Source organism: Monodelphis domestica, chromosome 6, assembly GCF_027887165.1.
Source record: "Monodelphis domestica isolate mMonDom1 chromosome 6, mMonDom1.pri, whole genome shotgun sequence".
Classification (NCBI taxonomy): Eukaryota; Metazoa; Chordata; class Mammalia; order Didelphimorphia; family Didelphidae; genus Monodelphis; species Monodelphis domestica.
The window spans coordinates 15,913,473-16,057,651 of NC_077232.1; the positions used below are offsets into that span (position 1 = coordinate 15,913,473).

The following is a 144,179-nucleotide window of genomic DNA, read 5'->3' on the forward strand; positions in this document are numbered from 1 at the left end:
ATTGCCCTTCATTTTCTAAATTTTTGCTACCACAAAAAGCATAGGTATAAATATTTTTCTACAAATGGATCCTTTGCCTTTTTAAAAATCTCTTTGGGATACAAACTGAGTAATGGTATTGCTGGATCAAAGGAGTGGCAATCTTTTAAAAACCTTTGGGCATAGTTCTAAATTGCCTTCCAGAATGGTTGGATCAATTTGCAACTCTACCAGCAATGCATTAGTGTCCTGATTTTGCCACAATCCCCTCCAACATTTATTATTTTCCTTTAATGTCATATTGGCCAATCTGCTAGGTGAGAGGTGATAGCTGAGTTGTTTTGATTTACACCAAAATTTGACTTTGTTCTTTATATATTTGGGAAATTAGACCTTTGTCAGAGAATTTTTCTATACATTATTTTATAAAAAATACCCCCTATTTTTAGATATTCTTATTTTTAATTAATTATTTTATTTATTTAGAATATTTTTCCATGGTTACATGATTCATGTTCTTTCCCTCCCTTCTTCACACACCCCTCCCTGAGCTAATTAGCAATCCCACTGGGTTATACATGTATCATTGTTTTAACATTCTTTTTAAATTTTGAAATCCAAATTCTCTCACTACCCCTTCATCCCTTACCAGACTAAGACATATGATATAAATTATACATATGAAAAATCATGCAAAATGATAATTCCAAATTAACCATAAAAGCAAGAAAAGGGATTTTTTTCTTCTGATAGTTTTGTTAGTTCTTGATGTCTCATGACTTCATTAGTTTCCATTTCCCCAGTTCTAATTTTTATGGAATTATTTTCTTCAGTGAATTTTTGTACTTCCTTTTCCATTTTGCCTAGCCTGTTTTTTTGTTTTGTTTTGTTTTGCTTCACCTGCTTTTTAAGAAATTCTTTTCTTCAGTGACTATTTGTGTCTCTTACTTTAGGTCACTTCTTTTTTATGATTTTTTTTCAGAATTCTATAACTCTTTAAAATGATATTTATTTTCTTTTCATAATTTTCTTGTATCACTCTCATCTCTTTTCCCACTTTTTCCTCTATTAGTATTATTTCTTTAAATCTTCAAGGAATTATGGTTGGGTTTGGTTCCAATTGGTATTTTCTCTGAAACTTTGTTTATAGCTATTTTCACATTATTGTCTTCTCAATTTATGTCTTGGTTCATGTTCTCCCTAGAATCTCCCTAGCTGTGGGATTTAACATAGTCATCCCTTACTGTTCTTCTGCCTTGGAATTGATACATAGTATCTGTTCTAAGATAGAAAGTAAGATTTTTTTAATATTTATAGTAATACATATATATATATATATATGCACACATTTGATAATCAAAGAACTTTTAGGAATGCAGTTTGAGTACAATTTTGATAAGTTTGAATTCATTGAGAGTAAGGTGAAAAGGAAGATGAAGGACAATGAGTCCATATCATATGTAAATTAGGTGAAAGACAGGGATGTTTAATCTAGAGAGAAAAGCATTTGTCTTGGGATCAAGGTGGATGTGATATTTGTCTTCAAGAATTTGAATGATTGCCATGAGGAACAGAGATCAGAATTTTTTGGTTTGATCCCAAAGAACAGACCCAAGTATGAGGGGTGCAAATTGTGAAGAAACACATTAAGACTTGCTTTTGGAAACCACACACACACACACACACACACACACACAGACACACACACACACAATATAACTGTTCTTATAGGCTGTATTATATAGAGAATTCCTTTTATATGTGGGTTGGAGTAGATGACCTCCAGTTTCCTATTCTACTCTCAAAAGCATGTGATTGCATAATTCTGTATGAAGTCCATCCTATAGCTCACTTTGTTTCTGCATATTCTGTGTTTACTTCATATGTTAAGCTGTGATTTCTTGAAGAAATGATTCCCCCTTTTAGGGGAGGAAAGAAATGATATCAGAGAATATTCTGCCTTCCAAAATTTTTCCTAACCATCCAAGAACTCAGATTTAAAACATTTCTCCTTTTTTTATGTTTGGAGAATGTGGAAGTGTCCACCCTCACTGTTGTGGTAGTTTCCGTTACTTCTACATGGGAAAGCAACCAGTTGGGATATGGAGAGCCAGAATGTGAAGACCGGCAGTCAGAGAGAAAGGGAAAGAGCAAGATAAGACTGATGAGAATAAGAAGGATGGGCAGTGACTGGTGAAAACCATATCCATTAGAATTTTGAATTGTGCTTTTGCAGGTTCCTGAAGACAAATCAACTGTCCCTTTGGAAAACCCTTATGAAGACCTTCTCTTTCAACCTGATCCTTATGAAGAGATAAAGCCCCAGCAAGACGGCTATGAGCAATATGACCCTTAATTCACGTCTTGTTAGCAGTTGTGATCTCTAGCCTACCCCAAACCCAGAATCCTCCAGACAAAACCACTGACCAACACATTTTCCATACATTCTATCTTTTCCAAGAGGCAGCATGGCTTAGTGAATGATGAGAGGATCTCAGAGCTAGGAATGCAGAGGTTCAAGTCCCATTTCTGCAACAAACTGAATTTGTGACCTTGTGGGGAGAAGTCACATCTTCTCAGTGTCCAAGGCAACCCCATAAGATAAGTTACAGAGAAATTGTAGATACACATTGCTATCAGAACTGCTTCACCAAGTGTTATCTACACTGATGAAATCGGAGACTGTTGTTCATTTCCTACTTTATTTTATTTTATTTTATTTATTATCTCTTCTCTTAAAACCAATTATTCTATTTGACTCTCTAGTTCCAAAGGAAACTGAAAAGAAATAAAACAAAAGCATATAAGGCTATGGCCTCTCCCTCCAAAGCTGGTCTTTTCTGTACATGTGGAATATCGTGTTGCTCAGAATACATCCCTTACTACAGGCTACAACTCTATATTTAGATATCATAGAAAAAATATATATTGCAACCATTATAGCTCACACATTCTTCTCCTTTAAATGGAATTTTATTACTATTATTCAGTCCAATGGGATATTTTTTATTCAATAGTCTTATATGCTGATTGGACACAGCACTGATCCCAGATTTGACATCAGTTAAAACTGGCTTTTTTTCCCATGAGTTGTGTTCAATGTGTATATTTTTCTGTTGGTTTTACTGAATTCACTCTGAGTCAGACAAGTGTTGCAAGGTTTTTCTGAATTCATTATATTCATCCCTTTTTATTGCATTCACTAAACACAATTTGTTAATTTCCCAAATACGAGTGTGCATCTCTGGCAGAGTTTCAAATTACTTTTCAGACTACTTAGACCAATTCCTGGATAAACCACAAGTATATTAGTGCTCCTCTCCTCCTTTCCCTACCTCACGTATACATACACTATTTGTATTTATCTCATATGTTTATATTTATTCAAATCTTAGATATCTGACATTTATGAAAGAAATGTGCTATAATTACTTTTTTCCACTTAGTTTTTTCTTTTCTAATTCTAATTGATGTGCTCTGGCTTGGACAGAAGCCTTTCAATTTTATGTAATTAAAATTATCTTATTTTTCTACAACTGCAGTTCCCTCTGTGCTTCATTTGTCTAATAATTCTCCCACAGCACAGCTAGGTGGTGCAATGGATAAAGTGTCAAGCCTGCGATCAGAAAGACCCAAGTTGAAATCCAGCCTCAGACATTTAACTAGCTGCCTGGCCCTGGGCAAGTTACTTAATTCTGCTTGCTTTAATATAACATATATAAATCACTTTGCAAACCTTAAAGTGTTATATACATGATTTTATTATTGTTGTTATTTTATAAATGCAATATATTAAATTTGGAAGACAAAAAAAAAAGAATTCTCCACAGCCATAATGTCAAGAGTTCTCCTTCCCTTCTTCTCAACATTGTTCTTGATATTACCACTAATATTTTAGTCCTATCTCAATTTAGAACTTTTTAAAGTAAAAGATCTGAGATAATACAGTCATTACAGTTTAAATTTCTCAGTGTTCTTTCTTCGCAATACATAGTCTTCTCTCTTTCTCTTATCTACATGTAAATCATGAGAGATTTTGTTGTAAAATTTGCAAAGAATTGTATGCTCAATCAATCCATAAACTGACAATTGTTAAGCATCTGTTATGAACCAGGGATTAGAGTAGGAAACGGTGACAGAAATACATATGAGAAAATATCCCTGTCCTCCAAAAGCTTGTGTTTCAATGTGAAAATCATACCTTAAAATATTCATAGCTCAACTGAAACACAAAAAATATGCTAAATAAATACAAAACCATTTGTTAGGAAGATTCCCTAGCAGTTAAGGGTATCAGGAAAGTCTTTGAAGGAAACCAGGGAATCATAGAGGTATAAATGAAGAGAGAAAGTAATTTCCATGTACATAAAAGAGCCTTTGCAAAGATGAGATATGAAATATCATATGTTAGGAAAAACTGGAAGGTCAGGTTGCATGAATGCAGGGGTAAAATGTATGGTAAAATTGAAATAGTGCATTATAGTTCATTTTTGAAGAAATTTAAATGCCAAAAGACTTCATATTTTATTCTAATGCAATAGTGAAACACTGGAACATATTGAATAGGACAGTGATAAGGTCAGACTTGGATCTGTGGAATGAATGTAATTAATATAAATTAATTTAATAAAAGCTCTTATCAAGTAACAGGAATTGTATTATAAAAATTAAAATTATATCTCGATAATAAAAAGATTATATTATATTATAAAAAGATTTATTAAATGATCATTAGAAATAAAGTAAATAAAGAAGATACAAAAAAAAGGCCTCATGCCCATGGCTGATTAGCCCATTTAAAAATCCCCGCTCTTCACTCTAATGCAAATACCAACAACAAGGAAATGGGTTCAGAGCAAGAACACATGTGATACCCAGACGAATCGCGCTAGGGAAGGGGTGGCGGGGGGGGGGGGGGGAGGAAAAGAAAATGATCTATTTCCAATGAATAATGTATGAAAATGACCAAATAAAATAATGTTTTAAAAACTAAAAAAAAAAAAAACCTTGCTCTTACCACCGCCACCATGCTTGCTGCAAGCCAAAGAGGCTGGAATCCTCCATGTCCCTGCCTAATATCCCCTGTCTACAGGAAGTATGTAATGACAGGAAGTCAGTTGGCTCCCAGGAAATGTAGTTCTTTTTATGGGTAACAGATTTTCAATTATACAGTGCTAAATACTAGAAATACAAATACAAAAAGAAAGTTAATACCAGAGCTCAAGGATCTTACCTTCTAAAGCAAATAAACACTTATATAGCTCCTTCTATGTGCCAGGCACTGTACTAAGCACTCTAAAAGCTTTTCTGATCTGATCCTCAAAACTTCCCTGCAAAGGTATGTGTAATTATACCCATTTATAGAGCTTCACATTCTCCGAAGATCAGTCACATTCTTTTCCTTCAAAACCTCTGGAAAGATTAGAGAAGAGTTGGAAATACAATCAGACCTGTGGAGCTTTAATTAGGGTTAGTAGAATAGAAGTTCCAGAAGTTGTACCAGTAATCAGAACCTAACACTATGTATGTATGTATGTCAAGAAGTCCTGCAAAAAATAATGGCAGAGAAGGGACTCAAGGATGTATTGGTATTTTCTGGCCAGAAGGCCATAGTCTAAACATAAGTAGTACATATTCTGGATAACAGACGAGCCAAAGAGCATCATTAGAAGCAGCTACCAAAGGGATTGAGCAAGCTTAAGTCCCAAAACCTTGAGAAAGTCACTGTGTACACAGAAAATGAACCAAAGGCAACTGGAAAGAAAATGGCTGAAAAACAAATAAAAATAAGGATGTTGTCCACAAAGATCAGTCCATTGAGCTGGATAACATGTCTTGGGACATGAATGCTGAGTGAAATGATGTCTCTGCTCACTCAGGGGTTGAAGGCAATGCTGAAGTTCACAGATTAGTCAGAATAGCAACTAGAAAGAAGTGAGAAGACTCAATGAACCAGTATTTACAAATATTGAATTTGTTGAACCCTGCAATATAATCTTTAAATCACTTTCTCTTTGCCATCCCCCTTCCTTATCTTGGAGCTGAATTTCATGGCTTTTTTTGGCCCTTTTCTTTATATGCTTACTCTGTTTTTCTATGTGCTACTATACATTTCTTTTAAGGTAATTCAAATAAAATCAAAGGAAGGTGATCAGATAATTAGTTTTTAGATGTTGTTTACTAAATTGGTATAGTAAGTACAAACTACACAAATACTATATACAAGTGATAAATTCAGTTTAGGATTAGCTATTGACTGGGAACTGTAATTGCTCTGATTTTGCAGTAAGAAGTAGTTCCAGCGAATTAATACATTTAATAGCTGAGTCATCAACTTTAAAATTTAATATCAATAGTAAGCTAATGTTACAGTGGCTTGCAAGAGGAAAAGATCAAATTTTATAAGAGTGAGTGACACTAATAATTTAGGTATAAGAATACATATAATTGGCTATTTGTCAAAATTCTTTCTTTCTGCTTTTGAAATCCTTTTGTTACAAGATAACTGAAAATTAACCAAGATGATGAGGAATTTCTTCCCTCAACAAGATTAAATACTATTTTCAGGGGGTTGTGACAAATCACTTTCAAAATAGCATAACCAAATGATGGACATGTTCTAATCCAATCCAATGTTATGATTGTCAGAAATCTCAGGGTTGGATCTGTGAAACCAATCAGAAATAAGGAGAAAGATCACTGTTCCATTCTGGAGATTATAGATTGAAGTGGGAAAATAACTAGAGGCTGGAAAACCAATTAGGACATGAGTACAATAATGTAGGCAAGAAGTATTAAGGTCCTAAAAAAGGGTGAAGGAAGAGAAGAAAGATGAAAAATGTATTATTGATTTTTAAATTACAAGATTTGGTAGATAATTTGGATATATGAGATGGGGAAAAGAAAGGAGTTGAGAATGGCTCCAAAATTGGGATCCTAGACTTCAGGAAGGATGCTGGAATGGATTGGTAAGGAAAAGATCATGAGTTTTGTTTTGAAAATATTGTGCGAGATGCCTGTGGGACATAAACTTTGAAATGTCTAATAGGAAGTTTATGTTGCACTAGTTTCAGGAAAGAAATTAGAACTTATATAGATATAGATCTGGAATCAAACTATTATAGAGATAATAAGTTATATCATGGGAGTTGATGAGGTCTCCAAAAGAGAGTGAAAAGAATGAAGACATCCCAGAATGAACCTAGGAGTACATTTCTAGGACATCTTATTATGTGTCTTGGGAATGGGTTATGATGATTATGAATTCTAAGTCACAATTTATCACCTTTCTCCACAACCTGTCAAAAAAATATAAATGACTCCAAGAAAAGTACCCATAAATAGTCACTAAGTTTTCATGGCATATTTTTTGTAACTGAATTTTCATGACAACTCCTTGCTATTTCCATTTCTTCTATGATATCCATCTAAACTGAATTTCTTCCCACAAATTTTCCAATTATATGTTCCTAATAATAGTCATTTGACATGTAAAGATCTTTGTTAGAAATTGGGGACTTATAATCAAAGTAAATGAATAAATTATAAGAGAGAATAAATTAACAAATAAACAATGGAAGGAAGGAAGGAAGGAAGGAAGGAAGGAAGGAAGGAAGGAAGGAAGGAAGGAAGGAAGGAAGGAAGGAAGGAAGGAAGGAAGGAAGGAAGGAAGGAAGAAAGGAAGGAAGGGGAAGGCAGGAAGGCAGGAAGGCAGGAAGGCAGGAAGGAAGGAAGGAAGGAAGGAAGGAAGGAAGGAAGGAAGGAAGGAAGGAAGGAAGGAAGGAAACAAAGAAACAAAGAAACAAAGAAACAAAGAGGAAGGGAGAAGGAAAGAAACAAAAATGGAATATAATACATGATTCCTCTTCTCATTGCAGATTCATCTCCTAGGTAGGATTAAAAAAAAAAAAAACTTTTTGCTCATAGGCTTTTTTCTATTTGATTCTGTTCTTTAATACTCATATGAAATATGAAATCTACCAAAGGGTCATGACTATCTCTTTCTGCTTACACCATCTCTACCTAGCTCATTCAACAATCAATATCTTGTCAAATGAGGAAGATGTCCTATACCAGTGGTTCTTAACCTTTCTAATGCCCTGACCCGGCAATACAGTTCCTCATGTTGTGGTGACCCCAAACCAAAAAATTATTTTGGTGGCTACTTCAAAACTGTAATTTTGCTACAGTTATGATTCAAAATGTAAATACCTGATATGCATTCTGTATTCTCATTGCTACAAATCAAACATAATTTAAACATAGTGATTAATAACAAAAACAATATTTAATTATATGTTGAGAAATATTAATCCAGCAGCAGGCAGCCTGAGCGCTGGGGTGGCAGGTAAGTCCTGTTTGGGGAGGGGGTCTGCAGAAACTGTCTTCTTCCTGTTGTCTCCCTCCAGCTCCAGCTGAGGCTTCACTTTGCTGGGGTTACTTGGCTCCGTTATCAGCTCCAGGAGTTATCTGTTCCAGGACTCGTTCTTAACCCCTCTGGGTTAAGCCAGCCAGCCAGCACTGGGGTGCTCTCTCTTGGTCTCTGTTTGAGTCAGGTCTCCAGGCAACAGGGTAAATCCATTGTCCCTAATAGGGAGAGGGCTTCTGACAGGTAACTAATATTAGTACAATGTGCGGGCAGCAGGGTCCCTGTTCTTTCTGAGATCTTGATGGAAAGTAGCACAATTTCTCAGCAGCTAAAGCCATCGGAAATATGTATTTTCCAATGGCTTTAGGTGACCCCTGTGTTTTGGTCACTTGATCCCCACCAGGGTCACAACTCAAAGGTTGAGAACCCCTGTCCTAGATGGCTTCAAAGCTCTTGTATTGTTTGTGCCTGCATGATTCCCCTCAAGAGATCTTGAGATAAGTGAGATATATACCTACTCACCACAGAGAAGACTCTTTGGTTTTCATCACAATCCAGTACCAGAGTTTTCTTAATTCCATAACCATTATTAAATTGACAGTAAAGAAATGTTTTAATTAGATGCTACCAGGATCTTGTTTCTTACTATTGTAACAATCAACGCACTGGAATCATACTCTAAGCAACAGAAACTTATTTGAAAAATAAGATAGAGGCATTTATGCAGAGTGGACAAACTGATAGACTTTGAGTGAGAAATAATTGAGTTTGAATCCTGCCTGAGACACTATCTGCACTACAGTGGACAAATAGACTATTTCAAGTATAGTTTATCTCTAAAAGGAGGCTCTTTATGACATCTCATTCACAAGAAGAATATGAATTTCAAAGGAGAAAATAATTTAATTGTTTTGTAAAACTTCCAGTGTTGTTATAATTATGATTAATTGTTGTTTTATAATTTTATTTCCCATTGAGAAGTTCCTGGTTAGCTCAGCTTTTCATGGGATTGAATCTCTTTCTTTGTTCTCATTCCAGGACATGTACTACTCTTGCCTATCTGCCTTCTTGACTTTGATCTAATGTTCTGTTTCAGGTTCCTATTAGTGAGTTTATGCTCAAAACCTCCTTTGCATCAGCCAAAACCACACTTTTCTCTCATCTAAGCTCTGATCTGGACTTTCCAACCTCTATCCTAGCTCTCTCTCAACCCTGAAGATGATATCATCCATGTATCCAACTCACTTCCTCCCATAACTTCCTCCAAATTATGAGTCCCTGACCTAAACTACTAGTAGAAAAACTGCTGGGGCTAGCCACTATTCATTTCTCTCTCATTACCGTTGCTAGTTGTTTACACATAATGCTTTTCTGCCTTTTACCTTTTTTTTAAATCTTGCTTATGTGTCTTCCTCAGTTAGAATGTAAACTGAGAAAATGGAATGTTTTTTTCTTTTAGCTTGTATTTTTCTACCCAACACATAGTCTAGCACATAGTTTAGTTTTCTACCTAGCACTTAGTCTAGCACATAGTTTAGCACATAGTACACACTCAATAAAAGTGCTTGATCTCTATGTCTCTGTCTGTCTGTCTGTCTGTCTCTCTCTCCCCTCCAAAATCTCCTCCTTGAAATGAGAGAAATTAGCATATGAGAAAATGAAACCTGGACATTCAGGCCTCTGAGAATTACCCTATTTGGAAGTGATTACCAAACCAGAAAACACAACAGGAGTAAAGAAGTCTGATCATTTAAACCTGATGATTCTGGAATTACACGGACTCCTTCCCAATTAATAAATTTCTTCAGACTCCATAAAAAGGCACAAGAACTCCGATTCAGGTGTCCTAAAGCATCCATTTATACCAGTATGTATGGAGCACTTCCATTAGGCTTAATAATTCACTAGTCATTAAATAAGGGGCAGGAACAGAAGCAGAAAATAAAACTGATAAAATATGAAACTGATAACTTAGGAAGAGTGAAAGAAGCAAAAACCAAGAAACCCACATTGCAATTGAAAATTTTATATATCATATTACACATTTTGTGCTAAATTATTCCATTTTTAGAAATTTTAGAGAAGAGTTCTGGGATTGAAGTCAGAAGTTCTAGGTTCAAATCCCTGACTTAACTGCATAGAAGTATAAGGATAAGGGACCTTATGCTCAGCAAAATTTTTATTGTATCAAGTCCATAGAGCTGGTGTTTGAAGAAGAATTTGTACCCAGTTCTTCCTTAATTCAAATCTAGCTAGAACTCTATCTACTTATAAAACACTGACTTCCCAACTAGATTTCCCTAATGCTCTAGTTTCATGAGTTCATAAGATATTAATGATTACGTCATGAGTAGACAAATAGCTATTGCAAAAATAAATGGACCTTCCATTAAGAAAAAATGGGCTGGAATACCGCTACTGGGTTTATACTCCAAAGAGATAATAAAAAAAATACATGTACAAAAATATTTATAGCTTCACTCTTTGTGGTGACAAAAAAGGAAAATGAGGGGATACCCTTTGATTGGGGAATGGCTGAATAAATTGTGGTATCTGTTGGTTATGGAATACTATTGTGCTAAAAGGAATAATGAACTGGAGGGATTCCATGTGAACTGGAACGACCTCCAGGAATTGATGTAGAGTGAAAGGAGCAGAACCAGGAGAACATTGTACACAGAGACTTATACACAGGGGCACAATTGAACGTAATGGACTTCTCTACTAGCAGCAATGCAATGATCCAGGACAATTCTGAGGGACTTATGAGAAAGAACACTATCCACATCCAGAGAAGAAACTGTGGGAGTAGAAAAACAAAAGAAAAACAACTGCCTGATCATATGGGTTGATGGGTATATGACTGGGGATGTAGACTCTAAATGGTCACCCTAGTGCAAATATTAATAATACAGAAATAGGTCTACACATGTAAAATCCAATGGAATTGCATGTTGGCTATGGGGGGGGACAATGGGAGAGAAAGAACATGAATCATGTAAACATGGAAAAAATTTCTTAATTAATCAATAAAATTAAATTTAAACAAAAGAAAGAAATAAGGGCTGGAAATTGTGTCTAGAGAAGAAAGTTACCCCAAAATAATGGCTATAACCATGGTAGTTTCATTGAGATGGTTCACACACATTATATAAAATCCATATGTCCTATCTTTCTATACTTGTTCCCTTTGTCTGAAAAACACCACTATTCATCATTTCTAAGGAGCCTGAGAATTATGTGAGTAACCCAAGAGGAAAGAAAGTGTAAGACGAAAATAGGAGTGTCTCTATAAACACACACACACACACACACACACACACACAAATACCTTCCAATCCTATTGCCCTTCCAAGGCAGCTGTCACACTTAAAAGATCAGACTTGGTTTCCCTATTGCATTTAGAAAGTTATCAGCGAGGTAGAAAGTGAGTGAAACAAATTGAACCAGTAATGTGGGAATGCTTAGTCCTAAAAAGTTCATGTGCATCATGGATGTTAGGTTTCAAAAAGGGGAGGGAGGAAGTACATCTTTCAATTTAAGTAATTACCATTTGCTGAGGCTACTACAAAGGTCTCCCCTGCCCGGTCCAAAAGCAATTAAACTCAGAGACCATTAAGTCAATTTGGTTTATTAGAATTTTGTTCAAATAAATTAATAGATCATCAGCATTTAAGAACATCAAATCATTGTCTAGTATACTCAGATACTTATAATGGAAATAATGGGGAAAGTGGGAAGAACAGGCTTATTCTCATGAGACAAAACACCCCGACCCCAAACCCAGAGTAGAATTAATGTCTCAGAGAAAACTGTGATACCCTATAAATATTTCAGGAAACAACAAAGTATCTATACTCTAACCCATGCCAATTATTTCTATATTCTGATGATCCTGAAACTTTTTACCACAGCATCTTATTTTCCTTGAAATATCCTTAAATGAGGTGCAATTTATGAGGCCTTCATTCTATATTTAATAAAAGAATATCATCCAATTCCTGTGGAATGTGCCTTGGAGCTTCCCATGACCCAAACCCTGAAATCTCATGCAGTTCTTTTGGTTGTAGCACTTACTGGACTCACACATTGACTTAAGAAGTCTTACCCCTTTATATTTTTACTGTAATTCCATTTATATGGGGAACTACGAGCAAGGAAATTCTCTTTATCAATGCAGCTCAGCCTCTTCTCTTCAACTTTCATTCTTAGATATTTACTGGTGCACTGAGAGGTCAAGTGACTTGCCCAAAGTCACAGAGTCATCATTTGACAGAGAAAATATTAGAACTCAGATTCTTGAATCTAAAGCCATTGGTGCAGAACGTCCTATCATGGTCCTAAGAGCATCTGAGTCAATGGTTGGTATAATTATATCCTAGTAGTTAATGAATGAGTCTCCAGTAGACAATAGGTATTTTCAGGTTGTAGAAGAGAGAACTGTAAGTGAATTATAGCGCTAAGTTTGAGTGAAGGCTCACTTATGTGCAAACTTCTAGCTGGTCTTAGCTGTTGAATATTTCTGACCAAAGAATGGCAGTTGTCTGTAGATAATGATCAGAGCAAAATATCTCATGATCTCAGCCCATCTGGAGTCCAGTGAGAGGAAGTACATAGGGCCCCATAGTATCAGTTCTCTTACACCCCAAAATAACTCATTTTCTGGAAGAGACTGACTAGGAAGACTCATGATCAAGAGACACTCCCAGCCCCAAATTCACTGAACTACTTTCCAAAGACTCAGGTAGGTACAGATAATGTCAAATAAATCTTAGCCTTTTAAATAGACCCAAAGGTGGCTCTTAGGCTCTGATGCTACAGGGCCCTTTCCCTGAGGAGAGTCTATCTTGAGTATAGTTGGAGGCTAAATTATATCCTAATCTCTCTGTCTTTTGGGGGGAAGAAGCTAATTTCTTTCAGTCCTTGAAGGAAAATTTTCAGAATGGAGATGTTTACCCTGTCAATAAATCATAAGGGGGAAGGGAGTTCAAAGACAGTCTATCTCAACTTACAGCTTAAGAATAATTCACTCTTCCATATCTCCAAATAGTCGGTAATCAGCCTTCCTCTTAAAAACTTCTGTGAGCAGATCTCCTAATAGTTATCAGATGTCACAGAACACATTGTTATTAGGATTATTTTTGTCCTGATTGTGTAAGAAGGACCCTGCACTTGTGGATGGCTGTGGCAGTATTAGCTCTGATTCTCTGAGACTTCTCATATCTGTAGTAATAGGGATGAGAGGCAGGGATGTTGTGCCTGTGTTAATTCATTGAGATGAAGTAAACTGTTTTGAGTTTGAATCCTGATTCATGGAGGGCTGGTCTATGTATTATGTTTGTTTATCTTTTGAATTTGAGTCATATTTACCAGCATGGGTTGTTTTGGGGATTTTGGGCCCCAAAAGACTCTAGTCTAATCTTTTCATTTTACTACAGGGAGCCTTTCCCCACAACTCTCTTGTCATTGCCATCTCCCCTGTCTCCTTCCTAGGCAGACACTTACTCCCATGATTACTCTTGCAAGAGGGAACTTCCCTGGTTCCCACTCTTCTTCTCATCTAGTGCTGATTCTAATAAATCCCATCAAGCCAGTGAAGAGGTCAGAGGTTGCTATTCAATTATTCACAATTTCCCTAAAGTTCTAATCTTGGTATAGAAATCTTACACTGCCCCACCCCCCAAAATTTTTTATAATGTACCTGGAACCTTTCCGATGCTCCTAGCCATGATCTGTTGGCCATCTTCATGTTTATTGACTTTAATATGGCAGGGGAAAAATCAACTTATTTGGAATTTAGACATTCAATTGTCAGTATTAACTAGTTATGTGTCCCTTCTTCATTTCTTCTCTCAAGACTCAGTTTCCTCATTTGTATAAATGAATGAATGAGCAAATGAAAAAAAAGGTGTTTATTAACTTATAATATGCCAAAATCCAAGGATAGCACTAGAAAATCAGGATATTCCCTGCATTCAAGGAACTCATTCAAATTGATTGAAGCTCTCTATCTATCTAGCTAGCTAGATAGCTGTAAGGATTCAACTCTAGAGCAAATAGAAAATCTCAGGGATCATTTTGGTGTGAAGGATTCCTAGATAAGACCTAGTGATCATCAGTCCTATTGGAAGGATTATAATTGGTTATTCTCCACTCATGTAACCAGAGGGAATAGCCACATGAAACCTCACTTTGGAGTCAGTGGTGGTACCTAGAGGGCATCTGCCTAATAGCACAGGGAGGAAAAGTTTAGTACAAGGGTGGAAGTAGAGTAGGGAAGCTGGGGTTCCCTGTTGTGTGAGTATTCATGAGCAGGCAGTGTTTGCCTAAGAAGGGGAGTGGGGGAGGAAAAAATGGTTAGATAATTGAGGGGATGATCTCCCCCCACTAAAATGAAAAGGCTAGATAGTTTTGTAGACTCCTTTTACATATAACAGTCTAGAAATGCCATCACACTGTAATAGGTAAGCACTGAGTTTATAATCAGAGGCCCTGGGTTTGCGGACCAAATTTTCTGCTTATTGCTTACATGGCTCTCCACAAGGCACTTTATGTATTTGGGCCTCAGTTTCTGAATATGTAAGGTAATAGGATTGGACTAGATGATTAGTAAGATCTCTCTGGCCTACAAGTGTTGCATGTTAAAGAAACAGACCCAAAATTTTCTTTGCTTATTTGTGGCACAATTGAAAGATCGCTGATCTTTGGATCCCTGTTCTGTGTTTTATTACCTACATAACCTTGGAGATATCAATTGTCTCATCATTTGTCATCTCCTTTATTCATTTCATTTTGCTTCACACTCCCTGAGGAAGTCATGCAACAGAGATGCTGACTGGGTTCACAATAAGTTTGTGTTATCAAAATTTACTAATGATTCACTCTTTTATGGCAACCCTATGTTTTTCTCCAATTCTTTCCTTTATTTTTTTTAAACCCTTACCTTCTGTCTTGGAGTCAATACTGTGTATTGGCTCCAAGGCAGAAGAGTGGTAAGGGCTAGGCAATGGGGGTCAAGTGACTTGCCCAGGGTCACACAACTGGGAAGTGTCTGAGGCCAGATTTGAACATAGGACCTCCCATCTCTAGGGCTAGCTCTCAATCCACTGAGCTACCCAACTGCCCCAATTCTTTCCTTTATTATTATCCATAGGGACTGACCAAAACGCTCTCATTTTCCCCCAACTCCCAACTGTTCTCTCACTCACAAATCCTTTCAATAAACAATAGATAAACCAATTCAATAACTTCACTGAAATAATTGAGCCCTTCTACCATGTTTTTCTAGTATCTACATGCCTCAGAACTTCTCTTGATCCATTTTCCTCTTCTTATCAAAAAAGGTGCTTCACAGAGGTCAAAATTTCCATTTGTTCTCTCAATCCTATACCATCTGGACTCATTTAGGTACTTGGTATATCGATTGTCCCATTGGCATGGCCTTCCATCACCAATTTCTACCTAACTTCTAACTCAATCTCTTAATTTTAAAAAAAATCTTAGTTGTATTTTGTCCTTACAAATCCTTCATGATTTTTAGATATCTTATGCCTTTCACTACAAAACTAGTAGAAAAAAGTACTTCCTTTCTGATTTTACTTCTTCATTGTCTAGTCATTTCTCCAACAATTCCAAAATGTTTTCTAATTATTATACTCTACAGAACTTGCTTTCTTCATTTACCATGTATCTCTTTATCACTGCTTTTTAGTTTTTACTCTATCCTTGACATTCATGACCTTTGTACAACCTTTAATATTGGCCCTCCTCTTTTGATGTCTCAGTTCTTCTGTGGATCTGATTTCTGCTCCTTAATCACTTGATTAAATCATCCCCACTCTCCTGTCCCTTTAGCATGAATGTCTCCCAGGCCTTATCCCTGGGTCATCTTCTTTCCTATTAATCTTTGTGATCCTGTCAATTCCTAGGTATTCAAGTGTCATCCTTAAACAGACATCCAAATAATAAAATCCCATTTAAGGAACTTGGAGGTCATTTAATCCCATATTTCTTTTTTTTAGTTGACTTAATGAATTAATTAATTAAGAATATTTTTCATATATATATATATATATATATATATATATATATATATATATATAATCTTACCTTCTGTCTTAGAATAAATATTGTGTATTGGTTCTAAGGCAGAAGAGTGGGAAGGGCTAGGCAATGGGAGTTAAGTGACTTGCCCAGGATCACACAGCTAGGAAGTGTCTGAGGTCAGATTTGAACCTAGGATCTGCTATCTCTAGGCCTGGCTCTCAATCCGCTGAGTTACCTAGCTCCCCTTCCCCCATATTTTTTTGAGCATTTTAGAAAAGAGCCCCAGGAGGGGAGAAGCTTCCACGTCCCAGAGCAGCCCAGTCCAATTTTGGAGAGCTTTATGTATTTGAAGCCATTTTCTTACATCCTTGCCTTTTATTTATCCACCCCTAACTTCTCTCCTGAAGTCCAATCTCATGTTTTCAGCTGTCTGCCGGACATTTCCTCCTGGATATCTCACAGGCAAGTCAAAGCCAGCAAGTCCAAAATGAACTGGTCATCTTCCCTTCTTAATCCCACCATCTCTGTTGAGGTTTAGGGTTATCATCACTCAACCAGGTTGGTAACTTCAGGTACAAAGTTGCTACAAGCCAAATTAAAGTCAAGTTTCTTTGATCCTTTCCCCTCCCTTGTTGCCCAAATTTAGGTCTTTGTCAAATCTTACTGATTCTCTTCACAAAAGTTCACAAGAGCATGAATTGAACTGTGGCAGGGACCTTTGGGACCATATGGTCCAATCTGCATCTTACAGATGTCATCTACACACTCTCATTTCTCATCCCCTCACCTACACTTTCTCAGAGCCCCTTTGCTTTCTATGTTCATTTCTCTTAAAACACTCACCACACGGCTGCCAAAATCATCTTGCCAAGGCACAGACTTGTCTCCTCTGCAAAACTTCCCATGGCTTCAAAATGCCTACAGGATGAGATACAAATCCCTTGGCCTGAGATATAAAGCCCACCACAAATGGTTTTTCACCTAGATTTCTCCCTAGTCCTATAGCATACCTTTTGAACATATGTAGACTGGAGGCACCTGGGTGACTCAGTAGATTGAAAACCAAGCCTAGAGATGGGAAATCCTGGTTCTGATCTGGTGTCAAACACGTCCTAGGTGTGTGGCCACATGACCTCCATTACCTGCCCTCTACTGCTCTTCTGCCTTGGAATATGCAGTATCGATTCTAAGATGGAAGGTTGTTTGTTTGTTTTAAGTAGAGAGACCACTTACTACTCTCTGAACTTTATGTTCCTTCTCTGGCTTTCATTCCGACCACATCTACTTCTGTCTCTGGAATGTACCCCAATACCCATTCTCCTTCCCCCTTTTTAGTTCCTCTTTATGGTCTCTCCCATTAGAATATCTCTCTCAAGCTTCTTGAGAATAAGGACTGACATCTTTTCTCTTTATATCCTCAGAGCCTAGTATACTGTCTGGAACATTGTAGGTCCTTTTTTTTTTTTACAATTAATTTTTGCTTTATTTTTGGAATTTTATTTTTCAGTTCAATTTTCATAAAAAATGAAAATTTTTAACATTTCTTTTTTTTTAATTTTGAGTTCCAAATTCTCTCTTTCCCTTCCCACTTCAGAGAGAAGGTGAGCAACTTGTTCTAGATTATATATGTGCAGTCACACTAAAGAGTTCCATGTTAGTTAAGGTGAAAAAAAATACAGACCAAAAATAGAAAAAGGAATAATAACAAATATTTTTAATATGTTTCAATTTGTATTTAGACTCCACTGGTTCTTTCTCTGGAAATGGCTAGCATTTTTCTTCCTCAGAACTGTCCTGGATCATTGTATTGCTGAGAATAGCTAAGTCATTCACAGTTGATCATTGTACAAGATTCAGCTCATTACAGCTGCTGCAGTGTTCTGCTAATAGCCAAATGAATGACTTTCTGTTACAGAATCATCGACATAAACATGAGCTCCTCACCCGAGCAGTCTCAGGTGTCACCCAAGCAGTCTCAGGTGGATGTGGAGGATCTCATTGAAGAAGACATCCAGAAGGAGAAAGTAAAGGAAATTAAACCTCTTCCCACACCACGAAGCAAACTGGAAGTATTCCTGAAGAAGGAGATGGAATTCTTGGGGGTAATCATTTCACCCAGATTAGAGTAAATAAAATAGAGCCACGATCCCTGGCTATATCCCTGGTATTGTCATATTGGAAAGAAAATTGTTCTAATTCAGGAGCTTATGCTCTGGAATTGCTATGGATTCCCCCAGAAAGTTCTGATTTAATTCTCTGCCATCACCTGGAGAAGAAAATGGGGGGTGTGGGGTAAACCTGAGTTTGTTTCTAACTTCTAAAGGGAAATAGTGATTTGTTTTTTTCCCACAGGGAGACCATCTCATAGAACATTCAATGGCTTTAACTGAATCAGATCCTAAATCATAAGAGAGTCTTAGAGTTAGAAAGCATCTTAGAGTAGTGTGTCACCGTGCTCAAAGAGATAGAAAAAAAAGCATGGAATTTAATATTTAAAAGGAATTTTAGAACACAGAATATTAGAGTTAGGAAGTCCCTTAGAACAAAGAGTATCAGAGCTGGTGAAAATCTTGGGATATATAATACCAGATTTATAAAATATATTAGAAGGCAAAATGTCTGAGAATAGGAAAAGAATCTTAGAAATATTTAGTATGTTATCAAGTCAATATGATGCTGAGACCTAAAACAGCAGAGAAAAAAATTATAGAAAAAATAATTTCATTAAGGAAATGGTACAAAAACACTAAATAAAATAGTAGCGAAGAGACTAAAATAATATATCACAAAGATTATACATTGTGACCAAACAGGATTTATACTAGAAATGCAGCAGTGGTTTTTTTTTTACAAGGAAAACTATCAACAGAGCTGATTATATTAATAAGAAAAGCAATAAAAATCATATAACTATATCAATAGATGTGGGAAAAGCCTTTGACAAAATAAAACACTCATTCCTATTAAAAATATGGAAAGCATAGGTATAAATGAATTTTTTTCCTAAAGTGATACAAAGGATCTACCTAAAACTATCAGCAAGTATTATCTATAATGAAGATGAGCTAGAAGTCTTCCAATAAGACTAGAAGTGAAACAAGGATGCCCATTTCCACTAATATTAATTAACTTAGTGCTAGAAATTCTAGCAATAGCAATAAGAAAAGAAAAAGAAGTTGGAGGAATCAGAAAGAACAAAAAGATAATAAAATGATCTCTTTCTGCAGATGATGGTATATGGGGAAATTCTAGAGATTCAAATAAAAGTTAGTTGAGACTATCAACAATTTTAGCCAAATAGCAGGATATTAAATAAACCCACAAAAATAGCCAGCATTCTTATTTATCACTAACAAAGGCCTGAGAGAAGAGATAGAGATTTTTCATTTAAAATAACCACAGACAGAATCAAATACTGTATAAATGGAGATTTTGAACCTTTGACTTCTAGAGAATGAAGTCAAAGGTTCAAAATCTCTACAATACCTGAGTGTACTCATGCTAAAATAAAGCCAGGAACTTCATGAGCATAATTTAAAACACTATTTCTATTACAGGAAATGTTTTCCCTTATTCTACATGTATTTTTCTTCTTGCAGGTGGCTCAGACCATGATTGGTATTATCTGCTGCTTTTTTGGAGTAACTCATAAGTTTATTCCAAATTTTCCACAAAAGGAGGGCTCTTTCTCTTCCTTTCAAATAGGTTATCCAATATGGGGAGGATTACTGGTAAGTCTATTCAAGTCAGTCAAACTCGAACCCATGTATTCCTTTCAAGCATCTCATATGTGTAAATTCCTGGGTCACACACCAACATTTACATACTCACTTTACCTTCCTGTCAGAATCTAGTTTTTGGATACTTTCCATCATTCAAACTATAAAGCATCCTCAGATGTCTTCTACATCTTCCCATTGAAACAATAAGATACTCAGTTCTTATCTGGTATTCTGAAAGACATATTCTACAGGCAAAAATAACCCCAACAAGTTGCATAACACAATGTTTTGATATTTTTCACTGTCTTTAGGGCCATTATAAAACTACCACTCTAAATCACAGCAAACTCCTTCTCCATTATAAATTCTGTGGTTCTGAGATTTCCTGGGATTAAAAGAAAACCTTTTCAACAAATAACAAAAAATAAAATTAATCACCTAGAAAATCTATTGCTTAGCCTTCCAAAAGAAAAGAGAAGAGAAGTGTAAGGGCCAGAATGTAATGAGTAAAAATAAAAATAAAAAGGTTGGAACAAGTTTATCAGACTGTGGTCACCAGGAATTAATTTATTCCAAATGATTTTTTTTAGCAATTTATTGATCAAATATAGAAAGAGTGAAAGTAGAGAAATGAGAAAGAGTAGAGTATGAAATCTAGCTTAATGAGCTAGACTATTTGCTTTACTCCAGCAGGGTTCCACAAGCCCCAGCCAGAGGGCCTAGGATCAATTAAACAAGGGTGTTAGCTACTGGGCCTCCTCCAAATTGGGAGGCCCCTCCAGAGGCTAGTACCTCTCAGAACAAACCAAGGAAGGGAGTCAGCCTTTTTCACTCACCCATGTGGTAGTCCTAATAGAAGCAGTCCTCAGCCAGAGCTCCTCCAAGTCCAGTTGAAAGCAAAAGACCCATCTCAAATTCAGAACTGCAAAGAATGAAGAACTCACCTCACAGGAAGTTGTAATTCCTTTGAAAGACGCTTTTTTGTGTCACTTCCTGTGCCTTCCTCTACTTTTATATGGACCATTTATAGTCTACAGTTTTGCTCAGGACTGCAAGTCAGTGGGTCCTGATTTGTCACCCATTTTCTCACATGTGGGTCACAGACCTCCCCCACACAGACCTCCCCCACTTAAGGATAAATTTAGTCACTTTTGGTGAGTAAATCTAAAAATGGGCAGGGGAGAGTTAATCCCATCTTCACACTAGAGACATTAAAGAGGGGTGGAGAGAGAGACTTTAATGGTGAAATATTGCACATGCTGTCAGATTAAGTTGCTACAAAGCTTAATTTTGAGATATCACCTTGTCCCTCCCACCTCCCAAGCCAATTTATCCTAATAATTTTTAGTTTTAGTATTTGGGTTTGTGTTTATTTTGTTATAAGGGATGGCTCTATGAGCAAGTGAGGGATATTCTGGAAAATGAAAGTGATCTAAAAACAAGAGACATAAATAATAATTTGAGATTAGAGGATTTTTAAGTTCCCGTCTAGCTCTAAATTCCTATCAATTTGGCATGAATTAAAAGACAATTCCATTCTCCTGCCCTATGCCCAATCAGCATGAGATATGCAGGCTCACCCCCTACTTGCAAGTTCCAATTAGTTCATTGCCCTCTCCCTCACAGAGACTCTCTTCAATTCCAACTTCATTTCCAAAGCAAGCTCTATACTTAACCTAGCATGAACAGATTCATTAGTGCCTTTATTCCCCTACACTGAACTAAGAGTGACTTCCATGAAATGTATGCTCTGCTAACAAGACTTCCAATTAGTACAAATAATAATCCCAAAAGTCTTTCCTCTCTGCTGTTACCTCTCCATCTACTTTGCCATAATATAGTTGATAGGCCATCCTCTCAAACTCCAGATCAACTAACATAAGCCCCAAGACTGTGTGTTGAGTGTATTCAATAAGACTGAACTGGATTCTCCATTTTCCCTTTTTCAGCTACTATACATCCCCAGCTCAGATCCATGGCTTTCTGCAGCTCTCATATGTTTTTCCTATGTATAACTATACGTACCTACCTGTAAAAACCCCAAAGTTCTAAATTTAGTCCAAAAATGTTGTGCTTTCTTTGATTTAGACCCTTTTGCACTGCATTAAAGAATTAATCAGAAGGATTTCTATGCACAGACAGTCTTACTCTCAGTAGCAGTCAATATTAAATGAAAGTCTACTGGGTGTGTTACTTCAATTGATGTACTGATCTGGAATATAGGGTATGGATGACCATAATCTCCAATGCCAAAAGACTGTTGATCTCCAAATTGAGGCTAAGAATCTTCATAAAATTTAGATTAGACTGAGAGTTTTTAGTCATTTTGATTACCAAATCAATTCAATAAATCAAGTCAAAATGGACTGTGGCAATTAACAGTATAATGTAATGAAAAGGGGATGAAATTTCAAAATCACAGGACCCAAGTTTGACTGTTGGCTCTGTTACTTATCCCTCACTTATCCCTTATTTATTCAACCTTTGGCAAGTCACTTATCCTCCCTGGGACTCATTTTCCTCATCTGTAAATTAAAGTCCCTTCTGAATGTTAGCCTATGCTCTTATAATAGCAAAAGATACTGTATCATTATACCCCAAAGGATTTTAGTAAAATTTTAAGTCTCAATAGTGACCTGATTTCCCATTTTCTTGATTAGAGAATATGCCTAGAAATACATCTTGACCAAGTTTGAGAGAATGGGGGAAAAAGTATAATTAAGTCAAAAAACACAGTGAGGGAGAGTGCTAGAATTGATGATGTGTACCTGAGTTCAAATCCCTTAATTTGTGAGCCTGGGAAAGTTATAGCCGAAGGAAATCCAAAGCAGAATGATGGTTTCAATAGTTGTTTTAAAGGAAAGTGCCTCCCAGGCTTTTGTTACTATCTTAATTAAATGTTAACTTCCAATTGTGACTTTCAGGACTTCTTGGTTTTCCCCACCTTTATTACTAGACTTTGAGGCCTTGACGTTATCATGTGACTGGAGTTTCAATTATATGGAGGAAGTAATGTAGGCAGTCAGTTCCCAAAGACTAGTTTTACTTTTTCCTCTTTTGGACAGTTCACCATTTCTGGATATCTGTTGATTGCATCGGAAAGAAAAGGCACTAAATATCTGGTGAGTAGTGGCATTGTCCTTTTCTGTCACTGAGAATGAAGAAAGAAATCATAATTATTAGTGGAAAAGAAGATCTTCAGGACAGAATAAGAGATGTATTAGTATAGTATAGCATAGCTTATCTTAGTATGGTATAGTGTATTATATTATAGAATAATGTATTGTGAATAGCATATTTGTAAACAAAAAGTTCATGGAGTAGAAAAATATAACTGAGAATTTTGCTTAAAGAATGATCAGACTTCACTATTCCAAATGGCAGTGTTCCCAGACATACCTCTGAATGTCAGTTTTCCCCAAAACATCATTTACTGGATGCCTTCCACCAAAAATGGTATCTATTCCCAGTTGCTATAGAGGTCTGTAAGGCTTGCTGAATTTAGATATGGAAGGAAGTTTAGATGTTATTCAATCTAATTCTTCTCATTTTCCAGAAAAGTAAATTGATCTCCCCTAAAGGGGAGTGACTTGGTTAAGGATACCTAGGGAGCAAGTGGCCAAAGAGAGATGTGAATCCAGGTCCCCTGACACAAAACAGTGAGCACTTTACACTTATTTGAAAGCATAATTGGTAAATAGAAGCAAGATGTCATTTTATACAAAAATATGTTTTTGTCAAATGATTCTTTCTCAAGTGCAGGAAGAGAAAATAACAAAGGATGAAGATATCTGGGAAGGAAGGAACAAAGAGAGAGAGCAAGGAAAGAAGGAAGAAAGGAAGGAAAGCAGAAAGGAAGCGAAGAAGGAAAGAAGGAGGAAAGGAAGGAAGGAAGGAAGGAAGGAAGGAAGGAAGGAAGGAAGGAAGGAAGGAAGGAAGGAAGGAAGGAAGGAAGGAAGGAAGGAAGGAAGGAAGGAAGGAAGAAAGGAAGGGAGGGAGGAAGGAAGGAAGGAAGGAAGGAAGGAAGGAAGGAAGGAAGGAAGGAAGGAAGGAAGGAAGGAAGGAAGGAAGGAAGGAAGGAAGGAAGGAAGGAAGGAAGGAAGGAAGGAAGAAAGGAGGGAGGGAAGGAAGGAGGGAGGGAGGGAAGAAGGAAGGGAGGGAAGGAGGGAGGGAAGGAAGGAGGGAGGGAAGGAAGGAGGGAAGGAAGGAAGGAAGGAAGGAAGGAAGGAAGGAAGGAAGGAAGGAAGGAAGGAAGGAAGGAAGGAAGGAAGGAAGGAAGGAAGGAAGGAAGGAAGGAAAGGAAGGAAGGAAGGAAGGAAGGAAGGAAGGAAGGAAGGAAGGAAGGAAGGAAGGAAGGAAGGAAGGAAGGAAGGAAGGAAGAAAGGAAGGAAGGGAGGAAGGAAGGAAGGAAGGAAGGAAGGAAGGAAGGAAGGAAGGAAGGAAGGAAGGAAGGAAGGAAGGAAGGAAGGAAGGAAGGAAGGAAGGAAGGAAGGAAGGAGGGAAGGAAGGAATGAGGGAGGGAGGGAAGGAGGGAGGGAAGGAAGGAAGGAAGGAGGGAGGGAGGAAGGGAAGGAAGGAGGGAAGGTAGGAAGGAAGGAGGAAGGGAGGAAGGAAGGAAGGAAGGAAGGAAGGAAGGAAGGAAGGAAGGAAGGAAGGAAGGAAGGAAGGAAGGAAGGAAGGAAGGAAGGAAGGAAGGAAGGAAGGAAGGAAGGAAGGAAGGAAGGAAGGAAGGAAGGAAGGAAGGAGGGAGGGAGGGAGGGAGGGAGGGAGGGAAGGAAGGAAGGAAGGAAGGAAAAGCTTGATCAAACTAAGAAAATCAGAATGTCCAAGCCAAAGGTTTTAATGACTGTTCTAATTACCTCTTAGGTACGAAGCAGCTTTGTAATGGCCATTCTCAGTTCTGTGGTTGCAGGATTTGGGATAATGATTCTTTTATTAAATATAGAGCAAACATCTTCCATTTTGCATGAATGCCAAAATCAACCAGTTGGAGACTTTTGCTTTGCAGCTATGTTTTTATATGTAAGTGATTCTTTTTGAAAGGCTAAGATTCCCCCTATTCCTTGGAGTTAGAAAATTCATTGTTTTTCATCCATAGTAAGACTAGTCCTGGGGTATTTAGGTCATAGAGAAGTCTTGCAGTTGTCCACTGCAGGTGTATGCAGGAATGGGAGAAAACAAATGCCTTCTCTACCACAGAGATCATGCTATGATGAGATGAAGAACCTCTGATTATGCTGGCCTAATTCCTGGGTTCCATTAGTTATTCCCCTTTTGAGGGGTTGGTCCTGAAAATGGTCATGGCTTAACAAGCTGTCTGTCAAGCAACCATGTAGAATGTGTCTATCCTGTGACTCTGCTTTTCACTCTTTGACAGGAGACTGCAGCCATGGTCTTATTCCTCACCATTCTGGAGATGCTTATTGGCTCATTACTCCCTTTCAATGAAATACTTGGAAAAGTAACGGAAGCGTGGTTTGCAAAGGTAAATTGGTGAGAAATGGTAAAGTGCCTTGAATACAAAGCTAAAAGTCTGAACCTCTTCAAAATTAGAAGGTCCCAAATGTTCTTGAATGAGGTAAAAACATCATTAAAATGGTACCCTGGAAAGGAAAATCTGATGCAAATGAGTAAAATAGATGACCCTTGTGAAGGAGAGGAAGAACTAATGAAATCCATAGAAGATCCAAACCCCTCTTTTCAAATTCAGTGGACTTTGATGCACATTATAACATCATTTCAGTCCCCAAGAAAACTAGGGAATAGTTCTTTTTCCTTTTCCATTTTTCCCAAACCCCTATTGGCCATTATTCCCATTCTCCTACTCTGAAGTCCAGTTTTCAGGACTTCCTTTGGTTCCTTATTTATAGAACTCCTTCTCCTATCTCCATGCCTTTGATTCAGCCATCCTGCATTCTTTTTTTTTTAAATCCTTACCTTCCTCTTGGAGTCAATACTGTGTATGGGCTCCAAGGCAGAAGAGTGGTAAGGGCTAGGCAATGGGGGTCAAGTGACTTGCCCAGGGTCACACAGCTGGGAAGTGTCTGAGGCCAGATTTGAACCTAGGACCTCCCATCTCTAGGCCTGGTTCTCAATCCACTGAACTACCCAGCTGCCCCCCATCCTGCATTCTTGAAAGTATTTCTTCCTTATTTCTGCCTCACAGAATCCTTCTTTTCCTTTAAGATGCTGCTTAGATAACAATTTCTGTGAAGCCTTTCCTGATTGCTGAACTGCTAATGTCACCTTTCCAGATAACTTTGTATTTACCTACCATTCATATGTGTGTGTATGATATAGACAGGTATAAGAGTGATTTAGAGAAGTATAAGATATAAGTTCAAAGACATATAAGATACTTCCTTGATCTTGAGTATCTCAGACTCTAGTTGGGGACACAAGATACACAAATGAAGTAATTTAAAATCATGTAAATCAAAACACAATGAAATTAGATTCTGTAACACAGAACAAGTGTTAGTGGGAAGAATTCCAGAATCACAGTTAGAAGATTTTCATTTGACTACAAGTTTTGCTATGTAATCATAGTGTAGCCTCATGGATCAAATTAGAAAATACACGTACAGCTATTTTTAAAACTTAAGGTGCTGTATAAATTCAAATTATTATATATAACTGTTTAATATTTATACAGTAATTTATAACATATTAAATTTATAATTTAAAGCATGTTGCTTTATTATCTCAACTGGCTCATGTCAATCATGTAAAATAGATGGCATAATCACTCTAATTTCACCGAAAAGGAAACTGATGTTGGAAGAGATTAAATAAATTGGATTCAAAGAATTCTGAGCCCCTTTCACCTCAAAGGTTGTATGTCTATGATTTAACAACTAAAATAAATGGATTGATTCATCTATAATTATTACTCTCTACTGAATATATATCAGGAGCTGTACTTGGCACTTGAGATACAGAGGCAATACTGAAATAATCCCTGCCCTTAAGAAATTTATAATCTAGCCCGGGGAGATAACACGTCCATTTATACATATGTAGGAAATAGATTAATGAGACTTTAGGGGGAAGTTGGGTGCCATCGGGAAAAACTTTATTTAGAAGATAACCTTTGGACTGAGCTTTAAATATCTCTCTCCCTTTCTCTGCCTCTGCCTCTCTTTCTACTTTTCATATATATATATGAAATATATATATGAAATATGTATATATATACATATATACATACATATATGTATACGTGTATGTGTATATATATCCTCCTATCACTTTTCAGCTATACATTGTTTATCATCTATAATCTATACATGTATCCCTACATATTTCATATCCAGACTTTATCACACAGAAATATACAAAATCTCCTGTCGATTACCTTTTCCTTATCTTCTTTATGGTTATATACTCTAACCTCTTTCAAGATAGAGGTACAGATGAAAGGCTGATATAAGATTGGGTGTCAAATCGGAACTTCTGTCCTAGAAATTCTCTGAGTAAGTTGATGGGGATGGACGTGCAGGTCTTTATCTCCCAGGAGTGACCTGTTCCCTTGGAACTTCTCAATCTGTCCTGAAAAGGTAGGAATGGTAGCAAAGAGATGTATAAAAGGGGACACAGAGAGCCTCCGAGAGACAAAAGGAGGTGACTGAAGAATTCAATGTAACCTGGAGGAAAGGTCTGACCATTTTAAAATGTGAATAATGTTTTATTTTTCCTCAGCATCCCAAAGCTGCTAAAGAAATTCTTTATGAAGAATTAGACATTTACACCCCAATTGCTGAAGACATAGAGCTACATGAAAGAAAGTCTGCACCTATGGACCCAAAGGACATAAGCACAGAATCCAGGGAGTTACTTGATTCCACCCTATATCAATCACCGGAGGAGTTCCCCAAAACTTAGTCCAAAATATCAACAAATGTTTTCAGGGCATGGTGTAAAGGGTGTTTGACTTAAGGCCACAGTGCTCAGGTTTGACTTCTGCCTCTGTCATTTAATTCCTGTATAACTTTAATAAAATAACTTAACCTTTCTGGTTTTCAATTGTTTCAGTCAAGCCAACTCTTCATAAATTCTTGATATTCTTTGCAAAGACACTGGAGTAATTTGCCAATTCTCCAGCTCATTTTACAGGTGAAGAACTAAGGTTAATACAGGATTAAGTGACTTGTCCAAGGTCATATCGTTAGTGAATGTCTGAGGTCAGATTTTAATTCAGGAAAAGGAGTCTTTCTGATTCAGGCCCCACACTATCTACTGTGTCACCTAGCTGCCCATAACCGAGGTTTAAACCCTGTCTCTAATTTGAGCTTCCTATGTGAAGTCATTGACCCATTCTAGTGTCCAGTTATTATAAATGAAAGTCGTCTCTGAGTTATCTTCCCGACAGAAATCCGTGATGCCAGGATAGTTTGTTTCAGATAGCTCTCTCTTCCTATGAGCTTCCTAGTTTATATTACCTTTCCCATAACTTATATTACTTTAGCACATTAAGATAAAAAAAAAAGCTTTCTCATAAGAATTCTATCAATCAAAGTATTCAAAGGTATTGTTATCTCGATTTTATAGGTATAATATTAATCCAATGATCCAAAGTCATACAGTAGCTATTAAGATAGGATTTTACTTCATTTTACCTAACTCCAATTTACTACTCTTCCTCATGTTTATGCTGGTTTCATTCAAATCAGGTTGTCTAATTTCCAGGTCTGATCTTCCACTTTTCCTTTGACTTCAATCTTTCAATATAAGACTTATCATGTATACAACACTTTAAAATTTTAAATGTATCTTTCATTGGTGATATGCTTTCAGTCTCATGATAACCGTGTGAAGTCAGTTTTATGAGAATTATTATTCATTTCACAGATGAGGAAAAGGAGACTCAGAGGTCAAATGGTCTTTCCAAACACTTCCAGATTCCAAATCTCAAATGAGCTCACCATGCTATACTCTTCCCCTATTTACACCAATAATTCAACACTGTTTAGCCATTGTTCCTGTTGCTGCCATTGTTGTGGTAGAGCATATGTCATAATGCTCATCCAGCATCAAGGACGTTGGAGAATTACAAATCTAACACAAGACTGGGAGGACTTGGGCAAAATATTGAAGGTTTGGTCACATTTAAGTTATAAAGGAAAGAATAAAAATGACATTCTAGACTGAGAAGCTGCAGAGATTGAGAAAATATGGGAAGGAGAAGAGAATGAGTAAAAACTGATAGGGAGACTGGACTGACTTTCACAAGGAAGCATGATGGGAATTAAGATTGAAAAGGTTAATAAATTAAGAGACCCAGTAGTCTTTCTCTGAGGCTTTGTGCATTAGTCATGCTTTATCTTTCTTCAGTTTCTGGCACCTTGGAATTTGATGAATTATTACATGGATTTTATATGGATGTTAATTCTTAATTATATTCATTCCATCTATTTAATTTCACTGTTACCACCTTTGTTTAGCCTATAGATTGCCCTATTTGCCTCATTAGTGGACTATTATTGCAATAGCTTCTTAATTTGTCTACCTGCTTCCAGCCTTTCCTTCTTCAGCTCATTGATAACACAATTGCCAAAATATATTTCCTTATATATTTTACCTTTTCATATATAGCTTTTTGCATGTATGCTATCCCATTGGCATCTAAGCTCTTTGAGCGTGAGAACAATTCAGAATTAACTATCATTTCTGGCACATAATACGTGATTAATAAAAACCTATTGACTGAGTAACTTATTCCTAAGACACAAATCTGATTATTTCACTCCAGAAATCAATAAAATAAAATAATATATATGTTTATTGTAGCAGTCCACCCCTAGCTATGGGCAAGGGGAACAGTTGGTATGTACAGATTGCCTTAGAAGAGAGCATGCTCAGTCTTGAGCATGCTCAGTATTGCACGTGGCTGGGAAAGCCTTTGACCCTTGACCCCAGCTTCTCTCAGGTTAGGCGGGAACACAGGTTTCTTTGTGCTCACCTAGTTAAGAGAAACCACACCTATACCTTGTCATTAACCAATGAGAATCATCCCTGTGTACTGTGTATATTTGCATATCAAAGATTATATATAGCCCAGCAAGCTCCGCCTCACTCTTTCTCTCTTTCAGGCTAGCTGATGGCTGTCCTGGCAGGAGCTTGGCCTCTGGCCAAGCTCCATCTTTAAACCTTCTCTATCTCTCTTTCATCTCTCCGACCTGTGTGGTATTAAATGTGGATCTCTGGACTGGTAAAAGCCTTCAGAAGGGTCCTTTGATCAGAGCTTAGCTGTGGCTCATGGAAAATTAATAAAGACTCATTCCTGCCACCTCATATCTGTAATTTGACTCCATCATCCCCCTCGTGGTATCTAAAACTTCTATCCTGTCTCTATCTTCCTACCTTAAAGCTTCTCTCTCCCCTCTGAGGAAGCTTTATATATATATATATATATATATATATATATATATATGTATATATATATATATATATATATGTATGTATGTATTTTGAACAAGGACTACCAAGGATGCTATGACTGCCAGATCATAGGAAAAGATGTAGAGGTTAAAGTATAAGAAGCCTAGAAATGTGGGGGAGACAGATTATGAAGAAATTGAATAAAAACACTTTCCATCTTTTATCCTGGGAATGGCAGGGAACTGTTGAAAATTCAGGATGTGTTGTGAGATGGTCAAACATGAGTTACAAAAAGATTACTGTGATAACATTGAATAAAGGCTAGCATAGAGTAGGACGAAGCTAGAAGAAGGTAAATTGACTATCAGCTTATTGTAATAGTCTAGGCTTGAAGTGACAAGGACCTCCACCATGATGGTGGCAGTGCCAGAGGAGAGAAGGCAGTTTTGTAAGAAATTTTATGAAAGTCTTGCAAACAGATTTGGAGAAAGGTTATAGAAATAATCAAGAATCAAGCATGACACATATTTTGGGGCCTGAATAACTGCAACCTTAGTGATATCCTCAACAGTAATAGAGAAGTTAAGAAGAAGGGAAGGTTGTAGGAGTATCAATAATGAGTTAAGTTTTATACTTGTTAGATTTAGAACATCTGTGGCATATCCATGCCAAGATGTCTAGTAGGCAGTTTATTTCATAAGACTGAAGGATTCAAAATGATTATTCATTAAGATAAGTAAGCCTTTAGTGACCTCGGTCTACCTGAAGGGGAAAACAAAACAAAACAAAACATGATTCCAAGATGGGAGAAGAAGCTGCTCTGTTGGAAATCTCTATGGCCTTCTAATCTAGTTCCATTCCACATTGAGAGAAAAAGACTGGTATATCTCAGAGTAGGGCCAAATCCCAATTCAGATTATCCCTACTTGATTGTGATGTTGTCCAAAGTTTTGATGCTCACTAGCTGGAGGTGAGTGCATGGTGCATTAAGTTTAGCAACTTACAATAGACTAGGACCTCTCAGTTGCTTTCTGGTTCCAGAAACTGCATAGAAAACCATCTGCTTGATGGTGATAAGAGAACTATCAAAAGTCCTTCTGCTGTTTTAATCAAGATGAGTCCATTATGAGACTACCCCTCTGGGTAATGACAGATATGAATCAGGAGAGAAAAACTAGAAAATAGATGATGGGGACTGTTGGAAGGGGATTTTCTTGGCATAGTTTTCAGGGAAGCCTTTCCTTTTCAAGAAGACATATAATTAATTCCAACTCATCAACAATATCTCTGTTACACCAATTATGAAGTTTGTTATTTTATTATTAAAAGTTAATGTATAAAATGAACACAATAAAGTTGGTAGTGATAGTCATGTGTGGAAAAAATCTTGAGATTAAATCAGATTTCCCCTTAATCTCAGATTCTGAAGGATAGACACAGAAATTTTATGAAAGTTGTTTCTGAGGGAGGCTACTGTGACAGTAACAATAGTAGCAACAGCTTGGGGCTCTAAGCCTAGAGAGAGAAGGCGGGGTGGACAAACCAGTTAGAAAGAAATTACAGAGACAACTTTGCTAGCACTCAAAGCAGTTGTGTTTATTGGCAATTCTATTGCCCTTAAATAGTTCTGGTTAACAATTCCAGAGTGGAAACCAATGTTTCTGGTCACTAGGGAGCAGGGTCATATTTCCAAGGAAAAGAGGAATACTAGTGATGTTTGCTACAGGGGAGGATGAGCCCTTCCTGGGTAAAGACCAGAGCAGAAAACCAAAGATAAATGATCACACCTCTCCCTAGGTCATGCCACCTTGGAATCACAGAAAACTTGTAGTACTACCTCTAAAAACAGTGGCATGAAAATTCTGAAGCTTGGGACAGTGCATTCCAACCCACAGGTAAGTGGAGCCCAACTTTAACATAAAATTGAAAATCAAGAAGTAGGCTCAAATATAAGCTAACAATAAGAAGAAGAACTTGACCTTAAAAAATTACTATGGTAGCAGGTAAAGTCAACACACAACTCAGAAGAAAGCTACAGTGTAAAAACACCTATAAACCAAGATTCAAATAAGGGTACTAATTGGACTCAAGTCCACAAGAATTCCTAGACAAGATAAAAAATATGATAGGAATATTAATGGAAAAACTGGGGGGAAATGAGAGTGATTCAAGAAAAGAATGAAAAAAAGAATGAACAATTTGATGAAATAGGCATAAAAAAACTGTTGAAAACAACACCTTTAAAAAATTGACCTGGTGGTAAAAGAGGCACAACAATTCTCTGAAGACCTCCTTAAAAATCATGAGACCAAATGGAAAAAAGGTAAAAAATTCACTGAAGAAAAGAAATTCTTATAAAGCAGGCTTAGCCAAATATAAAAACAAGCTTAAAAGTTCACTAAAGAAAATAGTTTCTTAAAAATTACAATTGGCCAAATGGAAGTTAATGAATCTTTGAGACATCAAGAAATAAAAGGAAATCCAAAGAATGAAAAAATATGAGTATAATGAACTAGAAAATAGATCAAGCAGAGATATAATAATTATTGGACTCCAGAAAATTATAATGATCAACAAAATAAATGGAGCAAGAAAGAGGAATGTCCTGGGAGAAGGAGGAAAGGTAAAGATAGAATGTTTTTTTTTTTACACATAAAAGAGGTATGCAAGGAAGAGTTTTTATAGTGGAACGGAGGTGGGTAATGCTTAAATTTCATTCCGATAGAAATTTTTATAAAGATACTCACTCAGATGAGTATAGAAATCTTACCAAATAGGGAAATACTATGGGAAGGAGAAAAGAGATATGGGGAAGCTTGAGGAGGTAAATGATAAAAAAGAGAAAGCAGACAAAGGGAGTCTTAAAGCTGGTCAGAAACAAAATTGATTTTTAAGGAGAAACAGGATAAAAAGAGAGAGAGAAGAAGAAGAAATGGAAGAAAATTGGGAAGGAAGGGGACTCACAGTTAGTAATCATGCCTGGGATGAGATCACACTTTAAACAGAAGCAGGTAGCAAAAGAAATTAAAAACCTGATCCAATGTGTTATTTATAAGAGATATAATTGAAACAAAAATATATACAAAGTTAAAATAAAAGCCTAGAACAGAATTTATTGCCTTTCAACTGCAGGTTAATCTCAGAAAGAAGCAAAAGCAAAAATAGACCTAATTAAAATCAACAAGCAGAAATATTATATATATTTTAATTACAGCAAGTTTCTCCAATAAAGAATTTTAAATATATAGTGAACCAAGTTAATTTCTTTAAAATAAGAGCCTTTCCTCAATTCATAATGAGACAAAAAAAATATGAACAGGCAATTTTCAGAAAAAATCAAAACTGTTTATAGTCACATTAAAAATGCTTTCAATGACTATTGATTAGAAAAAGATACATTAAAACAACACTAAAGTACCACTTCATGTCTATTAAAAAGGACAAATGATACAGAGGGCAAAGGGGAAATGGTATAGTAATAAACTGTTGGTAAAAGAGTGAAATGATGCAACCATTTTGGAGAATAATTTCTGCTATGGGACTATTAATTTCACAATCATAATTTATATCATTTGACTTGGTTTCTCATTGGATTGGACAGGTATCAAGGGAGAGAGTGAATTTGGTAGATATATTTTCAAAAAGGAAATTGCTTATCATAACATTCCATCTGGAAGGGATCATCAAAGAGAGAGGAAAGTATGTCAGAACTGGAATGGATCAGAGAATGAGAAACAGAATTCAGACCTGGAAAGGGCTTTAGGACATACACCATAGAATGTCACCACTTAGAAAGACCTTGGAATATAGAACATAATGTCTAGAAGGAAACTTTGAGTGTACCACATAGAATATCTGAGCTAAGAATGTCCTTAGGACAAATAATAAAAATACTGGATGCAGAAAGGAATTAAAAACCCCAAATATGGGCAAAAGGAACTAGAACACATAATATAACAAGTTAATACTAGATAGTCTAGACGTGTTCATCCAAGTAGTCTTAACTACAGGTTCATGGACCTCTGGGGCATTTGTGAATAGATTTCAGAGGGTCCATGAACTTACATCCGAAAAAGATATCTTTATTACAATATAACTGGTTCCCTTTGAAGTCCTTTTTTGTTTGATGCATTTCAAAACAGTATTCTGCAGGATTCCACTCATTTAACGAGATTGCCACTTGGATTCATGATACAGAGAAGTTAACAACCAACACCTGATTATTTTGAAACCTGCCTTTTTTAGTAAAATGATAAAACTGAATTTTAAAGAAGGAAAGTAAATTACTCAAGGTAAGACTGTAATGAAACCAGAACTAAAATGCAGATCTCCAGAGTCCTGTTCAACAGTCCCTAGTCTACTATACCAATCTGCCTTTGCAATATGTTTTAGATTTAATTTCTTTCTTCCATCTAGATAGCCAATTCCCTTTTTCTGACATTGTCCTCTGCTACACAGGAGCATTCCAAGGGAGGTTAATTCTTCAACAGAATATTACAGTCCCTAAAATGGACTTATTTATTACTACTCTGTAAGTGAAGGAAGAGAATAAGCTTTTTTTTTAAAACCCTCACCTTCCATCTTGGAATCAAAACTGTGTACTGGCTCCAAGGCAGAAGAGTGGTAAGGGCTAGGCAAGGGGGTCAAGTGACTTGCCCAGGGTCACACAGCTGAGAAGTGCCTTTGGTCAGATTTGAACCCAGGACCTCCCACCTCTAGGTCTGGCTTGCAATCCACTGAGTCACCCAGCTGCCCTGAGAATAAACTTTTATTAAGAACTTAGTATGTACCAGGTACTGTGCACATGATTTGTTTTGTTTTTTTAATGTCATGTCATTTGATCCATTTTGTAGTTGAGGAAACTAAGATAGACAAAGGATATATGGCTTGTCCTGTATCACATAGCAAGTATTTGAAGACAGATGTGAACTTGGGTCTTCCTGATTGTTATCCAACTTTCTAACCATAATCTTTCCTAGCTTCTCTAGATGGATTATGGTATCAAGAGATTGGTTCTTCTTCAATATGTACCTTTTTGAGGTCAATGAGAATGTTCTGTTGTAAGGAACAATTATATATATATATATATATATTTTTTTAACCTTTATCCTCTGTCTAGGAGTCAATCCTATGCATTGGTTCCAAAGCAGAAGAGTGGTACGGGCTAGGCAATGAGGGTTAAATGACTTGCCCAGGGTCACACAGTGGGAAGTGTCTGAGGCCAGATTTGAACCCAGGACCTCCCATCTCTAGGCCTGGCTCTCAATCCACTGAGCTCCCCAGCTGCTCCAACAATTATATTTCTTAAACTAACTTTGCTTATATGTGAAGAAACAAAACTAATTAAATCAGGAGAACTGCCTGGGAATTTGCTTACACATAATTATTTTTTTGTGTCTGTTATCGACACCATTTCTCGGTTATGTTTTTAGAAAGGAGGAAGCAACCAAGATATGATAAGATGCTGCTTGCAAACAAGATCAGGCGAAACCTGGTCCCACAATGTCTCTGTAGGAGAAGAAACACATCCTTCCTGATTATAAAATAAACCTATATAGGAATAGAAGTGAATTTTAACCTTTAGGCCCTTGAGTCAGAAAAATGATGAGAAAAATTCTTATCAATGTGTGAAAAGCCTCTTCTTTTTTAGTATCTCAATTCCCTTTAAGACGGACTTCTCAGAATTCTGAAACCAAAGTTCTTTATTGTGTGGCCAGTGGAAAATACCCTGACACTTCTGCCCAAGTTTAGCTGTGCCTTTAGGCAAGTCATTTCACTTCTTATTATTTTGGTTCCCTTATATGCTTAATGTGTTAAATATTTTTTTGCAATATATGCCTGAGGAAAAGTGATGTATAAGATGGGAAAAGATGAGAACAGTGTGTTTTTTTTAAACCCTTACCTTCTGTCTTGGAATCAATACTGTGTATTGGCTCCAAGGCAGAAGAGTGGTAAGGGCTAGGCAATGGGGGTCAAGTGACTTGCCCAGGGTCACACAGCTAGGAAGTGGCTGAGGCCAGATTTGAACCCAGGACCTCCCATTTCTAGGCCTGGCTCTCCATCCACTGAGCTACCCAGCTGTCCCCAACAGTGTAATGTTGTAATGTCTTACACTATTACAGATGTAAAGTCTATATCAGATTGCTTGCCATCTCAGGCACAAAGAAGAAAGGGAGAAATTCTGACTCAAATATAAAAAAAGAAAGTGAATTTTTTTCATGTAATTGAGGGGGAAATATTTTCTTTAAATTAAAATAAATTCATGTCTTTCTGAAAAGTATTAAATTGAGCTGAGCTATGAAGAAATAAAATTTTTGCAAGTTAGTGTCTGTTTATTAAAATCTTTCCCATCTAGTGTTTATTTCTTCTTTCTCATTCTATTATTCTGCTTCTCTGAAAAGAATAGCAGGCATGTGGAAGGGGGTTAGGCAATGTGGAAGCTGGGGCTCACGCCCAGGACAGCCCAGTCTTCCATGGCTCAGCCCCTGCCTCTGAGGTTAGGTCAGGGATCAGGAGGGAAGGCTCCTCAGGATAGAAACTGCTTTCTCCTGGCTCCAGGTCTTTGTGGAACTGGTGAGCAGGGTCCATCAGAAAGACCAGAGCCCTCCAATTCAGATTTACTGGGGTTTTCTACCTCCAGGGGAATAGAATTCCCTGGGACTTATGCGCAGCAATTGATGGCAAATCCAGGTAAGGGCAGAGGAATAACCAGAGGGGGTAACTTACAAGGGTCCCAGGGCTGAAAGGCTGAGACCTTCTCCCTACACACACATACATACACAGAGAGACCAGTGACACAGCTGTGGGTGCCTCTTAGCCTCGGGGAGGACCCTGGAGCTGGAACAAGGACTTAAGAGGCAAGGCTGGGAATTTTCCTGTTGACTTTGTGAACCATGGGAAATTTGTGACTTTGCTAGAATGCCACATTGAATCACTCCCATAGATGGAAAGGACCTCCAAAGTCATCTAGTCTATCCTGCTTTATAGAAGGTAAAAGCCCCTCTTTGCCACACACAATAATGTCTTCCTTTTAACAAATCTTGCTGGAGATGAGTGGGCATTGCCTTCCTCTTCCTCAACAAATTTCTATAGAAATTGGGCTCAAAAATGTGTCAAATTTCTCAAGTAGTAGAACTAATGGAAGGATGAGGGAGTGGAGGAGGAGGAATACTCACACAGCAAGAGACAGATTTCACTTCCCCACTCTGTGATTGGAGCAGGGATGGGCAGAAATTGAACCCTTGAAGTGGCCTTAATTCCCATTCTGAGTTCCAGTTTGGTAATGAGTTCCCACTGTGGCATTCACCAACCAAATGGTTCTCTCCCTTCTAGGTCCTGCTATCACCAAGGATGGGGTAGGGGTGGGTAGAGACTGCATAGGGACTCTGGGTCTGACTGTAGCTGTGAACATGAGTCATCCTGGGGAGGTTTCTAAAGGATAAAACTGTCTCCTGGCTTCTCTCATCTTTCTTGGACTTTTGGCTGTCTCAGGGCAGCCACAGGTCCAAAGGAGAGGTTATCTGATTGGTGAGGAGAACCAAGAGTGACCAAGGAGGGAGAGAAGGAGAGTTGCCATCCTGGGCTTCAATAACCGAGTGTGCTGGGGCGGGAGTGTGGCAGGGGAGGACTGGGTTATGGATGGCTTGGTCTGGAATTCTATCCTGGGACAGGAGAGAAGAGATTTGTTTATGTTGTTAGTGTGTGTCTGTTTTTCTCTGTGTCAGTCTTTCAGTAAATTAGCCTGTAGGTCTCTGTGTTGTCCTGCCAATCTGTGTCCCATCTAAAAATGTCTTAGTTTCTGAGTGTACCTAATTGTATGTCTGTCTCTTAGCATCTTGTCATGGGGTGTATGGGGTGCTCAGGGAGGAGTAATATCTTTGGTATGGAGGGCTTGTCATGCCCTTCTAGGGCAGCTCTCCAGCCTCTGATCCTCACCTGACACCCAGATCTCACTTGTGGCTCCCAGCAGCTGCTAGCATGTGGCAGTGGCCACACCCCGGGCAATGGCTTCGACAGGCTGGCTAAACCTTGTGAGGGTAGCCATCAGGTCGACGTCGACCCCTGGTGAACTAGGGCTTTGCTCACCCAGCATGTGAAGACTGCTTCAGCTGAACAGACGGAAGAAACCAATAAGAAGGTTCAACGGCTGAGATGGCGACGCAGCAAAGCATGATGGAGCACAAAAGCCAACACGGCCATGCAATGCAGCTGAGGAAGTCTCCAGATGTAACGACTTTTCGTGCCACTGGACCCAGGCTTCCAACGCCGAGAGAGTGGGACTGTCTCTGTGCATCGGCTTTTCCACTTAAATCTTCATGCACAAGTGTCTTTGTGCACAAAAACACACAAAGACAATCATCATCCTTGGTTCAAGAGACAACCAACCTCTTAGCATCTCTGTGTATCTGTATCAGAGTATCTGTTGCATCTTTCTAGTCTCTCTCAGGCCAATGTTTTGGCTTGGTGTATCTGTGTTGCTCTCTCTCTCATCTAGTGTCTGCCTCTGTGTTTGTTTCAGCATATCCTCTCTTTCTCTGAAAAGAGTCTGTGTGTCTATATCTGTCCCTTTGTGTGTATATATGTGTGTGTATGTGTGTGTGTCTATCTCTATAGGTGTATGTGCCCCCATGGGCCAGCCTTGGCCTGATGGTCTCGGCCAGGTTGTAAGAGGTCTCTGGGTGGGTGGAGGGCTCCTCAGAAAAGATGTCCAGCAGGCTCAGATAAATGCTACTTGCAATTATGGACGTGGTACCCAGTGATGTAGCTGATGATGAAGATGACCCAGAACAGAACAATTCCACCTACCACCTTCATAGCGATGCCCAGCTTCCTGGTGCATAGTTTATTGTAGACCCGCTCACAGCCCGAGCTCTCTGGGGTCAACACATTCATGCTGACCTCATCCTGGCTGTTGTTCCATCTGTTGTACTGGACGGCGCTCTCCTGGGGTTCCATCTTTCCAAAGTGGGAGTGAGTGAGAAAGGGCTGGCCTTAGAGCGGAGCCCAGATTAAGGGCTGTGGTTCTTCAGCTAGATGAAGATGCCAAGAGTCTTCTTGGTCTTAGGAGATGGTGTTGGGTACAGAGGGGCTGAGCTCTTTGTCTGTCTGTCTGTCCTGTCTGTCTCAGTCTCTCTCACCTGAGACTCTCTCCCTCTCCCCCGCGCCCCCCAGCTGCGACCCAAGACATGGGTCGGAGGAAGATTCCTCTGGGGCATCTCTGGCCTTCCACAAAAGTGGTTTGGGGGCTTCTTGGGAGGCCACCTGCTCAGCTCTGCTCAGCTCTGCTCGATGGACAGGAAATAACAAATTTAACAACTTATCCTTGTCTATAAACTTCTTGAACTGGTTTAAGAAAGCATCATGATATAATGGTTAAAACTATGAATCTGGATTCAGGAAGACCTAGCCAGTTCAAATCTTGTCTAAGATTACTAGTTGTGTGACCCTGGAACCTCAGGTAATTTTCCCAACTCATGCCAGTATAAGAAGACAAAGCAATCAGCATTCACTGGAGATGATGTCCAGCCAGGATTGGCCACATGGATTATTCTAATTTAGAGACTGAATAGAAGAATGACACTGGGGGCAGCTGGGTAGCTCAGTGGATTGAGAACCAGGCCTTGAGACCAGAGATCCTAGATTCAAATCTGGCCTCAGCCACTTCCTATCTGTGTGACCCTGGGCAAGTCACTTGACCCCCTACCTAGCCCCTACCACTCTTCTGCCTTGGAGTCAGTATTGACTCCAAGATGGAAGGTATGGGTTTAAAAAAAAAAAGAAGAATGAGACTATGGAACAGAGCAATCATAGGTCCCATAACTATATAGAACATCCTAACTTTGGGGCAGGATAAAGAAAGTGGAGGCAACTAAGAGGTTTATATCTCATGACTTCTGTTCTAGACATGGATCCAGGAGAGACTGAGGAGGGGACTTGAGCAAGAGGTAGAAGCTTAGATCAAGGAGTTTTGGTAGTTTCTCATATCTAGAAATGGTGAACTGGGGTAGAGAACGCAGACCGAAAGGGAACTAGAAGTTCTGTCATAAGAAAACTATGGATAGTTTGAGTTGCTGAACCCAGCATCAATCCACTAGAGCTCCAAACAGGGACTTATTCATTGCTTGGTTGAAGAGCTCAGACCAGAAGGTGAGTACTCAGACTAGATGAAATGGACTTTGGGTGTGCCAAAAATTCCCAACTTAAGTTGAACCTAAAATTTAGGACTAAGGGGGCAGCTGGGTAGCTCAGTGGATTGAGAGTCAGACCTAGAGATGGGAGGTCCTAGGTTTAAATCTGGCCTCAGACACTTCCCAGCTGTGTGACCCTGGGCAAGTCACTTGACCCCCATTGCCTAGCCCTTACCACTCTTCTTCCTTGGAGCCAATACACAGTATTGACTCCAAGATGGAAGGCGAGGGCTTAAAAAAAATAAAAAAATAAAAATAAATAAAATTTAGGACTAACTCAACACTCAGTACCCTAAGAAGGCATTGGTAGGACTCAATAAGATTCAAAATAAGCCCAAGCATAGATTGTATACTATATCCAGTAATGCCAGAGCCAAAGCCTGATGCAAAGTAAGATTGAATGGAAATAAACCTGGATGGATAAGCAAAGAAAAAAAAAAGACCTCATTAAAAGCTATTGAAAAAATGAATTTGAAAGAAAATGAATTGCTTGGTACAGAAGGTACAAAATTTACCCAAGCAACAAGCTTCTTAATATTAGAATGGCTCAAATAGAATATTAGCCAATTTTTTCCTCACAACAACCCTGGAAGATAGGTGCTAACCTGTTTTATAAATAAGGAAACTGAGGCAGACAGAGATTAAATGAACCGGCCACACAGATAATAAATGACTGGAGCCAGATTAGAAATTAGGTCTTCCCGACACAAATCTTTACTTAGAAAAGAGGAGGCAGAGCTATCTGGTCACATGCCTGGCTTTCGAGGTCACCCCAATATTCGTTAACAAAACATTTCTGAGTGTTTCTTTCATAGGTGGATTCCAGGGCCAAGGCTCATAGAAAGGGCCAAGTCTGGTATGTCCTCTGCCTAGAAAGAGATATGTGGGTAATGTTAAAATCAGAATCTCGGGGCACCATCATGGCTTGAGGCCATGATCTCCATGCTTTGCTACAGAGCCAATGGAATGCTGAGAACAACGGGCTAGGAAAACAAACACATAAATAACAAAATGTCCCATTGCCCAGCCCAAGATTTTTGCTGCACTAGTCAGAGAATATTTCCCTCCTTTTCCTTCCTCTTTCAAGGTGCAGGAAATGGATAGTAAACTCCTTCCTCTTTTTGGAACTCTAGAGAGAGATTGGCCACTCACAGCCTTCTGTAATTCTGTTCTGTGTTTTCATGGGAAGAGGACCCAAGATGATGAACTGGAGACAGAAGGAGGAACATGTAATGCTTGCACTCCTCCATGTTCTTCTCTTTATCCTTCTTATTTCTGAATCCTTCCTAGTGTTTTCTGAGAGCAGGCAAGCCCCTAGACCTCCTATTATTATTGCTGAGTCATGATAGTCATGGTGTCCCAGAGTGTAGAGGTCTACCCCCAGGGTTCGAGAAGGATACCTTTTGCAAGAATGCAAGACACTGAAACAGCTTAAAAATAAAAAAAAGAAATATATTAATTTGGAAAGTAATGTTGAAGCACCCCCACAACAATGGGTGACCCCACTTGGGGTTTTCTTGGCAAAGATACTATAGAGTGTTATGCGGTTTCCTTCTCCAGATCATTTTACAAATGAGAAAACTGAGGCAAACAAAGTTAAGTGACTTACCAAGGGTCGCATGGCTAGTATCGGAGGCCAGATTTGAAGTGAAGTCTTCCTGGCCCATGACTTTGTCCATTGTTTCACTTATCTGCCCTATGTCTACTGTGAATTATGGCAATAATTCCAATGAAAAGTCTCACTTGGGAAGAAATGGAAATGATCTTAAGGCATTATTATACTTCTAAACTGAGGGTGAGAGAGAGAAAAAGCATGGAACATTCTGTTGGGGTCCAGTTGAATTTTCTCATCATCTGGCTCCTGCTAACACGTTATTTTCTCCAGGTAGAGCGATGGGGCTCCACTGAGCTAAATTACTGTATGAGAAATAGAAAGGAGAGAATATTATCTCTTGCACTGATAGACTCTGTCAACATGGAACCTAGAAACCCCAAACTGGTAGCCTAATTAGATCTGGTGAACCCCAACTTTTAGGACTGGCTTGTAAGTTGGAGACTGATCACCTTACACCAGTTAATCACATGTTCCATCCCAAACCAAGGGAAAGACACATCTTGTGGGCAACCATGGAGGCTTTCATGGTGGGTTGCAGAAAGTTAATGCTATCTAGAAAACTGATGTGATTCTGTATTCCTGGGATAGCCATCCTCTATAGGACATCCTTAGAAGCCAGTTTGCCCTTTCCCCATTCTTCCATAAAGAGGATAAACAAAATCAACACTTAATGCAATAGCTTTAAAAGGTTAATTCTATTTCCATTACAGCTATAGCTTGATTGGAATTAATGTTTTGGTCTTCTATGATCCCAACAAATTGATATCTTAATGGTTGTGATGGAATAAACTCTAAAAGACTCACAAGAAAGTGTGAATCCACCCTGAGGGGAATCTCAGGCTTGCAGTTTCAGGCTGAATAATGGACTTGAGGTAAAAGACAATCCCAGTTAGGTGGATCCAAGCCCAAGTAGCTCTTCTTTTCTCCAGAAGCCTCTCAAACTGTATCAAACCCTCCTTTTGAGGATCGAACTCATGACTTTCATCTTAGGAGATTCACATCCCAGCTGTGTGACCCTGGGCAAGTCACTTAACCTCCATTACCTAGCCCCGACCACTCTTCTGCCTTGGAACCAATACACAATATTGATTCCAAGAAGGAAGGTAAGGATTAAAAAAAAAAAGAATTGGTCCTTCCTCTTTACATCTATAAAAATCTATAAATCCAGGGTCAAGTCCTTGCTTCTTTCTACATCTCATTGCCCTGGAAAATAGTCTGCACAAAGGGATGACTCAGGTAAAATATGTTGATGATTTTAGGAGGTCAGAGATTTCCAATCAAACAACTCATTGACTCAATTGTTCTGTTAATATAAGCAAGTATTGGGGTGAGATGGGAAGTTTTTTCTTAAAGATGGGCCCTTCAGTCACTTATCCTTCCCTCTTTTCATTTGATTTTGGAGTTTTCATGCTTAATTTAAAATTTAATTTAAAATTTTAATGACTTTAGCATTTCTACACATGGAAATCACCAGGCACTATTCCTTACAAATGCCTCCTTCCTGCCTCTGTGATTCAAAGCTGTGTTGTTCTACTTAGGCAACAAACTAGCCAATAAAAAGTCCATTTATATGTCCTATTCATATTCTCATCCCAATCCAGCTCAGTCCTTTCTATCCAGAGTTCTAATTCTTTTCTGCCCTTCCTTTCCAGTGTAACTTAGAATGCCCTCTTCAAATCCCCTTCATGTAGAGCTCTTCTCACACTGCTTCCATCTTCTATTGCTTCAGGAATCTTGATTTTCTCTTAAAGAAAACCTTTCTTGGCCTCCCCTCCAAAGCTGGTTGCTCCTGCTCACTTGCCATTTTTCCCCTTCCCGTAAATTCCAGGGCAAGTAGCTAACATGCTCTTTGTTCCCAGCTATCTTTTTCAGACCTCCCTGTGCTCCCATCAATTAACATCCATCTCTCTTCCTCTTCAGTGATTATCCTCTTCCTTGTTCTTGTCACCTACTGGTCACTTTCCCAGTAAATTGGCCCACTTTGAGCACACTGGCCTCCCTGTTTCTCAATCTTTGATCCTTGTCTCCAGTTTCTACTTTCTGGCCATATCCACATCCTCAATAATGGCCTTATTATGGGAATTAGCTTTTCTTCCCTCTCTGAAACCATATACCATAAGGAAATCAACTCATCTATACTTCCTCGATAGGATTTATCAATATAACAACCTGTAGCTCCACTGAACATCCTTGTCATTTTCTTCACTGTTCTCTTCTCCCTTCTATGTTTTATTTTCTCAGTTGGACAATGGCTGAACATGTTGCGGCATATGATTGGGGTGGGATAATATTTGCTCTAAGAAATGACAAAGAAGCTGGTTTTAGAAAAAAGTGGAAAAACGTATGTGAACTGATGCAAAGTGAAGTGAGAAGAACCAGGAGAAAAGTGTAAACAGTAACAGCAATATTGTATAGTGATGAACTATGAATGACAGCTTTTTCTCAGCAATACAATGATCCAAGACAATGCCAAATGTCTCATGATGAAAAATGCTATCCACTATCAGAGAAAGAACTGATTGGGGTCTGAATGCAGATTGAAGCAGACTATTTTTCACTTTCCTTCCTTTATGAGCTTTTTTTCTTTTTTAGTGATGTGTCTTTTTCCACAACATTACAAATATAAAAATATACATTTCATGATAGCATATGAAAAACCTCTATGAAATTGATTACTATCCAAAGAGTGGGGAGGGAAGGAAGGAAAAGAGAGGACCGAATTAAATTAAATTAAAATATTACTGAAAAAGTTTTAATTTCTTCTTATTATATAATTATATTATTACATATTTCTACTAATGTTCAAGCTTCCTAAGAGCACAGACTATTCCCTTTATCCTCAGTGCAGAGCACAATGCTTGGCACACAGTAAACACTTAAAATGTTGATTTTTCATTCATTTATTTAACAGCTACATTCACTTATGCTCAGTTAGCTGTATGACCCTGGGCAAGTCATTTAACCTCTCTCAGCTTCAAACTTGTTTGTAAAATGGGGACAATAATAATATCAATGTCACAAGATTGATATATGGATCAAATATAATAATATTTTTGTAAAATACTAAATAATTATATAAATACTAGCTGTCATTATTATCATTCTACCTTCTTTCTCTCTAGACAACCTCCACTATGAATTAAAATACTAATACTTTAGAGAGCAGTGAGGTGGTTCAGTTAATTGAGAACCAGGCCTAGAGATAGGAGGTCCTGAGTTCAAATCCAGCCTCAGACACTTCCAAACTTTGTGAGCCTGAGTAAGTCACTTAACTCCCATTGCCTTGCCCTTATTGCTCTTCTGCCTTGAACCCAATACACAATATTAAATCTAAGAAGATTGTTTAAAAGTTTAAAAAAAAAGAAATCTAATACTTTAGAAACCCTTTATAGAATGTTTTAGAGCCCTCCTCCAGGGACAAAAAAAATCTCAACTTTAATAAATTAGGTTTATGCAATTAATTAATTATTTTTGATCATAGGAAATCAAGTTTATTTTTTAAAAAGCTAAATACTTTAGAAATTCTTTATAGAATGCTGACACTTTAGAGCCTTTCCCCAGGGGGGAAAAATTCTCATTTTAATCAATATTATCAATCAATTATCAATTTTTTGATAATTATCACATTTTTACCACAATTATCAATCAAAATAATCAATAAGTAATCCTGAATGAAATGTGATCAGGGTTTGAAACAAATGATTGATGGAAAATGCCATTTTATTAATAATGTGAAATTTTTCCAATATGTCTCTGAGGTATTCTAGAGTTTGTCATGATAATATTAAATTTGAATGAACATGTCAAGGAGTAGGCAAAGAGGTGACTTACAAGAGAATACTGGTCCACCCTATCTATCTTGCCATATATGTATTTTCCCAACATGAAATTTCAGTAGTATACAGAGCTGGAGGGATTCACTTCAAAGGCCGGGGTGCTAGGAGAACAACCAGGAATGTTGAAGATCAAAGAAGATGAACCCCAGATCACTGGAGGTAAAATCCCAGTATATCCTCAGGTGAAAGCAGCAAAAGATTCCAGAAGTTGAGATTCTTCATTTAAGGGAGATAGAAGGCGACCTAATTTGGGGCTTTTGTCTCCATCTCTTCCAGATGCCTTGCTTCAATTTCTAGGGACTCTGTCTCCCACAATCCACAGGCTGACCAAGGCGGGCTATACTGAGAGGGTAGCCAAAGAAAAATCCCATCCACTGCCCATTTTGCTGATATTGTTGTGAGCAAACACAGAGATCAGTAGAGGACTGTTGGGCAAGATAGGAAAGGGGAAGCGAAGATTCTGTGGCCAATGCCGAAAATGACTATGAACAAAGAAATTCAGGAAAATATGGCTGATTTCCTTAATCTTTCATGAAGAAACAGCCAAGAAGGGAAAGGGAAGCAAGTTTACTGTATGGGGCCATTAGGATGGCTTCCTGGGAATGCAGTTGCTGTGTCAATGACTGGATTTTGAGGCATTGTCCCTCTGTTGAATGCTTCAGCAGCAGGGTTCTCTGGTACATTGTAGGTATAGGGAGGCATGAAGATAGCAATCTGTAAAGCCAATAGAAAACCCATACATGAGTCACCCAGGGGTGCAGAAATAGAACTACAGAGAATATTAGTGTAGAAAAACTAGTGGCATTACTTTTCTGTTGAGAACTGACTCCAGTTAAATGAGAGAAGAAGGGTGCCATTGAGGATACTGGATGGCTGACCTCTCATATACACTTATTCTTCCTATTAACTCTCAACTCATCTCCCCCAGTGCCCATCACATTTCTGGGTCTTAATCTTACTCTAGGTTCACTCTTAGCTACACGGCTCTCTGAAACTTGTCCTATAGGTTAGGAAAAGAAAAGGTTGACCATCTTACTGTTGGTTTTACTTAGTTTAAATATAAAAGCATCACCATAATCCAGATAAGCCTAAATCAACCCATTCCCAGTTAATTAGACTTAAGGAGATGCCATTGGTCTAAGCCAGCGGTTCTCAACCTGTGGGTTATGTTTGATTTGTAGCAATGAGAACACATAATGCAGATCAGGTATTTACATTCAGAATCATAACTGTAGCAAAATTACAGTTTGGAAGTAGCCACCAAAATAACTTTTTGGTTTGGGGTCACCGCAACATGAGGAACTGTATTGGTTGAGAACCACTGCTCTGAGCAGAATATCTCTGGTCATTTGTGACTTTCTTCCTATCTAGTACTCTTAACTAAGCTGTCAGTGGACACTTTCTAGGGAGATTCATTGTGACAAAGAGAGACACATTACGTATGATATTATCAAATTCACGATACCATTCCCTCATCCAATTCCTTTCCCCCCCTCTTGGAAACTGAAATGGATGGAACAGAAAAGATATTTCCTTTCTTCATCTTTTTTGAATAGGAATACGGAGCCTACCTATTTGGGAGGTGAATGGGGAAGTCTTGGAGGGAGATAGTGGTTTGGGAGAAAGGTCAGAAGGATTTACACATAGACTTGTGTCTCTTTGTGCCCAGGATCTTCTGACTGAACTCACTGGTAGCCTTAGGGATTGGTTTGTTTCTGTCATTGGATTTGATGCTTAAGAATATGGAAACACACACAAATCTCAGGCTGGCTTCTCTGAAAATGGCTTGTCCTCTCAGTGATCACCACACTGACCTGCTGACTGATCTTCCCAGGAAAATCACTGTAGCACATTCCCATGGAAGTCACCACATGCCATCAACTACTCACCTCATTCTGGCCACAGCACAATGCCTTGCAACCAAAGCTGGAGGTGATAATGGAGACCAGAAATTCTAAGATCGCTAGGATTAACAGAATGACATTGATTCCCTGGAAAAAGGACCAAACAGAAAATGGTTAGTGGTGCACACAAGGCCCTTCGTCTAACAGATCAGGTAGAAATGACATAAAGGGGAGCACTGAGAGGGGCAGGTTAAGAGGAGGGGGATTTTCTGGAGACAAACTTTAAGACACAGTAAAGCACCTTGCAAGCATTAAATTGATATATTAATGTTAACAATATTATTACTACTGTTATTATTAATCATCATAATAACAAAGCACATCCTTGAGATTAACAAAGTATTTTCTTCACAATAATCCACTGAAAGTTATTGTGCAAAGATGACTATCCTCATTTTGCACATCAGAAGTGGAAGGTTCAGAAGTACAAGCTGCCCTGACTATGGTCAAATGGATATTCATCCCTTGAGCTCTACACAAGTCATTCTGGCATCCATCTGGCCCAATCCTAGGTACTCAGTACAGATTTGGTTGATTAAAAAAAAATACCCCAAACTCTCTACGCAGAGATGGAATCATATCTCCTTTTAGAGAAAATAAATATTTATTGTTTTATCAGTGATCCAGGTTGAATTCATATGATTGTTTCCTCTAAAGTTTGGTGACTCTGTATTTTTTTAGTCAGTCATGATCTGTTGTCACACCTGTAGCCAATAACAATCTAATCATAGGAGAGTTCTTAAAAGTGAATAATCTGCTAAGGAATAGGGGAATAAAGGAATTTGTTTGAGGAACTCATACATGGTGAGGCTGTACCTAATCTCTGGATACAGCTTTTCTGATCCTCTGACCACTGTCTCTTGTTTTAGTAATTCCTCTATTCTAATCCCCAGGCAGGTGAGCCTTGGATACTCTGTCCTGCAACAGTGTCTTGCTCTCTCCTTTTGTAATAGCAGTGCTCATACCCACCACGGGCCAGGAAAAGGCTATGGCAGACCCTCATCAATTGTCATCCTCTCCTTCTCCCCCCATTTAAAAAGAGAATCTCATGGAAATAGGTTCTGATCAAGGACACAAGCAATACCCAATGAAATTGCCTGTTGGCTGTGAGAAGGGTGGGTGGAGGGAAGGGAGGGAAATAATGTGATTATTGTAACCAAGGAATAATGTTCTAAATTGACTAAATAAACTTATTCAAGTGGAAAAAAATAATAAAAAGGGACCATCTCTCCTTGAACACTGCCCAAAGCTCTCCTTGACAATTACCGACCTTACCAGTCCGTATCAGAAATGTCTTTTTCCCAATTTGTCCTCCCCCAATTATGAATTAGACAGTGAGTTCCACATAGTATATCACCTCACATATCATGATCACCGCATCATCAAATGCTTTTTTTTCCATGGAATTGAAAGTGAGTGAACTGGAAATATCAATTGTTTTTGATCCTTTGCATCTTCCACAGTTGACATTTCTGGCTGAGACCACAGGAAGAAGAGCAAAAATATCAAGGAATTTCCTGTTTCCCAACCCAAGCAACTTGCCTCTTTTCAAAAGGTTCAGACTTCTTCAGTAACCTCAGTGTTTCTGCCCTGACCTATAAAGATTGCCCATTCCAGAGATCAATCGTCATAACTGGTACCATCCTGGAAGTACTTACCAGCATTATCGATATTAACATACTGCAGGAAAGAAAGGAAGCTTCGTCGTAACAATAATAAGGGTATGTTACCAAATTGATTGAGAGAAAGACGATTCCCAGGCCAGCCACCACTGAGCTGACAACGTTCATTGCTAGGCTGCTTTGGACCTAAAAGCAGTGAGAAGTCAGAAAACAGTCAACCCATTAGCACGCGCTTATAGAGCCGCTATCACGTTTCAGCCTTACTTAAGAGCCAAGGCTGAATCTAACTGCAGAATCTGGGAGCAAGTGCACCACGGAGTGTTCGCTATCTGCAAGGACCAAGGGGAAAACTGCTCAGCTCCCAAAGTCCTTATGTTTTCCCAGGCAGGCAACATGGCATGGGGATGAGGTTTGGTTCTTGGCATAAAGCTAACTGAGAAGATTGAGGGAACTGAAAACTACAGAGGAGAATTTTGTACTTCTGCTGGTCTGACTATATATAGGCTTTAGCAGGCAGCAATCTGAACAATGGGAGAGCAGTCATTAGTGATTGATTCTCCTTCTCCTCCCAAGGAAAAGCTCAGCCATAGAGCAGTGATCAGTCAAACCTGCTCCAGCCCAGCCTGGGTTAAGGAGGTTGTCTTTTAAGTCTCCTTCCATGTACCCCCTCCCATTCCAAGAAATTATCAGAGTCTGCCTCAGGCCTGCACAGAAAGGAGAAATGTCACTTACCATAATATCTGTGGTTCTCTTCTCCGCAGCAATGGAGAGGGAGCCAGAGATGATGAACTGTGGACAAACATCAACATCTTAAACCCTTCTCTTCTTTCAATAATATACAAAACCTTCCCTATCCATCATTGAACCCTGCTTCTTCTATCCCTAAGGACGCGATATCTCTGGTGGATACATTAGATGCTCCCAGGAACCTCTTAAACATTTGGACAAAGAACTAGTGGACAGGAATTTCTTTTTCCATCATAAGAATTAGAATAAATCACTTTGAGGTCAAATAAACTTGGCAGAAAAAAATAGATGGCTAGTGTCATATAGTTTGTCTTTGATGAGATCTTATTCCCTTTTAGTGGTGACTAATTCCCTTTTTAACATACATTGGCCCATCATAGGTGATACATTCTAGAATTATGCCCAGATTGAAGTCAAGCTCAGTGATTTATAGTTTGAAGACCACACTGTCTTTTCTTTCTCAACAATCAAGATGAATGCCATCCCCCAGTCCTGAAGCACTTCTCCTATTCTCCATGATTCCTTCAAGGTTACTGATAGAGGCCTCCAACCAATTCTGATTTTTCTTTCATGTATTTTCATATGTAACTTGATCTGGACCCAGTAATATGAAGCAATTAAAGGGAAATGGTTTTAAGAATATTATTTCTTTGCTTTTGTCTAGCAACACCTTTCTTTTTTTTTTTAACCCTTACCTTCCATCTTGGAGTCAATACTGTGTATGGGCTCCAAGGCAGAAGAGTGGTAAGGGCTAGGCAATGGGGGTCAAGTGACTTGCCCAGGGTCACACAGCTGGGAAGTGTCTGAGGCCAGATTTGAACCTAGGACCTCCCATCTCTAGGACTGGCTCTCAATCCATTGAGCTACCCAGCTGCCCCCCTAGCAACACCTTTCTAATAGCTATTTTCCCACTGCAATCCAAAGGTTATTCTCTGGCAGAAAAAAATAAGTATTGAGGAGCCTTCTTTACATAATCCAGTATAATGCTCATACCTCATGTGAAGAACTACATGAAGCACTTCCTATTCCACCCACTTACTATGGCTCCCTGAAATTATAATGTCTTTATCTTGAATCTGTTTTATGCAAGGGAGATGGGGATTGGTATGTTCTTCTCTTCCTCTCCCTATTGCCACAGTCAAATTGCATGAACCATAATAGGCAACAAAAATTGCTTGTTGATTGGCTGATTGATTGATTTTACTCTCAAATCTGTGTACCATGAACAACTATAGCAGACTTTTCTTTGGATATGGATATGTATGAGTATATGTATATATGTATGTACATATATGCATACTTTATTTGTATACAAATTACTTTCCAAGCCCTTCTAGCAATTAAAGTAAATATATGATAAAGGGATTGTACTTCATGTATTCATTAAAGTAGGACCCTTAAAGAATTTTTTCTAGAACCTCCCAGTTTTTTACTCTATATTATTGAAGGTAATGTGTGTTTATTACTAAAATGATTCCATCATTCTGATTTTAATCAATTTTGCCTAATTCTTTCCAATTATTATACCATGGATACAAATATGAAAGACAAAAAGACTAAATTTGTTACACTATGGGAAGGACACTGGGTGGGTGCATCTATTTATCTATATGGATGGATGGATGGAAAAATGGATGGATATGTGTATGTTAAATGTTTATAATATGTGTGGATAAATATGTGTGTATGAAACATGTGCATATACACATATATACACACATTCCTTTAGGTAGATATAGCTATTTATGTATATAAACAAACCATTCTGAGATCCAAAGATAAAACTGCCCCATCTGATAAATATACCGAAAGGACTTGTTGGAAAATAGAAAAATGAGATGATAAATCAGCCTGTAAATTCCATTACATATGTCTGTTTCCTTTTTTAAAAAATAGCCAACAAACTGGATTGGTAATATGAGAAGATAATATAAGGATTACTGGGATCACACTTGGCAAACGTGGTTTGTTTGTTTTTTTAGTTTCACATCACAAGGCAGAGATTAATCACTAAAAACATGAAAGCATTGGAAGTTATAGCAGTGAGGAAACTGGGGGGGGGGGGATGGCAAAAGGTGAACACAGATGAATATCAAAAGGCAGAAGAAAAAGAAGAGATAGCTTAGCCTAACAAGATATGCTGATAATAGAGACTAATGCCTGCTATCTTAAGGAAGATGAGTAGAGAAAGGCAGCTCAGCTACAGTCAGCTTAGAGAGATGATTGAAGGGAAAAGTTCCCTGAAACCACTGGAAGTTCATTGGAAAAGAAGCACTGCTTTGCTCCCAGATGATTGGAGAAAGCAGAATCTTCTCCCATTTGAAGATCTTCCTGAGCTTATTGTCCTCTACCTCCTGAGAAAGGGGAAAGCTTTTACAGTTACTTGTGTTTCTCAATGCTGTTTTTTGTAGCTGAAGAGAAGAAGAAAAAGCAGAGTAAAGATGAGGCTCAAATCTCTTTTGCTTTGTGCTACACTGATATATTTTGTTTCGGGGACTTGTAAGTATAACAGTTTAACAGTTTCTCAGCATCCTTCCAAAGATGACTGGGTCATATCTGTGGTCCAAGAGTAATAGAGAAACTGATTTTCATAGCAGGAGAGTGATGGGGATGAGAAGGGAAGAAGAATGAGAAGTATAAGTATATACACATGTTATGTATATATATATATATAATGTGCATATATATAGCACATCTATTTATGTATCTATCCTCAACTTTCTGGGGGCAATGCCCTAAAAAAAGTATGAAATCAAAAACACAAATATTGATTCTTTGAACCTATGGGAAATAGATGGTAGGTATTTGTGATCACCAAAAAATGTAATCTATTATTTAGAATCTGTCTTAGAATCAATGCTGAATATTGGTACCAAGGCTGAAGAGTGGTAAGGGCTAGGTAATGGGGGTCAAGTGACTTGCCCAGGGACACCCAGGTAGAAAGTGTTTGAGGACAGATTTGAACCTAGGACCTCCCATCATTAGGCCTGCCTCTCAAACCACTGAGCACTTTAGCTGCCTACTCTGCTTACAATTCTTCATAACAAAACATTAATTCTGATAATATATACTTTTTACAATATTGTAACCATGAAATAACCCACAAAATACAGTACACAAAATAAAATTAGTAAGATATATAACATTTTTTCCTAGTAATTACCCAGGATTCGATGATCTTTTATGATAACATCTCAATTATTTAAAAAATTATTTCCAGAAATATTCACGTTTTTCATCACATGAAATCTACATTACCATAAATACTATATAGCAAATTTCCTAGCATCTGTGACCTTTTGTGTTAACATCTCAATTAAAAAAAAACACTGTACAGAACATAATCACTTTTCATAACACATGAAATCTAAAATGTCATAAACACTATACCTCAAATAAAATTCTCAAAACTAAAACATTTTAAAGCAGAATCTTATCTCCCACTGTGTCAGATGGTGGTGGTAAGGTATTGCATGACATACTCTATGTCTCTACCTTGGAGACCTTCTCTAAAAACAATGGAGAGGTTGTTGGGACTTTAATCACTATTGTAAGAAGACCCCAATGCTGAGGTCTCAACATCACCTACAATATTCTGTCCTTCATGGCTGATGGATAGCAATGGAGATCATGAGGGATACTTCAGCTTGAAATAATACTCAAGCAATGGTTGCTTAAAGTATTGGTTTGAAATCCTTAAAAGTCTCAGGGTTTGGGAGCATAGCATAGGATATGATGTTTAAACGTGAGGCTGGGATGATGGGATTGGCAGTCTCTAGGTGTCTAGTCAACTGATGGATTTAGACCACAGTGGTTGGAGACATTCCAGCATGAAGATGTGGTTTGGAGCCCAAAGGACTTGGAGTACACTTTGGGGGCATAATTGTAAAAAATGTAAAATTTAAATTAATATCAGTGACTCTAGGTTCTTATTTTTCCATAGAGTTTTATTAATAATCATTTGAGGTAGAAAAAATAAAAAGGATAGAAGTATAAGGCCTAATTTTCTAACCTAACTGACCATGTGTGGATTCTCTGACCTGGTTCCCAGCCAGTCTCCTCAACCATGTTCCAGGAAGAGGAGAGAGAGGGCGGTGCCACACCAAAATTTTATCCTCCATCCATTCACTCAGCATTCATGCAGCATGAGTATGCACATGGGATGCTGGGTAAGATGGGCTTTGGAGAGAGAATTCTACCTACACACACACAACTTGAGTTTTAAAGGCAATGAAAATATGCAACAAATACACAGAGAGCTCTTTAATCTGTGATGTGAACAAGACAAGTGAGATACACGATAGGATACTGAGACATCGGTCCCATTGGACCTCAGTCTTGTTTTGTTTCCTTATTGAACATAGCTGCGAATAGACATCATTCCCAATGGGAAAGTGAAAATGAAGTTGCTACTAAAATCATCCAAATGCTCAAGATTGGGGAAAGTTAATTGCGTGAATGTTGAGGATTGATGTATGTCTGCATATCTATAGCCAAACATACATACATACTTCATATACATATACATATATTTCAACTCTTACCTATATGTTTATATATGTATATATGAACCCTTCCTCATATGGATATGAGCCTGTGCATCAACCCTTCTGAGGGTTGAGAGAAAGAAACACCTTGCACAGAAGGCATGTGTCATTGGGACGCAGGTTGCCTTCTGTCTCCAAGGAACAAAGAGAGAGAATACATTTCAGAAATAGATTCATTATCTGTACTCACAAATGCTGTTCCCCAGAATACGTAGCCAGTGTACCACAGAAAATATGGTGATCCATAAGCATTCTGAGGAATGAAACCAAAAAGCATGCCTAAGCTGAGATTCATGATGGCGACCATGATCTGGACAGTCTGGAAGAGAAAGAGATTCAAATTAGAAGAGAGAAAAAAAGACTGATGCTCTTCTTTCTGGACATGGAGCTACCGAAGCAGAGGGTTAATTTTAAATTAATTATTTAATTGAATTATTGACTGGAATTTTAAATAAAAGAAATTAGAATTGACTTCCAGCGCCACCACTTATAATCTCTAGAACCCTGGGCAAGTTTCTTTGTCTCTGGGATTCAGTTTCTTCATCAGTGAAATAAAGGGGCTGGACCAGAAGATCTCTAAGATGTCTTGTTGCTCGAAAATCCTATAATCATATGAGTTTATGAGACGCGGAAGCATCATGTGGTAGTGAGTAGAGAGCTAAGTAAGGTCAGGAAGAACTGCTTTCAGAGCACACCTCTTATATATACTGATGGGGTGGTGTGTAGACACTTGATTTAACTTCCTAATATCCCTGGAAATTTCCGAAGATCTTGAATGAAAGAATTGTCATACTTGTATTTAATAATGATTTTTTTAAAAGCTCACCGTTAAAATGAAATCAGAGGACCAGAATAAAAAACTAATCAATTCAACAATTGAAATTTTATAAATGTAATTATATTAAATAACACATATAGTGACTGTTGTTGCATCATACTCAACTCTTCCTGACCCCATTTGGAGTTTTCTTAACAATGATATTGGAGTGATTCTTCATTTACTTCTCCAGGTCATTTTACAGCTAAGGAAACAGAAAAACAGGGTAAAATGACTTGCCAAGGGTCACTGAGGTAGTAAATGTTGGAGGCTGGATATGAATTTAGGAATATAAGAATTCCTAACTTCAGGCCCAGTTATCTAAATACTGAGACACCTAGCTGCTCCAAAGGCATATAGAATACAAAGTGGAGTGTTTACTCTTTTTTTTTTAAACCCTTACCTTCCGTCTTGGAGTCAATACTGTGTATTGGCTCCAAGGCAGAAGAGTGGTAAGGGCTAGGCAATGGGGGTCAAGTGACTTGCCCAGGGTCACACAGCTGGGAAGTGTCTGAGGCCAGATTTGAACCTAGGGCCTCCCATCTCTAGGCCTGGTTCTCAATCCACTGAGCTACCCAGCTGCCCCCGGAGTGTTTACTCTTAATAAGGAAAATATCAGAGGCAATGTTGCATGGTAGAAAAAGAGCATGTCTGAGTCATAGTGACCTGGATTAAAGTTCTGCTTCTGATACAAATGGGCTATGACATGTTGAACAATTCATTTAAGCTCTCTGGGCCTCAGCTTCCTCATCTGTAAAAGAGGAGCATTGGATGCCATTATGCCAAAGATTCTCCCACTTCTAAATTCATCATATTATAATCCAATGATTTCTCCTCTTTCATACACTGTCAGTATTATCCTAGGCAAGTGACCTAGACTCAAAGAATATCCCCCAACCCCCTAAACTATGTGAACAGCTTAATTTTGGCAAAGCAGGTTTTCTCTTTAAGATCACCTTACACCAGTTAATCCCATCTTACATCCCAAACCAAGGGAAAGACATCTCGTGGGCCACCATGGAGGCTTTCATGGTGAGTTGCAGAAACTTAATGCTATCTAGAAAACTGATGTGATTCTGTATTCCTGGGATAGCCATCCTCTATAGGACATCCTTAGAAGCCAGTTTGCCCTTTCCCCATTCTTCCATGAAGAGAATAAACAAAATCAACACTTAATGCAATAGCTTGGAAAGGTTAGTGTAATTTCCATTACAGCTAGAGCTTGATTGAAATTAATGTCTTGATCTTCTATGATCCCAACAAATTGATGCCTTAATGGTTGTGATGGAATAAACTCTAAAAGACTCACAAGAAAGTCAAGCACTAAATTTCTGCATGTGTCAGAAATTGGAAAATGCTAAAAAACAGTACTTGATTCATTATTTTATTGATTGAGATTGAAGAAATCAATGTAGAAAATCATGATTAATAATAATGAAGATAACAATTAAAAATAATGATGAAGATTAAAACTAAAAGTGTGTCGTGCTGACATTTTCCCCAGAACACCAGATCTTCAACCTACACCAAAACACAATCATCCATGATCCAAGGACAGATAATAGAGACAAACAGACCTCAGAAATTGGGTTCATGTATACCTGTGGAACATGAAGGAAACATTCACCTCACTGAAATGCTGAGGGATGAGAAATTCCCCTTTTTCCCTTCCTCACAGCAGTCTTCCATCTTAGTCAACTATGACGCCTTCTCAGAGGAGATGTTGGGGCAAGAAGGGGAACCAGAGACTTCCCTAGGAAATCCTACTCTAACGCACTCCCCAGAGGGAGTAGAACATGGCAGAATCTCCAATACATTGTTATGGTGGTTCCCATTTCTCCTCATATTCATAGCCAAACTGAAGACCTCATTTAGCTCCTTCCTTTCCCCTGCCTCCCCTACACCTGTCCAAGCTAAAAGGCTTCTAGCATGAGCCCTAGATATAGAACCCCACACTGAGTTCTCCTTAAGTTTCATTTCAGTACTGATTTAGAGCAGGACATTCAGGAAACAGATGGAAATATCCCTCTCTGACACCAAATAGGTATTTCCTGGGTGCCTCGTCCAAGTCTAAGCCATCCAGAAAGCTGCTGAGTCACTGAAACATCACAATGCTGAGGCAGCCAATAGCTGGAATGGAAATAGCCCAGAATTTTGAGAAGAGAGTCAGGGATTCACATTTGTGCACTGTTCTTGAGTCCCATCTACGTGAGTTATTGTACCTCTTTAACTGACTCATATGCAAGAGGCGGAAGACTTTTCACATGATGCAACATGGATTTGTAGTCAATGATTTTGGTTCAAAATGGAGGTTTGCTACATCTTCATTCTGTAACCTTGGGTGAGCCACTGAACCCATCAGAACTTCAGTTTCCTCAATTGTATAATGAGGGAAAAGGGTAAATGAGATGACTTTTTGAGGTTCATGCAAGTTCTCACAGTATCAAAAGAATTATTTTTTTTTATTTTTTTAATTCCATATTGTTCATTTTTAAGTAATCATATAAAACCAAGACTGTCAAAGAAAATCCAAATAAACAGGTGAGAAATCACATGTTTTCATCTACATTCCAACTCCAATAGTTCTTTCTCTGAATCTGGATAACATTTTTTGTTTTAATTAACTTGATGATTTTTAAGGTCAGTTAATCATTCAACAAACATTTATTACACATATGCTGTATGTCAGGCTATTCTAATCTCTACCAATATGCAAATAAAAGCAAAACCAATTTCTTCTGTCTCTCAAACCTCTAAACTGGTAAGTTACTCAGTTAAAAACATAAATCTGCTCTCCCAGACACGAGGGACCTGAACTCACCCCCAGTGCCTTGGGATCTCCTTTCAGGACTTTCTGCTGGGGGTCTTTCCATAGATGTTGATAGTGTACAGGTACAGCAATTGGCCCCTGTGGGAAGTATACAGGGCCTGACTGAGGAACGAATGGAAATACTCCCTTTGAGGCACCCTGGGACTCCATGAGATCACTTGAGATGCTGTAAGAAGAGAAGAGAAGAAAAACATCCAGATCCATTGGGATCTTGAATTCTATCTTACCCAACAAGGGTAAGGAGAAGGGAAAACCAAGGGGGGGAGGGGGAGAGGGAGAACAAAAAGGGAGGGAAAGAGAGGGGGGAGGGGGAGGGAACAAAAAGGGAGGGACTAAAAAGGGAAACATCAAGGGAGGGGACAAGGGGGACTGTTTCAAAGTAAATCACTGGACTAAAAGGTAGAGCCGAAGAAGAAAAGGTTAGAATTAGGGAAGGCAATCAAAATGCCAGGGAGTCCACAAATGACAATCATAACTTTGAACGTGAATGGGATGAACTCACCCATAAAACGTAGACGAATAGCTGAATGGATTAGAATCCAAAACCCTACCATATGTTGTCTTCAAGAAACACACATGAGGCGGGTTGACACCCACAAGGTCAGAATTAAAGGATGGAGTAAGACCTTCTGGGCCTCAACTGATAGAAAGAAGGCAGGAGTGGTAATCATGATATCTGATAAAGCCAATGCAAAAATAGACCTGATCAAAAGGGATAGGGAAGGTAATTATATTTTGTTAAAAGGGACTCTAGACAATGAGGAAATATCATTAATCAACATGTATGCACCAAATAATATAGCACCCAAATTTCTAATGGAGAAACTAGGAGAATTGAAGGAAGAAATAGACAATAAAACCATACTAGTGGGAGACTTAAACCAACCATTATCAAATTTAGATAAATCAAATCAAAAAATAAATAAGAAAGAGGTAAAAGAAGTGAATGAAATCTTAGAAAAATTAGAATTAATAGACATATGGAGAAAAATAAATAGGGATAAAAAGGAATACACCTTCTTCTCAGCACCACATGGCACATTCACAAAAATTGACCATACATTAGGTCACAGAAACATAGCACACAAATGCAAAAAAGCAGAAATAATGAATGCAGCCTTCTCAGATCACAAGGCAATAAAAATAATGATTAGTAATGGTACATGGAAAACCAAATCTAAAACCAATTGGAAATTAAACAATATGATACTCCAAAACCGTTTAGCTAAAGAAGAAATCATAGAAACAATTAATAATTTCATCAAGGAAAATGACAATGGTGAAACATCCTTTCAAACCTTTTGGGATGCAGCCAAAGCGGTAATCAGAGGCAAATTCATATCCCTGAAAGCTCATATTAACAAACAAGGGAGAGCAGAGATCAATCAATTGGAAATGCAATTGAAAAAACTCGAAAGCGATCAAATTAAAAACCCCCAGCAGAAAACCAAATTAGAAATCCTAAAAATTAAGGGAGAAATTAATAAAATCGAAAGTGATAGAACTATTGATTTAATAAATAAGACAAGAAGCTGGTACTTTGAAAAAACAAACAAAATAGACAAAGTACTGGTCAATCTAATTAAAAAAAGGAAGGAAGAAAAGCAAATTCACAGCATTAAAGATGAAAAGGGGGACAGCACCTCCAATGAGGAGGAAATTAAGGCAATCATTAGAAATTACTTTGCCCAATTATATGGCAATAAATACACCAATTTAGGAGAAATGGATGAATATATACAAAAATACAAACTGCCTAGACTAACAGAAGAGGAAATAGAATTCTTAAATAATCCCATATCAGAAATTGAAATCCATCAAGCCATCAAAGAACTTCCTAAGAAAAAATCCCCAGGGCCTGATGGATTCACCTGTGAATTCTATCAAACATTCAGAGAACAGTTAACCCCAATACTATACAAACTATTTGACATAATAAGCAAAGAGGGAGTTCTACCAAACTCCTTTTACGACACAAACATGGTACTGATTCCAAAACCAGGCAGGTCAAAAACAGAGAAAGAAAACTATAGACCAATCTCCCTAATGAATATAGATGCAAAAATTTTAAATAGGATACTAGCAAAAAGACTCCAGCAAGTGATCAGAAGGATCATTCACCATGATCAAGTAGGATTCATACCAGGGATGCAGGGCTGGTTCAACATTAGGAAAACCATCCACATAATTGACCACATCAACAAGCAAACTAGCAAGAACCACATGATTATCTCAATAGATGCAGAAAAAGCCTTTGATAAAATACAACACCCATTCCTATTAAAAACACTAGAAAGCATAGGAATAGAAGGGTCATTCCTAAAAATAATAAACAGTATATATCTAAAACCAACAGCTAATATCATCTGCAATGGGGATAAACTAGATGCATTCCCAATAAGATCAGGAGTGAAACAAGGATGCCCATTATCACCTCTACTATTTGACATTGTACTAGAAACACTAGCAGTAGCAATTAGAGAAGATAAAGAAATTGAAGGCATCAGAATAGGCAAGGAGGAGACCAAGTTATCACTCTTTGCGGATGACATGATGGTCTACTTAAAGAATCCTAGAGATTCAACCAAAAAGCTAATTGAAATAATCAACAACTTTAGCAAAGTTGCAGGATACAAAATAAACCCACATAAATCATCAGCTTTTCTATATATCTCCAACACAGCTCAGCAGCAAGAACTAGAAAGAGAAATCCCATTCAAAATCACCTTAGACAAAATAAAATACCTAGGAATCTATCTCCCAAGACAAACACAGGAACTATATGAACACAACTACAAAACACTTGCCACACAACTAAAACTAGACTTGAACAATTGGAAAAACATTAACTGCTCATGGATAGGACGAGCCAATATAATAAAAATGACCATCCTACCCAAACTTATTTATCTATTTAGTGCCATACCCATTGAACTACCAAAATACTTCTTCACTGATTTAGAAAAAACCATAACAAAGTTCATTTGGAAGAACAAAAGATCAAGGATATCCAGGGAAATAATGAAAAAAAACACATATGATGGGGGCCTTGCAGTCCCAGACCTCAAACTATATTACAAAGCAGCAGTCATCAAAACAATTTGGTACTGGCTAAGAAACAGAAAGGAAGATCAGTGGAATAGACTGGGGGAAAACGACCTCAGCAAGACAGTATACGATAAACCCAAAGATCCCAGCTTTTGGGACAAAAATCCACTATTCGATAAAAACTGCTGGGAAAATTGGAAGACAGTGTGGGAGAGACTAGGAATAGATCAACACCTCACACCCTACACCAAGATAAATTCAAAATGGGTGAGTGACTTAAACATAAAGAAGGAAACCATAAGTAAATTGGGTAAACACAGAATAGTATACATGTCAGACCTTTGGGAGGGGAAAGGCTTTAAAACCAAGCAAGATATAGAAAGAATCACAAAATGTAAAATAAATAATTTTGACTACATCAAACTAAAAAGCTTTTGTACAAACAAAACCAATATAACTAAAATCAGAAGGGAAACAACAAATTGGGAAAAAATCTTCATAGAAACCTCTGACAAAGGTTTAATTACTCATATTTATAATGAGCTAAATCAATTGTACAAAAAATCAAGCCATTCTCCAATTGATAAATGGGCAAGGGAAATGGATAGGCAGTTCTCAGATAAAGAAATCAAAACTATTAACAAGCACATGAAGAAGTGTTCTACATCTCTTATAATCAGAGAGATGCAAATCAAAACAACTCTGAGGTATCACCTCACACCTAGCAGATTGGCTAACATAACAGCAAAGGAAAGTAATGAATGCTGGAGGGGATGTGGCAAAGTAGGGACATTAATTCATTGCTGGTGGAGTTGTGAACTGATCCAACCATTCTGGAGGGCAATTTGGAACTATGCCCAAAGGGCGACAAAAGAATATCTACCCTTTGACCCAGCCATAGCACTGCTGGGTCTGTACCCCAAAGAGATAATGGACACAAAGACTTGTACAAAAATATTCATAGCTGCGCTCTTTGTGGTGGCCCAAAACTGGAAAACGAGGGGATGCCCATCAATTGGGGAATGGCTGAACAAACTGTGGTATATGTTGGTGATGGAATACTATTGTGCTCAAAGGAATAATAAAGTGGAGAAGTTCCATGGAGACTGGAACAACCTCCAGGAAGTGATGCAGAGCGAGAGGAGCAGAACCAGGAGAACATTGTACACAGAGACTAATACACTGTGGTATAATCGAACGTAATGGACTTCTCCATTGGTGGTGGTGTAATGTCCCTGAACAACTTTCAGGGATCCAGGAGAAAAAAAACACCATTCATAAGCAAAGGATAAACTATGGGAGTGGAAACACTGAGAAAAAGCAACTGCCTGAATACAGAGGTTGAGGGGACATGACAGAGGATAGACTTTAAATGAACACTCTAATGCAAATACTATCAACAAAGCAATGGGTTCAAATCAAGAAAACATCTAATGCCCAGTGGACTTACGCGTCGGCTATGGGGGGTGGGGGGGAGGAAAAGAAAATGATCTATGTCTTTAACGAATAATGCTTGGAAATGATCAAATAAAATATATTTAAAAATTAAAAAAAAAAACAAAAAAAAACAAAAAAAAAAGAAGAGAAGAGAAGTCATATGAAACAGGAGATCATGCCTTCTTTCCCTCGGCTCCATGCAATGTTCACTCCAGAAGGGAAAAATGGGTTAATGAAATGGTATCCGAAGAAGTTAATGCAGTCTTAGGCTGCACAAAAAGAGGTACGGGGTCTGGAAGGGTGGAATACCAAGTGATGTAATCCTCTTTCCTGGTCTGACCACAACTGGATATCACATTTAATTTGGGCTTCTACATCACAGAAAAAGCAGTAATAAGGTGGAGAGCAGAGAGAAGGGGATATCCAGGCTGGTAAAGAGGCAAGGGGCCATGCCCAATGAGGGTTTATGAAAAAAATTGAGAATGGTTATGCCTAAAGAGGGTTTAGGTTGTTAAAAGGATAAAATGAAGAATGGATATGAAAGACCTGAGGATACACAGTGAGATGCCAAGGCAAAGGGTCACGTCTTTCACATGGGAAGAGAGAAATCCAGAACTACTTTAAAATGGTGGGTACTACACTGGTGGATCTCGTTCCTCAATAATGCTAACATCCCATGGAGGAATGCCTTTACTGTGAAGGACATCAGATGTAGGGGGTCATTGTTACTGTTATGTATGGAATGCATTGTTTTTGGCCAACTGTGGTGCTTTGATTTTAATAAGATAAACTTGAATAAAAAAATTGGGGGTATGGGCTTGTGGGTCTAGATCCATATATACTCTCTATTCCAGTCCTAGATATGACCCACATGTGGAACGAAGCTGGGTTGTGATAACAGATCAGAGCAAAGAGAACTGATTTGAGACTGACTAATGCTATGGGCCTATCTGTGCTAAAGGAGAGATACCGTCTATGCCTCAAGTCTAGGGTCCTCCAAAGACCTTGAACTCCCTCTCCAAAGTCAAAGAAAAAATGAATAAGGTGTTAACCTACTCAACTTTAGGAACTCACTCCCCCTTGGTAAATATTGTACTGAAAGGTGAATGAATCCTTACTTAATCCTACTTCTACCTGATCCACATGTCTACACCAGGCTACTGCCTGGCCAGACATCTACCAGAACAGTAGGATCTGGGCAGCGAGGTCATCTTGCCATACAGAAGGCACCATATGTATGACCTCTTCATTCCTTCTCTTCACTTATCCTCAGGATACTGTAATCAAATTGGTCCCGAAAAAGAATGAGCAACCTATGACTCTATATCTACACTCCCCTCCCAGTGCCTATGACTAATACAGCAAAGCATTCTTCCCTTGCCACCATTTAATTCTGTTTGGGTCCTCTAGTTAAAGAAAGACTTGCTCACTTTTATGTTTGTTTCCTCATTTAAATTAGATTAAAATTAATAATCTAGGTTCTTATTTTCTATAGAGTTTATTAATAATCACTTGAAATAGAAAAAACAGATATATAGTCATTTAAGCCTAATCTAACCTAATTCTGACTATGTGTTTCTCCACATGGCTATCTCCCTCAGCCATGGTCCTTTCACACTACCTCCAATGGAATAGAGAAGGCAGGCGTGTCTCACCCCACACCTATATCCTTTCTCTTGAACCCAGACCTTAAATTCCAGGGCATATTCTTAGGGCTCTTCACCTGTGACCTCTGTTTGCAGTGTTCAGGTGAAATCCAGAAAATGGGATGGGTCAGAGTAGAAGGAAGTTTAAGACAATGGGAGGAAAGGGTTCCCTTTACACATTTAGGATGCAAAAAAAGGGGCCAAGCACTTCCTAGGCACTTAATGAATTCTTATCAATGCTTGATTGAGTTAGAACTGATTGAATAAACTGGACAATCAGAGCTATTGCCTTAACCTAGGATGGCTGTAAGAAAACACTTTTTACAGATCAGCTTATACCAACCATGAAGAAACTCCAGTCTATAGTTATATAAAAGAGAGATGCACGTGTTTCTGTAGGTTCTGACCACTGATGCCCCTTCCCTCTCCCTCTTCTGCCCATCATTCAGCCTTTTAAAGACCAGAAAGTTCTCATTATCTACTCTGCCATATTGGAGTTAGAATAGGGGCATTTCCTACACATGTGCTATTTCAGAGACCTGTCCTCTAAGAGAACTCTCACTTCTCTAGCCTTGCTCGCTTCTTCAGAATGAAATGAGGGGATGACTAAACAAAGGAAGGGACAGAGTCTACCATTATCAAGACCCATTGTATCAGTGCATTAGTAAGAAGATATTTTTCTCCAAATCAAGAGGCCCTGATTGTACCTAAGAGCCAGCCAGTGAATTCTGAGGTGAGAAATTCAGGGCAGAAGGAGCCCCAAGAGGGGCTCTTCTCTCTATTCAAGGGAGATCTGGTGACTCCTTCTGACTGGTACTGAGCTAAAAGGGAGTGAGAAGCACAAGGGACTATTCACTATAAGAGATTTCCCTTCAGAAGAGCTCAGTCTATGTCAGAGCAGGAAGGGGCTTTCTGAAACAACTGCAATGAACAAATGTCTCTCCCTACAACCCAAAAGATCCTTTGTCCTCATTCATGCTCTTGAGACCAATTCAGTTCTGTCCCATTAGTCCAAGAGGGGGAAATGACTAAAGAACTCCCTCAAACTAAATGGATATCGCTCTCTTCTGTGGATGCCCCTTGGATTCCTGCCCACTTTCATCTTCTCTGGGTTCAACTTTTTCTAGAACCAGTTATGAAAACCACCCAGGGTTCTTACCTGTCCTCTCCACCAGCTCTCCCAGTATCTCTTGGATCAAATCTCCCACTTTAACACTTTGCAAAGACCGGAGAGTGAAGTGCTTCAAGCTGCAGTTTCTCCTCTAAGTTTGCCCCCTGTCCTGTCTACCTACTTCCCTCTGTGGTTTCCTCTTCCTTAAAGGATTTGCACATGGGTTTACAGCATGGAGAATTTCATAATAAAGCTATAGAAAAATTAACTAACACTTTTTTCTTGCAAGATATCTTTCCTCCAATAGTCCTCGGGTAGTTGCTGATGACTTGAGTAAAACAGAGCCACCAAATCTGTAAGGGAAACAGATTCAGACATTGAACCTTGGCAAAAACTCTGCTTCATTCCAGGGAGTTTGGAGTTTTCTTTATCAAACACACCTGTGGTGAGCATCTTTGACAAACTCAGATGGATGTCAGTCTAGCTCATGGCACAATGGTCGCTGAATTGAACAGCTAGATGACAGATCCTGGGGTACATTTAAAAGTTTATAATTTACTTTTATATATAGAAGAGCAGGACCTCATTCTTGCTAGATTTATCCCTAGTCTGTAGTTCCACCCTTCATTATCCTCTTATCTTTATCTTTTGCTGAAACCATTTTTCTTTTTCACTTTCCCAATCTTGCTCTGCTCTCTCCCTTTATATTTGGTCTTGCCCACACCAAGCACAGGCCTGGAATAAGTTCTAGTACCTGCTATGATTATCTGCTGAAGTCTTTCTGTTCCTTCAAGGTCAGTCTCAGTTGGTATTTCCTCTTTAAAAATGTTCTAGATTCACCATCCTCTACCGCAGTGGAAATGTGTTCTCTCCTCTCCAACATTTCCCAAAGATCTTTTCCACAATTACTTTGCCTTCTCAAATCACAGATCTTGTTTCTGAAATCTGTTCTTTCTCCAACGAATGAATGAGAAAATGTTCTTTGTGGCATTTGTTTTTATCTCTGTTTCCCCAATACAGAATATGTCTCCTCACACTCAGTGGTAACTACATAACTGGATGAAATGAACTAACTGAATGGAAATGTCGATTGCTTTCAACCCTTTGGAGTTCTCAGAATTCACATTTTGGACTACGATCACCCCAGGAATAAACACCAATAATATTGAGCCCATTTCTCTTCTTTCACAACTTAAGCAAAGTGCCTCTCCTCAAAGATTTGAACTTGGGTGGGCCTTGCTATCTCTGCTCTGGCCTGTAAGGTTGTCCACTACCAAAATCCATGGTTATAACTGGCTCTAGTTTGAAAGTGCTCACCATTAACATATATTGGTCCAATGCCTAAACATCATAAAAACTGTCACAGGAAATGTCATGGTACCTCTAATAGTGGAATTGATCAACTATTCCCAAGTTGACTAAGAAAGAGATGATCCCCAGCCCTGCCACTGAGGAGCTAATTCTGTACATTGCCAGGATGCTTTGGACTAAAATAGGAATTCTTTAAGCAATCTCATTAACACCTGGTTCCAGAACTGCTAGCATGTGTCCAGACCTGTTCAAGGCAGAGAGGTGACTCCATCAGCAAAAAGAGCAAGATTCACTCATTGAGTGCCTCCTTCATTCAAGACAATACCAGGTGGTAGAGATGGGAGGACCAAGTGAAAAAGTGCTCAGTCCTCAAAGTCTTTACGTTCTATTGGCAACACAATATAAAGTAGCACCGTGGGGTCATTAATTCATTTCAAAAGTACCAAATTTTGCCCATAAGGAATACAATGAATTAAATTCATCTCTTATAGATACCCAGAAAATCCAGATTTTATCAAGCATTGTATCCATTCATGGAGATGTATTTTATGAAATAAACATTAATAATACATAGAAGAATAAAAAAACAATCATAAGATTAAATAAAATCATTTTAACTTAACTTTACCTTCAATGAGAGGAGTTCATGGCCTAAGGGGATGGGTGGGGAGGACAAGTATTATTGCCTAGAGGAAGAGTCCCCTTCCATAATATCTGAGTGCAACTGCCCTTCTGGAGTTCCTCCTCTTTCTTTTCTCTCCTTTGTTACCACTGAACCTTGCTCCAGATTCACTTGAAGTAGGCTTCATGAGAAACCTGTCCAATGATGTTGGTTTGGGGCTGTTTCAAAATTCCTTTAAAGAAGGAAATGGTCTGGTTATTTCTTTATCAGGGTCATGTTTTTCAAAATACTTTTGCTCTTGCATGAAATAAAAATTAATCTTGGAGACTATATACTGAATTCACGAGTCTTTCTTAGTAAGGAGAAATAGAGGAAGACCATATTAGCAGGCTAACTGCCCAATGTCTCCAGCCATGTATCTCTGCTTCATCAGGTCCTATATTTCCCATGGGCCCTCCTCCATTTCACAATCAGCAGTGACCCAGCCCACCCCCAACCACATAGCCAAGGCAGACAAATTAAGGCCAGACAAGGAGGGGACTTGAGTTCAGGAAGGAAACAGAGTTCAAAAAAAGAGTTTCCGTTTGTCCTGGCTCTTAAATCTTGCCCATGATGTTACATTTACTCAGCTTTTGAGTGACCCTAACCCTGCCCCTCTGTAGGGCACAGCACTTACTCCTAAAAGGTTTAACTGCTCTAGGTACTTATAGCCACTGCCTTATAGGGCTTATTCCATGGATTCCTCTTTTTCTAGTGTGCCTTTCTCTGAGAGTAATGCCTATTATAACAGCAATCAGAGAGGACACTGCATTATGGCAGGGCACCTCCTTCCTCCATTGATTTTCATCTCTTTGTTGACCTTTTTATCTTTTTCTACTTCTGCCTGAAAATCTCATCCCTGTCACCATTCTTGACCACTCCTTCAAATTCCAGTGATTCCCAGGGATTGCTACTCCTCCACTCTGGGGACAAGACTAACTCTCCCAGGCCTTATCCCCTGAAAGGTCCTCATCTCCTTTCCCTCATAGGAACATTTATCAGTAGAACTCCTTCCCTGCCCCAAATTAAGGTATCTTTTTTTCATTCCTTTTTAATCTTTCCCCTCTCCTCATCACCCAATCTCTTGTAGACTCTTTTCTTTCTGAGACTACAATGGTCACCTTCCCTTTGTTGATAGCTGTTCTATTGATCTCAATGTATTACTCCTCTCTCTCTCCTTCTACACTCCTTCCTGCCTTCATGTATCCTCCCATGATGCTATGTTTTCCAACAAAAGAAGCTGTTATCTATAGGCAAGTGTCACAAAATTCTATCCATTATATCTCTTGTGCCTTTCTTCAGCATTACTTCTACCAGATTTCCACCTTTACCCTTTTGTCTTTGCATGCTTTTCTTTCTTTTATTTTTTCTAGGTTATACATGTATTATCATGCAAAACATATTTCCATACTATTAATTGATGTTAAGTGAATGATATAAAACCCCACAACACATGCCCAAATAAACAAGTATGTTTTCCCCTGCATTCCTACTCCCACAGTTCTTGCTCTGGAAGAAGTTTACATTCTTTGTCATAAGTCCCTCAAAATTGTCCTGGATCATTTTATTGCTGAGAGGAGCGAAGTCTATCACAGTTGATCATTCCACATTATTGCTGTTACTGTGTACAATGATTTTCTGAGTCTGCTTATTTCACTTTGTATCAGTTCATGTAGGTCTCTCCAGCTCTTTCTGAAATCCTCCTGTTCATCATTCCTTCCAGCACAATAGTATTCCATCACCATCATATACCACAACTTGTTCAGCTATTCTCCAATTGATGGGCATCCCCTTAGTTTGCAATTCTTTTCCACCACTAAAAGAACAGCTAGAATATTTTTGTACAAGTAGCTCCTTCCCCATTTTTTTTAAACCCTTACCTTCCCATCTTCTCCAAGGCAGAAGAGTGGTAAGGGCTAGGCAATGGGGGTCAAGTGACTTGCCCCGGGTCACACAGCTGGGAAGTGTCTGAGGGCAGCTTTGAACCTAGGACCTCCCATCTCTAGTCCTGGCTTTCAATTCACTGAGCTACCCAGCTGCCCCCTCCTTCCCCATTTTTAAAGAAGTACCTACTCGTCTTTCTGATGCTACTCTGTTGCTAATGCTGATTGCGTTTTTTCACTCCTACATTGTTTCAAGTATTTGTATTTATTAGAATCTTTGGACTACATTTCCCACAATTCCCTTTTCCCTTTCATGTATGTGTGTCTTTAAATTGGGGTTTTTAGTTTTGGTTCTTGCCCACCATGCCCTCTCTGTTCCATATGGAGGCAGGAAAGCTCTCTTGGTTTGCTTTAGGTTTTTTTAATTTCCCTCCGCTTCAAGTTAAATATTTAATAAATATTATTAAATATACCACTTGGAGTATTAAGTATTAATTTTAATCTTTATAATTTTGACAACCACTTGAAGGGATAAGAACTCAGAGCATTTTTTAAAGCTGGCAGATTCCTGCCCAGGTTGCAGCCAAACTCAGTCTCCCCCCTGACCCCCCCACTACCAGTGGCTGCTAGAGTTTGCAGCACAGCCCACCCCAGAGTAGCTCCAGCTGCTGGAGCTGCCCCATCAGCCATTCAGGCCCCTGCTACCCCTGCCCACAGCTTGCCAAAACCCCGCTGTTTAAAACTGCTACTAGTTTGCAGCCCCAGCTCTCTTGCTGGTGACTCAAGCAACAGCTACCGCCTAAGCTGCCAGGCTGCAGCCTCGATCCTCCCCTGCTGTTTCAATCCACTACTAGCTTGCACAGCCTAATCACTCCTGGCTTGGCTTCTGCTATAGAGGCCACACCCCATGCTTCTGCCACTTCTACAGACCCCGCTCCTCCTCTTGCTTTCCATTTGCTGCACTGCCTCGCTGTTTACTGGAGAGTAAAAGACTCCCTCCCCCAGCCCCAGCCCCAGCACAGTGTGGATGGGGAGTCCCTTTCCCTGCAGGACACTGGTTGTCTCCTAACCTCTGCCAGGCTTTTTTGCCTTGGAGGGTGGGGGGTGGCGTATCCTGGCCCTCTATCACCCACCCAAGGCTAATTCCTAGCTCTATCCTTGCTTTACCCAAATCTGCATTACTCCTGCCTCTCCTCTGGAGCCACTTTGCTTTTGAGAAAAAACCTCAAACCCAAACCCTGCCGAGTTTGGTATTCATATGCTCCATTTTGGTTTTTGGTAGACCCCATCCTTACTCCTTTAATCCTTCCCTGTTGTAGTGCTGCTTCTTAGCCATTACAGGTCAATATTGAGCACTATTTTTTTCCCTTTTTTACCCCTTTTTCTTGCTTAGCTGCAGTGGCTGTTTTCTGCCACCAGAGGGCTACGATAAATACATACATGCATTAAAAATTGAAAAACAATTTTTTATGAATAAAAATTCAACAAAATCATAAAAATAAAACAAAATAAGCTAAATACCACTCCCCTGACCCTATCCACACCCCTCATAATAATTATAATAAAAAAAATAAAAATTTAAAGACATATAAATAAATATACATAAAAATTATCTCTTTTTCCCCTTTTCTTTTTGATTAAATTTTTCACCAGCATGAATGCTACTCTGTATGCATACTTCTTCTTTTTTCCCCAATTAGGAAATTTAAGGTTCCAGATTACCTCCTTCTTCTTATGTTCCTAGGAAATTTAATTTTCCTGATCCTCAATGTTAAGAGAAAAAATGCTACCATACAAAAGATTAAAGCTGAAGTGCAGGCCAACATGCAAATTCAATTGGATAATTTCAAATACTTCTTCATTTTCTAATGACAAATGCTGATCCCATCCAAAAAAGTATGGATTTTGCAAACCTGTTCCTGAACCACTAAGAGAGAAAAATGCTATTTCTCCCAAAATAAAGATGGGACACCCCTCTCCTTTATCTCAGGTACAGATCCTTCTCTCTCATACTCTGATCATCTCTCATGCTCTGAAACTCTTGGCTAACCTTACCTCCTCTGACCCTTCTTCCAACGCCCCATCCTCTCCTGTCCATTCTCCCACCCCATAGCCAATCCCAGCCCCAAGGAAATCTCATCCTCCTACCATACCTGTTCCTACCCATGCTGCCTTGGTATTCCCACAGTCAACTTCCAATAAACCACAACAAATTAACAATTCCTATGAATTCCTTTTCACCTTAAGGGAAGTGACTGAAATGGGAAGCAATGGGGATGCAGTAACCTAAGACACTATATACCATTCACTCCTCAAGATATTAAAGAATTAAAATATAGCATTCTCTGTTTTGTGAATGAGCCAATTGTAGTAACAAAAAGATGGCTAATATATTTTATCAATATAATCCATCTTATAAGGATGTTGAAAATTTGTTCAAAGCTTTTCTAACAGAACATGAGAAAAATAAGATCATCTCTCATGTTAACAAAGTCTGAGGGCACAATGCAGCACACGGGCCACCTCAGGATCCTGAAGATGGTTCTTTATTTATGAGGGATGGCATGCACTATACAGGAGCTGCAGTAGTTACCGAGTTTGATACTCTCTGGTCAGCTTCCTGACCCTCAAATGTAAGAGCATAGGGTGCAGAACTCAGATTTGAAACATTCCTGTATCATTGTGAAAGAAAAAAAAGTGTCACAATTTACACAAACTCCCACTACACATTTGGTATATGTCACGCTGTTGGCATGCTATGATTTCAGAGGAAATTCTTAACATCAGCTAGAAAATGTATTGCCAATGCAAAGCTTATTACTGAACTTCTTTCTGCCATCCAGGTCCCTGAAGCCAAAGCTGTTGTTCACTGCTGTGCACAAACAGGTGGCATTGACCCTGTCTGCAGGGGAAATAGCCAAGTAGATATTGCAACCAAACTAGCAGCCTTAGAAGGACCTGAATTAATTTTGCCACTAACAATTACTGATGATTTGGATATATCCCATTCATATAATGACAAGAAAGTGGAAAAATGGAAGCAAAGATTTAAAGCAAAACAGATTAATTGAGTTTAAGTATCATCAGATGACAAACTCCTGCTCCCTAGAGCTTTCTATAACCAGATTTGTCACTCTATTCATAAACATGGTAATTTTTTACACCCAAAGTATTGTGGACTCTTTTAAAAGGGTATGTATAGCACCTGGAATAAGTATTACATATATATATATGTAACTATTATTATATTCTACATTTCACTCAGAGGTTATTTTTTAAATTTTCTTTGGATTCTTTGGTGGTTTTGATGGCTTATTTATATGACTTATAACTTGACCATGTATCCCTGTATAATACCTATATGTATCCCTGTATCTTCCTCAGGGGATGAATATATTAATTTCCCCAGGGAGGACTATATTATTGTTGTGAACTTTGATTTGGATTTGAGCCTAATTTAGAACAAGATACTACTTTTCAGAACCCAACAGGGGAACCTTTTGGAGAAGGCACCATGAAGATGCCTGCAGAGACCACATGTTGCACCAGAAGATCCAGAGTGTTTGAGATATGGCTAATTTGAACTTGAGAGGGGGTGAATACATTTGTTTTGAATGTACACTATTATGCCAAAGGGGACTGTCCCCTAATTGCTGTTTTTTTTGTCAATGCACCTATTTTTGGTTTTGCTCTTTTTCACTTTTATTTTCCTCTTATCCCATTATCGTAATTTCCCTTTAAGAACTTTAATATTTGTATAGAACTCTATCAAATTATAAGTTAGTTATTTTTTCGTGATCCATTAGAGAGACAGGTCTCCCAAAGGATCACAGGAAAAATGTATTAATTAGAATCTTTGGACTACATTTCCCACACAATTCCCTTTTTCCTTTCACGTATGTGCATTGTTACATTGAGGTTTTTAGTTTCAGTTCTCATTCACCAAGCTCTCTCTGTTCCACATGGAGGTGGGGAAGCTCTCTTGGTTTGCTCTAGCTTTTTTTTACTTTACCTTTTCTTCAAGTTAAATATTTAATAAATATTATTAAATATAATACTTGGAGTATTGAATATTAATTTTAATCCTTACATATCCAAGAAGGAAATAATCTCTTCATTTCCAGTTTTCTTTCTGAAAATATTTCAATTTCTTCTTTATTATTGAATACCTATATTTTTGTCCTCAATGGCTAATCTCTGTTTTGAAGGACAGGTCACCCTGGGCTTCATTCTGAGCTTTACTGCTCTTAGAAAATATTATTCCATTCTACTGTGTTGAAAGAAATAATGAACTGGAGAAATCCCATGTGAACTGGAAAGACCTCCAGGAATTGATGCAGAGCAAAAGGAGCAGAACCAGAAGAACATTGTACACAGAAACTGATACAATCATGGTACAATCAAATGTAATGGATTTCTCTACCAGAAGCAATGCAATGACCCAGGACAATCCAGTGGGACTAATGAGAAAGAACATTCTCCCTATCCAGAGAAAGATCTGTGGGACAGAAACTTAGAAGAAAAACACATGATTGATCATGTGGTTTGATAGGGATAAGTTTAGGATTTTAATGTTAAAAGAACACTCTACTGAAAAGATGAATAATATGGAAATAGGTTTTGAACAATGATACATGCATAACCCAGTGGAACTGCTTGTCAGCTCAGGGATAGGGGAGAGAAGAAAGGGGGTATTATGAATCATGTAACCATGGAAAAATATTTTAAATAAAAATAAAATGTAAAAAATATTATTCCATCTCTTCCTCATTTTTTTAGTTAGTGTGGAAGAGTATTGGGTATATTTAAATGTCTTTTCTTTTTTATTTAAAAGTACTTTTCCTGATGGCATTCAAAACGTGTTTCTGAATTTAATTGCTAAATATAACCACTAAGTGTTTTGGTATTTGAGGCCTTGTTTTTGTTTTCTTACTTTTATCTTTTCTGGATGTGATTTGGGAATTCTTTCCATTGGAATTTCATTGTCTATATTCAGAAGCTTAACCAGTTCTCTTCTATTATGTTCTTCATTATAATGCTAAGATTTTTTTATCCTGTCTTGTTCTTCCAGAAGATCTATGATTTTAAGGTAGCATAAGATATCATATTTAGGATATTCATTCATCCTGTCTTTGAAATATATATATATTCTGCTTGCCTAGTGAATATATTTTCCTTTAACAGTCTTGTTATTTTCCTCTTTTTCTTAGTTGTCATTTACTTCTGTATATTTGCATTCCCAGTCTTTTATTCTCCCTTTTGGTTCTTCAGTGAGGCTTGCCGTTTTGGATTTGAAATTTTCTTTCTGATCATTGTTTTTGCCAGGAAATGGATGTGGGAAATAAATTCAGCTCTCATAATTCTCATTTCTCTTTTAAATAAAATAAGATCCACGTATTGTGGTTTCACTTTCTCCTCAAATTCCACAAGGACTTTTGATTCAAAGTTTTTGATCATTTGCCTTCATTTTACAGTATAGATGCCTAAACTTATTTAATAAATTGGGAGGATACATTTCCTTCTGTTGTCACACTTTTTCCTATTGATTTCTCCATTTCTGTTCAAGGTTTTGACATTTCTTCCTGGAATCTTTGGTACTTTCCTTTTTCTTTTGCTCTACTCCTTATTTTCCTTATAAGTTACTTCCTGATTCCTCTCCTCTGATTGTGATTTCCTAGAAGTTAAGACCTCAAAGTATCTCAGCCTCCTCCCACACTCAGGAATTAATCCATAGTTCATTAGCCTAGGTCTCTGCCCTGCTGATTTTGGAGTGGACAGAACTGTCCTCAGCTGGATGCTATGTTCTTCCAGTAACCTTAGTGAAGTGCATCATGGCTCCCATCACCTTCTAAGCCCCTATCTTGCAATGATGACCTGTTCCATGCCTCTATTCCTTAGTTTTCTACCATAGCACCAGAAGGGCAGAGCCTCCTTTCCATAATACTGGCAATTCATGGATTTATGGTGTGGATAATTTTGGTTTGCAGCCCTTGACAGGCTTGTCCTCCTGAAAGGTTACAGCAAAATGGCTCTTAAAGGCTCAAGGAAACTTCCATAGCCTGGTGGCAGGGATCTACTACACTGAAAAGTTGAGGGCCACCTAGATATAGCAGTGGGTTTTGATGTCAGCTGGTATTGCTTCCTGGGTCTGCTAGTTCAGCTTTGCCACCAGCAGTGTGGAAGGTGGGGCTGGGATGCTGCCTGAGCCTAGTGTCAGTGAGAATGAGTTCTTGGGTTTCTTTTGTTTTGGTCTGGTTAGTCTTTTTACTGTTTTTTAAGATTTCAGGTATCCTAGATCATGGAAACAATTAAAATTGCTTTGTCATTGGTATATAATTTCTGTTTGGGAGATATTTGAGAGATCTTGAGGATCAGAGAAAATCTCTATTTTCCAGTCTGGTTGCTTACCTGCCCTAAAAGTGGTCCTATCTCTATTTTAACACAAACTTCAATAGCGTCTTCCAAAATGACTCCAGACAGTGTCCATTTGCCTTTTCATTTGTTATTGATCTCTAAGAGGCAATTACATTTTAGTTAGAAACATCATTGTTGTCATTCTTTAAGGATTATGTGAGGAGAAGAATTTAATTGTCTTTCTCTACAAATTAATGGTGACTTAAGAGAAACAGCGAGAAGACTGAAAGAATGGACTAAAACAATTCCTTTACATTGAGAATTGTTTTTACTCTACACTTTGTAGCTGTCAAAAATTAGTTTTACTAGAAGTATTATATTTTTATGAGGTGTATTAAAGATTAAGAATTTAAGAAATATACAAGTAAGAAAGTACGTGCCTAGGAGGGCCAAAAGGCCCATTCAATTTCACTTACATCATGCGTCTGCTTGGAAGTGCAAGTAGGAAAAGAACTCAGTAGGCATTTATAGCCAGTTAAATAGAAATTTTGACCTCACCCAGGTGGAAATCTCAGTGAGATTAGAGGGCATCTTGGGAACTAGAACAAGGACTTCTGGGGATTGAAGTCCAGGGTTCAAATCTCCATTTTTACAACTTGTGAAAAGTAATGCATTAGAAAATGAATTCTTGAGAAGATACTTTAATTGGGAATTGGAGAAAGCTGAATGGTGGGGCTCTTTTTCTAGAATGGAAGAGTTAGAACTAATATTAATGATTAGGAGATACATTGAATGTTATTGTCAGCACAGTAGATTCATTTTAAGTAATCATTTGAACATTTTTATTTCTTGTTTCAGTTAATAAATTGTACTATGAAATGTGAATCAGATTTTCTTTTAGTATTCCTATTTAGTACCTCACCAGACACTAAGGGATTTTTCAAGTCACTTGCTAAAATGAATGATAACTCCAGAAATCAACACTAAGTAAGAGTGTTCATAATTCATTTGCTAAAGTGAGCGATAACTCAGTCAGAACACCCTCTAAGGATCAGAAGTGGATCCCACAGACACTGCCTCCCTGGGCAGTGCTAGGCAATTTTGACACTGTAATTGGCCCCTGTGAAAAGGGGAAGGGATAAGAAAGTCATTATAAAAGCCCTGAACTTCTTTGACTGGGTGCAGTTTTCTGGAGATAGTCTTCAGGAGAAAGTCTTTGGGAGGTTGTGTTCAGAAGTAATCTTTGGGGAGTAGTCTTCCAGGCAGCTGCACTAGAGAATTTGCTTGGATCTTGGGCTTGAAGCTTTGGCCAGTGACCTGACTCTAGAAGGCGACTTTGGACTTGGACCTCAGCTTCAACTTGGACCTTGGCTCTTGAACTGTTTCTTGGGTTAGTGAGTAGCTGGCCTTTCCTTTTCTTGCTTCCTGGAGAGAGATTAGTTACAGAGAGACCATCCCCTCTTGGAGGAGGTTGCATAATGAAACACCTGGTCTTCAGGTCAAGGGCTAACAAGCCCTGTCAGGTTGACCCAAGCACTAGAACAATATTTAATGTGATAAGCTAGACATTTTCTCTACCCTCTTTTTGTATTTCTCTTTCACTTGTTCCATCTCTTTTGTAAGTAAAAGCAATTAAAAGTCATTTTGACTTAGAGCTAGAATACTTTCAATTGTTGACCACAAGATTAATTTAGAGTCCTCACATATTTAATCAAACACCCTAATTTTATTCCTTATAGTACAGACCAAAGATTTAAGGTTTATTTAAATCAAACTTATTGGGCAAATGTTACAGTTTATATCAAAAGAGATAAGCAAAAGCCCATGGGGTGAGTTTTCTTTTGTAAAATGGAGATTTGAACCCTAGACTTCAATTCCCAGAAGTCCTTGGTCCTTCCCAGAATTCTCTATAATCTCACCTGAATCTCCACCTGGGCGAGATCACAATGAGTATTTAACTGGCAGCAACGCCTACTTCACTCTCTTCCATTGCAATGATGTAGTGGGTAAACTAAGCATGGGGGTTTTGAATGGACTAATCAGCCCTAGGGACATGGTTTTTCTTATTTGTATTTTCTTTATTCCTTGATTTCTAATAATCATTAATAAACCTCTTAAAATATAACATTTCTATTACTAGAGACTAAATTTAATTTTTACACTTTGGTTTATGTAAAAATAATGTTTTCAAAAGTGGAGTAGGGGCTCAAAGATCAGACATGAGTTAATATTAGAAATGATGTAGCTTTATTAATTGCTGAGGAAATATTAGAATATACTTTATTTCCTAGAACTTAGGGCAAAATGAGGTTCATTTAAACAATCCCCCCCTTCTATATAAGTAAAATGAATCCTAGATATGTCAACTGACTTGTCCATGTTCTCTCACAACTCTTAAAGGTCAGCAGCTTTGTTCACTTCCACATCCCAAGAAGACAACTTGAGAACGCCAAGGCCAGGACTCTTCTCAGTAAGCCACATTATAGCCTTTGAACCCTAAAGGAGTCAGAAAAGCTTTACCTAGAGAATTGGGTCTGGTTCAGGAAAAACTGACTTAAACTAGGCCTCAGACACTTGCTTTCTAGCCATGTGACTCTGGGCAAGTCACTGAAGCAGATTCTCATCACAACCCAGAGTTCCTGTGAGGATAAAGTGACAAATCACCTCAAAAAAGGATGTAAATGCCAGACATTATTGTTACTGTAGTCACAGTCATTGCTATTGACATAATAGATAGAAAATCCTACTTAAATCATATTTGAATTGGAACTTCAGCTTCCAGTTAAATCAAAGGAAACCCGACAGTATTTGGGTCCTAACTTCCTCCAACTGTCTCCAAAACTTTATGCAAGCCAAAGGCCCAAATATCTAAAACTAGACTGTGATAAGAGGGAATGCTGGAGAAATAACAATGATGAGAAATAAAAATAGCTGACATAACGGTTAGCTAGTTAGCATTTATATCACTCACTAAGGGTTGTGTGTGAAGGGAATTTACACACAACTGCTGGGGTTGCATCCCTGCATAGACTCGATGACTCTGAGTTTGAATCAGATGAAAAAGAAAGAATAAAAGGAGTGAATGGGGAAGTGTGTACTCTGTCTGGTGTCAGACCAAGGAAGCTGCTGCTGGAGATCATGCTGGAAGCATCCATAAGGGAGCTAGATTAGGCCATTTTACTCTCTCTTTATACCTATTTCTCATCTTTTATCTGTCCAAGTAATTCCAAGAAACTTTATTAAATTGTAAGGATCAAAGTTTTAATTGCACTATTGTGTTTGCAAAACACTTTTCAAACATTAGGTCCTCCTTGCCAAGAAAAAACAAAACTCCGGGAGGCAGGGCTATTATTGGCTTCATTTTACAGATGAGAAAACTGAGACTGAGATGAAGTTCAGTGAGGTGACCAGGGTCACACAGCTAGGAAGGGCCCTGGGGCAGATGTACAATCAGTTTTCCTTGCTCTGAGTACACAACTATATGTCACCACCACACTGACACTTAGTCGGCATTCCTAGGTTCAAAAAGAACCAGGAATATGCTCTGCCATAGAATGCTCATAACCCTCCTGTAAGATCACTAGTATAGACATGGCTAATCCTATTTTACAGGAAAGGAAACTGAGGTTCAGAAAACTTAGGCTATGGGCACATAGATATGAAGCAGAAAAGGCAGGATCTTCAGCCACAGCTCTTCTCAGTCCCAGTCCAAAAGTCCAAAGGAGGAAGTTCTGAAAGGTGACGTTGGTGGTAGGAAAGGGATCAGTTATGAGGGAATTTGTGAGCAACTCTGGGGTCAGAAAAGGATGAAGAAACTTTCAGATCAGCCTAAGTTCCTCTATAAATGCCTCAGTGGCAGGGAAGCAATGTTGAGAGGAGGTATTCACAGCAACGGTCAGGATGCTCCAGGAGTAAACAGAGAGGGCAAAGAACAAAGATGATGGAGTCCAGGCCACTGGGGGTGGAAACATCCAATTTCACAGATAGGAGCAGCAGGAAATTCCATAGGTGGGAATCTTCATTCATGAAGAACAGAAGTTGTTTGGTACTCCCATTCCCATCTCTTTTCCTTCTCTCCTCTTGTCTTGTAATGACCCTATTTCCCAGCATCCATAGGGAGTCTTGGGCAGATTAGTCTTCCTGTGCAGCCAAAGGAAAAAGATTTCCTGACATTTTTGCTGATATTTGTGAGCAAATACTGAGATATTCAGAGGACTGGGTGGGAAAAGGGGAAGTAAATGTGATTAGTGCACGGTCGTGGTTAAAAGGGACTGTTAACAAAGAATTTCAGAAAAATATAGTCAGCTTGCTCTTTATTTCTTTGAAAAACAACCACTGATGGAAGGAACCTTCTCTGAGGAACAGGGAAACACATCACACATTCTGCATGTGAACATCTACATGAAAAACTGATATGTTGGTATTTAATGATATTTCCCTGATTTTCTCCCACAAAAGTTCATCCCAAATTTCTCAACCATGAATCTCTCATTTCTGATTTTTCCATATTTGCATTCAAGCAGTTAATCCATTTGCTATTTGTCCACGAGGAAAAAGATGGCTTTGTTTCTCTTGTTCTTGTTTAATAGCTTCATGCTATTAAACTATTAAACTACTATAAACTATATATATATATATATAAACTACATATATATATATATATATATAGTATATAAACTACAACTATTAATTTAGCTAATTGACTACTTGTCCCTATCCAAGTAGTGTGAGGATAATATGACATGGCCTTTCAGTGTTAACTTGTCCAATATATTTAGCTGTTCCATCCATAAACCAGCCATGTTCTTTATCATGAACTTTAAGGCTAACATATCCTTTATTCCACTGCACATAACAATTTGTTATATCTGGATTCATTTGTTTGGAATCTAAGTTTTTAACAATCCTGCCCTTGAGTTATTGCCATAAACTCTATGTGGCATAATTATCCTGAATTAACACTTGTATTTCCACTCACCCATATTGCATGGACCACAAATCTAAAGTAGATGTAGGACAGCTTTTAGCTTCTTCAAAGTCTTTATTTTCATCCGGTCCCCAAGAAAACTCACGTTTTCCTAATCACTTTATATAAATTTACAGTATCTGAACCTCCAATAAACAATATATCTATAGGATAAGTTTGAAATTTTGAAAAGAACCTTGAATTTTCAAAGGATTTTTCCATCCCTTCCATTGCTTTTAGCTTGTTTAAAAATTCCTCGTACACATATACTGCATCTATAAGTTCTTGCTTTACTACTATCTCTGGTTGTCTTATCATCATCTTCAATCAAAATTTAGTCAAGCTATCAAATCAGTGTATCAAGAGCTCTTAAGTTACTTAAAGTTCATGTGAGATAATTTATTTAATCATCAACTTATTAATCATATATCAACAATCAACTCATTTGGTCATTTGGGACATGAAATGTTTATTTTAAACTTTCATAATTTAAAACAGGTTCTTGTTTTGCAGGGCCGATCACTTTGCCCACTTAAATGACTCCTTAAATTTTACAAGTATATAGTCAAAATATTTTTCTCTTTAAATTTTCTAATAGCATAAATAGCATTTTTATCTTTTTCTTTGCTATTTTAGTTCTTGAGTTTCAATGAATAATAATTACAGACATTTTTTCTCTTGCCATGTATCAGGAAATGGATAATAAGTTTGCAGGCAGCTTTCTAACTCCTTAGCAGCATTAATACAAAGCTGTCTTATTTCTAATTTATTATGGCTTCATCTCCCAGTTTGTATACATCACTGAGAAATGAGAAAAAAATACTTTTTTATTACTAACAACTTTCTCTTTATACGTCTTCCTTTACTTATAAAACTTAATTTTTTTAAACTTTCACATTCTCTTTCTCCCAATGGATTTTAATTAAAAACCCCACAGCTTTCAGATGGACTTTGATAATGTCTATAAATAATGTTTTCCTTAATTTTTCTTTCTTTTTTTTTAAACCCTCACCTTCCATCTTGGAGTCAATACTGTGTATTGGCTCCAAGGCAGAAGAGTGGTAAGGGCTAGGCAATGGGGGTCAAGTGACTTGCCCAGGGTCACACAGCTGGGAAGTGTCTGAGGTCATATTTGAACCCAGGACCTCCCATCTCTAGGCCTGGCTCTCAATCCACTGAACCACCCAACTGCCCCCTCCTTAATTTTTCAATGCAATATTGTCTACCTACTCCTACTTGCTTTTTCACTATCATTATTTAAAGAAACTTAATTTCAAAACATTAATTCTTTTTCACTTCAAGTTTCTTCTAAAAGCGGAATCCAAATTCTCGATTTTTCTCTTCTGACACCTTCACATACCTACATTCACTTAACATACAACATATCTGTACCTTTCATGTGCTTATTTGACATCTCTCTCATCTTCAATGACTTACTTTGGCCATCACTAAGCTTAACTTCCACCAAGTATTCTGTTACCTGCTTTTAGTGGCTCAAAGGAGCCCTGATCATCATTTTTCCTATCAATTGTATCATTCATATACAGAATTTACATATCATATCTTTACCTATTGTCTTATCCAATTCAATCAAAAATCAATTTTGTTCGCAGTGCAAAGTCATAAACCGTTTGTGTTTGCCCAAAATTACATTCTACCAAATTTCATTTAAAAACATGTTTATAACCAAACCATAAGTCATTCTTATCCAATCAATAGCCCAATATATATAGCCCAATCAATTATAATGAATGTTCAGAAATTCCTTTTAGCAATATTTCAAATTATTATTTTTATTTATTTTTATTCTTTAATTTCAATATTTTAACTTTAATATTAATATTTATAAAAATTTAATATTAATAGCTGTTTCATTCCACATTTACAGATGATCTGACTGTTTGGCATAGCAGTTACTGGATCTGTGCTTGTAGGGTCTGAAATGCTGAAGGGAATGAATGGGTAAGTTGTGGCCATGCTGGACAGCATCACAGAGCTCTGATTATTATGACAAAGAGGCAGGCTTTTATGATGAAAGAGTTCTGTTTGGCAATTAGATCTATATGATGTCAAGATTTACAAATACAGGGAGACATCTGCCTGCGGGATGAATGAAAAATTTTTGTTTGTGGAGGATTGGTACAAGAGGCCTGAAACTTCCCCAGAGATAGAACAAAAACATCTCCAGAAGCTTCAGAAAAACACTCCAGAAGGAGCCTTGAACATCTCCCAAGTAAGCTTGGAGCTCTCCATAACAGCCCAGCTTTGCACATGAGCTTTGGCCAAGAGGAGCAGTGTCCTCTCTGTGACATTTGCTTATGGCTTCTTTTCTGGGTCAGACAGCCCCTTACACTTACCCTTTCCTCTTTTAATTTGCCTTTGGAGTTTTCGTGTTTAATTTAAAATTTTAATGACTTTACATTTCTATACTTGGAAGTCTCCATGCACTATTCCTTACAAATACCTGTTCCCTGCCTCGATGATTCAAAGCTGTGTTCTGCTTAGGCAACAAACTAGCCAATAAAAAGTCCATTTATATGTCCTATTCATATTCTCATCCCAATGTAGCTTAGCCCCATCTATCTAGAGTTCTAATTCTTTTCTGCCCTTTCTTTCCAAAGTGGCTGCTAGAATGCCCTCTTCACCAAATCCCCTTCATTCTAGAGCTCTTCCCACACTGCTTCCATCTTCTATTGCTTCAGAAATCCTGGGTTTCTCTTAAAGAAAACCTTTCTCAGCCCCATCTCCAAAGTTGGTTGCACCTGCTCACTTGCTATACATATTTTGCTATTTGTAATGCTGTAGAATATTTTCTCCATTTCCCCAAATGCCAGGGTGAGTAGCTAACACACTCTTTGTTCTCAATTATCTTTTTCAGACCTCTCTGTGCTCCCATCAATTAACATCCATCTTCCTTCCTCCTCAGTGATTATCCAGTTACTTGTTCTTGTCACCTACTGGTCACTTTCCCTCCTTTCCTAGTAAGTCTATCTTCTTCTTCTAAATTTGTCCATTTTAAGTACACTGGCCTCCCTATTTTTCAGTCTTTGATCTTTGCCTCCAGCCTCTACTCTCTGGAAATATCCACATCCTCAACAATGGCCTTATTATAATAATTACCTCTTCTTCCCCCTTCTTTCAACATTCTCCCTTGTGAAACCATATACCATAATCCAGATCACTGGAGGTGGAATCCCAGTATATCCTCAGGTGAAAACAGCAAAAGATTCCAAAAGTTGAGATTCTTCACTCAAGAGGGACAGAAGAAGACCTAATTTGGGGCTTTTGTCTCCATCTCTTCCAGATCCCTTCCTTCAGTTTCTAGGAACTCTGTCTCCCAGATCCATAGGCTGACTAAGGCGGGCTATACAGAGAGGGTAGCCACAGAAAAATCCCATTCACTGCCCATTTTGCTGATATTGTTGTGAGCAAACACAGAGCTCGTTAGTGGCTTGTTGTGCGAGACAGGAAAGGAGAAGTGAGGATTCTGTGACCAATGCTGAAAATGACTACGAACAAAGAAATTCAGGAAAATATGGTTGATTTGCTCAATCTTTCATTTAGAAACAGCCAAGAAAGGAAAGGGAAGCAAGTTTCCTATACACTATCATCAGGGTGGCTTCCTGGTAGTGCAGTTGCTGTGTCAATGACTGGATGTTGAGGCATTGTCCCTCTGTTGTATGCTTCAGCAGCAGGGTTCTCTGGCAAGTAATAGGACGAGGGAGGCATGAGGATAGTGACCTGTAAAGCCAATAGAAACCCCATACATGAGTCACATGAAGGTGAAGAAATAGAGCAATAAATAGTATTCATGTAGAAAAACTAGTGAAAATACCTTTCTGTTAAGAACTGTTAAGCAACAGATAAACAAGAGAAGGATGATCAACATCAGCAATGGTAGCATCAATATCATCAACATCAACATCATCAACAGTATTGTCAACATCATCATCAGCATCACCAACATCAACATCAAACAACCCACCTTTTCCTGGTCCAGGAAAGATTTTTGCTGTGTGGTCTAACCAAATTGTATACTATGCAGAGTATACTATGAATGAGAGCCAAAAGGTGTAACCTCTAGGCTTGAGTGCCACTATGTGCCCTTTGGGGGTAAAAAGAAAGCTTTCTTTTTCCTGGCCCCACTTTCCTCATTTAAGTATGAGTGAAGCTTATCTGGGCTCTGCAATAAGTTAATCAATTAAGTCAAAGGATAAACCAGATATAAAAAAGAAAAAATGTTTCTACATATAACTGAAATAAATAAATATTTCTAAAAGAATGCAAAAAAAGGAGGATGCTATTGAGGACACTGACTGACTAACTTCTCATATACATTCATTTTTCTTATTTACTCTCAACTCATCTCCCCCAGTGCCCGTCACATTTCTGGATCTTAATCTTTCTCTAGGTTCACTCTTAGATACACAGCTCTCTGAAACATGTCCTAAGGGGTTAGGAAAAGAAAAGGTTGAATCTCTTACAGTCTGTTTTAATTAGTTTAAATATAAAAGCATCACCATAATCCAAGTAAACCCAAGTCAATGGATTCCCAGTTAATAAGACGTAAGGAGATGCCATTGGTCTAAGTAGAATATATCTGGTCATGCCTCATTAGTGACTTTCTTCCCATCTAGTACTCATAAGTAAGTTGTCAGGGGCTGTGCCCCACACACTTTCTAGGGAGATGCAGTGTAACAGAGATGCATTATGTATGATATCAAATTCACGATACCATTCCCTCATCCAATTCCTTTCCCCCCATCTTGGAAACTGAAATGGATAGAACAGAAAAGATATTTCCTTTCTTCGTCTTTTTTGAATAGGAATACGGAGCCTACCTATTTGGAAGGTGAATGGTGAAGTCTAGAAGGGAGATGGTGGTTTGGGAGAAAGGTCAGAAGGATTTACACATAGACTTGTGACTCTTTGTGCCCAGGATCTTCTGACTGAACTCACTAGTAGCCTTAGGGATTGGTTTGTTTCTGTCATCGGATATGATGCTTAAGTCTCAAGCTGGCTTCTCTGAAAATGGCTTGTCCTCTCAGTGATCACCACACTGACCTGCTGACTGATCTTCCCAGGATAATCACAGTAGCACATTCCCATGAAAGTCACCACATGCCATCAACTACTCACCTCACTCTGGTCACAGCCCAATCCCTTGCAACCAAAGCATGAGGTGATAATGGAGACCAGAAATTCTAAGATCGCTAGGATTAACAGAATGACATTGATTCCCTGGAAAAAGGACCAAACAGAAAATAGTTAGGGGTGCCCACAAGGCCCTTCATCTAACAGCTCAGGTAGAAATGCGGTAAAGGGGAGCACTGAGAGGGGCAGGTTAAGAGGAGGGGGATATTCCGGAGATAAAACTTAAGACACCGTAAAGCACTATGCAAGCATTGAAGTGATATCTCAATATTAACAATATTATTACTTCTGTTATTATTTATCATCATAATAACAAATCACATTTTTTAAATTCACAAAGTATTTTCTTTACAATAATCTGTTGAAAGGTATTGTTCAAAGATCCCCATTTTGTACATCAAAAAAGGAAGGTTCAGAAATACAAGCTGCCCTGTCTATGGTCACATAGATTTTCATCCCTTGTGCTCTACCCCTTACACAAGCCATGCTGGCATTCGTCTGGGCCAATCATGGGTACTGGGTACAGATTTGGTTGATTAAAAAAGTACCCCAAACACTCTACACAGAGATAGAATCATATCTCCTTTTAGAGAAAATAAACATTTATTGGTTTATTGATTATCCAGGATTCAATTTCTATGATTGTTTTCCTTGAATATTTGGTGGCTTCTGGATTACTTAGTCAGTCATCGGCTACTCCCTGAGTTTCCCCCAGGCCCCACCAAAAATCCAATCATAGGAGAGCACTTAAAAGTGAATAATCTGCTAAGGGATAGGGGAATAAAGGAATTTGTTTGAGGAACTCATACATGGTAAGGCTGTACCTAATCTCTGGATCCAGCTTTTCTGATCCTCTGTCCACTGTCTCTTGTTTTAGTTATTCCCCTATTCTAATCTCCAATAAGGTGAGCCTTGGACACACTGTCCTCCTGTAACAGTGTCTTGCTCTCTCCCTTTGCAATAGCAGTGCTCACACCCACCACAGGCTAGGAAAAGGCTATGGTATACTCTCATCAATTGACATCCTCTCCTTCAACACTTTCTTGACTTGCCACCCACTCTCCCATTTAAAAAGGGAATCTCTCTCCTTAAGCACCACCTGAAGCTCTCCTTGACAATTACCTTACCTGTCAATATCTGAAAGGTCTTTTTTCCAATATTTGTCCTCCAATTAAAAATTAGATAGTAAGTTCCATATAGTTTATCACCTCACATATCATGATAACTGCCTCATCAGTTATGTATTTTTGAAATTGAATTGAAAGTGATTGAACTGGAAATATCAATTGTTTTTGATCCTTTGCATCTTCCACAGTTGACATTTCTGGCTGAGACCACAGGAAGAAGGCCAAAAATATCAAGAAATTTCCTGTTTCCCAACACAAGCAACTTGCCTCTTTTCAAAAGGTTCAGACTTCTTCAGGAACCTCAGTGTTTCTGCCCTGACCTATAAAGATTGCCCATTCCAGAGATCAATCATCATAACTGGCCCCATCCTGGAAATACTCACCAGAAATATAGACTTTAATATAATGCAGGAAAAATGGGAACCTTGTTCACGACAGTCATAAAGGAATATATGCGTTAGGAAATTGATTGAGAGAAAGATGATTCCCAGGCCAGCCATCACTGAGCTGACAACGTTCATTGCTAGGCTGCTTTGGACCTAAAAGCAGTGAGAAGTCAGAAAACAGTCAACCCATTAGCACGAGCTTATAGAGCCGCTATCACGTTTTGGCCTTACTTAAGAGCCAAGGGTGAATCTAACAGCAGAATCTGGGAGCAAGTGCACCACTGAGTGTTTGCTATCTGCAAGGACCAAGTGGAAAACTGCTCAGCTCCCAAAGTCCTTATGTTTTCCCAGGCAGGCAACATGGCATGGGAATGAGGTTTGGTTCTTGGCATAAAGCTAACTGAGAAGATTGAGGGAACTGAAAACTACAGAGGAGAATTTTGTACTTCTGCTGGTCTGACTATATATAGGCTTTAGCAGGCAGCAATCTGAACAATGGGAGAGTAGTCATTAGTGATTGATTCTCCTTCTCCTCCCAAGGAAAAGCTCAGCCATAGAGCAGTGATCAGTCAAACCTGCTCCAGCCCAGCCTGGGTTAAGGAGATTGTCTTTTAAGTCTCCTTCCATGTACCCCCTCCCATTCCAAGAAATTATCAGAGTCTGCCTCAGGCCTGCACAGAAAACAGAAATGTCACTTACCATAATAGTCGTGGCTCTCTTCTCTGCGGCAATGGAGAGGAAACCAGAGATGATGAACTGTGGACAAACATCAACATCTTAAACCCTTCACTTCTTTCAATAATATATACAACCTTCCCTATCCAGTCATTGAACCCTGCTTCTTCTATCCCTGACGACGTGATGTCTCTGGTGGATGCATTATATGCTCCAAGGAACCTCTTAAACATTTGGACAAAGAACTAGTGGAAAGGAATTTTTTTTCCATCGTAAGAATTAGAATAAATCACTTTGAGGTCAAATAAACTTGCCAAAAAAAAAGAAAAGAAAAGAAAAGAAAAGAAAGGAAAGGAAAAGAAAAGAAAAAAGAAAAGAAAAGAAAAGAAAGAAAGAAAAGAAAAGAAAGAAAAGAAAAAAAAGAAAAGAAAAGAAAAGAAAAGAAAAGAAAAGAAAAGAAAAGAAAAGAAAAGAAAAGAATGCTAATGTCATATAGCTTGTCTTTGATGAGATCTTATTTCCTTAGTGGTGACTATTCACCTTTTGAGACATACACTGGCCCATCATGGGAGATACATTCTACAATTATGCCCAGATTGACGTCAAAATCAATGATTTGGAATTTGAAGACCACACAGTCTTTTCTTTCTCAATAATCAAGATGAACGCCATTCCCCAGTCCTAAAGCACTTCTCCTATTCTCCATGATTCTTTCAAGGTTACTGCTAGAGGCCTCCAGACAATTGTACTTTTTCTTTAATGAATTTTCATATGTATCTTGATGTGAGCCTAGTAATATGAAGTAATTAAAGGGAAATGATTGCAATAATATTATTTCTTTGCTTTTCTCTGGCAACACCTTTCTGGTTGCCATTTTCCCATTGTAATCCAAAGGTTATTCTCTGGCAGGAAAGAAAAATAACCATTGAAGAGCCTCCTTTACATAATTTAGTATAATACTCTCAGCAATTTTAGGAATTATGGGGGTAATTTCAGAAACACATTTAGGAACAACAATTTTAGAAATGGCAGCAATTACAACTGAGGCACTTTTAGAATTGAAAATGGTAGATACAGTGATACAAACAGTAACCAAAGTAGTAACCTAGATCAAGCAAATGAATTATTGCAATATATTAGGAATAGGGCATGTCTAACAAAAAGCCAAAATCAAAATGCAAACAATATTCAAAGAGAAGAATTCCCAAAAGGGACACATGGTCCATTATGAAGGTGTAATGGGAGATAGGGCTATAGAATCAGAGACTGAAAATTTTCAATTTCCAGACCCAGAAATATTAACACCTATTATGCCTGTTCAAACCCCTAACAGTGTTAACAAAAGATATAGTCTCAGAACCATTAAAACTTAGTGCAGAATATATTAGAGATTTGCAGATTAAAATCAAGGAATTGCATGAATTAGGAGCAATTCTACAGGCTGGACCAATAGATTTTTCATTGCATGATATACATCCTGGAGATATGATGTACATTAAGAACTTTAACAGAACAGGAGCAACTTTGCCAGCCTGGGAAGGTCCATTCCAGATGCTTTTGACAACACCAACACCCGTTGTTCCCATGTAAAGAGAGTACCATTAGTTGAAGTTGAGAGTCAAGAAGGAACAAATGGACAACTGGAAAATAGGATAGTATTTTCAAGCACAATGGACTAAACCTAGAGACTATTAGAAAGGACACTGTACTATAATGAAAACAATGGACACTGGATTATTTCAAGGACACTGAACTTCCCATTTAAATGAAAGGTTTGATTTTTGTACTTAAAGGTTTGTTTTATAATGTAATAGTAAATGTATAATTTATGGTTTAAAAATTATTCTTCTTGATATAAAAACAACATATTAAATAGTAATATTAATAACTTAAATAATGAATAAATAAAATAATCAAAATAAAATAAAATAATGAATAGATATTAAAAATATAAAAATTAAATATTGAAGAAAATATCTCAGCAGGTACCTGAGGGGGGAGGCATACCCACATCTGGGGGGAATATTATTATATGTAATAAATGGAATAATGTGTTGCAAGTGTTTTTACATAGTAACTAAGTTGAATTGGAATCATTATCTTTTGGTTGTGCTTTTGTAAAGTATAGTTGTTAAAAGTATGTTATTTTTGTAATTAGAAATGTCTAAACCTGAAATATCTATATATAATAGGTGACCAAGATGTTTTACTTTCATTCTTTCTTCCTTCCTCTCTTTAACTCTTTGTGTTTTAATTTTAGAATGAGTTTAGTTGGGTTACTTGATTCTTTGGGGAGATGGGTCTCCCAGTGAATCACAGGGGGGTATATTGTGATGAGAATTTATTTAGCTTTCATTAAAAACAGGTTTCAGGTAAGAGAAAGGGTTTGTCCACTTTTACCCTGTCCCCTTTAAGAGGCCTAGGATAAAGGACATTCAGTTGGGGAGTTCTGGGTCCAACCTCTCTGACTTGTTTTGGAGAGAGTTGGGGGCTGGGTCATTCTCTGATAGAAAAGAAGATTTGTTTGTTATTTGTGGTAGTTTGATTTGAGATTTGAGATTCATACTGAGCTAAGAGAATGTTTACTGAGAGCTTTTCCCTGCTTCACCAGAGGGGGCGCTGAAGAGCAATCTTGTGTGACCTGACAGAGACTTGGACCATTGGAGAGAAGACAGAAAGAGGAGCTTCATCAGCTTCTCTGTGAAGTGAAACTGACAGTTCCACTTGAAAGTTTGATTTAATATATTATTTTAAGGAGGCTTTAGAAGATAAAGAATCCAAATCAATTTAAGATTTTAAAATTTCACTTAGGATAAGATAGTAATTTAGAATTTCATTTTTATTCAGAGAGTATAGTTAAGTCAGGTCTGTTTTCAGACAAGAAGAAACTCCCCGAGGAGTTAGTTTGGAGGAGGGGGATTAATTTTGATATATTAGCATGAGATTTGAACTTTACACATAACATAACGTTAATATATCCTCTCCTAGTTTCAACTCTTGTTTTCCTTTTTATACCTCTCCTCCATAATGAATTCAAGTCATATTAGACTGCACATGGCCTCAATCCACCATCTATATACCATTTCAATATGTCAGCTTTAGCAGCTTCAGTTTGATCATAACAGTGCCCAAAGGACTTGCACTACACTTTTGGGGCATGATTGTAAAACAAAACCTGAGCTTTAAAGACAATGAAAAGATGCAACCAATGTACCAAGAGCTCTTTAATCTGGGACGTGAACAAGACAGGTGAGATACTCAGTAGGATGCTGGGCGCTTGGTCCCATTGGGACTCTGGTTTGTGTGTTTTTTCTTATTGCACCTAGCTGTGAATGTGCATCATTCCCAAGGTGAAAGTGAAATTGAAGTTACTATTAAAATGATCCAAATATTTGATTTTGGTGAAAATTAAATTCATGAATGTTAAAGATTGTATGTCTGTGTCTGTATATCCAAACATTCATATATACATTATATACATATATTTTAACTATTACCTCTGTGTTTATGTATATATATATACCAACCCTTCCCCTTATGCATATACTCATGAATATCAACTCTTCCCCAAATCCCCAACTGGAAGTAGAGAAAGAAACACCTTGCACAGAAGGCCTGTGTTGTTGGGACGCAGGTTGCCTTCTGTCTCCAGGGAACAAAGGGGAAGAATACATTTCAGAAATAGATTCATTATCTATACTCACAAATGCTGTTCCCCAGAATACGTAGCCAGTGTACACCAGAAAATGTCTTCTACCATTAATATCTTTAGGAAACAAAACAAAGAGCATGCCTAGACTGAAATTCATGAAGGCAATCATGATCTGGACAGTCTGGAAGAGAAAGAGATTCAAATGAGAAAAGAGAAAAATGACTGATCCTCTTCTCTCTGAACATGGAGCTAATGCAGTAGAGGGTTAATTGAAAATTATTATTTAATTGAATTATTGACTGGTATTTCAAATAAAAGAAATTAGAATTGACTCTCAACCCCACCACTTATAACCTCTATAATCATGATCAAGTTTTTTTGTCTTTCTGGGATTCAGTTCCTTCATTCGTGAATTGAAGGGGCTGGGCCAGAAGATCTCTAAGATGTCTTGTTGCTCTAAAATCCAATAATCATGAATTCATAAAAGGCAGAGACATCATATAGAGAGCTCAGTGAATAGAGAGCTCTGTAAAGGTCAGGAAAAACTGCTTTCAGAGCCCACCTCATACATATAAGGATGGAGGGCTGTATAGACACTTGATTTAACTTCCTAATATACCTGGAAATTTCCTAAGATCATGAATGAAAGAATTGTCATACTTGTATTTATAATGATTTTTAAAAGCTCACTACTAAAATGGAATCAGAGGACCAGAATAAAAAACTAATCAATTCAAAAATTAAAATTTAATAAATGTAATTATATTCACCCAAATAACACATATAGTGACTGTTGTTGCATCATACTCAACTCTTTTTGACCCTATTTGGAATTTTCTTAACAATGATATTGGAGTGATTCCTCATTTATTTCTCCAGGTCATTCATTTTACAGCTAAGGAAACTGAGAAAAGCAGGGTTAAATGACTTGCCAAGGGTCACTGAGGTAGTAAATATTGGAGGCTGGATTTGAATTTAGGAATATGAGAATTCGTAACTTCAGGCCCAGTACTCTAAACACTGAGATTCCCAGCTGCTCCAAATGCATATAGAACATTTGACAAATTCTAAAGCTTTTACAAAGTAGAGTCTTTACTCTTAGTAAGGAAAATATCAGAGGCAATGTTGCATGGTAGAAAAAGATCAGGTCTGAGTCATAGTGACCTGGATTAAAGTTCTGCTTCTGATACAAAGGGACTATGACATGCTGAACATGTCATTTACTCTCTCTGTGCCTCAGCTTCCTCATCTGTAAAAGAAGAGCAATGGACTCTATTATGCCAAAGATTTTCCCAAAATTCATCATATTATAATTCTTTGATTACTTCTCTTTTGTACACTGTCAGTATTATCCTAGGCAAGTGACCTAGACTCAAAGAATTTCCCCCAACTCCCTAAACTATGTGAACAGTTTAATTTTGGCAAAGCAGGTTTTCTCTTTAAGATCACCTTACACCACTTAATCACATGTTCCATCCCAAACCAAGGGAAAGACATCTCGTGGGCCACCATGGAGGCTTTCACGGTGAGTTGCAGAAAGTTAATGCTATCTAGAAAACTGATGTGATTCTGTATTCCTGGGATAGCCATCCTCTATAGGACATCCCTAAAAGCCAATTTTCCCTTTCCCCATTCTTCCATGAAGAGGATAAACAAAATCAGCACTTAATGTAACAGCTGTAAAAGGTTAATTCTATTTCCATTACAGCTATAGCTTGATTGAAATTAATGTTTTGGTCTTCTATGATCCCAACAAATTGATATCTTAATGGTTGTGATGGAATAAACTCTAAATGACACAAGAAAATCAATCACTAAATTTCTGCATGTGTATTTACACATCAGAAATTGGAAAATGCTAAAAAACAGTACTTGATTCATTATTTTATTGATTGAGATTGAAGAAATCAATGTAGAAAATCATGATTAAAATAATAAAGATAATAATGATGATCAAAACTAAAATTGTGTCATGCTGACATTTTCCCCAGAACACCAGATCTTCAACCTACACCAAAACACAATCATCCATGATCCAAGGACAGATAATAGAGACAAAAAGACCTCAGAAATTGGGTTCATGTATACCTGTGGAACATGAAGGAAACATTCACCTCACTGAAATGCTGAGGGATGAGAAATTCCCTTTTTTCCCTCCCTCAAAGCAGTCTTCCATCTTAGTCAACTATGATGCCTTCTCAGAGGAGATGTTGGGGCAAGAAGGGGAACCAGAGACTTCCCTAGGAAATCCTACTCTAATGAACTCCCCAGAGGGAGTAGAACATGGCAGAATCTCCAATACATTGTTATGGTGGTTCCCATTCCTCCTCATAATCATAGCCAAACTGAAGATCTCATTTAGCTCCTTCCTTTCCCATGCCTCCCCTACACCTGTCCAAGCTAAAAGCCTTCTAGCATGAGCCCTAGATATGGAACCCCACACTGAGTTCTCCTTAAGTTTCATTTCAGTACTGATTTAGAGCAGGACATTCAGGAAACAGATGGAAATATCCCTCTCTGACACCAAATAGGTATTTCCTGGGTGCCTCGTCCAAGTCTAACCCATCCAGAAAGCTGCTGAGTCACTTAAAGGTCACGATGCTGAGGCAGCCAATAGCTGGAATGGAAATAGCCCAAAATTTTGAGAAGAGAGTCAGGGATTCACATTTGTGCACTGTTCTTGAGTCCCATCTACGTGAGTTATTGTACCTCTTTAACTGACTCATATGCAAAAGGCGGAAGACTTTTCACATGATGCAACATGGATTTGTAGTCAAGGATTTTGGTTCAAAATGGAGGTTTGCTACATCTTCATTCTGTAACCTTGGGTGAGCCACTGAACCCATCAGAACTTCAGTTTCCTCAATTGTATAATGAGGGAAAAGGGTAAATGAGATGACTTTTTGAGGTTCATGCAAGTTCTCACAGTAATCGTAAGGATGATTTTTTCTTTTCCTTCTTTTTTTTAATTCCATATTGTTCATTTTTAAGTAAATAATCATATAAAACCAAGACAATTATCCAAATAAACAGGTGAAAAATCACGTTTTCATCTGCATTCCAATGCCAATAGTTCTTTCTCTGAAGGTGGATAACAATTTTTGTCATACTTAACTTTATGATTTTAAGGTCAATTAATCATTCAACAAACATTTATTACACATATACTGTATGTCAGGCTATTCTAATCTCTACCAATATGAAAATAAAAGTAAAATTAATTTCTTCTGTCTCTCAAGCCTCTAAATTGGCAAGTCTCTCACAGTTAAAAATACAAATCTGCTCTCCCAGGAATGAGGGACCTGAACTCACCCCCAGTGCCTTGGGATCTCCTTTCAGGAAATATAGCTGCGGTTCTTTCCATTGATGTTGATATTGTATAGGTTTAGCAACTGGCCCCTGTGAGAAGGATTCAGGGCCTGACTGTGATAAGATTGGAAATACTCCCTTTGAATCATCCTGGGACTCCATGCGATCACTTGAGATGCTGTAAGAAGAAAAGAGAAGTCATATGAAACAGGAGATCATTCATTCCTTCCCTCAACCCCATGCAATGTTCACCCCTGAAGGAAAAAAAAGGTTGATGAGTACAAAGTGATGCAGTCCTCTTCCCTGGTCTGACTACAACTGGATATCACATTTAGGTTGGGATTCTATATCATAGGAAAAGCAGTAAAAAGGTGATCAGAGAAAAGGGGATATTCAGGAATCAGGGCTTATGAAAGAAATAGGGAATAGTTATCCCTGGAGGAGGTTTAGGTTAATGAAAGGATAAAATTGGGCAATGGGTATGAAAGGTCTTGAAAGATACCCAGTGACACGCCAAGGCAAAGGGTCATGTCTTTCACATGGGAAGATAGCAATCCAGACTGTTTTTAATTGGGGGTATGGGCTTGTGGGTCTAGATCCAAATATACTCTCTATTCCAGTTCTAGATATGACCCACATCTGGAAGGAAGCTGGGTTGTGGTCATAGATCAGAGCAAAGAGAACTGATTTGAGACTGACTAGTGCTTTGGGAGTATCTGTGCTGAAGGAGAGATACCCACTCTGGCTCAAGTATAGGGTTCTCCAGAGCCCTTGAACTCCCTCTCCAAAATCAAAGAAAATGTGAGTAAGCTGTAACCTGCTTAACTCACTCCCCCTTGGTAAATATAATTGAACTGAAAGGTGAGTGAATCCTTACTTAATCCTACTTCTACCTGATCCACATGTCTACACCAGGCTACTCCCTGGCCAGACATCTACCAGAACAGTAGGGTCTGGGCCGCGAGGTCGTCTTGCCATATACAAGGCACCATATGTACGACCTCTTCGTTCCTTCTATTCACTTATCCTCAGGGTGCTGTAATCAAATTGGTTCTGAAAAAGACTGAGCAACCTATGACTCTATATCTACACTTCCCTCCCAATGCCTATGACTCCTACATCAAAGCATTCTTCCCTTGCACCTTTTAATTATGTTTTGGGTCCTCTAGTTAAATGGAGACTTTCTCACTTTTATGTTTTTTTCCTCATTTAGGGTATCTAAAAAGGGGCCAAGCACTTAGTAGGCACTTAATGAATTCTTATTAATGCTTGATTATCTTAATATTATTGTCTTAATTAAGGGTGGCTGTAAGAAGTCACTTTTTACAGATCAGTTTATACCAACCATGAGAAAACTCCAGTCTATAATTGTAATTCCTCCTTATGCCAGGGGCAAATAGGCCACAGAGATCATGGCTTAGACCTATGTCTCCAAGGCAGAGGGATAATAGTTATCTCCCAGCAGCCAACCTCTGCTCCTCCCACCATATCCCCGGCCTCACAATGGGAACTTGATGAGCCTGGAATGGAGGAAACAAATATGGGTGAAAGAGGAAGGTTTGGGCAACTTCCAGGAGTTCATTCTTCTTTGAGAATTCTACTCCCCATATGCTTTACTAAGAATCTACCATGTGTCCAGGTATGGGTTCTGTTGTGCCACTGGGAAAGGAACAGAAGAAAAGCCCTTCATCTCTACATTTTCCATCAGTAGTTCCTCACCTGAATTCTCATCATCGTAGAGTTTGATTCAGATTTACCCTCAACAGCTGCTTCTCCCTTGTGTTTGAAGGGATGGAGAGTAGAATAATGGACTCTGCCCAAAGCTTTCCTAATATTTATAGAGGGCTCAGAATTCTCCAGCTAAACTCTTCTTTCTCTTTCCATTGTTCTGCTTGGCTTTCACTCTATGAACATCATGACTCCTCCTCAGGTACCTTCTGGCAGCCTCTACACATTTTTAGCTTCCTTTTGTATATTGTCTTCTTTCAGTGGATTGTAAGCTCCTTGTGGGCAGGGACCAGCTTTCTTTTTATTATTGTAATCCCAGAATTTAGCACAAATTAAGTAATTAATAATGTTTATTGCTTCTGACTATAACTATCTCCCAAAGCTTACTCTTTAAAGAGAAAGAGAAGATTAACAAAGAAAACTATAAAAGGGAGCACTCTAAGCTCCCTCTGGTGAATTCTAAGGAAAGGAACTGTTTTAGGATGTGAAAAGAGGAATTATCATTGGCTACTCTCAATGACCATGAGAACAAGCGTCATGGAGGTAGAACTTGAGATACATGTTGAAGGCAAGTGAAATCATACTGGCAGGGAGGTAGAAGGTAGAGAGCTGCATGTGTTTCTTTAGACTCTGACCACTGAAGCCCCTTCCCTCTCCCTCTTCTGCCCATCATTCACCCTTTTAAAGACCAGAAAGTTCTCATTATCTACTCTGCCACATTGGAGTTAGAATAGGGGCATTTCCTACACATGTGCTATTCCAGAGACCTGTCCTCTAAGAGAACTCTCACTTCTCTAGCCTTGCTCGCTTCTTCAGAATGAAATAAGGAAATGACTATAAACAAAGGAAGGGACAGAGTCTACCACTATCAAGACCCATTGTATCAGTGCATTAGTAAGAAGATATTTTTCTCCAAATCAAGAGGCTCTGATTGTACCTAAGAGCCAGCCAGTGAATTCTGAGGTGAGAAATTCAGGGCAGAAGGAGCTCTAGGAGGGCACCAGTTCATTCCTCTTCTCTCCACTATTCAAGGGAGATCTTGTGACTCTTTCTGACTAGTACTGAGCAAAAAGGGAGTGAGAAGCACAAGGGACTTCCACTATAAGAGATTTCTCTTCAGAAGAACTCAGTCTATGTCAGGGCAAGATGGGGCTTTCTGAAAGAAATGCAATGACCAAATGTCTCCCTACAACCCAAAGATCCTTTGTCTTCATCCATGCTCCTGAGACCAAATCAGTTCTGTCTCATTAGTCCAAGAGGGGGAAACAACTAAAGAAGTCCCTCAAACTAAATGGATATCGCTCTCTTCTGAGGATACCCCTTGGGTTCCTGCCCACTTTCATCTTCTCTGGGTTCAACTTTTGCTAGAACCGATTATGAAAACCACCCAGGGTGCTTAGCTGTCCTCTCCACCAGCTCTCCCAGTATCCCTTGGATTAAATCTCCCACTTTAACACATTTCCAAGACAGGAGAATGAAGTGCTCCAAGCTGCAGTTTCTCCTCTAAGGTTGCCCCCTGTCCTGTCTACCTACTTTCCCCTGTGGTTTCCTCTTCCTTAAAGGATTTCCACATGGGTTTATGCCTTGGAGAACTTCCCAATAAAGTGGACTGTTACTTTAGCTATAGAAGAATTAACTAGCATTTCATTTTTAATTTCAAGGTATCTTGCCTCCAATGGCCCTAAGGTAGTTGCTGAAGACTTCAGTAACCCAGAGCCACCAAATGTAAGAGGGAAATAGATTCAGAAATTGAACCTTGGCAAAAACTCTGTTTTATTCTAGGGAGTTTGGAGTTTTCTTTATCAAACACACCTGTGGTGAGCATCTTTGACAAACTCAAATGGATGTCAGTCTAGCTCATGGCACAATGGTGGCTGAATTGAACAGCTAGATGACATATCCTGGGGGTATATTTAAAAATTTATAATTCACTTTTATAGAGAGAAGAGCAGGAGCTCATTCTAGTTTTTTTAAACCCTTACCTTCCATCTTGGAATCAATACTCTCTATCGGTTCCAAGGCAGAAGAGTGGTAAGTGCTAGACAATAGGGGTTAAGTGACTTGCCCAGGATCATACAGCTAGGAAGTGTCTGAGGCCAGATTTGATCCTAGGACTTCCCACCTCAATGCCTGGCTCTCAATCCACTGAGATACCCAGCTACCCCCAACAGGAGCTCATTCTTGCTAAACTTATTCCTCGTCTGTAGTTCCACCCTTCATTATCCTCTCATCTTTATCTTTTGTTAAAAAAACACTTCTCTTTTTTACTTTCCCAATCTTGCTCTGCTCTCTCCCTTTATATTTGGTCTTTCCCACCCCAAGCACAGGCCTGGAATGGGTTCTAGTACATGCCATGATTATCTGATGAAGTCTTTCTGTTCCTTTAAGGTTAGTCTCAGTTGGTATTTCCTCTTTAAAGACTTTAAAGACTTAAAGCCCTACCCCAGTGGAAATGTGTTCTCTCCTCTCCAACATTTCCCAAAGATCTTTTCCACAATTACTTTGCCCTCTCAAATCACAGATCTTGTTTCTGAAATCTGTTCTTTCTCCAATGAATGAATGAGAAAATGTTCTTTGTGGCATTTGTTTTTATCTCTGTTTCCCCAATACAGAATATGTCTCCTCACACTCAGTGGTAACTACATAACTGGATGAAGTGAACTAACTGAATGGAAATGTCAATAGCTTTCAACCCTTTGGAGTTCTCAGAATTCACACTTTGGACTATGACCACCCCAGGAATAAACACCAATAATATTGAGCCCATTTCTCTTCTTTCCCAACTTAAGGAAATTGCCTCTCCTCAAAGATTTGAACTTGGGTGGGCCTTGCTATCTCTGCTCTGGCCTGTGAAGATTGTCCACTACCAAGATCCATGGTTATAACTGGCTCTAGTTTGAAAGTGCTCACCATTAACATATATTGGTCCAATGCACAGACATCATACAAACTGTCACAGGAAATATGGTAACTCTAATAGTGGAATTGATCAAAAATTCCCAAGTTGACTAAGAAAGAGATGATCCCCAGCCCTGCCACTGAGGAGCTAATTGTGTACATTGCCAGGCTGCTTTGGACTAAAATAGGAATTCTTTAAGCAATCTCATTAACACCTGGTTCCAGAACTGCTAGCATGTGTCCAGACCTGTTCAAGGCAGAGAGGTGACTCCATCAGCAAAAAGAGCAAGATTCACTCATTGAGTGCCTCCTTCATTCAAGACAATACCAGGTAGTAGAGATGGGAGGACCAAATGAAAAAGTGCTCAGTCCTCAAAGTCTTTATGTTCTACTGGCAACACAATAGATAGTAGTACTTTGGGTTCATTAATTCATTAAATAATTTCAAAAATACCAAATTTTGCCCATAAGGAGTCAAGAGAATTGAATATATCTCTTATAGACACCCAGAAAACCCAGATTTTATGAGGCATTATATGCATTAATGGAGATGTATTTTATGAAATAAACATTACTAATACATAGACCTAAATAAAAAACAATCATAAGATTAAATAAAATAATTTTAACTTAACTTTACGTGCAATGAGAGGAGTTCATGTCCTAAGGGGATGGGTGGGGAGGAGAAATATGATTGCCTGGAAGATGAGGCTCCTTCCATAATATCTGAGTACAATTGCCCTTTTAGAGTTTTTCCTCTTTCTCTTTTCTCTATTTGTTACCACTAAACTCTGCTGGAGATTCACCCGGTGGTGAAGATTGGATTTTAACTATATCCTGATAGTAACAATGAAGGTATTTAGCTCTTCCTTTATAGTGAAGCTAGAATTGTAAGCTACAATCTATTTTTAGATTTTAATTACAATAAGGTGTTAACTAACTAAAAAAGGTGAATTAATCACAAAAAGGTGTTAAGTAACTACAAAATGTGAACTTAACAAAAGAGGTGTTAAATAACCCAAAAAGATATAATCTATCCAGAGAAGGTGAAAACTAAAGAGTGGGCAGTCCTGGAGAAAAGCACCTGCTCTGATAGGTAGATGTGAAATTTAGGAGTGGTGACAAAAGAGAAAAAAGGTCTTTAAAAAGAGGACCAAAAGAGAACAGAAGGATGGCATTTTCATTCTATTCATTCAGATTCGGAGGGATTCATTAGGATTCAGACATTCAGACAGTCGTTTGGAGATTTGGGCACTGAAGCGGAGGAGTTACTGTAAGACAGCCCCTTGAGAAGTGACCAGAAGGCAGACACCTAGACTTCTTTTAGACTGTCACTGTTGGTGAGTGAAAAGCTGACTTAGTGACTGTGACAAGGAAATCACTTTAAAAGACTGATATATATTAATTTAAGGTCGCCAAGGAATTCAGCTATGTAATTCCTAAATGAAAACTCAAGTCAGCAGTCAATCTTTTATGGAGTTTAATTACAATAGGAGGAAGAAAGGAATTAGAGATAGAGAGAGAGAAAAAGGGAGAGAAGGGAATAGGGCTTAAATACCCCTTCTGGTTTAGACTGGGCCAAAAGGCCCAAGCCCTTAGATAGCTGGGGCAAAGAAAAGAGATCAGTCCCTATCACTCACGTGACCAAAATGGAGAAACAGTCTCAGAGGCCCCCACCTTCAGCTTCCTTCAGAGCAAGCTTCTCAGAGTACCCTCCCACCACTCAGACAAACTCCTCAACCCCCTCCTCGAGTCTTCAGACCCCCCTGATCTTTAAGGAAACCATCCAAGTTCCCTCCCCTCAGTCCTCACATCTACCAATCACCTGTCCATCAATTTCCCTGTGCCAATGGAGGCTCTAGCTTAACCCAGGACCGCCCAGAGGTCTGGCTTTGCACATGTCTGTTGAAGGTCATATTTTCAAATAATTAAATCTTTGATCCTTTGCTACAGCCCTTTCTAAATCCTGTTAACCTGAGTAGGGTAGAGATTGGAATAATTAAATTTTGATCTAGGCTGCAGCCCTTACTCAATCCTGTTAGGACTGAATAGGGTGGAGATTGATTCCAAGTATCTCCATTGTATCAATTCTAAAATCAATCATGACTCAAAGAAATTCCTGTTCTATGCTTAAGCATAGGTCAAAGTCCTTTCCATTGTTCAGCAAAAGGTTTCTGTCCTAAAGTAATCTTAAGAAGGAAGGAGAAGGAACCTCCCATGCCAATGGGGTTCACATTCCAATAGTCAAGACCCACTATCAATAGGAAATTTTTCAAGTATGAAATTTCCCAATGGTGAAATTTCCAACATTTATAAGAATAAGAAATTTTGAGGTTTACATGACCCACCACCTTTCTGGAGGTGTGAAGCCTCCAGGTAAGGCCTATCTTCTTGAGACTTTCTTCCCCTGGCTGGGGCTTAAAGATTCTAACTGGTGTCAGAAGAAGCCAGTTTTTTTTTTCTCTCTCTCATTCCTTAATATCTTCCTTCTATTGTAAATACTGTAAATAAACTACCATAAATTCCATTTACTTTAGCAATTCATTTTGGAATATAGAAATTAAATCCCTGGCCTATATAAATAATATTCAGATTCCAACCATAATTAAATTTAACATGGTATAAGCTTCACAAGAAACCTATCCAATGATGTTAGTTTGGGGCTCTGTTTTAAAATTCCTTTAAAGAGGGAAATGATCTGGTCATTTCTTTATCAGGGTTGTGTTTTTTCAACAAAATTTTGCTCTTACATAAAATGAAAATTAATCATGCAGACTACATACTGAATTCATGAGTATTTGTTAATAAAGAGAAATAGAGGAAGAATTTATTACCAGGCTAACTGCCCAATGTCTCCAGTCATGTACTTCTGCTTCATCAGGTCCTAGATTACCCATGGGCCCTGCTCCATTTCACAAGCAGCACTGAGGGCCACCCCTCCACCCCTCCATCCCCACCAACCACATAGCCAAGTCAGACAAATTAAGGCCAGGCAAGGAGGGGACTTGGGTTCAGGAAGGAAACAGAGGTCAAAAAAGACAGTTTCCACTTTTCTTGGCTCTTAAATATTGACCATGATGTTACATTTACTCAGCTTTTGATTAGACAGTCTGTTTTGATGGCCAGGCACATAATCATGCCATGCTGTGGGGTCAGAGACCAACCTGGGAAACTTCAATCAGCCCATTCTGGAAGTCACAAACTGCACTGTCACTCTGTGTCCTTCATTAATGTGCATGTGCCAACAATGTATGACTTGTACAACTTCCACCCATTTTGCACACATTTCCTGGATTAATGAAGGGGACATCCTCCTTTGCCTCTTCTTCACTTGTAGAAAATGCCACACACACACACACACACACACACACACACACACACACACACACACACACACACATTAGCTATTGCTGTTCCTTTTGAAGTTCCTGCAGCTCCTCAGAGTGCTATATAAATTGTGAATACAAGCCAGTCTTTTTTATTAAAATGTGTTAGATGCCAAATTTAAGGAGTCCTGAAATCATAGAGTACCAAGGTTTGTATATATGGATTTTTTGAGAGAAAGGAATCCTTTACATAACGATAACTGAAGAGGCCAATGGAACTGAAGAGCCAAAAGGACTAATTTTTTTAAATTCTCCTTTTTAACATCTGACTGCAGGCATTAACAGGTAATGATATTAATAATGAGAGAACAAGTCATCAGCAAGTCATACCCTCTATGACCCCAGGTAACAAGCTCAGATACCTAACATTGATCAGTCAAACCAATTATAGCACAGCCTATACTTCTGACTCTCAAGGAAACTTTAATTTCTCCCCTCCCCTTCTGGGTGGCATAAAGGAGATCACATATTTCTTCATTCCAGTCTGGAGAGAAAGAAAAAATAATACTCACCAGATTTTCTGAGGTCCTGTTCTCTTAAACAATGATGAACTATGGATAGAAGACAGGAATCATCAGTGTCTTAAAACCTTCATCTCCAAACCATTGTGGACAGGTTCTCCACTGCAACAAAACTGTTTGGCCTGACTATCAGCCTCAGCAAAACAGAGGTGCTGTTCCAACCTGCACCAGGGAGGCCAACGAACCAGCCGTGCATTACAATCGATGGCACGCAGCTTTCTAAGGTCAACACTTTCAAGTACCTGGGCAGCACCATCGCCAACGACAGGTCCCTAGACCATGAGATCAATGCCAGCATCCAAAAGGCCATCCAGGCACTCGGGCGGCTGCGCTGCAAAGTCCTCCAACACAGAGGTGTAAGCACTGCGACGAAGCTCAAAGTGTACAACGCAGTGGTCCTCAGCTCGCTCCTGTACGGTTGTGAGACACGGACACTGTACCGGAAGCACATGAAACAGCTGGAGCAATTCCACTAACGCTCCCTCCGGTCAATCATGAGGATCCAATGGCAGGACCGAATCACCAACCAGGAAGTCCTCAACAGAGCCAACTCCACCAGCATTGAAGTGATGGTCCTAAAAACCCAGCTACAATGGTCTGGACACGTCCTCCGCATGGACCCACAGCGAATACCAAGACAGGTATTCTACGGTGAACTGTCAGCTGGACTCAGGAAACAAGGCCGACCAAAGAAAAGATTCAAGGATCAGCTAAAGTCCAACTTGAAGTGGGCTGGCATTACACCAAAGCAACTAGAACTCGCTGCCTCTGACAGAAGTAGCTGGCGAACCCACATTAACCATGCCGCCACCTTTGAAGATGAGCGACGTCGACATCTTGCCGCTGCGTGTGAACGCCGACATCAGGTCACAACCGCCCCTCCCGTAACAACTGGCATTCCATGCCCCATGTGCCACAAACTTTGTGCCTCGGTCTTTGGACTTCAAAGGCACATGAGGGTACATCAATAGATGATAATGCACAAAGACAATTGTCATTCTCGGTCACCGAGAGACTACCACTAACTAACTAACTCTGTCTAGTGTAAAAGCTTCTATATATCTATTCCTCTATCTATCTACTAGATGTCTGTATATTATGTTTCTATCATTATATGTATAAACATATTTGAATGTGTTTTGAATTTATATGTGTTTATCTTCATGTGTGTATGAGCAGATTCACAAAATATCCTAAGGACCTAAGAGAAAATTGTTCCTTCAAATCAGTATACTAAAAGGACTTGTTTGCAATTAGAACATTGACCCAGCTCTCACTTTTGATCAACTCTGTTTTCTTCTCAGTCAAGTAGATCTCCCTTTCCTTTACTCCCCTTGAGCTAGTTTTGTACATAATTTTTTATTTCTTTTTTTTTTGCATCCCATTCCATAAAGGATTTCTTTTATTGTCTTCATTATCTGTTTTCTCTATTTATTCTCAACACTCATTCTCTGATTCATGACCATTATGATCATCAGATATCTCCTTGTGTCTGAATTCTTCATACAGTCAAAGCTTCTACTCTAGGCTCTATCCTTAAGGTCTATGATGGCAAATCTATGGCACACATGCCAAAGAGCACACAGACAACTCTATGTGTGCATGTGTGCCATTGGCTACTAAAGTTAGTCACTAGACAGCCAGAGGGACTCAGGCAGAGCTATTCTCTTCCCCCTCTCCACTCCATCTCCCTGCCCTTCTGCCCAATGAACATCTTATTCCCTGAGCAGAATACTCAGGCCACTCTCCTCCCCTTCTCCACTCATGCCTCTCCCTCCCCTGAGTGGAGTGATCAGGATACTCCCTTCTTTTTTTCCCTCCCTATCTGGGGTAAGGGGGGCAGGGACCAGACACAGCACACAGTCAGGAATGGGCAAGGCACAGCTTTCACTCTCTAAAAGGTTTAACTGCTCTAGGTACTTGTAGCCACTTCCTTGTAGGGTTTATTCTGTGGATTCCTCTTTTTCTAGTGTGCATTTCTCTGAGAAACAGCAATCAGAGAGGACACTGCATTATGGCAGGGCACCTCCTTCCTCCATTGATTTTCATCTCTTTGTTGACCTTTTTATCTTTTTCTACTTCTGCCTGAAAATCTCATCCCTGTCACCATTCTTGACCACTCCTTCAAATTCCAGTGATTCCCAGGGATTGCTACTCCTCCACTCTGGGGACAAGACTAACTCTCCCAGGCCTTATCCCCTGAAAGGTCCTCATCTCCTTTCCCTCATAGGAACATTTATCAGTAGAACTCCTTCCCTGCCCCAAATTAAGGTATCTTTTTTTCATTCCTTTTTTAATCTTTCCCCTCTCCTTATCATCCAATCTCTTGTAGACTCTTTTCTTTCTGAGACTACAATGGTCACCTTCCCTTTGTTGATAGCTGTTCTATTGATCTCAATGTATTACTCCTCTCTCTCTCCTTCTACACTCCTTCCTGCCTTCATGTATCCTCCCATGATGCTATGTTTTCCAACAAAAGAAGCTGTTATCTATAGGCAAGTGTCACAAAATTCCATCCATTATATCTCTTGTGCCTTTCTTCAGCATTACTTCTACCAGATTTCCACCTTTACCCTTTTGTCTTTGCATGCTTTTCTTTCTTTTATTTTTTCTAGGTTATACATGTATTATCATGCAAAACATATTTCCATACTATTAATTGTTGTTAAGTGAATGATATAAAACCCCACAACACATGCCCAAATAAACAAGTATGTTTTCCCCTGCATTCCTACTCCCACAGTTCTTTCTCTGGAAGAAGTTTACATTCTTTGTCATAAGTCCCTCAAAATTGTCCTGGATCATTTTATTGCTGAGAGGAGCTAAGTCTATCACAGTTGATCATTCCACATTATTGCTGTTACTGTACAATGGTTTTCTGAGTCTGCTTATTTCCCTCAGTATCAATTCATGTAGGTCTCTCCAGATCTTTCTGAAATCCTCCTGTTCATCATTCTTTCCAGCACAATAGTATTCCATCACCATCATATACCACAACTTGTTCAGTCATTCTCCAACTGATGGGCATCCCTTGAGTTTGCAATTCTTTACCACCACAAAAAGAACAGCTAGAAATATTTTTGTACAAGTAGCTCCTTTCCCATTTTTTTTCCTTGTATATTTTTAGAAAGAAGTTTCTACATGTCTTTCTGGTGCTACTCTGTTGCTAAGGCTTTCACTCCTACATTGTTTCAAGTATTCAAGAAGGAAACAATCTCTTCATTTCTGGTTTTCTTTCTGTTGTTTGCTCAAATTCACCTCTTCTTTACTCCCCATATTTGTCTGTGCTCTTGTTCCTCTCATTTTCTTTGTTTTTTTGGAAATTCTATCAGTCTCCCCTCTTGGGGCTTTAACAGAAGATCTCTTGGTGTAGTCTCTGGGGGAGGGTTGTTGGGGATTTGATCTTCCCTGTCCTCTGGAGGCTTTTGATGGGATTAGATTCAACTGGTTATTTCAGAAGGCTCTGCTCTCTAAGGGTGGAGGGGTAGTGGCCTCCCTGGGCTCTGGGGGCTCCTGATGGGATTAGGTTCAGCTTGTTTGTATTGAATGAGCCCTAAAGCAAAAAACCTCCTCCTCCACAATCTGTGTTGAATGCCCGGAGACTGGCCCAGGTTGCTTTCAAGGTAAGCCCTTTGCCCACCCTGTTTCTGTTCTGTCAGAAGCTCTGAGGGCTCCTGATGGGATTAGGTTCAGGTGGTATGGGCCAAATGATTCCCCAAGCCAAAAAAAAAAAACCAACCTCCTTCTCCACAATCTGTGTTGAATGCCTGGAGACTGGCCCAGGTTACTTTCAAGGTAAGCTCTTCAGAGCAACCCATTTGCCGAACCTAAGGTTTCTTTCCTTTCAGTAGCTCTGAGGGCTCCTAATGGGATTGGGTTCAGCTGGTGCCCTAAAGCTGGTACCTCCCTTGAGACTCAGTTGGAAGGACCCAGCCAGGGGGCTACGGGCTTCCCCCTTCTCTCTATGTTTCCCTGCCATCTGTGTTGGGCATCCTGGAGACTGGCTCAGGTTGCTTTCAAGGTGAGTCCTTCAAAATAGCCAGCCCTGGGGCTCTTTTGCCAACTCTAAAATTCCCACTGCTGCCGTGGGCTCAGCACTCTCAGTTGGGGGTGGATGGGTCCTGGAACCTTCCTTCTGCCTGCCCCTTAGATCTGAGTGATCTAGGGTTTTGGCTTTTGGGAGGCAATACCTTTTGATCCAGGTCCAGGAGGAGGGTTCCCTGGGTCTGTCCTGTTGTTCAGCTTGAATTTCGGTGTCCTAGGAGCTCTCAGTTTGCGATCGGTAAGGAAGGGTTTCTGAGGTCTGAACTTTTGCAGCTTCTAAGCTGCCATCTTGACCTGAAGTCCCCTCTGGTTTTCTTTCTAAAACTGTTTCCATTTCTTTTTTATTATTGAATATCTATGTTTTGTCCTCACTGGTAATCTCTTGTTTGAAGGACAGGTCACTCTGGGCTTCATTCTGAGCTCTAGTGTTCTTTGAAAATATTATTCCATACTCTCGTGCTGAAAGGAATGATGAACTGGAGGAATTCCATGTGAACTGGAAAGATCTCCAGGAACTGATGCAGAGTGAAAGGAGCAGAACTAGAAGAACATTGTACACAGAGACTGAATACAGTATGGCACAATCAAATGCAATAGACTTTTCTATTAGCAGCAATGCAATGACTCAGGACAATTCAGAGAAATTTATGAAAAAGGATGCTATCCATGTCCAGAGAAAGAAATGTGGGAACAGAAATGTAGAAGAAAAACATATGATCCATCCCATGGTTTGATAGGGATATGATTAGGGTTTTTCAGTTTGAAATCTGGAGACCCCAAGTTTTCCCCTGTCCCATGAGATGAGGGAAGTCTCAGACTTCCCAGTTTCAGACAGAACAACAGACCTTAAAGTACTTGATTATCCTAGTTTAGATGGGGCTAGCAGATCTAAGTAAATGCTATGTACCCTTTTACTATTAAAAGTTTCCCCCATTGTATCAAAGATCCATTCCCAAGAGGACCAACCTCTGTGCAGGGACCATCCTTTTAGTATCTATTGTAAGTACCTCACTCCCTGATACCCCAGCCTCTGGCTATGGTTTCTTTTCCAAGACTGTTTGGATTCTGTCAGTGTAGCTTGGACTTCTCATTTCCTTGTAACCATGGTAATGTCAATCAATCATATTTCCCTGTCCCTTGGTTCTCCAAAAGGTATATAAATTCCCCAATTTCTATTGTTCCTCAAGAAATTATTGAGTGTGGTGCATTCACCCAGTGATATGTTCCCAGAGCTCCAGAATGTAGGCCTGTTGCTGGTCTCTGTGATAGTGGCAGATTACTGGACCTATCCCTTTCCTGATTAAAGACTTGGTTTTTCTAACTACTTTAGTAGTTTAGTGTTTTTTTCCAAGTTAACATATGGAGGCCCCAGCGAGATTTGAAGTTGTGTCCACCTAAGCCACCTCCTAGCAGACTCCAGACATGTGGTACCCTTGGTAACCCAATGAAGTTCCAGTTGGGATTCAGTTTCACAGTTTGGCTGGGTAAATAACCACTTTCGAACAGAGAACTCTATCTCATGTGTTTAGGAAATGTAAACTACTCTTTAATAAGAAGGTAAAATGGCAACCATAGTTATATGGGGTCCCTGGTGGACTCTTTATTAGGACTGCTGCTGTGGAAGTTATGTCCATAAAATATGGACAAGGTACCTTCGGGGATGGGGGGGTGGGGGGTGGAATATAAATGTGCTCATGGTTGGCAAAAGTTGCCTAACTTTGACCCTGAGCACTTTTTTCTTTTTGGCCAAAATGAAATTCAGTTCAACCTGACTGCAACCTCTACACTTAGCTATATTTTTGGTTTTCTGTGTGTGTTTTGTGTATGTGTATGTGAGTGAAGCAGTGTCCCTACTGGAAGCAAGAGTGGGGATGGTGTGATTCAGATGAGAGAGGAAATAGTAGTGAGAAATATTCTGTGTGAATGCTTGGCTGGAAACTTTGAAGGGAAGCAGAGCTGGAGTTTTGGAAGTATAAGTTATTAAACCCACATGCTTAGTCTTAAGTTTTAGTAACTGCTTGGGACAAATCAAAATAGAGAAAAGTTTCCTTAATTTTTCAAGCCAATATTCTCTCACCTACTTCTCCTTGCTTTTTCACCATCATTATTTAAACTTAATTTCAAAACAGTAATTCTTTTTCACTTCAAGACTCTGCTAAAAGCAGAATCCAAATTCTCTATTTTTCCCTTCTGACATTTAACCATACCTTCATACATTTTTTCATAGAACATATTTGCACCTTTCATATGCTTATTCAACATCTCTCTCATCTTCTACGACTTACTTTTGCCATCACTAAGCTTAACTTCCTCCCAGATATTCTCTTACCTGCTTTTAGTGGCTCAGAAGAGCCCTGATTATCATTTTCCCTATCATATGTATCATTCATATATAGACTTTACATATCATATCTTTATATATTATCTTATCCAATTCAATCAAAAATCAATTTTGTTCACAGGGCAAAGTCATAAACCATTTGCATTTGCCCAAAATTACATTCTAACAAATTGCATTGAAAGGCATGTTTACAACTAAACCATAAAATCATTCTTATCCAGAGCACATACTTTGATAACAATTCATATATCCCAATCAATTACAATGAATGTTAAGAAATTCCTTTTTCCAATATTTCACTCTTAATACCTGTTCCAATACACATTTACAGATGAACAAATATAAAACTTCCCCTTCCCCAATATGCATGATATTTCCACTTGTTACTCCACTCAAAAGCACATACATTCAAATAACATCTTCATATTCTCCTTTGTGGCATTTAAAAGTGTTGATGCCATGAACTATAAGAGTTAAAATGGTTGAGGGTCTTAAACTGTAGTGATTAAAATAGTGGAAGACTTAAATTGTTGTAGATAAAAGAGTGGGTGAGTAAATTGTGACCACAGGAGATATGTTTTCACCACAGTGTCTTGTTTTAAATCAATATATAAGGTGGTCGCCAGGGAAATATTCCCAATTATGAATATACCCAAGTCAATTGGGTTTTATAGAGAATTTAATTAATAATACAATGAGGAATTAAAGAAAGAGAGAAAGAGTAAGAAAGGAATAAGTATGAAGGGCCTTAAGCCAACATGGCCTAGGCCTGAGTCTTAAGAGAGAGAGATTAATCAGTCTTTTATCACTCACCATAAGATCTGTCTAAGCAAGGATTCTAGTGACACCAGGCCAGCTCCATCTCAGCTGACTCCACAAGCTCAATGCCTGAATCTGAATGTGTCCAATGTCCCCGAGAGAGTCCTGAGAGAGAGACCCTTCAAGGCAGCCTTGACCAGCTGCCTCCTTCAATTCAGCCTTTCCCAGCTGACTGTTCTAGAATCAGTTTTCTCATCTCCTTATATAGGGCATTTTCTCCTTTGTCACCTCCCCTAAATTCTTACATCCACCAATCACAGTAGATGTTTTCCAAAGGACTGACCATTCTTAATTCACATTTTGTTATCACCTTTTTAATTCACATCTTGCTCTCACCTTTTCTGGGTAGACTAAAACTTCTGAGTAATTCACATCAGGAAAGCTCTGAGTAAGTTTTCACCTCTTTGCTCCTTGTAAGTTCACAAGTTGCCTGACCTTTATAGGTACTTAGCACCCCTTTCTAAAAATAGGCATGGCTTAAGTATAGGTTTAAGTACTTTTCATTGTTCTGCAAGGAGTTTTCTCCCCTAAAGCAGTCTTAAGTATGGGTGGAGTAGAAGTCCTCCCATTTCTGATCCAAGTAGAGTTCTCACATTCCAAATGGGGAAAGGTCCCAGTAGGGAATTGTTCCAATGGAGAATTCCCCAATGGGAATTTTTTTAATATTCACAAGTCTGAGAAATTTTAAGACTCACACCTTTGAAGACCCCAAATTTAGATCATACAGCATTTTCTCCAGATTACATTACAACTTCTTCTTCTAAACCAGCGTTAAATCGTTATACACTTTACACTTATTTTCTTAGACCTTATCTTCACTAGGGAGCCAGGACAGCTCTTATCTGGGCTTTGCTTCCCATCTGCTTCCTTAGAGTAAAAAATCCTTTATACCAGTGAGGCTGGCTAACCACTACAATTAGAGAAAACATTAAATTCCCAATTCTCAGTTAACTCAAATATTTTACATATATCCAAACATTCAAATCTGTAACCATTATTCATTTCATGTCACTCAAGAAGAGCAGAAGAGGTTAATTCAAAATGAACATGCTGGATTGAATCAGACAGTGAGAGAAGGAATAAGTGACAGTGACAACTGACAGTTCTCTCATTATGAAGGACAGAATCAAACCTATCTGGAATCTTACACAACTAATAAACAAATTTTCAACACCAAATTGCTTTTCACTTATTTCACACAATTCCGCCAGTAAGTACACTTCAGAATCATTCGTGAGTTTCCAAAATCATGTATATCAACCTTTAAAATTAATCCTAATTAAACAGCCAATCAAATTGTGGGATCAAACATCTCCCTTCTCTTGTTCTGATCTGTCCTCTTTCCCCCCTCGATGGCCAGCCAAAAAAGGGAAAAGGAAAAATATTGAACAGATCTTTTTTTGTTTCCTTTGTCTTCTATTAAGCATAGAGGGCAAAATTCCTTTTTATTTTTTACTTAGATGGTGTCAAATTTTAAGAGGTTCAAAAATTCATATTTCTTTCTGAGTCTCTCAGTTTGATCTGTCTTCTCTCCCAAGTTCCAGGAAGATGGGAGACAGAGAGAAACAGATTTCTTTTAAACCCAATTCCCCTTCTGTGTACATACATGGCAACAGTCATAAAGGACAACACAAGCAACATACAATTACACAGATGGGCACAGACAGTTAACATATTGTGAAGGGTTTGTTATTGTTGTTTTCTTTTTCAACTTTTACCTTCCATCTTAGAATCAATACTGTGTATTGGTTCTAAGGCAGAAGAGTGGTAATGGCTAGGCAATGGGGGTCAAGTGACTTGCCCAGGGTCACACAACTAGGAAGTGTCTGAGGCCAAATTTGAACCCAGGACCTCCCATTTCTAGACCTGACTCTCAATCTACTGAGTCACCCAGCTGCCCCCTAACATATACTTTAAAAGCATGCATCAAAATCAGTATTTTTCTCGGCTTCTCTTACTAAATTTCCTTGTTTTTCACATTTTGGCACTGAGTGTTTAATAATTCTTCTAACTGTGTCTCTGCCTAAAGTTTCACTGACTCCTTTATCAGCTGTTCTGGTAGTGTCCTTCCTGGTTTTTCAGAGCACTGGCCCTTTAAGTGGCTGATCAGGTCCTAACCATAAGAAGCATGGTTCTTCTCTTGGAAATACAACATTTCTTCCCTCTTCTTCTGGGATTTCTCTCTCTTATTCTGCATTTCCCTTCTTATTCCTTCTCTCACTGTCTGATTCAATCTAGCAGGTTCGTTTTGCATTAACCTCTTCTGCTCTTCCTGAGGCGTTCTCAAAATTCTTTCTGTGTCCTGGGTTCGGTGCTCAACTAATTCTGTTCCTGGTTCTTCTTTCAGTTAAAAAAAAATTAAGTTTTCTTTCTTTTTTTAAACAAGTAGACTGATTATTATCTTTTTTTTTAAACCCTCACCTTTGGCCTTAGAATCAAGACTGTGTATCAACTCCAAGGCAGAAGAGCAGTAAGGACTAGGCAATGGGGGTCAAGTGACTTGCCCCGGGTCACACAGCTGGGAAGTGTCTGAGGCCAGATTTGAACCTAGGACCTCCCATCTCCAGGCCTGGTTCTCAATCCACTCGGCCACCCAGCTGTCCCCTGAGTCAATTTATTTTTTTTAAACCCTCACCTTCTGTCTTGGAGTCAATACTGTGTATTAGTTCCAAGGCAGAAGAGTGGTAAGAGCTAGGCAATGGGCATCAAGTGACTTGCCCAGGGTCACAGAGTTCAGAGGTGTCTGAGGCCAGATTTGAACCTCAGACCTCCAATCTCTAGGCCTGGCTCTCAATCCACTGAACTATCCAGCTGCCCTCTGATTCTTATCTTTACATCAAAATTGTCCCTCGCATGGAGCCTGGGGATGATCCTCCCATCTTATCTCAAAATTGTACCTTAAAATGTACTGCTCTGTAATCTTGATAGGATGGCATTCGGCACATCAGATACAGGGTCTGTGCTTGTAGGGTCTGAAATGCTGAAGGGAATGAATGGGTAAGTTGTGGCCATGCTGGACAGCATCACAGAGCTCTGATTATTATGACAAAGAGGCAGGCTTTTATGATGAGAGAGTTCTGTTTGGCAATTAGATCTATATGATGTCAAGATTTACAAATACAGGGAGACATCTGCCTGCGGGATGAATGAAGAATTTTTGTTTGTGGAGGATTGGTACAAGAGGCCTGAAACTTCCCCAGAGATAGAACTAAAACATCTCCAGAAGCTTCAGAAAAACACTCCAGAAGGAGCCTTGAACATGTCCCAAGTAAGCTTGGAGCTCTCCATAACAGCCCAGCTTTGCACATGAGCTTTGGCCAAGAAGAGCAGTGTCCTCTCTGTGACATTTGCTTATGGCTTCTTTTCTGGGTCAGACAGCCCCTTACACTTCCTCTTCCCATGGTTCATTTGCCTTTGGAGTTTTCATGTTTAATTTAAAAATTAATTTAAAAATGTAATGCCCTTAGGGGACAGCTGGGTAGCTCAGTGGATTGAGAGCCAGGCATAGAGATGGGAGGTCCTGGGTTCAAATCTAGTCTCAGACACTTCCCAGATGTGTGACCCTGGGCAAGTCACTTGACCTCCATCATCTAGCCCTTATAGCTCATCTGCCTTGGAACCAATAAACAGTATTGATTCCAAGATAGAAGGTAGGGGTTTAAAAAAATAAAAAATAAAAATAAAAATAAAAATGTAATGCCTTTAGCAGTTCTATACTTGAAAGTCCCCATACACTATTCTTTACAAATGCCTCCTTCCTGCCTCCTCCATGCAAAGCTGCCTTCTGCTTAGGCAACAAAACAAAGGAAAGACCATTCATAAGTCCTATTCATATTCTCATCCCAGTCCAGCTCAGCTCTAGCTAGAGTTCCAATTGTTTTCTGCCCTTCCTTTCCAGTGTGACTTAGAATGCCCTTTTCACCAAATTCCTTTCATTCTAGAGCTCTTCTTGTCACACAGCTTCCATCTTCTATTGCTTCAGGAATCCTGATTTTCTCTTAAAGAAAACCTTTCTTGGCCTCCCCTCCAAAGCTGGTTGCTCCTGCTCACTTGCTATTCTTCCCCTTCCCCAAAAAGCCAGGGCAAGTAGCTAACATGCTCTTTGTTCCCAACTATCATTTTTCATCAATTAGCATCCATCTCTTTCCTCTTCAGTGATTATCCTCTTCCTTGTTCTTGTCACCTACTGGTCACTTTCCCAGTAAATTGGCCCACTTTGAGCACACTGGCCTCCCTGTTTCTCAATCTTTGATCCTTGTCTCCAGTTTCTACTTTCTGGCCATATCCACATCCTCAATAATGGCCTTATTATGGGAATTAGCTTTTCTTCCCTCTCTGAAACCATATACCATAAGGAAATCAACTCATCTATACTTCCTCGATAGGATTTATCAATATAACAACCTGTAGCTCCACTGAACATCCTTGTCATTTTCTTCACTGTTCTCTTCTCCCTTCTATGTTTTATTTTCTCAGTTGGGCAATGGCTGAACATGTTGTGGCATATGATTGGGGTGGGATAATATTTGCTCTAAGAAATGACGAAGAAGCTGGTTTAGAAAAAAGTGGAAAAACTTATGTGAACTGATGCAAAGTGAAGTGAGAAGAACCAGGAGAAAAGTGTAAACAGTAACAGCAATATTGTACAGGGATTTAACTGTGAATGACAGCTATTCTCATCAACACAACAATCTAAGACAACTCCAAATGTCTCATGATGTTAAATGCTATCCACTATCAGAGAAACTACTGATGGGGTCTGAATGCAGATTGAAGCAGACCATTTTTCACTTTCCTTTCTTCATAAGTTTTTTTTTCTTTTTTACTGATGTGTGTCTTTTTATACATTACAAATATAAAAATATGTATTTAACAATAGCACATGAAAAACCTATATCAAATTGATTACTATATCATGGAGTGGGGAGGGAAAGAAGAGAGAGAACAGAATTAAATCAAATTATCATTAAATTATTACTGACTTAAAATATTCCTCAAAAAGTTTTAATTTCTCCTCTTATTATGCAATTATATTATAGTATTGCATGCTTCTATTAAAGACCAAGCTTCCTAAGAGCACAGACTATTGGTTCCTTTATACTCAATGCAGAGCACAATGCTTGGCACACAGTAATCACTTAAAATATTTTTTCATTCATTTCTTTAGCAGATATATTCAGTTATGCAAATATATTCAGTTATGTTCAGCAGTGTGACCCTGGACAAGTCATTTAATATCTCTCTGTTTAAATCCTTATTTGTAAAATGAGGACAATAATAACATCAGTATCACAGGGTTGTTATAAGGATCAAATATAATAGCATATACTTGAAAAATACTACACATAATTATATAAATGCTAGCTGTCATTATTATCATTCTACCTTCCTTCCTTCTTTGTAGACTATTTCCACCATGCATTAAAATGCTAATACTTTAGAGTATAAAAAAGAGGCTCAGATAATTAGGAGCCAAGCCTAGAGATGGGAGGTCCTGAGTTCAAATCGGGCCTCAGACATTTCCCCATTGCCTATCCCTTATTGTTCTTCTACATGGGAACCAATACACACTATTAATTCTAAGAGAGAATGTAAGGGTTTTTTAAAAAAGAATACTAATATTTTAGAAACCCTTTATAGAATACTAGTGTTTTAAAGCCCTTCTTCTGGGACAAAATTTTTTCATCTTAATAAATTATGTGTATGCAAAAACTCATACAATTTTTGATGAAAGGCAGTCAGGCTTTTACTATAAAGAGAGTTATGAATAATTAATATAGGGAAAGGAGTTTCTATTTACTCATTAAATAATACTGAATAGAATGTGATCAGTGTTTGAAACAAATGAATAATTTAAAAAAATGTCATTTTAAAACAAATGAGAAGTATTTCAATATGTCTCTGAGTTATGCCAGGGTTTGGCATGATAATATTAAATTTTAATGAACATGTCAGGAAGTAGGCTGAGAAGTGACTTATAAGAGAGTACTGGTCTACCCTATATATCTTTCCATATATGTATTTTCCCAACATGCAATTTCAGTAGTTTACAAAGCTGGATGGATTCAGTTCAAGGGCCGGGGTACTAGGAGAACAACCAGGAATGTTGAATAGCAAAGATGATGGACCCCAGATCACTGGAGGTGGAATTCCAGGATATCCTCAAGTGAAAATAACAAGATTATAAAACTTGATATTCTTCATTCAAGGGGGATAAAGGGGAGCTAATCTGGGGCTATTGCCTCCATCTCTTCAAGATTCCTTGCCTCATTTTCTAGTGACTCTGTTTTCCATAATTCATAGACTGACCAAGGTAAGCTATACTGAGAGGGTAGCCAAAGAAAAATCCCATTCACTGTCCATGTTGCTAATTCTGTTGTGAGAAAACACAGAGATCACTAGAGGATTGTTGTGAGATATAGGTGATGTTAAGGGTTAATTTTGGTAGGGGTTTGACAAAAGTGAGGAGAACAGTTTGATAAAAATACTAAGTTTATTTAGAAGTTCAGATATAAAATAGAAAGGAGAAAAGTGAGATTATTACACTAATACTTTGTGACTATGCCTAAAATCCTAATCCTACCTGAAGTTTCTAAAAAAGCCCTACTCTGTCATCAAGGACAGGTTCTTCTGCCTGGCAGACCAGGCCTAACTTACCTAACTTACTCTTACCTAGAAATGTATTCACTACCTACCTACCTAAATTAATCAATAATCATTAATCACTGACAACTTCCTTAAATCTGTTTCTCTGTCCCACTTGTCAGTAGTTAAAAAACTGCCAGTCACAGAGTCAAAGCCAGCCTGACCTGCTCCCTCCAAGATCAAAGATAAAAGCCCATAAACCTTCAACTGTCTCTTTCTTTATATATCTCATCTCCTAGGTAATGGAATCTTAAGCTCTAACTAAATCTCTTCTCAGCTCTCTTGTTCTTACATAAAAATGTTTGTTCCTGTCTCTTAAAGTGACTGGGGAAAGAATAAGAAAATCCTTTTAACAGTGACCAATGCTGAAAGTGACTACAAAGAAATTAAGGGGAAAATGGTTGATTTCCTTGATCATTCATGAAGAAACAGCGAAGCAGGGAAAGGGAAGCAAGTTTCCTATAAGGGACCATCAGGATGGATTTCTGGTAATGCAGTTGTTGCATCAGTAGCAGGGTTCTCTGGCACATGGTAGGTAGAGGTAGGCATGAAGAGAGTGACCTGTAGAGCCAATAGAAATCCCATATATGAGTAACCTAAAGGTGCAAAAATAGAGTTACAGAGACTATTAGTGCATAAAAACTAGTGATATTACTATTCTATTGAAAACTGCTAAACAAGAGAAAAAGGATTCCATTAAAGAAACTGGTTGGCTAACTTCTCATATAAATTTATTTTTCCTGTTTACTATCAACTCATCTCCTCCACTGCCCATCACATTTCTGGATGGTAATCTTTCTCTAAATTCACTCTTAGCTACACAGCTCTCTGAAACTTGTCCTAAAGGGTTAAGAAAAGAAAAGGTTGACTCTCTTACTGTCTGTTTTACTTAGTTTAAATATAAAAGCATGACTATCATCCAAGTAGACCCAAATCAACCCATTCTCAGTTAATGAGACTTAAGGAAATGCCATTGGTCTAAGTAGAATATATCTGGTCATGCCTCATTAGTGACTTTCTTCCCATCTAGTACTCATAAGTAAGTTGTCAGGGGCTGTGCCCCATACACTTTCTAGGGAGATGCAGTGTAACAGAGATGCATTATGTATGATATCAAATTCACTATACCATTCCCTCATCCAATTCCTTTCCCCCCCTCTTGGAAACTGAAATGGATGGAACAGAAAAGATATTTCCTTTCTTCGTCTTTTTTGAATAGGAATATGGAGCCTACCTATTTGGGAGGTGAATGGTGAAGTCTAGAAGGGAGATGATGGTTTGGGAGAAAGGTCAGAAGGATTTACACATAGACTTGTGACTCTGGGTGCCCAGGATGTTCTGACTGAACTCACTAGTAGCCTTAGGGATTGGTTTGTTTCTGTCATTGGATTTGATGCTTAAGAATATGGAAACACACACAAATCTCAGGCTGGCTTCTCTGAAAATGGCTTGTCCTCTCAGTGATCACCACACTGACCTGCTGACTGATCTTCCCAGGATAATCATTGTAGTGCAGTGCCATGAAAGTCACCACATGCCATCAACTACTCACCTCACTCTGGCCACAGCACAATGCCTTGCAACCAAAGCTGGAGGTGATAATGGAGACCAGAAATTCTAAGACAGCTAGTATTAACAGAATCACATTGATTCCCTGGAAAAAGGACCAAACAGAAAATGGTTAGGGGTAGACACAAGCCCCTTCATCTAACAGATCAGGTAGAAATGAGGTAAAGGGGAGCACTGAATGGGGCAGGTTAAGAGCAGGGGGATTTTCCGGAGACAAAACTTAAGACACAGTAAAGCACCTTGCAAACATTGAAGTGATATCTAAATATTAACAATATTATTACTACTGTTATTATTTATCATCATAATAACAAAGCACATCCTTGAGATTAACAAAGTACTTTCTTCACAATAATCCACTGAAAGTTATTCTGCAAAGATGACTGTCTCCACTTAGCACATCAGAAATGGAAGGTTCAGAAGTACAAGCTGCCCTGCCTATGGTCAAATGGATATTCATCCCTTGAGCTCTACACCTTACACAAGCCATGCCGGCATTCATCTGGGCCAATCCTAGGTACTCAGTATAGATTTATTTGATAAAAAAAAATACCCCAAACTCTCTACTCAGAGATGGAATCATATCTCCTTTTAGAGAAAATAAACATTTATTGGTTTATCAATCATCCAGGGTTCAATTTATATGATTGTTTCCTCTAAAGTTTGGTGACTGTATTTTTTTAGTCAGTCATGATCTGTTGTCACACCTGTAGCCAATAACAATCTAATCATAGGAGAGTTCTTAAAAGTGAATAATCTGCTAAGGAATAGGGGAATAAAGGAATTTGTTTGAGGAACTCATACATGGTAAGGCTGTACCTAATCTCTGGATCCAGCTTTTCTGATCCTCTGACCACTGTCTCTTGTTTTAGTTATTCCCCTATTCTAATCTCCAATAAGGTGAGCCTTGGACACACTGTCTTGCTCTCTCCCTTTGCAATAGCAGTGCTCACACCCACCACAGGCCAGGAACAGGCTATGGCAGACCCTCATCAATTGACATCCTCTCCTTCAATACTTTCTTGACTAGCCACCCACTCTCCCATTTAAAAAGGGAATCTCTCTCCTTCTACACTGCCCAAAGCTCTCCTTGACAATTACCTTACCCATCTGTATCAGATGTCTTTTTTTCCGATATTTGTCCTCCCCCAATTACGAATTAGACAGTGAGTTCCATTATCACCTGACATATCATGATCACCGCATCATCAGATGCTTTTTTTTCCCCATGGAATTGAAAGTGAGTGCACTGGAAATATCAATTGTTTTTGATCCTCTGCATCTTCCACAGTTGACATTTCTGGCTGAGACCACAGGAAGAAGAGCAAAAAATTAAGGAATTTCCTGTTTCCCAACACAAGCAACTTGCCTCTTTTCAAAAGGTTCAGACTTCTTCAAAAACCTCAGTGTTTCTGCCCTGACCTAAAGAGATTGCCCATTCCAAAAATCAATCATCATAACTGGTCCCATCCTGGAAGTACTCACCAGAAATAGAAATATTAACGTAAAGCAGGAAAAATGGGAACCTTCTTCACGACAGTAATAAAGGAATAAATGTGTTACCAAATTGATTGAGAGAAAGACGATTCCCAGGCCAGCCATCACTGAGCTGACAACGTTCATTGCTAGGCTGCTTTGGACCTAAAAGCAGTGAGAAGTCAGAAAACAGTCAACCCATTAGCACGTGCTTATAGAGCCGCTATCACGTTTCGGCCTTATTTAAGAGCCAAGGGTGAATCTAACAGCAGAATCTGGGAGCAAGTGCACCACGGAGTGTTTGCTATCTGCAAGGACCAAGTGGAAAACTGCTCAGCTCCCAAAGTCCTTATGTTTTCCCAGGCAGGCAACATGGCTTGGGGATGAGGTTTGGTTCTTGGCATAAAGCTAACTGAGAAGATTGAGGGAACTGAAAACTACAGAGGAGAATTTTGTACTTCTGCTGGTCTGACTATATACAGGCTTTAGCAGGCAGCAATCTGAACAATGGGAGAGCCGTCATTAGTGATTGATTCTCCTTCTGCTCCCAAGGAAAAGCTCAGCCATAGAGCAGTGATCAGTCAAACCTGCTCCAGCCCAGCCTGGGTTAAGGAGGTTGTCTTTTATGGTGTCTTCAAAGAAATTATCAGAGTCTGCCTCAGGCCTGCACAGAAAACAGAAATGACACTTACCATAATAGTCGTGGCTCTCTTCTCTGCAGCAATGGAGAGGGAGCCAGAGATGATGAACTGTGGACAAACATCAACATCTTAAACCCTTCACTTCTTTCAATAATGTATACAACCTTCCCTATCCATCATTGAACCCTGCTTCTTCTATCCCTGACGACGTGATGTCTCTGGTGGATACATTAGATGCTCCCAGGAACCTCTTAAACATTTGGCCAAAGAACTAGTGGACAGGAATTTCTTTTTCCATCATAAGAATTAGAATAAATCACTTTGAGGTCAAATAAACTTGCCAAAAAAAGAAAGAAAGAAAAGATGGCTAGTGACTTATAGCTTGTCCTTGACAAGATCTTATTCCCTCTTAGTGGTGACTATTCACTTTTTGAAACATACATTGGCGTTAAGGGTAAAATTCCCAAGACTCTTAAGAGTAAAATTATGGTTTTCACCTGCATATATTAGTTTTAGTGGTCACCAGGGATTTCAATTCAATCCCAATAAAATACTCATCAGTTTGGAATTTTTATGGTGGTTTAATTACAATAGTGGGAAGAAATTAAGAAGAGAGAGAGGAATGGGTATAAGATTTCTCTAGCCTTGCCTAAGCTAAGGGAAGTTCAGAGACCTCGGCCAGGAGGCCTCCTCCAAGATTTAATCTAGTTCTATTTCCAGTCACAAGGCCTCCTCCAAGATGAGGGGTCTCCTTGGAGGATAGTGCTTTCAGGAGGTAAAGGAAAGGAGGAATCAGCCTAACCACTCACCAGATTTGCTCAGGGAAGATGCCTCACCTAAATCATGCTACAGAACAAAAGCTGGCAAGCATGCCAAGAATGACGGCATGAGTTCCCCTCACCTTACCACAAGAACCCAACATTGCCAAGCAAGCCCAATGTCTCCTAAAGAGAGATAGCTGAGAGAGGAAGTGTACCAATGGTAGCTTAAGCTTGATTTAGGACAGCCCACGGTGTCTGTCAGTTGTTTCTGATTTGTCACTTGCTAGCACATGTCAATCATAGACCATCCTCCTCAATACATAATCCTTATGTAGGGCTGTATACATTCTTGGTTGCTAGAATTCTAAAGACTAAGCAAGGGGAGTAAAACTAAAATTCACACTGGCCTATCATGGGTGATACATTCTAGAATTATGCCCAGATTGAAGTCAAACTCAGTGATTTATACCACTGTCTTTTCTTTCTCAACAATCAAGATGAATGCTATTCTCCAGTACTAAAGCACTTCTCCTATTCACCATGATTCTTTCAAAATTACTGATGATGGCCTCTAACCAATTCTGATTTACCTTTCAGGTGATTTCATATGTAACTTGATATGAGCCTAGTAATGTAAAGCAATTAAAGGGAAATTATTACAATATTATTATTTCTTTGTGTTTCTCTGGCAAGATCTTTCTAGTTGTCATTTTCCCACTGCAATCCAAAAGTTATTCTCAGGCAGGAAAGAAAAATAACTGTTGAAGAGCCTTCTTTACATAATTTAGTATAATGCTCTCAGCAATTTTTGCAATAATGGGGGCAATTTCAGAAACAACTTTAGAAACAACTTTAGGAAAAACTATTTTAGATATGCCAACAACTTTAACTGAGGCACTTTTAGAATTGAAAATGGTAGATATAGTGATACAAACAGTAGCCAAATTATTAACCAAGATCAAGCAAATGAATTATTGCAATATATTAGAAATGGGGCATGTCTAATAAAAAGCCAAAATCAAAATGCAAATAATACTCAAAGAGAAGAATTCCAAAAAGGGGCACATGATACATTATGAAGGTGTAACAGGGGAGATAGGGCTATAGAATCAGAGACTGAAAAATTTAAATTTCCAGACCCAGAAATATTAACACCTATTATGCCTGTTCAAACCCCTAACAGTGTTAACAAAAGATATAGTCTCAGAACCATTAAAACTTAGTGCAGAATATATTAGAGATTTGCAGATTAAAATCAAGGAATTGCATGAATTAGGAGCAATTGTACAGGCTGGACCAATAGATTTTTCATTGCATGATATACATCCTGGAGATATGATGTACATTAAGAACTTTAACAGAACAGAAGCAACTTTGCCAGCCTGGGAAGGTCCATTCCAGATGCTTTTGACAACACCAACACCCATTGTTCCCATGTAAAGAGAGTACCATTAGTTGAAGTTGAGAGTCAAGAAGGAACAAATGGACAACTGGAAAATAGGATAGTATTTTCAAGTACAATGGACTAAACCTAGAGACTATTTGAAAGGACACTGTATTACAATGAAAACAATGGACACAGGATTATTTCAAGGACACTGAACTTCGCATTTAAATGAAAGGTTTGATTTTTGTACTTAAAGGTTTGTTTTAGAATGTAATAGTAAGTATATAATTTATGGTTTAAAAATAATTCTTCTTGATATAAAAACAGCATGTTAAATAGTAATATTAATAACTTAAATAATTTAGAAATAAAATAATGAATAAAATTAATAATAAAAATAAAATAAAATAATAAATAAATATTAAAAATATAAAAATTAAATATTGAAGAAAATATCTCAGGATGAAATTCATGGGGGGGGGTGATTCATACCCATGTCTGGGGGAATGTTATTGTATGTAATTAATGTAATAATGTGTTGCACGGGTTTTTAGATAGTAACTCTGAAGATTAAATTAACACTCCCCTGATTGTAAAAATGAAATGAACTCTTCCCTTACTGTTAAGATTAAATTAGCTCACCCCTGATTGTAAAGATTAAATTAACTCTCCCCTGATTGTGAAGATTAAATTAACTCTCCCCTGCCTATTTTTAGATTTAATCATTAAAAGCATATATAGCCCACTCACACTTAAGTGGGGGAGGTCTGTGACCTTCATGTGGGATAGTGGATGATGAATCAGAATTGGCTTTATCTGTAATTGGTACTTGTAAAGTTGAGGAAAAAGTCACAGGAAGTCATGAAAAGGAATGATCTGTAAAAATGTCAAGAACTTCCTGAGAAGAGGCTCTTCAGTCTTTCTTCTTCAACTTGACTTTGGAGGAACTCTGACTGAAGAAGTCTCTTGGGTCTTTTGTCTTGACCTTGGAGAAGCTTGGACTTGAGATCTCAGACTGTATTCTTTTGGACTGACACATGTTAAATGAAAAAGACTGACTCCTTGCCTGAATTTCTGAAGGGACTAGCCTAAGGATAGACCTACCCTTTGGAGAGGCTCCCTGCATCCCCAGGTCCTCTGTTCAAGGCCAAGGCCCCTCTAGCTAAGGCCTAATTAGCCCTGCCTGGGTTGAGCCCAGGGCTGGGGCAAAATACTTAGTGTATAGCCTAAATATCTTACCCTATTCTCTTTCTGATTTTTCTTACTTTCACTCTTTCTATATGTTATAAATAAATTGTTAAAACAAATTTCTTTGGAATGAATTAAATTCCTGGCAACTTATTCTTAAATAATTCAGTCAAACCTTTATAAAAAACCCTCACATTGAATTGGAATAAGTATCTTTAGATTGTGTTTTTGTAAAAGTATAGCTGTTAAAAGTGTGTTATTTTTGTAATTGGAAATGTGTAATATGTGACCAAGATGTTTTACTTTCTTTCTTTTTTCCTTCCTCTCTTTAACTCTCTGTGTTTTAATTTTAGAATATTAGTTAGGTTACTTGATTCATTGGAGAGATGGGTCTCCCAGTGAATCACAGGGGGGTATATTGTGATGAGAATTTATTTCATAAAAAACAGGTTTCAGGTAAGAGAAAAGGTTTCTCCACTTTTACTCTGTCCCCTTCAAGAGAGGAGACAGAACTTGCAGAGGGTTCTTTAAGAGGCCTAGCATAAAGGAGAGTCAGTTGGGGAGTTCTGGGTCCAGACTCTCTGACTTGTTTTGGAGAGAGTTGGGGGCTGGGTCATTCTCTGATAGAAAAGAAGATTTGTTTGTTATTTGTGGTAGTTTGATTTGAGATTTGAGATTCATACTGAACTGAAAGAGTGAGTTTACTGAGAGCTTTTCCCTGCTTCACCAGAGGGGGCGCTGAAGAGCAATCTTGTGTGACCTGACAGAGACTTGGACCATTGGAGAGAAGACAGAAAGAGGAGCTTCATCAGCTTCTCTGTGAAGTGAAACTGACAGTTCCACTTGAAAGTTTGATTTAGTATATTATTTTAAGGAGACGTTAGAAGATAAAGAATCCAAATCAATTTAAGATTTTAAAATTTCACTTAGGATAAGATAGTAATTTAGAATTTCATTTTTATTCAGAGAGTATAGTTAAGTCAGGTCTGTTTTCAGACAAGAAGAAACTCCCTGAGGAGTTAGTTTGGAGGAGGGGGATTAATTTTGATATATTAGCATGAGATTTGAACTTTACACATAACATAACGTTAATATATCCTCTCCTAGTTTCAACTCTTGTTTTCCTTTTTATACCTCTCCTCCATAATGAATTCAAGTCATATTAGACTGCACATGGCCTCAATCCACCATCTATATACCATTTCAATATGTCAGCTTTAGCAGCTTCAGTTTGATCATAACAGTGCCCAAAGGACTTGCACTACACTTTTGGGGCATGATTGTAAAACGAAACCTGAGCTTTAAAGACAATGAAAAGATGCAACCAATGTACCAAGAGCTCTTTAATCTGGGACGTGAACAAGACAGGTGAGATACTCAGTAGGATGCTGGGCGCTTGGTCCCATTGGGACTCTGGTTTGTGTGTTTTTTCTTATTGCACCTAGCTGTGAATGTGCATCATTCCCAAGGTGAAAGTGAAATTGAAGTTACTATTAAAATGATCCAAATATTTGATTTTGGTGAAAATTAAATACATGAATGTTGAAGGTAGATTGTATGTCCGTGTCTGTATATCCAAACATGCATACACACATTATATACATATATTTTAACTATTACCTCTGTGTTTATGTATATATATACCAACCCTTCCCCTTATGCATATATTTGTGAATATCAACTCTTCCCCAAATCCCCAACTGGAAGTAGAGAAAGAAACACCTTGCACAGAAGGCCTGTGTTGTTGGGACGCAGGTTGCCTTCTGTCTCCAGGGAACAAAGGGGAAGAATACATTTCAGAAATAGATTCATTATCTATACTCACAAATGCTGTTCCCCAAAAGACGTAGCCAGTGTACACCAGAAAATGTCTTCTACCATTAATATCTTCAGGAAGCAAAACAAAGAGCATGCCTAGACTGAAATTCATGAAGGCAATCATGATCTGGACAGTCTGGAAGAGAAAGAGATTCAAATGAGAAGATAGAAAAATGACTCATCCTCTTCTCTCTGAACATGGAGCTAATGCAGTAGAGGGTTAATTGAAAATTATTATTTAATTGAATTATAGACTGGTATTTTAAATAAAGGAAATTAGAATTGACTTTCAACTCCACCACTTATAACCTCTTTAATCCTGGTCAAGTCTCTTTGTCTATCTGGGATTCAGGTTCCTCATCTGTGAAATAAAGGGGCTGGACCAGAAGATCTCTAAGATGTCTTGTTGCTCTAAAATCCAATAATCATGAATTCATGAAAAGCAGAGACATCATACTTTAGTGAATAGAGAGCTCAGTAAGGTCAGGAAAAACTGATTTCAGAGCACACCTCTTACATATACTGATGGAATGGTGTATAGACACTTGATTTAACTTCCTAATATCCCTGGAAATTTCCTAAGATCATGAATGAAGGAATTGTCATACTTGTATTTCTAATGATTTTTTTTAAACCCTTACCTTCCATCTTGGAGTCAATACTGTGTATTGGCTCCAAGGCAGAAGAGTGGTAAGGGCTAGGCAATGGGGGTTAAGTGACTTGCCCAGGGTCACACAGCTAGGAAGTGGGTGAGGCCAGATTTGAACCTAGGACCTCCCGTCTCTAGGCCTGGTTCTCAATCCACTGAGCTACCCAGCTGCCCCCTCTAATGATTTTTTTAAAAAGCTCACTACTAAAATTGAATCAGAGGACCAGAATAAAAAACTAATCAATTCAAAAATTAAAATTTTATGAATGTAATTATATTAAATAACATATATTGTGACAGTTGTTGAGTAATATTCAACTCTTCCTGGCCCTACTTGGAGTTTTCTTAACTATGATATTGGAGTGATTCTTCATTTACTTCTCCAGGTTCTTTTACAGCTAAGGAAACTGAGAAAAACAGGGTAAAATGACTTGCCAAGGGTCACTGAGGTAGTAAATGTTGGAAGCTGGATATGAATTTAGGAATATGAGAATTACTAACTTCAGGCCCAGTTCTCTAAACACTGAAACTTGTAGTTGCTCCAAATGCATATAGAATACTTGGCAGGTTCTAAAGCTTTTACCCCAAGTAGATTGCTTGCTCTTAGTAAGGAAAATATCAGAGACAATGTTGCATGGTAGAAAAACAGGAGGTCCAAGAGTCATAGTGACATGGTTTAAAGTTCTGCTTCTGATACAAAGGAACTATGGTATGCTGATCAACTCATTTAATCTCTCTGTGCCTCAGCTTCCTCATCTGTAAAAGAAGAGCATTGGATGCCATTATGACAAAGATTCTCCCACTTCTAAATTTGTCAGCTTATAATCCAATGATTTCTCCTCTTTCATACACTGTCAGTATGACCCTAAGTCAGTATGACTGAGTCAGTATGACTCAAAGAATTTCCTCCAACCCCTAAACAATTCTATGTGCACAGCTTAATTTTGGCAAAGCAGATTTTCTCTTTAAAATCACTTTACACCAATTAAATCACATGTTCCATCCCAAACCAAGGGAAAGACACATCTTGTGGGCAACCATGGAGGCTTTCATGGTGGGTTGCAGAAAGTTAATGCTATCTAGAAAACTGATGTGATTTTGCATTCCTGGGATAGCCATCCTCTATAGGACATCCTTAGAAACCAGTTTGCCCTTTCCCCATTCTTCCATGAAGAGGATAAACAAAATCAACACTGAATACAACAGCTTTAAAGGGTTAATTTTATTTCCATTACAACCATAGCTTGATCTTCTATGATCCCAACAAATTGACATCTTAATGGTTGTGATGGAATAAACTCTAAATGACTCACAAGAAAGTCAAGCACTAAATTTCTGCATGTGTATTTACACTTCAGAAAATAGAAAATGCTAAAAAACAGTACTTGATTCATTATTTTGTTGGTCGAGATTGAAGAAATCAGTGGAAAATCATGATTAATAATAATGAAGATAATAATTAAAAATAATGATGAAGATCAAAACTAAAAGTGTGTCATGCTGACATTTTTCCCAGAACACCAGATCTTCAACCTACACCAAAACACAATCGTCCATGATCCAAGGAAAGATAATAGAGACAAGCAGACCTCAGAAATTATGTGCATGTACACCTCTGGGACATCAAGGAAACATTCACTCACTGAAATGCTGAGGGATGAGAAATTCCCTTTTTTCCCTCCCTCACCTTCTTTTCCTTCTGCCATCTTCCATCATAGTCAACTATGACGCCTTCCCAGAGGAGATATTGGGGCAAGAAGGGGAACCAGAGACTTCACTAGGAAATCCTACTCTAACGCACTCCCCAGAGGGAGTAGAACATGGCAGAACCTCCCATGCATTGTTATAGTGGTTCCCATTCCTCCTCATATTCATAGCCAAACTGAACATCTCATTTAGCTCTTTCCTTTCTCCTGCCTCCCCTACACCTGTCCAAGCTAAAAGGCCCCTAACTTAAGCCCCAGAAATGGAATCTCACATCGAATTCTCCTTAAGTTTCACTTCAGTACTGATTTAGAGAAGGGCATTCAGGAAACAGATGGAAATATCCCTCTCTGACACCAAATAGGTATTTCCTGGGTGCCTTGTCCAAGTCTAACCCATCCAGAAAGCTGCTGAGTCACTGAAAGGTCACAATGCTGAGGCAGCCAATAGCTGGAATGGAAATAGCCCAGAATTTTGAGAAGAGAGTCAGGGATTCACATTTGTGCACTGTTCTTGAGTCCCATCTCCGTGAGTTATTGTACCTCTTTAACTGACTCATATGCAAAAGGCGGAAGACTTTTCACATGATGCAACATGGATTTGTAGTCAAGGATTTTGGTTCAAAATGGAGCTTTGCTACATCTTCATTCTGTAACCTTGGGTGAGCCACTGAACCCATCAGAACTTCAGTTTCCTCAGCTGTATAATGAGGGAAAATGAGATGACTTTTTGAGGTTCATGCAAATTCTCACAGTATCATAAGGATGATTTTTTTCTTTTCTTTCTTTTCTTAATTCCATCTTGTTCATTTTTAAGTGTAATAAATGGATAATCTGTGTAACTATTTCTTGATGTAATAACTAGGTACACTGATACAGAGATAATACTGATACAGATAGAGGGAGGCTGCCACAGGGGAATGCTCTGATGTTTGCCTATTGATTCGTACTGATGACTAGTAGATCAATATATTTCTTCAATTCTCTTCCTTCCTCACTCCCTCCCTCAACCACCTGCTTCTGGAAGCCTTTGGCTTCCTCCCTCTCCCCTGAGTGGACTATAAAGATACTCTTGTCTTCTTTCTCAGGTAAGGGGTTTATTGGGATAACAACAGGAGGGGAAACTGAGGTAAAAGGGATGAGGGGTTCCCTAATCTATAATGAATCTATAATGTGACAGGAAGAACAGTCAGAGAGATGGAGGACAACTGTTTAAAATCTTCTTTTCTTCTTCACAAAACCACCAAGGTCTCTTCACCTAATTTCAGAAGCCCCACCCCCACGCCCCGAAGGGTCCTTCAGCCTGGGACAAAAGCTAACAAGATCAGTTCAGCTTCTTGCCCCTACAGACAGGATTGCCTCCTTTCTTGGTCAGTTACCCCAAGAGAGAGAGAATCCAAGTCTCCTAATCAGTCAACCCCCAGAGAGAGAAGAACAAAACAGTTTCTCACTTTCTCCTTTGGTCAGAGAGTCCAAAGCCAAGTCAGCCCCCCAAGAGTCCTTAAGCCAGCCTCAACTGCCTTCTCCTGGGAGCATTCCATTTGGAACCTTCTTCTTGATTGACAGGCAGGTCCCCAGCTTGTTTCTTGCATGACCTGACTTGCAAGTCCTCTCTCTCTCCATGTCTCTACCACCAAAACCACCAAACAAAAATCCAAACAAACAGCTGAAAAATCATATGTTTTCATCTGTATCCCAACTTCAATAGTTCTTTTCTCTCAAGGTGGATAACATTTTTTTTTCATTATAAACTTGATAATTTTAAGCCCAGTTAATGATTCAACAAACATTTATTACACATATGCTGTATGTCAGGCTATTCTAATCTCTACCAATATGCAAATAAAAGCAAAACCAATTTCTTCTGTCTCTCAAACCTCTAAACTGGTAAGTTACTCAGTTAAAAACACAAATCTGCTCTCCCAGACACGAGGGACCTGAACTCACCCCCAGTGCCTTGGGATCTCCTTTCAGGACTTTCTGCTGGGGGTCTTTCCATCGATGTTGATAGTGTACAGGTACAGCAATTGGCCCCTGTGGGAAGTATACAGGGCCTGACTGAGGAACAAATGGAAATACTCCCTTTGAGGCATCCTGGGACTCCATGAGATCACTTGAGATGCTGTAAGAAGAGAAGAGAAGTCATATGAAACAGGAGGTCATTCATTCCTTCCCTTACCTCCATGCAATGTTCACTCCAGAAGGGAAAAAAAAAGGGTTGATGAATGCAGTGATTTAGTCCTCTTTACCATCTGAACACAACTGGATATCACATTTAGTTTGGGATTCTACATTATAGGAAGAGCATTGCTGAACTGGAGATCAGAGAGAAGGGGATAATCAAGATGATAAAGGCAACAGGCCATGCCCAATCAGGTTTTCTAAAAGAAATAGGGAATAGTTATCCCTGAAGAAGGTTTAGGTTGTTGAAAGGAAAAAATGAGGAATGGATGAAAGGCTTTGAAAGATACTCAGGGACACGGCCAAGGCAAAGGGTCATGTCTTTCACATGGGAAGATAGCAATCCAGACTTTTTTAATTGTGGGTATGGGCTTATGGGGCTAGATCCATATATTCTAGTTCTAGATATGACCCACATTTGGAAGGAAGTTGGGTTATTGTCATAGATCAGAGCAAAGTGAGACTGACTAGTGCTATGCTAGGAACTTCCTCTTGTGAACTTTAGATTACTCCACCCTACTTAGTCTAATAAAAAAAGGAATGTCTACACCCATACTTAAGGATTAAGTATTTAGGAGGATGGCCTATGACAGACATGTGTAGGCAAAATGACAAATCAAAAACAACTGACAGACCCCTCAGCTGTCCTAAGTTAAGCTTAAGCTACCATTGGTACATGTGAGATGCAGGAAAGTGATGCAAAGTAGTCTATATATTTTGTATCACTTCCTCTCTCTGGTCTCTGTGGCAGCAGAGAGGTGGCTGGGGGCAGCGTGCTGAGTCTTTCTTGACATGGTGGCAGGTATTGTCCAGGTTAGCAGTGACTTTTCCTTGATACCATACTGGAAGAAGCCTAGTAACCTAGTTCAGGTGAGGCATTTTCTCTGAGCTGTCTTGGAGTTAAGGCTGATTCTTCCCTCCTTAACCTTCCAAACACCATCCTCTTAGAAAAAGCCTCTAATCTTCAAAGACCTCATGGTGGAGAACTTTGAACTCCCCCTGGAACAAGTCAGGTGGGAGAAATCCTATACCTTTCCCTCTCTCTTCTCCTTAATTCTTTCCCTCTATATTAATTAAACCACCATACATTTCCAAGCTGACTTGAGTATTTTATTCCCTGGCAACCAAAATTAATTTAGATTAGGTCACAACCCTAAATTATCCTTACACTCTCCAAAGTAAAAAAAAAATATATGAATAAGGTGTTAACCTACTCATCTTTAGAAACTAACTCCCCCTTGGTAAATATAATTGAACTTAAAGATAAGTGAATCCTTTACTTTTAGCAGATCCACATGTCTAGACCAGGCTACTCCCTGGCCAGACATCTACCAGAACAGTAGGGTCTGGGTAGCGAGGTCATCTTGCCAAATACAAGGCACCATATGCAGGACCTCTTCGTTCCTTCTATTCACTTATCCTCAGGATACTGTAATCAAATTGGTCCCGAAAAAGACTGAGCAACCTATGACTCTATATCTACACTCCCCTCCCAATACCTATGACTCCTATACCAAAGCATTCTTCCCTTGCACCTTTTAATTATGTTTTGGGTCCTCTAGTTAAATGGAGACTTTCTCACTTTTATGTTTTTTTCTTCATTTACATTAGATTAAAATTAATAATCCCGGGTTCTTATTTTCCATAGAGTTTATTAATAACCACTTGAAATAGAAAAAGCAGATATAGAGAGATTTAAGCTTAATCTAACCTAACTCTGTCCATGTGTTTCTCCACATGGCTGTCACCCTCAGCCATGGTCCTTCCACACTGCCTCCCATGGAATAAAGAGAGCATGTGTTTTTCACTCCACACATTTATCCTTTATCTTGATCACAGACCTGTAACCTTTAGTTCCAGGTCATGTTCCTAGGGCTCTTCACCTGTGACCTCTGTTTGCAGTCTTCAGGTGACATCCAGGCATGCAAATAGGATGGGTCAGCCTAGAAGAAAGTTCAGGTCCCTGGGAGCAAGGGGTTTCCTTTACACATTTAGGGTGCATAAAAAGCACTTACTAGGAACTTAATGAATTCTTATTAATGCTTGATTGAGTCAAAACTGATCGAATAAACTGGCCAATCATAATTCTTATCTTAATTAAGAGTGGCTACGAGAAACCACTTTTTACAGATCAGTTTATACCAATCATGAGGAAACTCCAGTCTATAATTGTAATTCTTCCTTATGGCAGGGGCAAATAATCCACAAAGATCATGGCTTAGACCTATCTCATGAAGGCAGGGGGATAGTAGTCACCTGCCAGCAGCCAACCTCTGCTGCTCCCACCCCAACCCTTGCCTCACTATGGGAATTTGATGAGTCTGGAATGGAGGAAACAAATATGGGGTGAAAGGAGAGTTTGAGCAACTTCCAGGAGTTCATTCTTCTTTGAGTATTCTACTCCCCATATCCTTTACTAAGAATCTACCATGTGTCCAGGTATGGGTTCTGTTGTGCCATTGGGAAAGGAAGAGAAGAAAAGCCCTTCATCTCTTCATTTCCCATCAGTAGTCCATCACCTGAAATCTCATCATCATAGAGTTTGATCCAGATTTATACTCAAAAGCTGCTTCTCCCCTGTGTTTGAAGGGATGGAGAGAGTAGAATAATGGACTCTGCCCAAAGCCTTCCCAATATTTATAGAGGGCTCAGAATTCTCCAGCTAAACTCTTCCTTCTCTCTCCATTGTTCTGCTTGGTTTTGACTCCATGAACATCATGACTCCTCACGAGGTACCTTCTGGCAGCCTCTACACATTTTTAGCTTCCTTTTGTATATTGTCTTCTTTCAGTGGATTGTAAGCTCCTTGTGGGCAGGGACCAGCTTTCTTTTTATTATTGTAATCCCAGAATTTAGCACAAATTAAGTAATTAATAATGTTTATTGCTTCTGACTATAACTATCTCCCAAAGCTTACTCTCGCTAACAGAAGATTAACAAAGAAAACTATAAAAGGGAGCACTCTAAGCTACTTCTGGTGAATTCTAGGGGAAGGAACTGTTTTAGGATGTGAAAAGAGGAATTATTGTGGGCTACCCTCAAGGACCATGAGAGCAAGCTTCATGGAGACAGAACTTGAGATACATGTTGAAGGCAAGTGAAATCATACTGGCAGGGAGGTAGAAAGTAGAGAGCTGCATGTGTTTCTGTAAGTTCTGACCACTGATGTCCCTTCCCTCTCCCTCTTCTGCCCATAATTCACCCTTTTAAAGACCAGAAAGTTCTCATTATCTACTCTGCCATATTGGAATTAGAATAGGGGCATTTCCTACACATGTGCTATTCCAGAGACCTGTCCTCTAAGACACCTCTCACTTCTCTAGCCTTACTTCCTTCTTAGGAATGAATAAGGTAATGGCTGTAAACAAAGGAAAGGAAAGAGTCTACCACTACCATGACCCACTGTATTAATGCATTGGTAAGAAAATATTTTTCTCCAATTCAAGAGGCCCTGATTGTACCTGAGAGTCATACAATGAATTTTGAGGTGAGAAATTCAGGGCAGAAGGAATACCAAGAGGGCACCAATCCATTCCTCTTCTCTCCACTATTTAGGGCAGATCTGGTGACTCTTTCTGACTGCTACTGAACTAAAACAATTTGTGAAGCACAAAGGACTATTCACCATAAGAGATTTTCCTTCAGAAGAACTCAGTCTATGTCAGAGCAGGAAGGGGCTTTCTGAAAGAACTTAAATGACCAAATGTCTCTCCCTAGAAGCCAAAAGATCCTTTGTCTTCATTCATGCTCCTGTGATTAAATCGGTTCTCTCCCATTATACTAGGAGAGGGAAACAACTAAAGAAGTGCCTCAAACTAAATAGATATTGCTCTCTTCTGAGGATACCCCTTCGATTCCTGCCCACTTTCATCTTCTCTAGGGTTCAACTTTTGCTAGAACTGATTATGAAAACCACCCAGGGTGCTTACCTGTCCTCTCCACCAGCTCTCCCAGAATCTCTTGGATCACCCACCTTAACCCTTTGCCAAGACAGGAGAGTGAAGTTCCCCAAGCTATAGTTTCTCCTCTAAGGTTGCCCCCGGTCCTGTCTAAACTACTTCCCCCTGTGGTTTCCTCCTTAAAGGATTTGCACATGGGTTTACAGCATGGAGAATTTCCCAATAAAGTGGACTGTTACTTTAGCTATAGAAGAATTAACTAACATTTCATTTTTTTCTTGCAAGACATCTTGCCTCTGATGGCTCTCAGGTTGTTGCTGATGACTTGAGTAATCCAGAGCCATCAAATGTATAAGGGAAACAGATTCAGAAATTGAACCTTGGACAAAAATCTGTTTTATTCTAGGGAGTTTGGAGTTTTCTTTATCTAATACACCTGTGGTGAGCATCCTTGACATACTCAGATGGATGTAAGTCTACCTCATGGTACAATGGTGGCTGAATTGACCAGTCAGATGACAGATACTGAGGGTATATTTAAAATTTTAAAGTTCAATTTTATAGAGAGAAGAGCAGGAGGTCATTTTTGCTAAACTTATCCCCAGTCTGTAGTTCCACCCTTCATTATCCTCTCATCTTTATCCTTTGTTGAAACCATTTCTCTTTTTCACTTTCTATCCAGGCTAACCTTAGACAATCTCTGTCTTCCTGCCTTATTCTGCTCTCTTCCTTTCTATTTAGTCTTGCCCACACCAAGCACAGGCCTGGAATAGTTTTTAGTACATGCCATGTTTATCTGCTGAAGTCTTTCTGTTCCTTCAAGGTCAAGACTTTCTTGATTCACCACCCTCTACCCCAGTGGAAATGTGTTCTCTCCTCTCCAACATTTCCTAAAGATCTCTTTCAAATTACTTTGCCTTCTCAAATCACAGATCTTGTTTCTGAAATCTGTTCTTTCTCCAACGAATGAATGAGAAAATGTTCTTAGTAGCATTTGTTTTTATCTCTGTTTCCCCAATACAGAATATGTCTCCTCACACTTAATGGTAACTACATAACTGGATGAAATGAACTAACTGAATGGAAATGTCGATTGCTTTAAAGCCTTTGGAGTAATCATAATTCCCATTTTGGACTATGACCACCACAGGAATAACACCAAAAATACTGAACCATTTGCTTTTGTTTCCTAACTTAAGCAAAGTGCCTCTCCTCAAAGATTTGAATTTGGGTGGGCCTTGCTATCTCTGCTCTGGTCTGTAAGATTGTCCACTACCAAGATCCATGGTTATAACTGGCTCTAGTTTGAAAGTGCTCACCATTAACATATATTGGTCCAATTCCCAGACATCATACAAACTGTCACAGGAAATGTCATGGTACCTCTAATAGTGGAATTGATCAACTATTCCCAAATTGACTAAGAAAGAGATGATCTGCAGCCCTGCCACTGAGGAGCTAATTGTGTACATTGCCAGACTGCTTTGGACTAAAATAGGAATTCTTTAAGCAATCTCATTAACACCTGGTTCCAGAACTGCTAGCATGTGTCCAGACCTGTTCAAGGCAGAGAGGTGACTCCATCAGCAAAAAGAGCAAGATTCACTCATTGAGTGCCTCCTTCATTCTAGACAATACCAGGTGGTAGAGATGGGAGGACCAAGTGAAAAAGTGCTCAGTTCTCAAAGTCTTTACATTCTATTGGCAACACAATATGTAGTAGCTCTGTGGGGTCATTAATTCATTTCAAAAGTACCATATTTTGCCCATAAGGAATAAAATTAATTAAATTCTTCTCTTTCAGATACCTGGAAAACCCAGATTTCATAAGGCATTGTATGCATTAATGGAGTTGTATTTTCTGAAATAAACATTAATAATGCATAGAACTAAATAAAAAACAATCATAAGATTAAATAAAATCATTTTAACTTAACTTTACCTTCAATGAGAGGAGTTCATGGCCTAAGGGGATGGGTGGGAAGGAGAAATATTATTTTCTGGAAGAGGAGTCCCCTTCCATAATATCTGAGGGCAACTTCCCTTCTGGAGTTCTTTCTCTTTCTCTTTTCTCTCTTTGTCACCACAGAACCCTGCTTGAGATTCGCTTGGTGTAAGCTTCACAAGAAACCTGTCCAGTGATGTTAGTTTGGGACCGTTTCAAAATTCCTTTAAAGAGGGAAATGGTCTGGTCATTACTTTATCAAGGTGAAATTTTTCAACAAAGTTTTACTCTTGCATGGAATAAAAATTAATCTTTGAGACTATATACTGAATTAATAAGTATTTGTTAGTAAAGAGAAATAGAGGAAGACCGTATTAGCAGGCTAACTGCCCAATGTCTCCAGCCATGTACCTCTGCTTCATCAGGTCCTATATTTCCCATGGGCCCTCCTCCATTTCACAATCAGCAGTGACCCAGCCCACCCCCAACCACATAGCCAAGTCAGACAAATTAAGGCCAGACAAGGAGAGGCCTTGGGTTCAGGAAGGAAACAGAGTTCCAAAAAGACAGTTTCCACTTTTGATTAGACAGTCTGTTTTGATGGCCAGGCACACAATCATGCCATGCTATGGGGTCAGAGACCAACCTGGGAAACTTCAATCAGCCCATTCTGGAAGTCACAAACTGCACTGTCACTCCGTGTCCTTTAATGTGCATGTGCCAACAATGTATGACTTGTACAACTTCCACCCGTGTTGCACACATTTCCTGGATTAATGAAGGGAACATCTTCCTTTGCCTTTTCATCACCTGTAGAAAGCAACACACACACACACACACACACACACAAGCTATTGCTGTTCCCTTTGAAGTTCCTGCAGCTCCTCAGAGTACCATACAAATGGTGGATACTCTAAACTTCTAAATCACTCACAGTTAAAAATACAAATCTGCTCTCCCAGGCATGAGAGACCTGAACTCACCCCCAGTGCCTTGGGATCTCCTTTCAGGAATTTCTGCTGTGGCTCTTTCCATTGATCTTGATAAGACTGTACAGGTATGGCAATTTGCCCCTGTGGGAAGGATTCAGGGCCTGGCTGAGGACAGAATGGAAGTACTCCCTTTGAGGCATCCTGGGACTCCATGAGATCACTTGAGATGCTGTAAGAAGAGAAGAGAAGTCATATGAAACAGGGGATCACTCATTCCTTCCCTCAACTCCATGCAATGTTCACCCCTGAAGGAAAAAAAAGGGGGGGTTGATGAGTACAAAGTGATTTAGTCCTCTTTCCTAGTCTGACCACAACTCGATATCACATTTCGTTTGGGATTCCACATCATAGGAAGAGCATTGATGAACTGGAGATCAGAGAGAAGGGGATATCCAGGATGGTAAAGAGGCAAGAGGCCACACCCAATAAGGGTTTATGAAGGAAATGAGGAATAGTTATCCCTGGAGAAGCTTTAGGTTGTTGAAAGGATAAAATGAGAAATGGATATGAAATACCTTAAAGATATAAGGTGAGATGCCAAGGCAAAGGGTCACGTCTTTCACATGGGAAGAGAGAAATCCAGAACTACTTTAAAATGGTGGATACTACACTGGTGGATCTCGTTCCTCAAAAATGCCATTTGCCCATGGAGGAATGCCTTTACTGTGAAGGACATCAGATGTAGGGGTCATTGTTACTGTTATGTATGGAATGCATTGTTTTTGGCCAACTGTGGTGCTTTGATTTTAATAAAATAAACTTGAATAAAAAAAATTGGGGGTATGGGCTTGTGGGTCTAGATCCATATATACTCTCTATTCCAGTCCTAGATATGACCCACATCTGGAAGGAAGCTGGGTTGTGGTCATAGATCAGAGCAAAGAGAACTGATTTGAGACTGACTAGTGCTTTGGGAGTATCTGTGCTGAAGGAGAGATACCCACTCTGACTCAAGTATAGGGTTCTCCAGAGCCCTTGAACTCCCTCTCCAAAATCAAAGAAAATGTGAGTAAGCTGTAACCTACTTAACTCACTCCCCCTTGGTAAATATAATTGAACTGAAAGGTGAATGAATCCTTACTTAATCCTACTTCTACCTGATCCACATGTCTAGACCAGGCTACTCCCTGGCCAGACATCTACCAGAACAGTAGGATCTGGGCAGCGAGGTCGTCTTGCCATATACAAGGCACCATATGTAGGACCTCTTCGTTCCTTCTATTCACTTATCCTCAGGGTGCTGTAATCAAATTGGTTCTGAAAAAGACTGAGCAACCTATGACTCTATATCTACACTTCCCTCCCAATTTCTATGACTCCTACACCAAAGTGTTCTTCCATTGTCACCATTTAATTTTGTTTGGGGTCTTCTAGTTAAGTTGAGACTTACTCACTTTTATGCTTGTTTCCTCATTTAGATACCATACTAGGCATTTAATGAATTCTTATTAATATTTGATTGAGTCAGAACTCATTGAATAAGCTGGACTAAGGATGGCTATAAGAAACCACTTACAGATCAATTTATCCCCACCATGAGAAAACCCCAGTCTATAATTGCAATTCATTTTTATTCCAGGGGTAAATAGGCCACAGAGCTCAAGGCATAGACCTATCTCTCCAAGGCAGAGGAAAAATAGTCACCCCCAGGAGCCAACCCCTGCTCCTCTCTCCCCATCCCCTGCCTTGCTATGGGGACCAGATGAGTCTGGAATGGAGGAAACAAATATGGGGGAAAGAGGAAGGTTTGAGCAGCTTCCAGGAGTCCATTATGCTATGATTATTCTATTGAGGCTTCCCTCAAAGATCATGAGAACAAGCTTCATGGAGACAGAACTTGAGATACACATTGAAGACAAGTCAAATCATACTGGCAGGAAGGAAGAAAATAGAGAGATGTATTTGTTTCTATAGGCTCTGAGCACTGAAGCCCCTTCCCTCTCCCTCTTCTGCCCATCATTCACCCTTTTAAAGACCAGAAAGCTCTCATTATCTACTCTGCCATATTGGAGTTAGAATAGGGGCATTTCCTACACATGTGTTATTCCAGAGACCTGTCCTCTAAGAGAACTCTCACTTCTCTAGCCTTGCTCGCTTCTTCAGAATGAAATGAGGGGATGACTAAACAAAGGAAGGGACAGAGTCTACAACTATCAAGACCCATTTTATCAGTGCATTAGTAAGAAGATATTTTTCTCCAAATCAAGAGGCTCTGATTGTACCTGCGAGTCAGTCAATGAATTTTGATAAGAGAAATTCAGGTCAGTAGGAGCTCCAAGAGAGCACCAGTTCATTCCTCTTCTCTCCACTATTCAGGGCAGATCTGGTGACTCTTTCTGACTAGTACTGAGCAAAAAGGGAGTGTGAAGAACAAGGGACTATTCACTATAAGAGATTTCCCTTCAGAAGAGCTCAGTCTACATCAGGGCAGGAAGGGACTTTCTGAAAGAACTGCAGTGACCAAATGTCTCTCCCTACAACCCAAAAGATCCTTTGTTCTTATTCATGCTCCTGAGACCAAATCAGTTCTGTCCCATTGGTCCAAGAAGGGGAAACAACTAAAGAAGTCCCTCAAACTAAATGGATATCGCTCTCTTCTGAGGATGCCCCTTGGGTTCCTGCCCACTTTCATCTTCTCTGGGTTCAACTTTTGCTGGAACCGATTATGAAAACCACCCAGGGTGCTTAGCTGTCCTCTCCACCAGCTCTCCCAGTATCTCTTGGGCTTCAAGTCTCCCACCTCAACACCTTGCCAAGGCAAGAGAGTGAAGTGCCCCAGGCTATAGTTTCTCCTCTAAGGTTGCCCCCTGTCCTGTATATCTACTTCCCCCTTTGGTTTCCTCTTTCTTAAAGGATTCACACATGGTTTTAGAGCATAGAGAATTCCCCAATAAAGTAGACTTTTACTTTAGCTATAGAAGAATTAACCAACATTTCATTTTTCTTGTAAGACATCTTGCCTTCTATTTTTAATTTTGATTATGAATTTGATAATCATAAATCATGAGGCATATTTCAAGATATGAAGAAGAGAATAAAAGACCACCCTGGAAACTGAATGGCCTAAGTGTGCATTATTTTGTTTTATCGCTTTTTAAAGAAATATTTATATTTTGACCATCTCTCTCTCTCTCTCTCTCTCTCTATATATATATATATATATATATACATATATATATATATATACACACATATGTGTGTGTGTGTGTGTGTGTGTGTGTGTGTGTGTGTGTGTATGCTATGAATCAATAGTCAAAAAGATTGATTAAGAGTTAATTGGCACCAGGCACTGTGCTAACTGCTGAAGATACAAAAAAGAAAAAGAAAGAAAGAAAGACAAAATTGCATTCTTATGGGAAAGATAATATGTAACTAGGTGCATACAGGAATACTACTGTGAAAACTGAAGGTAATCTCAGAGGGTGAGGCATCTGGCTGGGAATGAGGGAAGAGAGACGGGACTAGAAAAAGTCTTTTGCAGAAAGCTAGATTTGAGGAAAGTCTTGAGGGAAGCCAAGGAATCCAGAAGGTGGAGGTGAGAAGAAAGAAGTGGGAGCCAACCAGGACAAAAAATACAGTGAAGAATATGAAGATGGAGTGCCATCTACAAAGAAAAGCAAGTAGGATGGTGTGGGTGGATCCAATTACCAATCTAGAGGTCCTCCTCTTATAAAATGCTGAACCAAGAAGCCCTAAAAGGGGACTTTGGTCATAGGAAGAGGGGTCACTACGAAGGAGTTTATGATTCTATGAGTAACTCAGAAAAGGATGAAGAGACTCTGAAAAGATAGTAGGTTCCTCTATGACTGTCTCACTGACTGGAAAACAAAGAAGAGAAGAGACATTTGCTTCTAGAATCAGGGTGCTGGAGGTGTAACCAGAGTAATCAAAGAACAAAGATGATGGAGTCCAGACAATTGGAAGCAGAATCATAATACATCCTCAGATAAAAGAAGCAGAAAATTTTGAAGGCCAAAATTACTTATTCATGGTGGATTAAAGAAGGTGAGTTTTTGTGCCAATATCTCCATCTATTCCTGTCCCCTTAGTTTCTATTATTCCCATTTCCCATAATCCATAGGGTGTCTGAGGTAGGCTGGGCTTGTAGGCTACCAAAGAAAAACATGATTCACTAACATTTTTTGTTGATACTATAGTGAACAAATACTGAGATCATTAGGGAAATGTTATAGGGGATGAGAAAGGGGAAATGAGGAGTTCATGACCAAGGCTGAAGGCATCTATTAACAAAGAATTCCAGGAAGATAATAGTTGATGTGCTCTATGTATCATTGAGCAACAGTCAATAAGGGAACAAGACATCCCTTGGAATAGGGAAGAGTGTGGTTTATATGAAACTGTCAATATGACTTCCTGGAAATGAAATTGTATCAGCAGGGGCAGCTGGGTGGCTCAGTGGATTTGAGAGTCAGACCCAGAGATGAGAGGTCCTGAGTTCAAATTTGGCCTCAGACACTTCCCAGCTGTGTAACCCTGAGCAAGTCATTCAACCCCCATTGCCTAGTCCTTATCACCCTTCTGCTTTAGAACCAATACTTAATATTGATTCCAAGATGGAAGGTAAGAGTTAAAAAAAAAAAGAAATTGTATCAGCAAATGGACTTTGCAATGAGGTCCCTCCATTTTAGGCTTCAGCAGCAAGGGTGTCTGGCATGTAAGTAAAAGGGTGACCTGTAATGCCAATAGAAACCCCAACATGAATCTGAAAAGAGCTAAAGGCATTATTGGGGCAAAAATCTCTAGAGCTATCACCTTTATCCTAAGGCCATAGCTCTAGCTCAATCAGACAGGAAGGGTTGGCATTGTGAATTTCTCAAATGTCGTTACTGATGTCCTCTCAGTCTTCTTTGAACTCTCAAACGCTACATCTCCTTCCTTTCTTCTCTTCTCTCCAGCTTTCTAGTTTGTGATAGTCTACTCAGGTCTTCTCACTCTTTCTCCAAGGTCGCTCTTGTTTGCTACTTTCTCAACTTGCCCAAAAGAGGGGTAGAAGGACAAAAGACTGACATTATAATGGCCTCATTTGGTTAGGCTAAATACAAAGGTATGACACTGTCCCAGGATGCTTCCTTGACTTTTCTACTCTTACCAGGGATATAGTGCCTGTCTAGTTGAGGTGAATCATGCAGTCATGAAAGTGGGGTGGAGATTAAGAGAGAGAAAGGGTAGAAAAGTTTGCATACAAAGTTGTGCTTCTTAATTCCTAGGAAACTTCATGCCCTTACTGGGGGTTCCAGGGACTAAAGGGGTCTCTCACAGTGGAAATTATACTTAGAAGTATAAAGAGATTCACACACACACCCTTGATCATTCTCTCTGAACATACTTTGTCTTCTCAATAATCCTTTGAAAGGACTCATTTTCTGATTCTCCAAGGAGAAAATCTCTGCCATATTCCCACCAAAATGAGAGGCTCTCAACATGGCATCAGTTATTCATTCCATTCTGTCCATAGCACTTTGCGTTGCAGATAAAGCTCAAAGCTGTAAAGAAAATAGAAGGTCCAAAACAGTTAGGCTCAGTAAGATTACACTGATTTCCTGGAAAGAGAACATAGCACAGAACATTGAGAGATAGGCATAAGTCTCTGCCTCTAACAACTCACAAAAAAAATAAGGTAAAGGGCATGAGGGATTGTCCTGAGACAAAACTGGAGGCATATAGAAAGATCTCGGCAAACCTTAAAATGCAAATATTAGCCATCATCAATAATAATGTCATATTTCATAGCACTTTGAGATCCACAAAGTACTTTCCTCACAATAACCCTGTGTCACATAATGCAGGGATGACCACTCCCATTTTGCACATCAGCAAATTGAGGCTCAGAAATGCAAAGTGGCTGGCCCTTGGTCATATATGTATTTCTCCCTAATGCTTCAATTCCATGTACAAGCTAGACTGGCATCCATTTGAGAATGTCAAGGATGCTCACTACTGGTTTATTTGATAAAGGAAACCCTAAACTCCCTAAAATGAAAGTTTTTTTGAGGTTCAATTTCTGAATCTGTTTTCCTTACAGATTTGGTGGCTCTGGGTTACTCAAGTCATCAGCAACTACCTAAGAGCCATCATAGCACAATGGTGGCTGAATTGACCAGTCAGATGACAGATCCTGGGGGTACATTTAAAATTTATATTTCACTTTTATAGGCAGGGGAGAAGGAGCTCATTCTTGCTAAACTTATGTTAAATTTAATTGTTGGTTGGACTTGGAATATTTATATAGGTGGTCACCAGGGATTTA

At 38.7% G+C, this 144,179-nt stretch overlaps 5 protein-coding genes across 7 annotated transcripts; 1 reads left to right on the top strand and 4 right to left on the bottom strand.

Moving 5' to 3' along the window:
• The first annotated feature begins 12,980 nt into the window (after positions 1 to 12,980).
• On the top strand, positions 12,981 to 28,129 carry LOC103096027 (high affinity immunoglobulin epsilon receptor subunit beta-like). Its single transcript, XM_007497567.3, has 7 exons — positions 12,981 to 13,091; positions 18,309 to 18,495; positions 19,993 to 20,124; positions 23,181 to 23,237; positions 24,982 to 25,137; positions 25,493 to 25,600; positions 27,817 to 28,129. Exons 2-7 carry the CDS (start codon positions 18,325 to 18,327, stop codon positions 27,997 to 27,999), a joined length of 807 nt encoding a protein of 268 aa, XP_007497629.2. The 5' UTR covers positions 12,981 to 13,091; positions 18,309 to 18,324; the 3' UTR covers positions 28,000 to 28,129.
• An 11,093-nt stretch (positions 28,130 to 39,222) lies between these two features.
• LOC100617005 (small integral membrane protein 1-like) lies at positions 39,223 to 39,450 on the bottom strand. Its single transcript, XM_016423639.1, has one exon. The coding sequence runs from the start codon at positions 39,448 to 39,450 to the stop codon at positions 39,223 to 39,225; it is 228 nt and encodes a 75-aa protein (XP_016279125.1).
• A 6,308-nt stretch (positions 39,451 to 45,758) lies between these two features.
• LOC103094786 (membrane-spanning 4-domains subfamily A member 4A-like) lies at positions 45,759 to 66,104 on the bottom strand. The gene is made up of 7 exons (XM_056801679.1): positions 65,891 to 66,104; positions 58,592 to 58,766; positions 55,144 to 55,272; positions 50,392 to 50,448; positions 49,696 to 49,845; positions 48,023 to 48,124; positions 45,759 to 46,847 (listed from the first exon to the last, which is right to left on the bottom strand). Exons 2-7 carry the CDS (start codon positions 58,748 to 58,750, stop codon positions 46,701 to 46,703), a joined length of 744 nt encoding a protein of 247 aa, XP_056657657.1. The 5' UTR covers positions 58,751 to 58,766; positions 65,891 to 66,104; the 3' UTR covers positions 45,759 to 46,700.
• An 18,452-nt stretch (positions 66,105 to 84,556) lies between these two features.
• Positions 84,557 to 114,104, bottom strand: LOC103095221 (membrane-spanning 4-domains subfamily A member 4A-like). The gene is made up of 7 exons (XM_056801678.1): positions 113,955 to 114,104; positions 95,324 to 95,498; positions 92,064 to 92,192; positions 88,384 to 88,440; positions 87,682 to 87,837; positions 86,157 to 86,258; positions 84,557 to 84,758 (listed from the first exon to the last, which is right to left on the bottom strand). The coding sequence occupies exons 2-7, from the start codon at positions 95,480 to 95,482 to the stop codon at positions 84,615 to 84,617; spliced, it is 747 nt and encodes a 248-aa protein (XP_056657656.1). The 5' UTR covers positions 95,483 to 95,498; positions 113,955 to 114,104; the 3' UTR covers positions 84,557 to 84,614.
• A 3,443-nt stretch (positions 114,105 to 117,547) lies between these two features.
• On the bottom strand, positions 117,548 to 133,244 carry LOC103105967 (membrane-spanning 4-domains subfamily A member 4A-like). Of its 3 annotated transcripts, none has more exons than XM_016423557.2 (6): positions 130,842 to 133,244; positions 126,550 to 126,678; positions 121,440 to 121,496; positions 120,757 to 120,912; positions 119,255 to 119,356; positions 117,548 to 118,263 (listed from the first exon to the last, which is right to left on the bottom strand). In XM_016423557.2, exons 1-6 carry the CDS (start codon positions 130,998 to 131,000, stop codon positions 118,162 to 118,164), a joined length of 705 nt encoding a protein of 234 aa, XP_016279043.2. In that variant the 5' UTR covers positions 131,001 to 133,244; the 3' UTR covers positions 117,548 to 118,161. The 3 variants fall into 3 exon arrangements, with proteins under 3 accessions (XP_016279043.2, XP_016279041.2, XP_056657658.1); XM_016423555.2 differs by having other exon boundaries at positions 117,548 to 118,298; XM_056801680.1 differs by lacking the exon at positions 130,842 to 133,244 and adding an exon at positions 130,346 to 130,801 and having other exon boundaries at positions 117,548 to 118,298.
• Positions 133,245 to 144,179: the final 10,935 nt, after the last annotated feature.

Coding starts and splice junctions, on each gene's coding strand:
- LOC103105967 (XM_016423555.2), bottom strand. CDS start 131,000: ATGGAGTCCCAGGATGCCTCAAAGGGAGTATTTCCATTTGTTCCTCAG. Junction 121,497..126,549: donor TCTTTTGGGGAACAGCATTT/GTGAGTATAGAT, acceptor GTTTGTCCACAG/TTCATCATCTCTGGCTCCCT. Junction 120,913..121,439: donor AGAGAGCCACGACTATTATG/GTAAGTGTCATT, acceptor CACTGCTTTTAG/GTCCAAAGCAGCCTAGCAAT.
- LOC103095221 (XM_056801678.1), bottom strand. CDS start 95,482: ATGGAGTCCCAGGATGATTCAAAGGGAGTATTTCCAATCTTATCACAG. Junction 92,193..95,323: donor GAGATCCCAAGGCACTGGGG/GTGAGTTCAGGT, acceptor TTTCTCTTCCAG/ACTGTCCAGATCATGATTGC. Junction 88,441..92,063: donor TATTCTGGGGAACAGCATTT/GTGAGTATAGAT, acceptor GTTTGTCCACAG/TTCATCATCTCTGGTTTCCT.
- LOC103094786 (XM_056801679.1), bottom strand. CDS start 58,750: ATGGAGTCCCAGGGTGCCTCAAAGGGAGTATTTCCATTCGTTCCTCAG. Junction 49,846..50,391: donor AGAGAACCACAGATATTATG/GTAAGTGACATT, acceptor CACTGCTTTTAG/GTCCAAAGCAGCCTAGCAAT. Junction 46,848..48,022: donor TGTGCTGTGGCCAGAATGAG/GTGAGTAGTTGA, acceptor TTGGCTTTACAG/ATTGCTATCTTCATGCCTCC.
- LOC103096027 (XM_007497567.3), top strand. CDS start 18,325: ATGAGCTCCTCACCCGAGCAGTCTCAGGTGTCACCCAAGCAGTCTCAG. Junction 20,125..23,180: donor CAATATGGGGAGGATTACTG/GTAAGTCTATTC, acceptor TCTTTTGGACAG/TTCACCATTTCTGGATATCT. Junction 23,238..24,981: donor GAAAAGGCACTAAATATCTG/GTGAGTAGTGGC, acceptor ATTACCTCTTAG/GTACGAAGCAGCTTTGTAAT.
- LOC100617005 (XM_016423639.1), bottom strand. CDS start 39,450: ATGGAACCCCAGGAGAGCGCCGTCCAGTACAACAGATGGAACAACAGC.